This window comes from Pleuronectes platessa, chromosome 19 (genome assembly GCF_947347685.1).
Source record: "Pleuronectes platessa chromosome 19, fPlePla1.1, whole genome shotgun sequence".
Classification (NCBI taxonomy): Eukaryota; Metazoa; Chordata; class Actinopteri; order Pleuronectiformes; family Pleuronectidae; genus Pleuronectes; species Pleuronectes platessa.
In genome coordinates this window covers 8,174,980-8,319,158 of record NC_070644.1, presented here as the reverse complement: position 1 = coordinate 8,319,158, position 144,179 = coordinate 8,174,980, and the positions used below count along the sequence as shown (strand labels likewise).

General features: G+C 41.4%; 3 protein-coding genes across 5 annotated transcripts in view; 1 reads left to right on the top strand and 2 right to left on the bottom strand.

Moving 5' to 3' along the window:
* Positions 1-28,912: 28,912 nt before the first annotated feature.
* Positions 28,913-92,967, top strand: ntng2b (netrin g2b). Its single transcript, XM_053411323.1, has 7 exons — positions 28,913-29,134; positions 41,213-41,856; positions 65,101-65,273; positions 67,434-67,463; positions 89,281-89,448; positions 91,577-91,711; positions 92,744-92,967. Exons 1-7 carry the CDS (start codon positions 28,913-28,915, stop codon positions 92,965-92,967), a joined length of 1,596 nt encoding a protein of 531 aa, XP_053267298.1.
* A 28,776-nt stretch (positions 92,968-121,743) lies between these two features.
* On the bottom strand, positions 121,744-127,964 carry dolpp1 (dolichyldiphosphatase 1). The gene is made up of 8 exons (XM_053411509.1): positions 127,865-127,964; positions 127,082-127,182; positions 126,818-126,902; positions 125,751-125,850; positions 125,246-125,344; positions 124,291-124,419; positions 124,061-124,150; positions 121,744-123,099 (listed from the first exon to the last, which is right to left on the bottom strand). Exons 1-8 carry the CDS (start codon positions 127,938-127,940, stop codon positions 123,063-123,065), a joined length of 717 nt encoding a protein of 238 aa, XP_053267484.1. The 5' UTR covers positions 127,941-127,964; the 3' UTR covers positions 121,744-123,062.
* Positions 127,965-134,413: 6,449 nt separating this feature from the next.
* Positions 134,414-144,179, bottom strand: part of miga2 (mitoguardin 2) — an 11,845-nt gene continuing 2,079 nt past the window's right edge. For 2 of the 3 annotated variants that reach the window (XM_053410954.1, XM_053410955.1), the window contains exons 5-16: positions 143,976-144,096; positions 143,388-143,521; positions 143,175-143,292; positions 142,842-142,948; positions 141,822-141,934; positions 140,937-141,009; positions 139,877-139,963; positions 139,658-139,756; positions 139,134-139,268; positions 138,990-139,043; positions 138,779-138,895; positions 134,414-138,045 (exon numbers count right to left, since the gene is read on the bottom strand). In XM_053410954.1, coding sequence (XP_053266929.1) covers positions 137,857-138,045; positions 138,779-138,895; positions 138,990-139,043; positions 139,134-139,268; positions 139,658-139,756; positions 139,877-139,963; positions 140,937-141,009; positions 141,822-141,934; positions 142,842-142,948; positions 143,175-143,292; positions 143,388-143,521; positions 143,976-144,096 — 1,347 coding nt within the window. In that variant the 3' untranslated portion in view covers positions 134,414-137,856. The remainder of the gene's footprint in view (positions 138,046-138,778; positions 138,896-138,989; positions 139,044-139,133; positions 139,269-139,657; positions 139,757-139,876; positions 139,964-140,936; positions 141,010-141,821; positions 141,935-142,841; positions 142,949-143,174; positions 143,293-143,387; positions 143,522-143,975; positions 144,097-144,179) is intronic. The other variant, XM_053410956.1, reaches the window with a different exon arrangement.

Here is a 144,179-nt window from a genome sequence, read left to right as displayed (position 1 = left end):
AGCCAAACAATCTTTAAGCCTAAAGAATGGGGGCACTGAGACGGAGGTCTGTGGTATTTCCTGGGTCTCAGCCCCATAAATCAGACTCCTCTGGATACGTGGACGTGGAGTGGTTTGTTGCCAGAAACTCATTTTGGATTTAAACACGTCTTTGCTCGCTATGATTGAGCAAGTGGACGCGTGTGTGTGACAGTACAACACCGCCTTAATTAGATCCCAGAACAACACCAAGCGGCGCCCTGGAATTAGTGCCTTTTCACACCGCCACCTTCCAGCCAACAGCCCCCCCCCCCAAACCCCCACCCCTACGACCAGCTTTATTAAAACCTGGACACGAGGCAGAGTTGAAAAATGAGCTGAACTCAATCTGGGCTTTAGAAGGGACGTGGTGCGGGTGTAGTGTGCCGTGGAGGAGCAGAGGGAAATGACCTATGAAATACAGCCTTGTCTGTAAATACAATACAGCTCTTGTTGCGGACATGTAGGGTTGAGTGTGGGTTGCGCACACACACGCGCGTGCACGCACACTCGCACTCACACAATCCCCCGCACACACATGCGCATGCCTGGCTTCGGAGCAATTACGTGGTCAGTATTTCATGGCAGAGATGGAAGCTGACAGGGTGCTGTTTAATAACAAAGTCTTCGCCCGAGACAAAAGCCGCCTCAGCGCAGCAACGCTCCGATTCACCAGATTTCAACTGAGCAAACAGTTAGCCACGCACAAAATAATGAAGGACTCATGAAAATGATACATTTCAAACCCATCTCCCGGTGTCTGCAGCCAACTCTCACAGTGGGCCGAGCAGAAGACAGCGCTCGGAGAAGTAAAGCAAACACTGTGCTGCTTCTTATCAAAGGGCTCCTGCTGCCTCGGACCGCTTCTAATGAGGAATTAGCAGTAACAGATAAACAAACACATTCTGACTTTACTATTCACTCGCGTCTTGCAGTGCCCCACCATGCTCCTCGTCCTCCCTGCCCGTCAAAGCCCTGAGCAGGTCTGAGAGATGGGAGCTTTCTTCTCTGTGAACTCTCATTGGCTTGATGCACATCATTTATTTGCTGTGTTCTCCTTGATTTATTTTTTTCTTTGGGGGGGGGGGGTTACAATACTTTCCTTGTTTGACTGACCAACTTATTAGTCGTGGCTCATGGAACAGCAGGGAGTATGTGTTGCTTTGCTGGTTCATTAGCAGTAGAGCAGGACTGCAGCTAAAAGGGGAGAACGATGCATAAAGGGACACACACATACACACACACCCAGACACAGACACACACATACACACACACACACACACACACACACACACACACACACACACACACACACACACACACACTCAAACACACAAACTAAATGAGTGTGGGTGGGTCACTGCTGACTTTTGTCCTGGCCTCGCTCCACGGATGATTAAAGCCAGTGGTGACAGAGAGGGACATGTGCGTGCAAAAGCAGACACAAACATACAAGTGAGCATGCAGGCATACACAAACACACACACACACACACACACACACATTCACATACACACACACACAAGCGAAAAACTGCTTTTGATCAGCTTTCAGGGGAAAGTTGGTGCACGAAAATGCCTCACAAACACTGACACTGGCAGAACCTGTTCTGCTGTCGCTCAGATCACGGGTGCTCTGCAGAGTTCAACTTGAGACAACAGATTAACATATTAAATTGAAACCTGAAGCTAATCTGCTGGCTGTTGTTTTTTTTTTTCGCGCTCTTGTCCTCTCCCCATCTTTCTCTCTCTCATTAGTCGGGCACATCCGCTCTCCTGCAACCCTTAGAGCCAAAGAAAGGAAAAGAGAGCCTGCGGCAAAGTGACCTTCTAGGGATGGAAGGGGGCCAGGGGGAATTCTCTGACACCAATGATCTCCACCAAGTTCAGTCTCAGCTCAGACAAAACTCTGATCTGATGCAGCCACCGGTGATTGGCAGGGGAGATGGAGTGAATTTTAAGCACCGCTCCTGTGCAAGGGGGGATCATTTGACTACAAACTGACACGTCTGGTGATGGCTGTTGGCAAATTAACCCTTGAAGAAATGTCACGACGAGAGATCTGAGGTGAAGAAAGATCTGACGTTTGATTAAAGGTGAAGGATGCACTAAGGGAGAGGGCGAATCAGAAACTTGGCTTCCTATAGGTTCTGTGTACAAAATGATGAGATTTACTGACCTCGAGACTCGAGCTCCACGAGAACTGGCCGCTGGTCGCATAATTAAAGATTGCTGTTTGTGTTTTTCCTCGTTCTCACCACTGCAGCTATATCAAATTATGTGACCATAGCGCTCTGTGACACTTGAGAGACCTCCAGCGCCCCAGTATCACCGCTACAGACCCTGTCAGTGTCAGCGCTTCTGCACACAGCATTGCTCAGCACTGTCATATAACCTGCAGTCCACCACTTCTATTGGTGCAGTCTCACATCTGCGTACCAAAGGTAAATAAATACAGACCGACAGAAATTAAACTCTACCAAGATCTCGCTGAGTTAGATGCTTAGCCTTATATAAAAATGGACGTAGACTCTGGGTCTGAAAAATGAAGTCGATACAGAAGTCCCTGAAAGTTGTATTCCTTCCAGTGAGCATCAGAGGGCAACTCCACTGGTTTTGAAAAGTTTCTATATATTTATGGTATGCATAGGGTCGTGGACACAGTGTGATTGACAGATCGTACCGTGCAATGGGTGCAGGTTGCAGTGTAGATGGGCGTGCAGTGTCATCAAGCTCTCGGTCAGGCTCACATTACATGGTTTTATCGTTTTTCTAAATAGCAAGAGGGACGCTGACCTAAATGCCAAACACAAGGCTTCAAAACTGCAAACCAATGGGCGATGTGCCGACGGCCTGCCAATTGATTAGATGAGAAAAAAGTAGAATATGCATTTATTTACAAAATGTAACTTCGGCCACTAGGTGTCTCTAAATCAAAACCTTTTGTGTAGGAACACAAAACAACAAACCAGATAAATCCTCATAGACCAGGATCTCATAGCAACTATTACATCTATTAAAATGCAATTTTAGGCTACTGTAATTATACAGAAAAAAATAATTCAAATGAAACCTGCTCAATGTTAATGTCTCAAATATGCTGTCTCTCTGTAGTGCCACAATTTTAAATTGCATGCAGGTAAAGCCACAAGCCTTCACAATGCAACTATTTTTTTTTTGCAGCTCCAGCACCTGATGCTACCACAGCCTCACCGGCCTTGTAAGAAAATAAGGCCAAAACTGAGGGCTGGAAGGTTTCTGATGGAGCCCAGCAGATTGAAAGAGAGGGAGACAGCATTTGTAAATGAATGAAAGTATCATGGTTCAAAGAATTATTGAAGCATTTCAATGGAAAGGATAAAAGAATGAATGACGATGGATATAAAACAGATTATTAATTAATGAAAAAGTAACTGCAGCACAAGCATATAAGTAAACTACTATGCCAAATATCACATATTTTGTGATAAGCGTAAAGACTATGTTGTAAAACAAAATAATGTTAAACAAAATATAACATTCAGGGTCATTTTGAAAACAGCAACCAAAATAAATATACAACACAAAACACTAAGTATACAGTGTTTGTTTCTGATAACACAAGCCTGTCATGGTTTGTAGTCTGTCACGGCTCGGCGACTGTTTCATCGAGTTCTGAAAGCTACACCTGGAGCCAGAATCCCTCTGAAGGTGATCTGCTTGGCCTTGCTTTTCTCTTGTACCAGGTCATCTTATGGACGAAGGAACATTTTGTCGTTGGAACACAAGAGAGAGACACAGAAGGCAATACAGCATGTCCCCCTTCCTGCTAAGCTGAGCATGTGTATTTAAGAAATAAACAAATAAACAAAAACTGGATATGATTAATACTAAATATCTGCACTAGAAAACAAGCTGCTAGTCAGCACTAACGGCAACACCCCTCATGTCTTTCCCCAGTTCCCCCTTTTTACTTGGCGGGAGAAATCTCTACAGGATTTCTGTGTTCCCCTCGCAGCATGTTTTGTTTGAATCAAAGTCTTAAGTCTTTAAAACACACTGCCAGGCTGTGAAAGACGAGCCAAAGATTCAGGCACAGTGACTGGACGTCTGCTGGTCGGGTCCGAGGACCAGTGGTTGTGTGCGCCGGCACAGGGTTGACCATCGATCTGAGCAGAGGTCTGTTTAAACAGTTCTGTTCCTGCAGAGCTCTGCCCACAGTGAGGGTCATGTGTGTTGCACAGGCAGGTCATGTACAGTCCTCTTGTCTGTGAGAGACTCAGCCTGAATAGAAGCTGTATCATGGGCCCTTATGCATGTGTATGTATCTGTGGTGTGTGTGTGCGAGTGTGTGAAGGAGCAGGGGGAGAACCGGATGGGTGAGGGGGTGAGGGGGTGCAGGGATGTGCTTGATGTCTTTATTCTGTCGTCTCACTAGGGGGGAATAAAACAGGTGCTTACACGGCTCAGCACTTCCCTGTGACTGTGCCAGCGCCAGGAGCAACCACACATCCAGTGTTAATCACCGTGTTCTCTGCCATTTCACTCACAAGCATGCCCGTGAAAACACACACACACACACACACAATGAAAAGTACAGACACACTCAGGGCACCCCAACTGCCTGCAGGGAAATAGGGGGCTAATCCGACAGTGATCTAGTGACTCTGGAGAGAAACCCTGTGCACAGAAGAATGTCGCTGGCTTAGCAGGCAAAAGGGGGTGGGGGGGGCTCTTTGTGTGTGCGTGTGTGTGTTTGTGTGTGTGTGTGTGTGTGTGTGTGTATATGCCCTAGACTACAATTCAGGATTTTTTTTTTAACTAAACCAGTTGATTGAGAGCTTTCCTCACCGAGAACAAAATTACTCTCCCGAATTTAATCTCACTGCAGTTAAAAATGTTTTGTTTCCTTTAGGTTATTTTATATGGTTATGTTATAGTAAGACAGAGAGTGGGCATGTATTGTTTTTGATGGTGAAATTAGCCCAAAAAACTATAGAAACATAATAGATTTTTCTATCGCATTTATATTCTGTAGGAAATAGAAACCTATTGAGGAACTCTATTGAGTTAAGTTCCATGACAAAAATTCCTTTTTCAGGTGGAAGGATCAGGAACATTCAGGGGTGGGACTCATAAAGTGCTGCAGCATTTTCTGCACATTGTAATACATGCACATTAGAAACCAGAAACTACAAACCCGTTTTGCCTGTAGTTTAATAGTGAGGATTGTCTTCAGAAAGACCAGGTTTTGTTTCTTTTCTTTTCGGTTTATATTTTGTAATCACACTCTATTGTCACAACTGTTGGATTTCCAGAGCTATGGACCTGCTGTGGACCTGCAGTTGACAACGTGCTGGGAGAAGGTTTATTCCTTGAAGTTTCCTGGACAGTGAAACGCATAGTTATGCTTATCAGGTAATAGTTAACTCTTATCCTGGTTTTGCTTATAAGTATCGCAATTTAAATAAATTGTTAAAATTCGTTTATATAAAGTGCAGTGGAAGTTAACTGGGACTGACATGTACTTTTGTCCACCGCCCTTAAATACACCACAATATATAGATAGATAGATAGATAGATAGATAGATAGATAGATAGATAGATAGCTTGGAGACAGTGCTATGCTTGGAGATGGTGGATTGTTGTTCCTGGACGCCATCACGTTTACCTTTTAAAGAAGTCCATAGGCTTCTCTTTCAAGTCGGGGTGTTTGGTGTTGTGGTGCCTTTTTAATTAGTCTGGCTTCATGCTGTCATTTGCCAGCACCTCGGCGCACAAAACACACTGAGGACATTGCTCAGTCGTTCCAGTGACGGTGAAACCAAACTGCAAATGGCTCTCGTCATATTTGCGAAGCTTTGGCTTCTTCGCAACTGGCGCATCGGTTGCCTGACTTTTACGAATCAGAAACTTGTCCATAGTTGTGTTTGTTTGCTGATACAGTGTGTGTGATGTTAATAAAGTTCTAATTGCAACGTCGTTGTCTTGTGAGTGTGTTTGTATATGTGGCTGTGAGCGACTTGCACAGGAATAATGAATAAGGCTGTGCTAGGCAATGGTTCCTAACAAAACGAACAGTACACAATGTAGACAGGGACAGCACAGTATAGTACTCAAGTGCTGGTGTTTTATTTGTTGGAACACGGTGGATGATTGAAGATGTAAAGGTAGGTGTTAAGGAGAAAAGGGCTAGCTGCAGTTGGAAGAAGTTAGCTAGCTAGAAGGCTAGCTCTTGGGGCTATGAGCTTTCTAAAAAAGACTGTGGAGCAAATTACTCCTTAGATTAGGCTACGAATAGGCCTGCTGCAAGTGCAGGAAGGTATTACTAAGGAAGGAGTGAGTCTTTCAAAAGACTGTTTATAAAGCAATGAATATCTGAATTATAGAGGAAACAAGAGCAATCGCACAAACTCTGATGAATCCATCAAAGTTTGTAAAGATATTCATGGTCTCCAGAGGCCGTATCCTCATACGTCACCATGACAATTTTTCTTCTTTTTCGGACCTGAAATATTGAAATATCAATGGATTGCATGGACATTTGCTGCAGATTGTTCATCTAGTACAGTGGTTCTCAAAGTGTCCTGGGGGGGGCGCGGACACTCTCCAGGGGGGTGCGCAATGTCACAGACAAAAAAACAAACAAAAAAAAACGCTTACGAGTATAAAAGTAACTGCAGGTATGGTGAGCGCTCACCCTCACCGAGACGACACCCTGCCTGCAGTTACTTTTATACTCGTAAGCGTTTTTTTTTTTGTTTTTTTTTGTCTGTGACATTGCGCACCCCCCTGGAGAGTGTCCGCGCCCCCCCCAGGACACTTTGAGAACCACTGTGCTAGATGAACAATCTGCAGCAAATGTCCATGCAATCCATTGATATTTCAATATTTCAGGTCCGAAAAAGAAGAAAAATTGTCATGGTGACGTATGAGGATACGGCCTCTGGATACCATGAATATCTTTACAAACTTTGATGGATTCATCTGATAGCTGTAGTAACACTTCCGTCTGGTGGTAGATAGACCAACAGTACCAAAGAGACAAACTGAAAAGCTAAATATGTCAGCTTGTTCAGCCTCTGCAAGCTATCCAGGGAGTCAGGCATGTAATAACACATATTTTCAACACGGCCATATTCACATTTTCAACACAACACATAGTTCAACACTCCCTCATAAAAAGCAGCCCTGCATGATGTGTGATTTTGCCCATGCTCATTATTTCCTTGTGTGGGTGTGTGTCTGTATTTACTCCAGTCACATGATTACCGGCAAAGAAAACTGTAATAACCACAGAGTTGAAGCAGGGTGGTGGGGGTGGTGGGGAGGGATCAGGCACAATCAAACAAAATAGAAACAGACAACGACGATGAATATCAACCACCAACAGAAAAATAAGAAGGTTAGCAAGTGATAAAAAGATGGCAGAAAGGATGAAGCAGAGAGCTGGAGAGAGTTAAAGCGAGCAAACAGTAAAAACTCTCCTGGGAAGGATCCGTTCATCCCACACATACCGCGTGATGAAGGAGAACAAATGTTCCTGGGCCCACAAGTCACATAACAAAGATCGGACTGTGCCAAAGCTCCATGGATTCCTCTGAGCGTCTACTGTTAGAGCACAATTCCCATAAGACGCCATGAGAACATGCGTAGATCGGTCGCTAAACCTTCAAAAAATATGTCTCCTCTTTCTTAAGTCTAATACTCACAGGTTTTGTTACACACGAATGATGATCTCAAGCCGTATTGTGGCTTTGGTTCAGGCCAAAATACCTCAGCAGCTAAGGATAGAATACCCTTAAAGTGGGCCCATCTATATTCCCCAGAGCTTTTCCTGAGACCCATCAGTAAGAGCATCAAAGATGAAAAAGTCCTATTCTTTAGTATGGATTGCCATGGCACTCAAGTTCATGTTCCACTCATGAGGAGTTGAAATCAAGTTGGGAATTCTTCAATTGGCATCGAGCACCATCGAGTCAGCAAGTCAGTGAATTCAATACTTTCATTTATGACGATGCAAAAGGAGATGCCCTCCTTGAGACTATCTCCTATTGAATAACTTTTGGAGCTGATCGTGCAAGGGGGATAACAAGCATCTGGAACCCTGCCTGTCTGCAGAGGATTGTCAAAATGGTTACGGATGTTTTAATGAGTTTCAACGGAAGTTGTTTGCTTGGCCCCCTAGTGTAAAGGTTGCAGAAAGTCGAAAGGGGCTGATCTGAGAAAACAGCACGAGATCCTCCACAAGAATCACCACGAGCGATTGAGTTTGTGGATGCCGTTTCTAACATGTGACTGACACAAACATTTTAAATACATAAATAAATAATGAAGACAAATATCGTATCATGATAAAGCACATATGTAGAAGATGTCAAGAGTGTTATACGTATATACAAAATATATGCATTGAAGGGTATGGATCGCTCAGCTGATGCTTTTTATTCTTTTTGTTAAAAAACAAAAGAGTCATATTTGAGTAACATTTACATATTAATATTGTCATATTACAGAATCATTCCTAAAAACATTGCTAAAATACACGAACCAAACTATTCACAATATCCATGCAGGTTTATTCATAGAATTATCTAAAAAGACAATTATGTGGCAGCAGTGCAATGCATTACATCATGCAGATACATGTCAGTTAATGTTCATATCAAACATCAGAGCAGGAGATAACTTTGATCTCAGTGACTTCGACCGTGGCGTGATTGTTGGTGACAGACAGGCTGCTTTGAATATTTTTTTAAACTGTTTCGGATCTCCTGGGATTTTCACACATAGCAGTCTCTAGAGTTTTTGAATCAGAAAGGTGTGAAAAACAAAAAAACATCCAGTGAGCGACAGTTCTGTGGACAAAATGTTTTATTGACAAGCGCGATCAGGGGAGAATGTGTGGACTGGTTGGAACTGACAGAAAGACTCAGGTAGCACGACCACTCTGTAACTCTGGCAAGTAGAAGATCATCTCCCAATGCACAACACAAAGAACCCTGAGGAGGACGGGGTGCAACCTTCAGTCTTTGCCTACAACAGCAGAAGATCATGTAGGTTTCCACTCCTGTCGACCCCTAACAGACATGTGAGGCTCCAGTGGCGCTGGTGTCATTTTGGACCTCATTATAACAATAAATCATGGTTTGATTGCCATGCATCCCTTCATTGCCACAATTTACCAATCTTCTAATGGCTACTTCCGGGATGAGAACAGAGCATGTAACAAAGTAAAAGTCAGTTCAAGTACAACAAAGTCATCTCTGGTTACATGAACACGATAGTTCGATGTGTTTCAATGGCCTGCCCAGTCACCAGATCCAATACGACACCTTCGGGATGTGATAGAACCGATTATTCACAGCATGAATGTGCTGCCGAGGAATCTGCAGAATTGAGGTGATGCGAAAGTGTTGCTCTGAATCTCAAAGGAAAGTTTCCAACATCTTGTGGAATCCAAAGGAGCAAAAGCGAGAACCTTCATGGTGTTCCTGACAAAGTGTTTAGTAAGTTCATAACTTTGTTATTGACTTGTTTTAGAGTTATTTTCCAGCTCCTTTTCAGCAGAAAACAGTGACATTAACTAAAGTTTAAACTAATTAATTATGGATTTGAGTTTAATGTTAATGGGAAGCCTACTAAATAATAGTATATAACATTTTATCATAAACAGATATGGTAACATATTATATCTATGATGTGAGTAGATTTTGTTAGAACAGCTGGACTTTAATCTATCAAATGTTGTCGCCGCTTTTAATTCATGTGGCGTCAAGGAGCAGGCTCTAACAGAACTGCCTTTGAAACAATACAGTAACCAACCATATCATGAATACTAATATCCAATAAATGTTTATTACATGCTTCACTGTGCTCAAAAGCTAATTTGATTTGATCGGCTATTTAAAAAAAAAAAAAGAGAGAATCCTTTATAGTCATAATCTAAATGTAGAAAGTAAAAAATTAAAGTTGTCTGTTTGGAAATATAGATATATATAACTAAAATAATAATCAAGTTCTTTAATCATAGTTTAAAAAAAATATTCAATTATCCATCTGAATTTCGTCCAGAATTTGTCAAACTTGGAGCTGTGTATCAATAGATCATTCAAATTGCATTTAGGTAACAGATTACACTCAATGTGTACAGCAAAGCCAAGGAGAGCAAGTATTCACATGCACCATTCAGCAGATTTACATGATCTTCTCATTATTCCATTAGTCGCTGGATTCAGACCAGAATGTGGATACCCGACATCTCGTGAGAAGATGACATACTGGATGTGACTTTTTACACTGCACATGTTAGTTATCAGGGGAAACTGGCAATAGTGATGTGTGTCAGGGTCAGAGTAGCACAAACTCAGTGCAGCTTATATTAACTGTTTCGGGGGCCTGGGTCTGATTCAGACAGAACAAAGCTGCCTGAGACGTTCTCCAATCCAGACACAAGGCAGCTAGAGTCAAAGGTACAGTTGACAGTGGAAAGACGGACGGCAGGTACAGAGACAGGGCAGCAGCAACAGGGGAAATATTTGGCAAACTAATTGGGGATGAGGTGGAGATGAGGAGCAGCTGCAAGGTAGAGCAGCAGGTCACAGCCGATCACAGGTGTGAAGGACAGAGGTGTACACCGAGGGCATCTGGTGGACAGGTGAGGAACAGCCCGGACAGAAAAATGCAGGCAGCGAAAGCCAGAAGCCACAGAGAGGACATATATCAGCTGTGACCATAACAAAAAAGTGTTCTTAAAAAAGATAACTTTTATTATGGGATCATTAAACTGTACAATACAACAATAACTTTACTCACATGTTGGCAGAGGTCACAATAAACACTCAGAAGATGAATATTTCTCTATTTTTATTTAAAAAAATATCCATTTAGACTGAAAAAAGACAGAATATTAACTTTCAAAAAAGTGACACTAGCACACTGGGCAGGTCATATGCTCCTAACCTTCAAACATGGGGGGGGTTTGCAAAAGCCCAGGAACTTGAGCACAGAGCGACAGAAGTGACATGACATTCAAATGCTTATCAAATATGCGGTCTCCCTTGAAAACCGAAAACCCAAGTCGTTTAAATGTGTAGGTGAGACATTACAAGGACAGCATGGAAGTTAGATATAGGAGGAAAAGAAGAGCATCGGGGAGCTGCAGACTGTTTTGGAATATGGAAAGTAAATCCCAGGAAGACATTTCTTTTTTCATGGTTTTTTTTTCCCCACGAAGACCGATTAAAGAACCGCTGAATGAGAGATGGAGAGCGCTGGTGGAACAGATGGTATCCCAGATGGAACATCAGGACTTCAACCTCTAGCTAGTGTGACTTCGCTTATCTTAACTTTTCAAGCACAGCTTCTTTACGAACGCTAAATTTCATACATTACAGATGAAGAGACAAAACCGTACTGATATTGACATTTAAAATTAGAGAGAATTTAAAAACTTTTGCTGTTCCCTTTAACAGAGTGTGTGCGTCCATTCGGAGAAATCAATCTTCTAGGACTTCAGCACTGACACTCGACGATGTTTAAACAGAATAATTCACAGAGTAGCAATCCAGATGCTGCATCCTTTGGACTCTGCATTTGAAGACCGATTGCGTCACAGCTGTCCCATAGGCTGTCCCATTTTGAAGACTCCTTCAAATGCGCCCTTATATCCCAGAAAAATAAAGGCTCCAAAGGATGGATCCTTATCGGCCCAACCTATCCCAGGATTCACTGCGCTTCAACGATAAATCATTTTTTAAAGAGACAATTGCTCTGGAAAATGATGAAAGGCCAAATTCTTGCGTATAACGCTTCAACTCAACCAAACAGCTAATGGTAGAAATGTTGGATCAAATACCAAAAGGCATTAAATCTTCCTCGTTGTGTTCAATCTCAGCCAACACCAATCATGAATAGCCTCTTTGGACCAGACCGTCTCATTTTGGTTTGGCCTTCATGATCCATGCGGCCCACAAGGCCTGCCTGCTTCGTATGCCTGACAGACTGCGTCCTCTGAAGGGAACTAAACTGAGACACAGCTCAAATGTCTAGATAAAAACCAGTAAGGATAAAGAGGACGTATGGAAATCTGATGGGTCCCAGAAAGCCAGTGGGAATGAGGCAGCACTCTGACCTCATGGGTCTGTGGTTTCACTCTCCTTTCAGTTGTGCAGGTCTCACAACAACCGTATTGATCGCGTTTACATTAATGGGCGTGTGGAGAGTTGCAGAGGAGAGGACGGCCTCGTCTTTGCCTCAGTCCTGGGATCACGCAGATAGAAGAAGGCTAATCTCTGGCCAGACCTCCGCCCACTGCCTGCCTCGTTCCCACCCAGAGTGGACGTGAGAGGCACACCTACCAACACCTACCTCCTCTGCCCCATCACCCCAAATAAGTATGCGGTGGGAGAAATAGTCGATACTGGCACCAGTAAGCCTCAAAGTCGACACGGCACAGACTGTGCTCATATAGAAGTAGAATGGAAAAAGTCAAGATACACGTGTGGGGAGGCGAACGTGCTGCACATGACATGACATGCATACGTCCTGGAACATACACACACACACCCATGCGTTTTCATTCAGAGAGAAACACTGCACATGCTCTGACAAGCGATCACCCCGACAGACAGACTGAAGGATGCACCAGGCATGAAGGAAATCTCCCAGTTATGGTGGAGCAGAAAAAATAATTGCAGGAGAATCAATGTACGTTGTCTGGGTCTAATAAGGGAGATATCAGAGAGTGGGAGAAACCATGCTTTTTAAATCCGGCAAACCTTTGGACTGCTCTGAAGTCATACCGTGTGCGGCTACTGTAGGGTGCAGGATCTGATGATAATGAACAGCTTTCATCACAGGCGGCCACTGGTGGCACTGGGCCCCAGTTGACCTGCTGTTGATGTATGTTCACACAGACGTTTAAAGGCTTTTGATGCCGGAGGAAAAAAAAGAGGCAAAAGGCCACAAACCATGAAAAACACATCATGTAACAAAACTTGTGGAAAATATCAGAATCGTGAGTTGCACTGAACATTTCTTCTTGATGTTATCACAAACAGGATCTCTGTGGTTTTAATGGGCTTGAATTATGGAACTTTAGCAATAACATAAATTTATTGCGACCTTTACTGCAGCGAAAACAAACACAATACATTTCACCACTTTCTAACTTTCTGCAAATTTTGGAAAGAATTTGAGCATTTTAAAGCCCTCAAAAAGCCAATTCTTTTTCCTGAATAATAATAATAATAACAATAATAATAATAATAATAATAATAATAATAATAATAATAATAATAATAATAATCCTTACAATTTCAATAGGGCCTCCCACTGTCAGTGCTCAGCCCCTAATTAATATTACTTAGAATTTTTGAAAACTAAATATTTTTTTGCCATTTGGGGGCAAGTTTTAAACACACAATTGAATAAACAAAAGAGAAAGTAACTTGACTGGTAAAACAGTTCATGTTCTCATTAATGGGAGGGACAGAGAAAATGTATGTGGTATTTCTAGACTAGGAATTAATAAAGTGTGGATAATATGGTACTGGTTATCTCCTGAAACAGATGGTCGTAATAAGGAGGTCACGTGGAGGAGGAAAAGCCAATAAGAAAAAAGAGCAGGGTGAGTTAAAGTCAAATATATATACCTTTATAGTTATACTGTTATATTTTTTCTTGAGTTAAAGTTTTACTGTCACTTAAAAGTTGCACCAAGACAACATATTATTAGTTTTTTTTGCCATTTTTGTGTATTCTCACTTAAATTGTTTCTATTGTGTGATACTGGCTTTGTTGTTTTGTTGAATAAAACCATATTATAATGCATTCACTATAAGCAAGGATAGTATTACAGGATATGATGCAAACACACACACACACACACACACACACACACGTAGAAATATAATATAGTATAATATAATATAAATAGATTCCTCGAGCCTCGTATCCATTTCCCCCATATCGCAGGGGCTGACCCATGACCTGTTGGATGTAGACCTTCCAAAGACATAAGCCTCATTACCCAGGCTCCTCTCTGGCAGAGCTGGGTCTTATTTACCCTCGAGGAAGGACAGAAATAAACAAAGATCACCGCTGATTGAGTGATGGAAACAAAACCCTGCTGCAGTGAAAGGTTACAGTGGACGTCATTCCATGCTGTACCCAATGGCTTTCAATCATAAAAAGCTCAAAATGACGCCCATCGGTGACATTGTCTCGATTATGAAAGAAAAGTAACATATTCCGAAAGTTCAGTTTGAAATATTTGCTGCTGGTAAGTTGAAAGTTACAAAACAGTTGTAGTAGTGAGGCAGAAAAGATGTCGATTGACGTTTACATTTTAGGTGAATAAACATTTATTTTCCTGATTCAGGTTGTATATATTTTGGCGGTATTTGTGTCTTCTTCTCATTGTTGAGGTCAAACTGTAAAATATCAAGCATCATTTATATTTCTTTTCCACAATGGTTTGATAACTACATTTTAGCACCATTTCCATTTTCTTTTTCAGCCGACATATCGGTAAATGTCAGTGTCAGCATCAGCCTCTAAAAATACCAAGCAATACTACTAATTTTTAACCTAAACAATGAAATTGCCCTCATCTATTTCAATTATTTTCTGTCCCTAAACCTACATACACTTTAACAACAACAGTGTACCTTCAGAGAAAGGTTTAATGTTTGAAATTGTGATTTGTAAAGAGTTTGGAAGGAACCCTTCAAATTAGAGTCATATCTGAAATTGCATGTACAGTATGTGTTGCCCTGGACGGAGAAGACCAATTATGTATTCGTCGATAAATCTGGAGGCCTTGCTTGTTGTTCTGTCTTGATATCAGGAGTTATATTTTTGTGGTTTCAAGCTCTGGTGAAGAACTGAAGAATCTGTAAAATATAAAATATACTTTGAAACGTAAAACAGGACATCGTGAGACCTCTACGAGTGTCTTTCACTCTACAATGTCACCATCAGCGAAAATGGATAGGCACTGTACGTAGATAGATGAATGAGCGGCGTTCACTAGCGACGTAGAGGGGTCAGCGGGGCGGAAGAACTTAAGGTGGGACCAGGGCGAGGTTGTGTGAGCAAATCAATGAGACGAAAAGCTGCTATCGATCCAGCTGGATTTATCTCCACCAATGTCAACAAGGAGCGCCAGCCTGAAGAAGAGACTGAGCCCTGTTTGCCCTCGGAGCACCGGGATAAATCTCATTCTCTCCTCTACAGCTCATTTAATGAAGGATATAATGGTGTGAGCAGGCTGAACTACTGTTAGCGGAGCGTTGTGGCAAATAGACAGTAAATCTTTCATCCTCCTCCAGACCTGGCTGTAATTTGCTGCTAAGTGAGTGAGATACAGTGCCTTGCATAAGTATTCACCCCCTTTGGACTTTTCTACATTTTGTCATGGTATAACCACAGATTAAAATTTATTTCATCGTGAGTTTATGTAATGGACCAACACAAAATAGTGCATCATTTGGAAGTGGGGGGAAATATTACATGGATTTCACAATTATTTACAAATAAAAATCTGAAAAGTGTTGAGTGCATATGTATTCACCCCCTTTACTGTGAAACCCCTAACAAAGATCTGGTGCGACCAATTGCATTCACAAGTCACATTTGCAAGTCACATAATTAGTATATAGGGTCCACCTGTCTGCAATTTAATCTCAGTATAAATACAGCTGTTCTGTGACGGACTCAGAGTTTGTTGGAGATCATTACTGAACAAACAGCATCATGAAGACCAAGGAGCTCACCAAACAGGTCAGGGATAAAGTTGTGGAGAAATATGAAGCAGGGTTAGGTTATAAAAAAATATCCAGAGCTTTGAACAACTCTCTGAGCACCATAAAATCCATCATAAGAAAATGGAAAGAATATGGCACAACCACAAACCTACCAAGAGGAGGCCGTCCACCCAAACTGAAGAGTCGGACAAGGAGAAAATTAATCAGAGAAGCAACCAGGAGGCCCATAGTTACTCTGGAGGAGTTGCAGAGATCCACAGCTGAGGTGGGAGAATCTGTCCACAGGACAACTATTAGTCGTCTACTCCACAAATCTGGCCTTTATGGAAGAGTGGCAAGAAGAAAGCCATTGTTGAAAGGGATCCATAAAAAATCCCGTTTGGAGTTTGCCAGAAGCCATGTGGGAGACACAGCAAACATGTGGAAGAAGGTGCTCTGGTCAGATGAGACCAAAATTGAACTTTTTGGCCTCAATGCAAAACGCTATGTGTGGCGAAAACCCAACACTGCCCATCACCCTGAGCAGACCATCCCAACAGTGAAACATGGTGGTGGTAGCATCATGCTGTGGGGATGCTTCTCTTCAGCAGGTACAGGGAAACTGGTCAGAATAGAGGGAAAGATGGATGGAGCCAAATACAGGGAAATCCTTGAAGAAAATCTGATGCAGTCTGCAAAAGACTTGAGACTGGGGCGGAGGTTCATCTTCCAGCAGGACAATGACCCTAAACATACAGCCAGAGCTACAAAGGAATGGTTTGGATTAAAGAATGTTAATGTCTTAAAATGGCCCAGTCAAAGCCCAGACCTCAATCCAATAGAGAATCTATGGCAAGACTTGAAGATTGCGGTTCACAGACGGTCTCCATCCAATCTGACTGAGCTTCATCTTTTTTGCCAAGAAGAATGGACAAACCTTTCCATCTCTAGATGTGCAAAGCTGGTAGAGACATACCCCAAAAGACTTGTAGCTATAATTGCAGCGAAAGGGGGTTCTACCAAGTATTGACACAGGGGGGTGAATACTTATGCACCCAACAGATGTCAACTTTTTTGTTCTCATTATTGTTTGTGTCACAATAAAATTTATTTTGCACCTCCAAAGTACTATGCATGTTTTGTTGATCAAACGGGAAAAAGTTTATTTAAGTCTATTTGAATTCCAGTTAGTAACAGTACATAATGGGAAAAAGTCCAAGGGGGGTGAATACTTATGCAAGGCACTGTATAAATCTGAAATGTGGCCACGTTAGCACATGGCAAATAATTTGTTCGTCTTCGGTTGTTTGGGCTGGTAACATGTAGTGTTTCCAATAGCAGTTACCTCCATGCTGAATGGAAAACAATATTACAGCAAAATCACTATCAAGCTGATTGATGACTAAAAATAAATGAATCAATAAACAACATAAAAAAGAAGGTCAATAAAAGTCGAAACCGTTAAATCACATACTCAACCACGTCTTTCTTTGATACCAAATTAAAGTCTCTACTAAGTCTGATTGTCCTGGTGGCCTATCAAGAAACAACCTAGTCAAGAAACTCGGCTTTAAAAGGGTCACTGCAATACTTTTATCTCAGAGTCAACTTTCTGAACTGAAGATACAATTCATCTTGAGAAAGGGCACAAATCAAATCTTCTGTGGCTCTTGAGAGGCTTTTCAGGTTTAAAAAACAATAAACCTGATAATGTTGCATCATGGGAAATCCACTGTGTATGATTCATGGCTCCTACGTCAGCACTAACAGTCAGGATACCTCTGCCTCTGCTGCGTAGGGTTTCTGAATTTTCCCCCTCCCTCTTTATTAAATTGCTGGAATGCTCCTGTGGGTTAAGGTTGGAAATGGATTTGTCTTTACTGACATTTTCCTTTGGATTTAACTCAGTGTGTCGATATGGATAATATGTTAACAGTCAATAGAGAAAACCTATAGACAGATACTTTCCACCTGAAAACAAAGTGTGCGATGGGGGAAGTGTGTGTCCCAGTTCCATGTTAGATTCTATTTCTATGTTCCATCTGAGGCAGCAGTTTTACCAAGAAACACACTTCGAGTCTACTGTTGATGAAAACTGTTGGAGTTAGAGAAAAGAGAGGAGCTGTTAACACCTGAAAAATATATAGATAAACTGTGGATGGTGGTAAAATAGCTCATATTGCAGGAACAAGTCAAAAGAAATAACTATTAAATATTTCACACAATTAAATTAAATTCAAAGCAACACTCCTAAGCAGCAGCCTGACTGATGGGAATTGTAGCTGGTTTTGCATAATTTCCACTAACTGCAAAACAGTTTAACCATTAATAAATATAAAGAAGTCCTCTGAAGCAACATATAGAGGGGGGATTCCTGAATTACTTCCTCGAATGGTGGACAGGGATAAACTGTCACATACAAACTGCTAATAAACGGTGAAATATATGACGTGAATAGTTGTTTACTTCGAGGGCAAGAGGTGCTAATATCCAGAATATAATACAGTGTAAGACTAAACTGTGGCCCAGGTTCCACACATAACAGATAAATCACATAACCTTTACGCCACTGATGCGTCCCAGGAAATTCGCAGTCCAATTGCGTGCAGTGTCAATCATCTCATGTGACACCACTTAGCCAATCAGATCTGTGAACTCTCATGAGTCGAAGAGTGAGAAGCCCACACATATTATTCTAATTAGAGTGCTTATTTGTAATCCCGCCAGTTCAATGTGAAAACAATATTGTTAAAATATTATTGCAATATACCATATTTGATTTGACAGTCAGTTGTTGACTACAAACTGAATCTGATATTTCAATATATATTTGACTAAATCCTAATCAGACCTTTGCTTGAGGAAACGTTCTCGACCTGGACCTCTCTGTATTGTAATTGAATACCCCTGGTGTAGGGTTTACATTAAGCTCTAAGTCCACTTAATTCCAATCCACTGATCAAAGCACTTTGGATTCCCTTTTGACTTGTTTGAAATTTACTTAAGTCAAATTAATTGAATGATTGAATTTAAGCCATGGTGCTATTTTATGGGAGGAGACTCTCGACTGCATGTAGTCACACACACTGTCAGTGAGTGAGTGAAGAAGTAAGTCGCCCATGAGTATGAGTAAGAGCAATTTAACAAGTGGTTGAATGAGTGAGAGATGGTGGAGAGTCAGTGAGTACATGACAGGATTTGAGTTTTGAAGCGAACATTATCTGCTGAAGCCCCCAAAACTCTACACGGGGTAAATTTAAAACCTGCAATATGTTCCTACATACACTCAGCTCAGACAGGATATATGAAATATCAAGAGATGTCCTCAGAGGCTCCTCGTAGACGACAGGATATCAGTACAATAACAAACAGTTAAAGCCACTTTAAGAGGACTGTTCACATATGTCAACCAAACCCTCACTCCAAAAGCTATTGACTATAGTCTCACGAGAGAGAGAGGGGGGGGAGAGGGTGAGTCAGTGAACGGGGGATTCTCACTCATTCACTCAACGCATGAATGAGTAAGTGAGCGATGCGATGGGTTGAGTGACCGCATCCGTCACGCAGATGAGATCCGCCGCCAGTCCAGAACGCTGGGGACAGCGAGCGCTGCTTCACACTCGAGAAAGAGAAAGTGAACGACTAATTGATTTATCCATTGAGTAAGAGGGTGAGTGAGAGGTTGGCTTTGTTACCGTAACCTCAGTGGTGAGAGACACTTTGCAGTGTTGACGAGTGGAGAGAAGTGTGTGTCTGTGTGTGTGTGTGTGTGTCTGTGTGTGTGTGTGTGTGTGAAAGGCACCTCAAGTGTTTCGCATCGATCACTCGATCACACGGGGCCGGCGAGGAGGTTCAGTCATGCAGCAGCCAACAAGGAGAAAAGAGGCCAGTAAACACCTGTGTACACACACACACACACATACACACACACTCACCTTCCACACCCCACTCAACACTGCACATACTCATAAAATACTCTAAACAATGCTTCTTTTGTACGATCAATCCCTCACACACACACACACGCACCCACACAAAACACACACACAGCACAGCAGATTAGTGTCTCTGCAGCTGGCCCAGAGTGGGACAGGACACCGACGGCGCCCTCCGCAGATGCTGTTAAGACTCATCCATCCTTACCAAGTGACTCAAGTGTGATGTGGAGGGATGAGCCCTCGGGTGCCTTTGCTGCTCATTACAGCCTCTTTCGGATCAACAATCACAAAAAATAACAGAACTACAACTGAGAGGTTGGGGATATGAAGGAAAATTGTTTGTGGTGGTAACAGAAACAAAAAAGAGGTATGGCAAAAGGGTTTGTGGGAAGGAGGTGAAATGTCCCCGTGCTTCAGGGTCACTCCAAGGTTATTTCTGGTTCCCTGGTGGGCGAACACCTGATGGAAGTGAAAAGAGCATCACTCCCAAGGTAGGACCACTAACTAGGAGTTGCTAGGAGACCATGATTGGTATGTGTGTGTATACGCTTATGTGTGTGTGTGTACGTGTGTGTGTGTGTGTGTGTCTATTCATTGTCTGGAGGACCCATCTGGTTGTTTAAAGAACAACATGTGTTCATAGTGACAGGTGTTCTGCTGTCTGAGGCTTTATGGACCAAAAAAAGACAAGAATAAAAGCAGGAAAGGTTGGAAATGAAGCCAATCAAAACTTCTTTAACAATATCTTTTTGATATTGATAACATAAAAGAATTTCGAATATTTAGGAACCCATTTGGGTCTAAAACAGAGTATTATGGATTTCAAGATAACAGAATAAAGTCGTAAGTTAATGAGAAATACTCTCACAACTATGTATTTCCAATTTTCTTGTGAAATAATTAGATTGGTGATCAATATTTTGGATCCAGAAGGAGAACAAGCTCTCCTTGCTGCTTATTTCCTACACAAATGTTTTCTCTTTTTTCTTGTAATATTAAGAAATTATTATGGAAATCTGTGAATATTTAATATGCCCGGCTGTACTCATGAAATTGGGGCATATTTGAGGAAAACAAACAAGAAAGTAATTTAAATGAGTATAACACCAATTAATACTGAATTCCTATAATATTGTCAGACTCATAATGGAAAGTTGAATAAAAGGGATCAAAGTCAAAGCAGGAGACATTTTTTTTGTCAAAACCTGGCTAAGGTCAGAGATTCAGGTGCACTATGATAATATAAAAAAATGGCTGATCTAAGCTTGACCAGTTTCTGCTCCTCATCGATTCTCTCTGAAGGTAGAGGTTTTGATTTAGTCAAGAGTTGAATGTACTGTATGTGTTGTATGAGATCAGGCTCTATCAGGATTTGTAGTCCCCACTGTTACTGTGTTCATTCTCATTCAATTGCATTTCTTCATCTAGCTACATCCAGGTAATGTGGAATGTTTTGTGCTGTGTCCCGTCACTGAATAAAAGGCCAATGCTACGAGTTAACATGTGTTCATTCATACAGAGCAGAGTTTTGCAGTGTAGGCTTCTTACCAAGACTACTGACCCTCTTTTTTTAACTTCCTTAATGTTGTAGTTACGCTCAACACATCAGCAAGCCTCAAAAACACAAGCAATTAATCATAGGTATTGTTGTTCCCCATATTGTATCTCCATTGATGCCGTAGCACAGAAGTGTAGTTGTATTTTTAAGGAATCGCATTTCAGGAACAACAAAGCTCATATAGTGTAACCTCCAATCTTTTACACACAACAGCTGTACAGGTATGACGTAGCCCCTTGAAGTAAGATCCAGTGTAACTCCGCAACCCAGTTTTCACTTTTTAAAACCTGAAGTCTTACGTCAGTGATATCCCAGGAGGAAATTTATCAGACTTCATTCAGCTCCCTCTGGATCCACAAAGGGATTTTTATAAAAACCTATTTTTTCACAGACACAGCAGTGCTCCCTGAGATGTGTAAACAGATTCTGATGTGTATGTCTGTTGGAATTACACTGCAAATATGTCCATCACAGTGGATATACATTGAGGTCCTTTGAGCTAATGGCAGCCTCTGCGTTGTGTCAGTATTTGTGGAAGTCTTCTGAAAGCTAAAGGATATGGATGAAACAGATGGAATGAGGCAGTGACACGGTAAATTGTGTGTGTGGGGGGGGGGGGGGGGGGGGGGGCAGTGTAGCCAAAAGTTCAAGCAAGGAATGGGACACAAGGACAACTTTTTTTAAACAGAGGGCAAAACTTTTTGAGCAGAGACTTTGCCAGTTTGACCACAACCTTTACAACATGGACGATATTTGCCTCCTTCTTAAGAGGTACATTATCATAATCTCCTCCACCGTTGTTTGTTGTTGTCAGAAACTCTGGACTCTGCACTGCCCTCTAGTGGATGTGGAAGCATGTGTGCAGTGCAACCTTTTCGTACGTACACACAGAATAAATGAGTCAGGTCTTTTTAGCCTGTGTGTGTGTGTTATTGTGTGTTAGTGTGTCTCTGCTATTACAGCCTGGTCATGTTGTCAGAGCACGTCACCATGGATAGATGTGATTCACATCTGATCATGCACAAACTTGTCTGGGGCGTTTCCAGAGTTCCCACCTAATTTATGCGGGAGCGTGACTCCCACACAGGTTGACTTTTGCATCATCCTTTTGGCAAATAGAGAGACAGAGTGAGGAGGAGAGAGGGGAGGATGAGGCCTGTCCTGAATCTTGTCCAAACTCTGCGGGGCTGCCACGATGAAGGGTATCTTTTTTATCAAGGTCTGCCAGCGAGGCTACTCTGACAGTTCTATCCTCTGCAAAAATACAAACACAAAGAGAGGGAAAGAGAGGCCGACTATAGAGGAAGATGGAGTCTCAAGAGGAACAGAACTAAAAAAAAAACGTAGATTTTTGTCACTTACTGAAACTCATTTTACACAACTATTCAGATTCAGTGAGCTCTCCCAGTGAGGTCGAGTGATTCACAGAGCAAGTTTCTATACAAACTGTTAAATACATTACACAAATTATATAATATTCACATTTAGCCAATTCAGAACAATGTAATTTTTTCACAAGCACAATGACAAATATACACTGCTACCGAACTCAGCATGGTCAAATCACTAACACTGTAGCAGGAAATGAGTACAGCACTGGCCTGTGGTGCCACATATTGTAGGGAATACAAGTCTATTTAGACAGGCTGTTCTATCGTTATTGATGCTCTTATTTATGGAGACATAATTGAATTCCAAAATATAATATCACTCATTCATCATGTTGAGGGTTGACATTTCTATCGAGTTATTGATGCACATTCAGGTGAATTCGGTAAAGTGTAAAATCATGTGCAAAATCATAACTGATGTCAAATTTGTGTAGTTGGCTTAAAACTATCTTGAGACACAGAACAGTAAATGACAGAGGCTGCACAAATTAAAACAGTCTCCCTGCCCACACATGTAATCCTCTCTCTATTTGTGAAATAAATGTTTGGAGCTTAATCACACTAAGTCACGTTCTGAGCGGCGCACACACACTCATGACCAGCGCTGAATCGGTGAGGATTTAAATCTGCCTTTAATCGCTCGCACTGAACAAGCGAGAGGAAGACGAGAGAGCAGGAGAGTTTGATGGTGAAGGCGAAGTCTGAAAATCGAATACTAAAGGTGGACTATACACTGATGTTATTTTAGAAATGTTGCCAACCTCTGACAAAAGCAGTGTCGACGGTTTTATCTTTGCCTCAGACGCTGTGTGACACATTAGGCAGCCCCCCCCCCCTCCCCTCTGCTCCAGTGCAGTGTCGATTAAAGGCCTGTGTTATTCTATATCAAAGCCTGTTCTAGCAGTGAATGCTGTATTTGTGATGCTCTATTGATCCCTGAGGGGGGAATTTGTCTTTCAGTCTGGCCCCGCTCACGGTGGTGGGGAAACAAGGGGGGGTCCTCTCGTCTCAGAGGCCTCTGCAGTACCACAAGGGTTAAGAAGAGTCATCTCAAAGATGCGAAACGAGAGGGAAGGCCCTGCAAGGACAAACTATCGATCCTCTCCTGGGTGCATCGCCACTCTTTCATATAGAGGTTCATAATTTCCTCTGAATCGTACATCTCTCTCTCTCTCTCTCTCTCTCTGCCTCACTTGTCTTTTGGCCTCTTTGTTCTTCTGTTGCCATAAAGCCATACGAGAGGTGTGAATTATCTGAGCCAAGATGGTTGTCATTCACCTCTGAAGTGTGAATTACAGAGTCCCCACTCAGTGTGAGCGGATTATAGACATCTGTTCACGTGTTGGTGGTACAGTGGTGTTAGTCACTTCAGTGGTTTCCAAAAATAGGTGTGTGTGTGTGTGTGTGTGTATGTTGGGGGGTTCGGGGCTCTTGAGGACTTGGAAGCAGATCCATAGCACCATTAATTAATTAATCTCTCACCTCATATAAGCAACCAAGAGGTGAATCGGTTCGTGGACTGATGAAAAAAATTAACAGGAAACTGATGCTTTCTTGAAGATATGTTTCAAATAAAAAAGGCAAATTGTCTTAAATCATAACTATTTAAATATCTTACGGTTTTGGGCTGTTGGTCAAGACAAATGAAAGATAATTTACTTCATACACCGGGGGAGGGGAGGGTGTGTGTGTGTTTGTTTGGGGGGGGGGGGGGGGGTCGCAAATCCGATAGAAGAGGGAGCAAAGGGTCGCAAATTGAAATTGAACCTGCATCCACCGCAGAGGACTCACGCCTAAGTACATGGAGCAACTAGCTACCCCTCAAAACAAGAGAGTAAATTAAACAGTGATTTACTAATTGAAAAAACATTTTTAATAATTGTACATTTAAGACCTAAAGTTGCGATGGAGACAGAGGTTGTGATGAGTATCAGTCGATAATCTAAATAACCCACTAAATGAACACTAATTTTCCTTTTGACCACTTCTCATCAGTGACGTCTCGTCAATAGTTTGTAACGACTTCCCAGTATTTTTGTCATCAACATTAAGGCCCAAATAAGTAAAATAATCAAGGAATTAATTAGTAAAATCATGAATTAAATAGTAAATACAACGATTTAATATTGCACTTGCAAAGTTAGGCCATTCACAAGAGATAAATAAGTTGACAGCAGATTGTAAATCAGTGCCAAACTCTCTGTTTGAAAGCTTGAGGGCCTGTTTCACCACTGACTGATTGGTGGGGTCGGGTTAGGTAAGTGCGCTTAATTGCATCTAACCACACCTCAAATGTGAGGTTGTGGTCCACCGACACATTGTGGTGTGGTCTAAACTTTTAGGCTAAGGCAGCAAGATACGACCCCGAACCACAAGAGGTCAGCAAAAACTGTTTAGACTTTTCCGTTAATGAAAATGAAGATAGCTCTGTCCACAGCAACAGGAAATATTATGCAACGCATTTTATTAAGTGGTACTCAGTTCCTGTTGTTAAACTTAGAGTATGGGTTAAATTTATGAAGCCACTTTTTTTTTTGTTAGCTGAAATCCAAACTCGTACCTGCGATATTACTCTGTTAGCCTCCTACTAGCTAATAATTGCCTTGTCATCCCAAGCCATAATTTATTGGATACATTTTGTAACCACCTCGCCTTCAAGATGATTTATGGAAAAAATACTTAGGCAAAGGATGAAAAGATACATTTCAAAAAAATAAATTGTTAGCATGCAACAACAGATAAATTAATATTTGACACAAGCACATTGGATTGGTACTTATTAAACATACTTTTCATTTCATCATGTTTTTAAAGATTATATATATAAAAAGCATGCATACTTTTGTTATGTTCTCTATTTAACCGTTCAAATTTTTGCAACAGAAACATGGTAAAACAAACTTAATATGGGGGCGTTTATTGTAGGAGGAGCATGACCAGACTTGCAACCCTGATTTTCCCTAAGAATATTGATTTGAGCAAGTTCTCAAATAATTCACCTACGTGCAATATTTCCTGCGGTGCTGTAAACTGACCTGCTGCAGTTGATGCTGTCGCTGGTCACCTCAGGATGGAGACGGATTGTTTTTGCAAAAATTATCCTAAACATAAGAATGTTTAAGTTTTTAAATTGCGTTTGACATCCGATAATCATCGTGACCTCTAGTTTGAGAGCGACAGAGTTATGTGGCGACCTCTGTTTAGAGCGATACAGATTCAGGACCATGGAGAGCACCACTCCGCTGCAGCATTACACAGCACTGCACTGACCCTGAGTAAGTGTGAACTACAGGCTATAATTAAACTGAAAGTTCAGATCCACTGATAATCCTGCACTATAATCCTACAGAAAATGACATAGAGTTTGCATATTCTTAAAAGGCTGAGGAAACCATGGAGAAAAATATAAATACCCCCGACATACATGTGTTATCTAATGTTAGAGAACATGATTCTATAGAAGGTGAATAAAGTAAAGTAGGATATGACATGAGAAACACACAACAAATCCCAATACAGTATTACAGGAATATAAACTCAGTGTCCCAGAAAACCGCGTGAACAGCATGATATTTTCGATGTCATTTATTTAATTACACATCAGGACATATTAAGGTCGAGAATGTAATAACACCGGGTCCCAGCTTCTTCTTTTTTTTTATCCCTTGCTGGTCCTTTAAAGCCCGAGCGGGCTGCAAAGCGGACCTGGCAGGGAACAGTTTGGAGCCGGAGCCGGAGCAGGGAAGTTGCACCGCCCCGGTCCAGGCAGGCAGCAGGACATGGAGCAGATGAAAGCTCAGATAGTGATTGAAAGTGATGGTAAAAGGATTTAGCCTCGGCATTAGCAGGGAGAGAGGGTGGGAGAGAGGGAGAGAGAGATAGGGAGAGAGAGAGAGAGAGAGAGAGAGAGAGAGAGAGAGAGAGAGAGAGAGAGAGAGAGAGAGAGAGAGAGAGAGAGAAAGAGAGTGAGAGAGCGAGAGAGAGGGGGAGGGAGGAGGGAGGAGGAGGAGGAGAAGAAGGGAGGGTGATATTTTCAATAAAGCTTCTTTATTCCCTCTTTCTTTCTGCCCTTGAGCATCCCGGGTAAACCCGAGCTAGTAAAGTCGGGACAGCAGGAGGAGAGAGGGGGCAGAGGAGGGCGGGCACACGCGTTTCCCTCAAAGTCAATATTTGATACTTTTCCTACTCCTGGACGCTGGATTTCACTCCTCTTCCTCGCCCGCCGCTTCGAGATCTAGGACACCGATCTGCGCAGCCATCCACGCTGCGATAGAGAGAGAGAGAAAAAAAGAAGAAGAACAAGAAGAAAGAGAGAAAAGTATCCGGCACGAAAACAACCAGCGGCGAGCCTGCGCAGGGAGGAGGATAACGGGAGTAACAGTGAGGACCGCGAAGGGGGAACGAGTATTTACTGGACCAGTCGGAGAGAGGATCTTTCTGAGCAGAGAGAGGGAGAGAGAGGGAGAGAGAGAGAGGGAGGGAGGACGTGCACGGAGGCTCCATCACCACACAAAGTGCTGAGCTGCCTCACGGATGCATGTGAGAAGTAAGTGCTTTATCTGATGTGATAAAAACACCGCGACTGTGTGCTGAAGCTCCCTAAAGTTACATGCACAATATCCGGAGCAGCAGCGTGATCCGGGCACTTTCAGCTGTATTTACACAGTTTCACCTTAATGTGTGAATAGATGATAGATATCCTGTGAGTGATGCTGCGCGGTGGGATGCACTATCCTGGGGGTGGGAGGGGGAGCCTGACACACCCCTACAAGAATGTCAGTGCCGGGGAACAGCTTTTGGCGACTTTACTTTGACAGTCCGCGCATGCAGGGTGGATGGCGTGGGACAGGCTGCGCAAGGACCTGGCTTCAGGGGGTGACAGCCGGATTGTGATGAATGGATTCCACGCTGCACAAAAATGTCACCCATATTTATTCATGTATTAATACATTCAGTTTAAATCGAATTATAATCTCAAAGTGAATAAATCTGGCGAGGACACATTTCCACTGCAGGTTTTTGTTCTTAAAGTTTGTTATTAAATCAATGACAGTGTTCTGGAGTGACACCGGACAGGCTTCCTTAATTGAAATTCTTGAAACATTAATTATTTTATGCACACAATCACATTTTAAGTGATTGGCTGTTAAACTTCTCTTCGGGATGCCCATTTCTTCCTGTGCAATCATTATAAACACATCTGGAGCCTCCATCTCCAGCAACGCCAGAGCCACAGGAGCTGTTACAACTCCTGCGCACACACACCGGCTAAAGCACGTGTTTTTACGCACAAGGTTATCCAAACGGCGCTGCGCTTTTAGTGCGTCTTTTAAAGTGCAACTCTGAACTTTAAATGTCAAAGATCACATCCCAGGTTTGATGTTGGTTTTAAATGATCGTGTCGTCTTTAAAGCGAACTGTCACATATTCCCCTTTAACTTCCGCGTGTGGTTAATGTGATGTCAACAAGCGCAATTTAGGCAACCGCATCACAGGGAAATAGTTGGGAAAGCGACCCACCCATGCGCATGTATATTTCAAAGACCGGCATTAAACTTTTATTTATGCAAAAAGGGGGGAAACACCATGCAGGATCAAATTAATCTCAAATTGAGCTGTGAAAAATATGTATATTCTTCCCTTTACAAGAGGATTAAGGATGTATGATGAATGCATGATGGTTCACTACGCACCGCACTAACTCCCTGTTTCTCTCACATTTGTCCCCTTTTAGCCCCGGGACAATCAAAGGAGCTCGGCCAGCCTAAAGCGTCCAATGGATATACCTGAAGGAGCAGCGACCTCTCCTTCCTCCTGCCCGGCCGGCACCGGCACCGTTTCCCCGCAGGACACCGCTCTCTGAGCCATGGATCAGCGCTGACGTCTCCCGAAACAACTCCCTGCAACACTATGGTTAAAGCGTATGCCAAGATTAATCTCTGTAACATTATCCGCCTCTCCATCCACCGCCCATCCTCCACGGGAAGCCAGTCGTCAAATCAACAAAGTGTCCCTCTCTGGAGGCCGTCGATATTTATGAAAAGACACTGAGTGAAAGTTGCCGATACAGTGTCCTCCTGTCATTTAGGGAATTTATTAGTCTGGAGGCGAGTTGTGTCGATTTACCTGCGCCTCTCCATTCACGCTGCAGCAGTATGGTGGTATAGGGATGTCCACAGTTTCCTGATAATCACCACTCCATGCGCGTCACCTCTCCCCTGAGCTCCGTGGCCCCCTCTCCCTGCGCCGGACCCCGCTCCAAGCGACCCCCCAGCCGGCCATGCTCCTCCAGGCGGCGTTGCTGCTGCTGCTGCTGCACTGCTTGGCCTCCACTCGTGGCCAGTACGACCTGTGCAAGTCCCTGGTGAGCACGGATGAGGGCTCAGTGTGGGAGCAATACGCGTGCCAGCCGAAAGCCATGTCCATGAAAGACCACATGCGCATCAAGGTGGATCCGCCCGGAATCACGTGTGGAAACCCGCCGGAGAGGTTCTGCACTCTGGTGAGTCCATGTCGGGTCTAAAACACCATTTCGACTTTTATTATTAACTTTAAAAAATAGACAAACATTTTTGAAAGTGTTGTAAACATGCTCCACACCCGCAGAGAACTTGTATTCAAATGCAGTTCAATTTGTTAAAGAGTGTAAAAAGAAGGGAAAAAAATCGTGTTTATTTTGGGGTTATGATCACAGCGTTTTGCAGTTAAGCTATATTGTGACAATGTAAAAAGTAATGACACCCAGATAAGATGGTCTAATTAAAGCCAGAGCAGGATTCACACTATAAAAGCTATGGGGATCTAAAAGAGATGGAGGAAGTGTAATGACTTGGCAGGGTCCTCGCACCCTCAGAGAGGTCTGGAGGTGTTGTTTACATTAGTATGGACTTGGCATCCACGGGATCCGGTTTGATTTGCGCTTCTGGAGGACCTCACATTTCCTCTGGTATAATGCATATAGCGGGACCTTTCTACTTACAAGGACGGTGAAGGGTGAGCTGCAGGAAAACTCATTAAAATGTCTGCTACAGTAATATTTAACAGACTTTAGCCTGCAGGCTAGTGCCCATCCCAGCTAATGTAGGTGTGATAATTTGAAAGAAGGGTTATAAAATCATTGTAATCCTAAAAGGACTGCAATTAAGTTTCACGCTGCCTCTCCTGCGGAAAGTTTTGTGTGTGACTGACAGGAAGTTCTTTCTCCGGACAGCCGCCCCGTCGTCTCCCTGAGTTGGCCGGTACCAAAGGTGCTAGACCCGCCTCAAGAGCTCTGAGTTAACATTTTACTAAAAGTGTGTCTAGAGTGTTGAGGCCTGTCTACATCACGTTATGTAATCATGTCTGCATGGTAATTAGCTGTTTGCGCTGTGTGCCTGGAGATTTGTTACCTTCAGTCAGACTTTACAAACAGTCCTCCACCCGTGTCTCCCTCCCTTCCTCTTTACTGAGACTAATAAAAGTACTTGGGGTCATCTGACAGGAGCAGGAAAGGATATTGTGCTCCTTGGATACCTAATGGTTAATGATTTGTTTAATGTAGAGGTAGCGGAAACCACTGTCGTCTTGAGAAAGCTTCTCCGATGACTCCTCTTGATAGGGGAGACGGACGGAGGCTAGGGAAAGAGGGAAGGGGGATGGGTGGGTGAGTGAAGAGAGCTGCTCGCTGCCATAACGTATTGACGTCTGCCCCCTAATGGCCCCGGCCTGGAAACTTCTATAACTATGTTTCTGAGTGAGCAATGATGAAATATTGATGGACTCCTTAATGGTTCCTTCCTCACAAGGGTTGGCCAGCGTCGCTCCATCCCATGGATCCAGGGTGTACTGCCCAGCGAATGAGAGAGAGAGAGAGAGAGAGAGAAGAATGGAGGGTGGGACAGGAAGGAGTCTGGTCTTAGTCAGCACTTCTCCGTCGAACGGGGTCTTTATAGAGGAAAGTTTAGGTTCTTCTCAGGTCATCTGCGGCTGGGGGGATTGAACCAGGCACCCTGCTGAACAGGGGATTTAGAAAGGGAAGAAGCTGTGAGATGAAAGTTTACTTAAGAAGCGACGGATGTCTGACTCAAAGTCCTTTATAATGAGAAAGCAGAGTAGGAGTCTCATTTAAAACTTCTTTAAGGTCCTTTCTCTACATGTCACAGCCAATGTTTCTGCATGTATCTAAGGGGAAATCTGCTGTTCGGGTTCAGAATCGCAGATCATCTACTCTATGATCTTCCTCTGAGTGTTAATCCATGTGTGCACACTTCAGCGGGGAATCAAGGCCATCGCGTCCCCTCTAACTCTTTCTTTTGGACACACGAGCCGGGTGGTGGCTGAGGGTTATTGGTATACAGATCATTTCTTTTCAGGCAAGCAGCACTCCCCCCCCTCTTCCTCTTGCCCCCAGATTTGGCAGCTTTACAGAAAAGCCGGTTCCTTATCTAATTGGTGTACATTTACATTCACTCAGTCATTCAGCAATCCCACAAGTGAAGGGAAAGTCAGGGCACCGGAAAAAAGACTGCATCACCCAGTGCGCAGAGCTGCTCATCCTTAATAAGACTTGAGACATACTGCGGAAGATGCAAAATACCCCCCCCCCCCTTCGCTCCCCTATGAGTGCTACAGTGCGTTTCTAAAAACTATGGTAGAATTTACTTTTGGGGGTTTTGACGTTGAGGCATACTGTAGCTTCCCCTGCTTTACAGTCGTTTTTTTGGTCTCTTCATCTCCACATGGATGCATTTTTTTTCCCCTTTCTATTTATCACTCTTGTTCGCCCGGAATGCAGCAGCGTTTCTCCACAGCCAAACAGGCCAGCATGTTGGCTTCTTTCAACATGACGGGCTTCCAGCATTTCGACAAAGATGCTACTGTCACTAGTGCTGTGCACGGAGCTTCAATAGTTTCTTTGTAGTTTCTCCCTATGATAGCTGCTATGGAGCCGCAGCTTGCGGTTGAGGATGATGGAGTAAGGAGGGTTGAGGGGGGGCGAGGCGGTCCGTTGCAGAGGGGGATAGCTAATGATGAAGGAGAGGTGAGGAAGATCCAAGCTTACCTAAGCAGAAAGATGAAAATCAGACCACAGTTCCACAGTGGTACACACTGTGTCGATATAAAATTGCTGCATTCCGAAAAGGCTGCGCTGTTGTTTGCCATTTCATTTTTTTTGTTTTTGAACCGAAACCTTCAATCAACAGTCTCCCTTGGGAGCGAGAACAGAGAGCAGCCGAATGCAAATGGGTGCGAGCATGTGTGTGCAGGAATGTACAGCGTGCGTTGGCATGTACGGGGACCAGAAGCGTAGTGTGAAGCATGTGCACAGCGCACAGTAGTATGTCCAAGAAAGACGACTCAAACAAAACAAACACACCTTCCTGTTCCGCAACACATTTTCCCGTTTTAGAAGGTAGAAATCAGCCAGCTCTAAAAATAGACATGAGAAGAGAGAGAAGCCGCGCAGCAGCGGAAGGGGAGCATGCAGGAAGGGGAGGAAGATGGCAGCTGGTAGCGTGGATCAGTGCTTCCCAGACTGGGCCTATGGCCATACCTCATACTCCCCAGTTTGCAAAGTGTAGTCCTGCCACATCCAACTAGCCTGCCCTGCTCAGCAGTGGGCCGTCAAGGCCAGGAGAAAAGGGGCCACCCACACCCAGCAGTGGGTCATCCCTGATGCACCTCCCTGGGGTAAAAGAGAGCCCAGGTGGCCGGTGTCCTAATAATACACCACTGGAGGTGAATCTGGTCACAGCACGAGCAGGTCTGATGGTGTAGGGCACAATTAACGAAGGGGATGGGGAGACAGAAACAGACAGCAAGAGCAAAGAGAGTGACAGAGAGAGTGACTGGCGAACAAGGGAGGTGGGGGAGGGTGTAATGATGTAATGGCATGGCTTGCTTCCCCATTAGGACACAGTTGAAAGTGATCAGAGAGTGTTTAGATGTGTTGGCAAAACGAGAGGGTAGTTATAAGTGAGATTTATCTCCGACTCAGGTGATACTAAGAGGGATTGGCTGCCGGAGCTTAGACAGCCTGAGGTGAGCTCTTGTCTCAACAGTCAGGATCTCAGGACTGATGGCGACAACAGATCATATGTATACTGAAGCAACAGAGCCAGTATTTGTGTGTGTTCGTGGGTTTGCAACAACGTAGGAGATCGACTGGCTCCATTACTTTGGCAACCTGGATGCATTAACAAAATTTGTGTCCCTTTAACTACTGCTCATGACAAAATTCTGCTCAACACCTCTGTTGCAGAGGTTTGGGAAAGGAAGACAAGGTCATGTAGCCGCCTATAGCTTTCCAAAAGAAAACAGAATCCATCTCAAAGAGAAACAGAAAGTAGTCCCACGGCGCTGCCTGTAGTTTGAGATTATTTCAGTTGAAGTGTTTAGAAAGCTGAGACTCGTGCTCTGGCACGATTTCAATGCCACACTATGTCCAGAACGATGTGTCAGGGCAAGGGGCATGATTCTCTCAAAGTACTCTCCAAAATACTTTTCCGCAAAGATTTCCATGGGAATACTTTCAGTGTTTACTTTCAGTCAGACTCAAAAGCAAATGTTTGAGATGATCTCTGTTAATTTAAAGTTTGTTGGAAATAGCGGACCTGTGCTCCTGAGTCCTGCCCCCAACTGACATTCCTGCCAAAGTCTACATTACCCGAAAGAACCTCTAGAATGGGAACGGTGGGTGGAATGCATCACTTACAGTGAACATAACATATAAGTCAACCTTAAAGCTCTACTACACTTTAAACACTTGAGAAACTCAATTAAAGAGAAAATGCAAAAATTTTACACATCAGATTCTGTTAACAGACTGCATATGACACAAAACTTGTATGGAGCTATTTGACGCTGGACTCACATGTACGTGTTGTTTACCCTTGATGGTGGGTGTGCCTGGGGCTGGCATGATCAACATGAGGACATCCGCTTGTATGCTAATATGCATTGCTATAGCTGTCAATGCAATGCTAAAGAGAAACTCACCGGTAATAAAATCCACAACTACAAACATCAGGTTAAGCAGCAGCAGCTTTTGCCTCTTTACTACAATGATTTGAATGGTTGATGGTTGATGATGTCACAAGAGTCTGGGATGGTTACGTAAATTTATAAAAACTTTAAAGTTGTTAATGTGGTTTGCATATAGGATCTCTGTTGCCCATCCTTCATCACTATAAGCTACACTTATCACTAGTATCCCAACATTGGTATTTCTGAGTTGAAGTGATGATGGTCGAGTTACATCTTCATGTAGGCAACAATAACAAAAAAATAGGACAATCTCGCTGACTCCCTTGTGTGTAATAGGAGTGCAATGCCAAATCAGTAAATCACTCTTTAAGAAACACAGAAAGAATAAAATAGTATAAAGATCTCTGACGCACGTTGCTTATCTCTCTCTTAAAGATGAAACTCAATTTATAGTTTGTCTGTCTTTCTTTTTCTTTATCTTCTCCACCGTGATTGGTTTGGATTTAATAACAGACATCAATAAAAGATAATAGCTTTTACCTGAATTCACCCCATCAGTCCACTTTAAAGGAAACACTAACTCTGATATTTTCTATATCGTACAGCGCACTGTATCTGCTGTTACGTGAATTTGAAGATGAGTTCCAAATGTAGCAGGACAACCCCCAGTTTCTGCAACATCATACATGATCACAGCAAACATTTACTTTAACTTGCATGAACGCACACAAAAAAAAACCACCCACACAGATACACATACCTAAGTCCCATTAACACTCGCCAACTGCTGTTTAGTACAGAGCAAGATATTTCACAGCAAGTGAAAAATTCAGTGTGTGAGGTAATTCAAATTAAAAGGGCAGCTTTATGATTTGTAATTACAAAGACACACACACACACACACACATACACACACGCCATCTTCACCAGATAACAAGAACCTCCAGTATGATGGAAAAACAGTCCAACAAAATAAAAGATTAACGTCATAAGTGAGAAAGCAATATCCCTTCCTCTTCTCCCTCTGTGGCCTTTTTAATGGTAAGGTCATTTCATTTGATGTTTCTCCAAAACAAAATAAATTGTGTTCTCTGAGTGTCTGTCCCTACCTTTATTCCCCTTGCTAGCAATATAACTTAGAAACTTATATAAGTGGAGGAAGAAATAAAGAGGAGAGAGAGGCCAAGGCGGCGACTGTATTTTTTTTTGGGGGGGGGGGGGGGGGGGACGGACAGGAATGGTCATAAAAGTGAGATGGGAAAGAGGAGAGGACGGGCAGAGCGGTTTTTCTCGTGCTTTATTCCTTCCTAAATGCATAACGGCAGCTTTATACTTTCATAGGCAACCAGTAATGTTTTGTTATAGCCGCTGTGTTTAAAAACAGTGCAGTGCATTACTCTTTAAGTAATGTTTGTGTAAGATACATTGTCGGGTCAGAGAGCTCACTCATTTTTAAGTCACAGCTTCACAATCAAAAGCGCCCGCAGCCGGACACGAGCACGAGCACTTGAGAAGTTATTAATGGGTGTTTAACATCGCATTGTTGTCCCGCGAGTGAAAACAAGGAAGTAACTCATGTGCGGGGGGGCATGATGGCGGCCGTTGTCGTGGAGACAGGATCCCAGCGAGGATAATTGCCGGAGGGGCTTAGCAGTGCAGGCCACCTGCCGCAGCAGTTGGCCCAGGATCTGTGTGTGTATGGGAGAGCGAGAGTGTGTGTATCCTGGAATAGATATACTGGACCGGGGCAGAGCGGTGGCAGGAGGACAGAGCAGGATAAGGAGGACAGAGCACACAAAGGGCTTAAACATAACCTTACGCGTAAGTCTCTCATGAGGGATAAAAATCCTCCAGCCTATATAACTATACAGTACATATCACCTCTATTGTAGCTAATCCTAAAGGGCTCAGGGAGGTCAGAGCAGATTTTGTCCCGACAAAGAGACAAGAACTATAAAAAAAGAACTGTACTGATCCTTGATCCTTGTCTAGAGAAGAACGCTGTAGAAGAACGCTGTGGTCAAAATAATATAGTAAGCTGGGATGTCATAGTTTCCTCACTCAATTTTATATATATATTTTTTTTTATCTGCACTTTGGAGAGTGTAATTTTAGTGACTTTTGAAGGTGAGGCCTACCCGAGACGAAAAGGGTTTGTTTTTGCTAAATACCTTTCTCAGTGTGGACGGCTTCAGACACACAAACACGCTTCCGGGAGCTTTGCAGACTTTCCACTGTATCTGGAGCAGTGTGACAGTGAGATCATTTTAAATAGGATTTGCAGGTTGAGGTTCATCCCAAGAACAACAGCGTACTAATCCACTCCTGTTTGTGTTTGTGTGTCTGGACGGAGGTCAGGGGATGTCATGACGTAGGGCAACAGAAGCCAGCGTGAGCTCTACTGTACTGCGCAGCTTTCAAATAAACAACATCAATAATAAATAATAACCATAACAAGTAACTAATTCTAATTATCCTTCGTGAATGCACTCCCTTATGAGCATTGTAGATCACAATCCTAAGTGTGTTTGTGCTGTCCGTGATCTCTATCTGAGGCAGAGCAAGGGAGATAATTGTGTTATCAGATAGAAGACAATGATGCGATGCCATTTCATAGAGGAGTGAGACAGATTATCTGCAGTCTTTGGTATAAAGATACCGTTGTTCCACTGCTGTGTCTTCACATGCATCTCAGTCCTGCGCGGTGTCTCCTGTGCCGTACAGCTTCCCTCAGCAAAGGTTCAGGGTTTGCTTATGTTCGGAGTTTTTTTCCCCCGTTGTCACCATAAATCAGATGATTTATAATCTCAGCCTTGCAGGATTGTAACTTTTGCCTTTGTTATTAGACCACTAGAGTGGGTTTGAGTGACTGCTCTCTTTCCCTTGGTACAGTCCAATGACTCTATTCAAACGGCAGCGCTGTCCGCAGATGCAGCTTTTTGGCAACGGCAAAAAAGTGAGCTTCTCTGAAGAAGCGGTGACACATGATCGCAGCTCACGCGGGCGCATCGATATGATGCAGTGCTGCTTTAACGTCAGAGCTCAGTTCATGAAGAAGGAAGTCATACTCCACCCTAAATCTCTCGTGTTGAACATCAGCCACTGCGGGCTTGAACGGTGGTTGTGGGAAATTTGGTCTGTGTGAATTCATGTTACTTATCGGATTTCCAGTGGAAAGTATTTAAACATTCAAGGGACATTTTTCAAACCTTTTAGTGACCCATTTTTCCATCTGTATGTGCAATATGTAACAAACGCTGATATCTCAATGCGAAATATGGCTAAATACACCATCTTCCATCCCAGTCCTCATGCATGAGCTCATTAGCAGGCATGTGTTGGTTTGCACACATGTTGAAAAGCCCCCCCGCCTGCTGACTCCAACAACCGGTTTCCATCGAGCACAGAACTACAAACTATTTACAGTCAACTTTAAAGCCAACAGGGGGTGAGTGTTTGATTCTGGGTGGACTATCACTTAAAAGTCTTAATGATCTAATTCTGCTGAGCTGAACTAAAGCAGCTGCAACATTACAATACATTGCATTAATGTTGAGTAATGAATTTGATCTTTGTAGCTTGTATCGTGGTGATAAAAAGTGGGCAAGCTAAATTCTTGCATCACTCATTTCAGTGAGCATGACGCTGCAAAAAACTTAACGTTTTTTATTACTAAAATTCGGATCAATAAAGTACCACTACCTATACATTAACACAAAATGTTAGACTATTATGATTGATTATTCAATGTCTGTTAGATGTGAGCACACACTCTCCAGGGTTTTCAAATGGTCATTCAAAAATATGACAAATGGTGATGAACACATATGCCTCATTGAGAGTTTGGTAGCATGCATTACTTTTACTGCATTGTAACTCTCTCAATGTGTACTGAGCAATGTTGACCTCAACTCTACAGTTGTACTAACAGTGATTTTGCTGCTGAGCCTTATTTACAAGAAACCAAACGTCTTCTCAGCTCCAATCGTATTTAATTCCTATTTGTTCAATTGCAACTCTGTCACATATGTTTTGCAGAGTAATGAGTCATTCCATCTGCTAAACAATACCACAGATGTAAAGTAAATCACTGACTAAGTTTGCATATATGCTGACTATTGACCTTATACTGGATAAGACATCATTAAGATTATGATGTTTACATGAATTCCTAATAGAATATTCCATTCCCTTTCCCATCTGTTCACATAAACATTATGTACTACTACTTGTTTACACTCTAACCCCGGACATGCGTTGTCAAGCTGCCGTACGTCGATGTTGCAAAATGCTGTAAAACTCTAATTGGAAGCTATAAGGTCATTAAAGACGTATACATGTCTACATAATGTGACTACAGTCGGAATACTCCATGTGTCTTAATTTGATTATTGCGTCTTCCAACTATGACCTTATTCAGGTTAAACTCATCAGAAATTGCTCTCTACATGACAGTGTCGTATTACTACTGTCCTAATGTCAGAATATTGATATCCATACAAATGCATCCATTGTTTGTCATTGGCCAGTCATTCTCTGAGCATACACGTGATTAATCATGTCATTGGAGAGGTGATCTGAAAGGAAGCATATTGTATAGCATTTATAAACATTTTATAATAAAGAAAAAGAGGAACGTGCAGAAACACAAATTGCAGACAAACTACTGATCATTCCTTTGTCACATGCTGGCAGAACGTTAGAGCAAATATCTCATGTCACTGAGGCAAAGATAGGAATCATTATTTTTGTCTGAATTGCCTCATACCATCTTTGTTCCTTTGTTCAGAAATATTTAAATATCTTAAAATTCCCCAAAAATATTCTGTAGTGGCTGTTGTCAACAAAATTACCATTCCACTACCTGAGAGTATTTCAAGACCGGCTGGTCACATTCTTAAACACTGCAGCTAGAAGTAGTGTAACACAAACGGCAAAACAAATTATAAGAGGAACAAAACAAGGAAGAAAGGGGAAGAAGAAGAAGAGGAGGGAGAGGAGGTGGAGGTGCAAGAAAAAAGGCAAGATATTTATACTCTGCACTCCATCAAGAGCTTGTTAAGCAGAACGCAGTAAAATTCAGAAAGACTATTGGATTCTCAATAAATGAAATAAGAAGGATTAACATCAGCTATAAAATGTAATCAGTTATTGCAAGTGTGGAAAACAGGAGGGGAGGTTGGAAACACAATCGAGTAAAAATCCTACAGACATCAGCAGGCAATTCTCGAGCTATGTAAAATCAATGTAATGTTTTCAGAGTAGTTTGTTTTTAAATACCCAACATATCAAGAAATGACAGCGTTGTGTAATTGAAACGATGGAAATGACAGCACGGAGGGTTGTATTTTTGAGAAGTACGACAACAGTAAAATATAATGAAAGAAGCCAGTGGCTGTGAATGAGAAGGTGAATACTTGTGAAGATAATACATTATGACCCCTCTGCTACAATAAATTACTGTGGGTAAATACTGGAGAAAATAGTAACACCCTTATCGGACTAATTAGTACATCCTGGGGTGATGATGAGCCTCCTGCATGTGATACAATCTAAACAATGTTAGAGCTGATTAAGCACCAGGAGAGATGACTGTGTGGATCTCTGGGATTTCTCTGTGTAAATATTTGACTTCTGTGGTGATGTGGATGTCAGACAGCTAGCTTACAACACTAAGCTGCATCAATGTTATGGAAATGGCTGCAAAGGTCTCAACATGAAGAGCCACGGGAAACTGTGGAAATAGGATTTCTGGGATATTGGAATAAAAACATATTTCTCCTTGAAATTACTTCTTCTAAATACAGCAAATTTTCACGAGCAATCATGTTTGGAAGGGAATGTAATGTGGACAGGACTTTATTCTCCAGTAGTGGATGAAGTATTCAGTCCCCTTATTTACTACAATGTAAAAATACTAATTTAAGGTTAAGGTTTTGAATTTAGAATTAGAGCAAGACTGACACATCGGTGGGTCGATAAAACTCAGCCGATATGAGCCTTTCGCATACATATCAGGATCTAAACTATGTAGAAAATATGTTATGTTACATGTTTATGTGAATTAATGTTAATCTTCCGAAGATCTCAATTACTGTTGATTATTCTCATTTTTTGGTTTGTATAAAAATAATCAGAGATCACAGTATCAAAAATTACATTTATTTTGTCAAACCAGCAGCCCAACAACTTTGCTTGCATAATATTGTTATATATATTTAACGAAACACACAACCTTTCCCTAACCTTAGACCAAACCTAGCTGCAGCTGGGAGGTCCGCATCCATCCCTCATCGCTGGCTTATCTGGTGCTTTGTACACTGAGCCAAACACCTCAATTCATTCACCCAAAAAACACAGACTCTGAACATTACCTGGCTATTGAGTATGTTTCTCACCACCACACTATTGGACAAAATAGTATTATATTCAAATTATTTCTTGGAGATAAGGTTAGAGGTAAAGGACCTGACATTTTCTTTGACATGCAAAGGTAGGAATCTGAAATAACAGACCGAATATGTCTTTTTGGAAGAAAAGGACAACGTGAGGCAGGAGCTCTCAGAACAGAGAGTGAGAGGCATCTCTTAGTTCAGGTGGAGCGAGGCCCTGAGCCCCCTGTGAGCCGGGAGAATAATCCCGTTGACTTCTGAGATGTGCAGAGAGGCCGTGGCTTGAAAGTCTTGGCATCACTAAAAGAGAGGGATCGATTCTCTGGAGTTAAAAGTGCAGCAACACTCTGCTGTCTATGCAAAGACAGTGATGATGCATGATCCTCCTGACCTTCACACTTCCTGTTGTGTTGTTTGGCAAGTTTCCTCTGGAGCTCTCTGTCCCTCGGTGCCCTTGTCCAGGAGCTGAAGGAACTTCTAATTTAGATACACAGCGTCCTTCAGGAAAACAATATGGATATTTTTTGGGGGGATAATCAGGCAGCAGAAAAAGAGCGTACCTTTTGAATGAAAGGATTACATGGAGGTGAACAGAAATACTAAACCTCAAACGAGATTTGTTTCAGAAATTGTATTTCCTTAATTCAATGTGGGAATCAGATTGTGGTAATTTGATGCACCATCAGAACATGTTATAAACTGGAATAATGAGGACATAAATGTGGTTTGGGATTTTGAGGCCCTGGGTCAAAATTCTGCCTGAGAAAAATGTATTATATCAGTTCATAATATTGGATTAAATAAAATTAGCTTTACCTAACTAACAACAAGAAACCCCTTGGCAAGTTTATATTATGGCTTTGGAGTGCTTCTTGTTTCTGGGGCTCTGGGCTACATTATAACGGCAGTGCCTTGGGTCGTCTGTGGTGTGCTCTGTGCCAGGATGTTACCTAAAGGCAACAGGACCCAAACACAATGTACAAAGTTAATGGGGACCCAAGCAAAACTTTGCCCACTGGCCTCTTAGTTGGTTCATTTTTCCCAGAGTGTGTGCCGATTAAGATATACGCTGTATATTATATACTCTGAGTTTCATTTGGAAACCTAAAAATAGACCTTTCATGTTTTTTGGTCTTTTCATTATTATGTATTGGTTACCATCATTCTATTCATCCTCAAACCCTGACAAATATCTCACTGCTCTGTGTCCATGTCTCTTTTAGGAGAATCCATACCTGTGCAGTGATGAGTGTGATGCCTCCAACCCAGATTTGGCTCATCCTCCTCAGCTGATGCAGGATCGTGAACGCAACGGCTTAATCACCTACTGGCAGACAGTCACATGGAGGAGCCACCCAGAGCCCCTGCTGGCTAACATCACAATGGCCTGGAACAAAAGTCTGGAGCTCACAGACGACATACTGGTCACCTTTGAATACGGCCGTCCTTCTATCATGATACTAGATAAGTCCATGGACCATGGGCGCTCCTGGCAGCCCTACCAGTTCTTTGCTGACGACTGCCTGGATGCCTTCGACATGCCACCCAAACAAGTGCGTGACCTCACGCCCGCCAACATCACACGGGTCATCTGTACTGAGCAGTTCTCACGCTGGGTCGGTTCCAAGAACGACAAGAATGTCAAGTTTGAGGTGCGGGCACGCTTTGCTGTGTTTGCCGGATCTCGGCTACAAAACATGGACAGTCTGTACACTCGCATGGAGAGTATGAAGGGATTGAGGGACTTCTTCACCTTCACCAACCTTAGGTTGAGGCTTCTCAGGCCTGCCCTCGGAGGCACCTATGTCCAGAGAGACAACCTGCTCAAGTACTTCTATGCCATCTCAAACATCGAGGTACCTGCCAGGTGAGGGTCAAAGCTGACTTGACACCAGATACACATTTATAGATATCTTGATACATATTCATGCCTTTAAAAGGAAACACATTATTTTTTCGCTTTACCTCTCAAGTTGTCTATGTATGTGAAAGGTCCGCAAATTTAAAAAGCCCAAAGTCCACACTAGAGGGAGCTCCTCTCCCGAAAGAATACAATGCCCCTTAAGCTACGGAAACTTCTCGCCGATAGTGTTCGGCGGACATTACTGCATCACCATGCCCCACGTTTGCATAATGCACACCTAGCAGGCTAGCCTGGCTTGCCCCCTATCAAAGTCTGCTGAAACGAGAGCAGAGGCCAACATTTCCTGCTCTGACAAAGGTTGACCAATCACAAGAGAGTAGGCCAGCTGGCCAGTCAAAGCAGACTGGACTATATCAGGAGGAAGGGGTTAAAGAAACAGGAGCTAAAAACCATGCTTAGTCAAAGGCTGAAAAGAGGAGCTGCAGTGGCGGGACATTATGAAGTGATGCAGTAAAGCATGTAAACCTTTTCAAGTAATAATCCAAATGAAAAGAATGAACCTGACTATATGTATAATATGTCTCCTTCAATAAATTACATAATTCAAAATGGAACAATGCTAAATAATCTACAAGAAGAGCATTATATGAATTTCAAAATAGTTACGCAAAGTAAATATTAATACCACCTGATATACTTTTAGACGAATAACCAAGATGAGTATCGGAAAAAATACTGAAGAAATGCTGACACGAGCTGTATATTTCAGTCAAATGATAATAATATATTGGTTCAATCAACCTTGTTCTACTCTTAAGAACAAGACATCACCCTTCAGTCTCTGTAAATGTGGATCATTCCATCCTGAAAAGTTTGTTATAGTATATTCACAGGGACTATTTTAGAATCCCAAATAACACCGTAATTTGCAAGGCTAGACACAGCCATGGGTACGTAATAAAAATATGTCCCGGATCGCAGCTCCATTGATCCTTGATAGTTCAATTCTCTACACGCAGTTTACTCATTCTTGAAGTGAATTTTAAATTGCTAATGATTAAAATCTATTAACATAAAAAGCAAACAATTATATAAGTAAACCATTGTGTGTAATCTGTCGATGTTGCTGCACTTTGGCAGCAAATCAGTAACATGAGCAATTTTGATCAGATTCTAGCTTTTATCTTCTTGCCTGCATATGGTTGAATTTCACTTCTGCCTTTTATTTTTCACTTAAACATGACAGATAAAGGAAAACCACCTGGTGATGAACATACCCACTGGTCTGACATTGATTCACACACACACACACTCGCGACTCGCCACTGTGATCTGAGGGCGTTTAAAATGACCCTCTCTCTCGCAGCATGGATCCTAGTCTGCCTTTCTCCAGCCTGTGAGGACAATGATTAATGACAGAAACATACGGCCTCGGTGGTCTTAACGTAAACCGCCATCCACACTCTTGCCAGGGGAGCCGGGAACCCTTACATGGCAACTTTGTGACAGTGAAGGATGCTCGGCCCGTCACGCGCCTGCTTAGCATCAACAAGCCATCTCTCCTACCTTTCAGAATTATTATTCCAATCAATACGGCAGGCTGACATTTGAATGGTATTTAACATTCTTGTTGGGATGGTCTGGAATAGGAGGAAGGAGGAGAAATGTGTGCATGGGTGCGTGTGTGTGTGTGCGTGAGAGCGAGAGAGAGAAAGAAAGGGCGGATGAGAAGGGGAAAGTGAAAATGAGCGACTGTTTGAGCGGAGCGTTCAACCGATGTGGGCGTTGGGTATGTGTGTGTGGAGTCAGGGTATGGGGGATGTTTGATGAAGTCCTGAGTGGATGCTGACACAGCACACAAACACACACACACACACACACACACACACACACACAAACACACACACACACGCACAAGCCCTCTGGCACTGGGGAAAGGGCCTGCAGGTATTGATCACAGCTACTTTTCAGGCTGAGCACAGCATCTGAAGTACCGTTTATACAGAGATCCTGCTATATTGCCATTAAGAGGACTTGTTGTTAGTTAGTTCAGTTTACACTGACTGAACCAAACAAGTCGGCATATTGCCACCCCAGTGATTTTAGTAAGCACGCCTGCATTCCAGAATCAGAGGCGTGACTTGTAACACAACGGCGTTTGTCACGCCATGCCGGCTCTCCGTTTTACTCAGATATGAATTCCACTAGGTTACCACATCCGATGCTGCAAAAATTGTCCCCCATTTCATGTTCATATCATTTATTCAGAACAAAGAGAACAAAAGTGCATTCCCGCCACATCAGAACCTCCACCAACACCAGGAAATGATCATCCATCCCTGATTTGAAATATATTTGTGCTTATATCTTTGTATAGTCGTCTACAATTGCTGCAAATCTACGATTTGATTAGGCGATATTAGATCCATTAGTAACGCTTTGCTTGAAAAACACCGTCTGCACCCCCTGCAGGGCTGGTGGCAGCTGGTGATAGTGTCAATATGTGCTAGATCGGGTAACAGAAGACCCATATTTAGCTCTGAGATGACTGAGGCCAGTCCATCTTCCGCCCCGGCCACCCTCACCTCCCGTAACATAATCACTAATCAATAAGTTATTCTGGGCAGCCAGCAGGAGTATTAGGTGATAGTGATGGGGGGGTCCTCAACAGTACAGTACAATCAGGAGTGTCTGATGCTTACGGCTCGGAAATTGATTTTGGGGAGCAAGATGATTAGTCAATGTTCCCTGGACAAAAGGCTAAGCTATTTCATCTCATCTCATCTGGCCTTAGTAACATATTGGGATTTCCAATGCTTAAAATTTGAATAATGAATATTCCACTCTGCTGGTGCTCCAGCGGGGACCGCGAACTGAAATGGGTTTTATATGATCAAGACCGAGTGGCAGTGTACTGCAGGTCACCAAGGTAATGAGATATGCTGCTGTTATCGATGGAGAGAGGGTTGTAGTCACTTCCTGGTCATATTGTTTGTCCCCAGACCTCTAGCTGTGGCTCTCCAGCTGAACCCACTTAAAACTAATTATTATAAGTTAACTATACTTAATAACCTGAGCCCAGACAGAAGAGAAAGCCCTTTGTCCCATAATCGAACGTAAGATGTTGTCTTTGTGGGACTATCTCTTTAAACTGACGCTTCAGTGTCAAGAGTGACTGGCCCGGGCTCTAATAAGCTGGCGCAGGTAGCCGGGAAGCCAGGTACTCCGGCCTAAATGCTGCTTTATCAATAAATACGTAACCTGATCAGGCCATTAAGTGCAAACTCAGGCAAGCTAGCTCTGACGGGAGGCAGGTTGTAAATTTAGATTTGTGGACGTGACTAAAACACTCAGCAAACTGGATCTTGAAGTTGGGAAAAGGGCAGCCAGAGGTGGAGCAAGGATTCAGAAGTGGGAAGGTCAAAAAGGGGGAGAGGAGGCAATGTCAAATTGCAAAAAAGAGTCAATAGAATATCATCCTATGATTCAGCATCACTCACTTTGTATTGGGAAGTTTCACCAAGGTTAACTGTAATGAGCTACAGTACCGAGTACAATACACACTCCAAGCCAAGGTGTTTGGGGTTCTAAAAAGCCTCAGGCCTTATGCTCATTTTACAGGCGGTATTCAACTCTTAGATGGGGCCATTTCCATATCACTGATGTGCCATGTGAAAGTCATCTCCAGCCATCAAAGATAAAGTAGCAAAGCCTCAACTCTATCATCATTTACATCACTGAAATCATATTCACCAGGAAGCTTCTCTCATAAGCGCAGCTCTCCAATTCTACACCATCCATTGAACCTCTATCTCTCCATCCCTTTTTCCTGTGTCCCCATCTGTCAGGCAACCTGCTGGACTGTGGATTGTGTCGGGCCATGGCTCGCTTGTAGTCTGCATGGATTAGATGTGGGGTCACGGTGGAGGCCTTTTTAATGAAATAAGCAGCAGGTTGTACGGTGGGTCTTTATAATGGAATAAAGGAAAGGCTGTAAGCTCAGGAAGAGCCAACTAAGTGGATAGGGGCAAAGATGGAGGGGAGGAGATGGAGCTGGATGAGGAGAAGTCTGCATCGTTTTCCTCTCCTCGCTGGTAATCGCTGCAGTGTCGAGTCCTCTTTTCCCAGACTTCTTAATTTGATTTGATTGGCTGATGGGGGAAGAATGACATTTAAGAGAAGTGAAGTATGCAGTGTCTTATTCCCCTGTCAGTCAGCTGAGCATGGGGGGGGGGGGGGGGGGGGGGGGGGACAAGGTCAGCACATGTACAGCATTATATCACTGTTGAAAAAAAAAATCTGATATACAAAGGCTAATTTTTTAAAAGTCGTTTTGCATATATGTTTCTTCTTGTATGGAATAATTTTGCTGATTGTTGTTATATTTCTCGAGGGATGAAGAAAGAAAAAATATAATTTAAAATCATATACAATATTGATTGTAAATAGTAACAAAACTATGGGTTTATAGTTTTGCTTGCAGGTCTGTGACGCTGTGCTTAGGCACAGTCATGGTATGACTTCGATGCTAACATCAGCATGCTAACATGCTCACAATGCCAATGCTAATATATAATAAGATTGGAACGACATTCGATTTTCAGGTATTCAGACATAAACCAAAGTATTTGACACGTTGAACTTTTTGGTCTGATGACATTTAGAGGAAAATTTATATCAGCATAGTTAAAATTCATCCTGAGGGCAACATATAAATCTAACACAAATTTCACGTTTATCCGCCCAACACTTCATTCCAAACCACAAATGTCATCGTCATGGTTCCGCTAGAGGTAAAGTCACAGGAAGGCTCAAGTCATTAGGATTCGTCCTCTGGGGAAAGAGTATGTCTGTCCCAAATGTTGTGCTAAATCATCAATTACGTTAAAACAAAACAATGTAGTGATTTAGTTTAGATGGCACCGAAACATAATTACATCTAATAGGCCTGGGCTTGTCTATAAGCTCTCGCTCCTACCAACAACTAATTATTTTCCAGTAGTGAAAATTAGTTAAGAGCAGACCTGGCAGAAAACAAGCTACATGAATGCTAATGATATTCAGAGGGTTTTTATATGGTCATGTTGTTTCATGTCTGCTTGACTCATTTATCCGTGTGTGTGTGTGTGTGTGTGTGTGTGTGTGTGTGTGTGTGTGTGTGTGTGTATGTGTGTTTCTCTCAGTGCCATCCTGCCCCCCCGCTGACAGAGCTAATGTGCTGAGAGGTTTAAGCTCTCCGTCGTCTCACAGTCTGTAACAGAGAGACACAGAAAACTCTGCCGGTGTTTATAAACATGTTGCAGCTAGCAGAGATAGGACGGAGTCAGTTTTTATGATATCTCCGTGTTTCTGTAGGTTTTTCTGTTTGTGGTTACATCATGAAAGCAACACAAGCAGCAGCAGTTCTTTGTAATCCTCCATCAAATAGCAACATTACTGCAGCAAATACTATTTGATATCAACTTTTCAAAAAAGCTGTTGATTTATTTTAAGAGAAAATGTACGCTAAAAGCCAAAATAAATAAAAGATAAATATTTCAAAGGAATCAATCTCTTTAGCCCATTAAGTGTATATAAAGATGGACAACCCACCTTCCACAAATTCAAATAGTATTACAGACACAGCCATCAAACTCATTTGGAGTCAAAGTCTTTGCAGGATGACTTGGTTCCGTAGATACATGTGATTGACCATGATCGGCTAATCATGACCTTTCACCTCATTTGTATGGCATCAAATAAGTAATTAAAAGAACAAACACTTGAGCAAACATCAATGTGGTAAGAAGTACCCAAAAAGAAAGAAACCATCTTTGAGAAAAATGTATTTGATGTGTTACTCGCTTTTCAAGTGTGGTCAATGTCCCTGCACTTACATGGAGGAGGCAGGATTTACGACCTTTGTGCAGGATGTGGCCAACGAGGCACTTGTGTCATGTCGTCCATCTTCATAAACAGCCAATACTAAAGCCAAAGTCTTTCTTTTTCTTTATTTCAAGTGATAATATACATTTTGGACTCTAATACTTAATATACATCTGTTAACCCTGGGCATGTGGCTTCATTCAATTTGAGTTTGCCCAATATTTAGAAATCTAAACATAATCTAAACCTTAAAAGTTTGCAAATTGATTTTGAGAATATGACGTTTCAGTGACCTTGGAATTACGTGGTCCGTTCTGGGTGACGTCACAACAACAAATAGACTTAAGACCAATTTACAGATCTAATTGTCCTCTGATCTGATCCTCGGGCTCTCTGCGTCTTTTCACACCTAGTGTTTTTCCTCAGAGATAGAATGTCCGCAGAAAGATTACATGTCAGTGTAGGGAGTAAATGGCGTGAAAGAATAGCTTAACGTAATGTATGGGTTATACTTACTGAAACTTAGAAGCAAGGTAAACTGGAAGCTGGGATATTTTAGCAAATACTTAGAGGAACCTTTAAAAATTCATTTAAATATGACAAACCCATGCTATGACTTGACCCACATCAACCAGGATTTAGCATCGCTAAATCATTAAAGGGGAAGTCCAATCATTTTACACACGGTGTCCCGGTGCTGTAACTTCCTGCCTGTATCATCGCCTGTTGGTCAGTGTTGTGGCATCTGGTAAGCTTTTAAACGATTAAGCTATTTATTCACTTGGACTTCCTGGATTGCATTTCATTGTCTCACCGGAAACCTTAAACAACACACCACCACGGTTTTCCGAAATCCTCTGTGGGTGACGTAGGTGCAAGGCTCTGACAGGGACAGAAGAACCGATATCACTGGTCCTGCTTAACCGAGTCCCACCATTAAACGTCTTTTAACAGAACATGCAAAAAGAAGAAAATCCGCGTCAACAGCTGAAACACAAAGCTAAACACTGATGGCCACACAAAATGAAACTGAAACATAATCATTCAAACTTGACAATAACAAATCTTCAATAACCCTGATCTGCAATTACAGTTGATTAATTGGACCCTGAATGGCTTACATTGGCTTAATCTAACCGTTACAAAGGTTTAGAGTTGCAGCGGAAGCAGGAACGAGGATGACGGGGCAGATGGTGAAAAACCTCCGCGGCCTCGAGGCTTGTCCGTCTTCTCCACTGGAGAACGAGGAAGAACAGATGCCTCTCCTCTGCTCCTCTTTTTTTAGAGCCTTCAGTCGTTTTGTGTATTGATTATTCCTGCATGGGGTGACTTTGACTTTGGAAGCTGTCACCACTATTTTTGAATTACACCAAAGTTTTCTTTTGTGTCCTTCGCGGACTGAAGGTGAGATGATGGGAGGAGTAAGCCTGGATCAGGGGGAGAGGGAGAGAAGGGAAAAGAGGGAGGCAGATGATGGATTAACTCCTAGTTTCATGGGACTGGCAGTGGTGTGTGATTCTGTGATGAATGATGTGAGGTGCGATGCTCTGTAAATATTATGCTCCAGTTCACGTGGCCACCGCTGCGCAGAGTAACGCTTATTCTCCCTATTTTCCAGCCACGGTTGAAAACTTCCTCCTGTCTATTCTATTTCATGAGGAAACCTCTTTGCACTTGAACGCTGCCACCCCCACACCCCCCCCCCCCCCCCCCTCATGAATGAAATATACAACCCATGCTTGATGTGTGATGAGAAAAAAACATAGATGCGATGGCTCCTGTGTTGTCATATGTCGCATGGGCCCTCCCACCCCGCTCAGACTCCTCCCCTCCGGGTTATGTCCCTCCGAGGCAGCCGAGGCTCAGAAACAGATCACTTTTTAAATCATTCATGAGCACTCCCCAGAAAAGAAGGGCATGCAGAAAGCTGAGGGACCGCAATGAGGAATGTGTGATTGTTCCTCTCATATGCGATGATTTATGACACAATAGTTGTAACTGATTTGATAATCACAGTTTATTTCCCTTCAGAAGGGAGGGAAGTTAACGTCAGCGATTTCGCCTGTTTTCCTTTCATTCCCGTTCTTTTGTTTCACACAAACGCCTCTTTTTTTCCCCCTCCCATCCCCACCCTCTTCAATAGATTCTTCTTTTCTACCTGCACTTTCCCACCCCTCATCTTACTCGTCCCATAAATATCCTTTTAAATTCACAAATACAATAAAGAATTCTCCCCACTCGCGCCTGCACTGTGCCTTACCCAGCATCTGGTGAGAGGGGAATCTCTTGATACCGCAAGCGTGCTTTAAAGCTGAAAAGCATGCTGGGAATTGTAAGTGGGAGAACATGAGGTAGAGGGAGGGTGTCCTTGGAAAGATGGTTTGTTCTCAGTCAGGCACATCAATTAGCATAGCATTATTACAGGCATGGTGTGTTCAAAAGCACACCGGTGTCTTTACTGCGGCACTGTCATTACGAGCTTGTAGTTGGGCACGGATAAACAACTCATCAGGTGGAGAGAGAAACAGAGGCTGAGTCCATGTGTTTGTCGACTAGAAACACACCGTCTCACGCTGTGATCAGTCATTTTTGGATGTCATAGACTTTTACTTTAACTGCAGTGTCAACCTGTAATGGGAGATCTGCACGTTTTACATCAAGTAAAACTGTCCTGATGTCCTGGTGATCACTCTTTAGTTTGGTGAAACTTTTCAATTTAACCTTCACTTGTGCTACAGAATAAGTAAGGAGCCAATCCGGAAGTCCTAATCCACCTCGTGATGTGATGGGCTTTGAACTTCTTTCTCTGCCTCTTTGTTTCATTCTTGACACGATTACAGTGTATTTCAGCCACTTTCTATATGAATGTTATAAACCATTTCCTGAAGAGAAAATGGCAGCCGCCGTCTTTTCACTCTTCCAGAATGTCTCAAAACTCAAATGAATCACATGTTTGATGTGGTTGAACGACACCTTGTACGAACCATAGACAACCATGTATTTAAAGATGGACAGCTACCCAAAGTGAACAAAGTGTCTTGATCGCCACCTGTTGGCTGTCAGCAGTATAGGTCATAAGCCCCACCTCCTCCAAGAGAGAGTGACTTGCCATTGGTCAGGCGTCTGTATCTCGATACTGCGGCTCCATCCCCTGATTGCTAAGGTGCAGACTCTGGATCCAAATGACATCGTCAGCATTTATTATATTTGTATCCAGGACATTTTGGCTTCATATCTGGTTAGTGAGAGGACAGAGAAATATGTTGTCCATCTATAAAAAAGTGGTTTGTACAAACTACACTGTTTTTATCACTTTCTAGATAAACGACACTCGAAACACTCTGCAGGTGAGACTGTTTAAAAATGCCATCTTTTCACAGCTGGTGTTTTACTCCATCTTCCAGTATTGCTGTTTAGATCAACGACAAACAAATTTGATTATGATGTTGTGAAGCTCTGTAAGAACCGGTTCGACCCTGACAACAATTTGATGGTCATTTTTTACATCATGCCGACATTTTATAGACCAAATGATTAATTGATTAATTAAAAAAATGATTGCCAGTGCGATTTTCAATCATGGGGTCAGTTTCACCGTGCATCTCAATGAGTCTGTTGGGTTAAAATCATACAAGGTTCACCACACTTGAAGGAGATAAAGATGTATGCATATAGTATTACATCAGTCCTTATGTATTTTACCTGGAGTGAATGAACCTGATGGATCATTAAAATATAGTGTGTATGACTTGCAGTCCTGCCCTTAGCTCTCCTTGACACAAGTTTAAAGATGTGTTTAGAGCCCTGAGATTTCCTAAATCTATTCAGTTTATAAAAAGGTTGAGCTCCTTCAATTACAGCAGCTACATATTAAAGCACGGACCACTCTAAGAGAGATATTTTTCCTCTGTGTTTGGTCTCATCCAAACACAAACTGTGTTTTAAGAAAAAAGAGATTTTGACAAAAGCCTAAAGTGCAGGAACGATGATCCCACAGTGTATGCCCACTGTTGCTTTGTGTAATGAGCTAGCGCCAGAAACAACAATGGCCACAATATACCAGGTTCTCTACATTTGGTCACCTCTATGTCTGATTACAAGTTTGCAGCTAAATGTATTAGTACCGCACCACATGACCAGTATTCAAGCCTTATAATACTTGGATCACAGTGTTCCTCTCTGGTATTTAATGGCTCTTTGATAGAGACTTCTTGGCCCAGCATGCTTGTTTGAGCACTTGAAGTCGTTATTGTGTTCTCATCTAGATGGAGATAAGACTAAGGTCGAATGGACGGAGATTATCTTAAACAGATGAGAAAATAATCACTCATAAAATTATCTGCAGTTGTGGAGAAAAGGCCTAAGAGGTCTTTTCATTAATGGCAAAATAATGCTGGCTATTTGTTATACAAGAGGAACCTTATGAGTTCAGATGTGAATTTAATTTCTGGACCACTTCACCACAAATTAATTTCGATAGAGATTAGTAAGCAAAGTATCATAATTACTGAATAAGCGGTGCAGTTTCAGTTGCAGCTCAGAGCACTGGTAAACACTGTCCTTTCTGTTTTTTTAACAAAGACCCCCAAGTTGAAGTCCTTGTACTAATTTTCTTGTTAACTGTGCGGGTGTGTTTTGAGGCTCCTCGTCCTCCGTCTCCTCCCCTCCTCTGTTCCTGTATCCTCACCTCTTCCTCTCCTCTCCTCCTCTGGCCCGGGGCCGGGGTAGCTCTCTTCTTGCTATGACTAATGATGTTCTTTCAGTCTCAAGGTTTTAGCAGGATAATTATATTAACCCTTGTCCTCTGGCTGATCCCAGCTCAGCTCCTCTTCCCCAGGCATCCTCCCCTTCACGGTCTCACTGGAATTAGACGCACAAACACACACACACACACACACACACAAACGTGTATACAGGAACTCACATTATAGATGTACACCGATGTGTGTTATGTATAAGCATGGGTGTCTATGTCTGTAGGTGTGTGGGCCTGTGCATGAGCAAGTTTTGGTGACTTTTAGCAGACTTTTTCTGAACACGTTTATCCTTGCAATGCGAGGACATGGGTGAAGATGGGTGACAGCCCGCGGGTGCGGCTTCGCAAGTGTGTTTCCTTCTTCATTTATGATAGCATGTATTCACACATTAGAGGTTCAGGAGTGTGTTGTGTCTCTGAAGTTCATATGGCGGACATATTGTCTCGGGGAGAAGGGGTGTATTTTGTACTGCGCACAACAAAAGTTTTTCATTTTAATACACACACACACATACACACCCACACAACAGACATAAAGATCCCGCTATGGCCTCGGGGGGTGTAAAGACTCTGTGGGGGGGCCTCATAGCAGGAAGAACCTCCCACCACACCCCATGACGTTCCAGAGTTTCTGTCTCTTCATCACTTTTTCATTCTTCCCTTCACCTCCCGTCTTCTTTCACATCTTAACAAAGAGGATGTATAATAAATAACCCATCCCCCCCCCCCCCCCCCCCCACACACACACACATCTTAACTAAGAGGATGTAAAATAACACCCCACCTCCTCACATCTTAACTCAGAGGACGTATAATACCCCCCCCCCCCCCCCAACTTGCACCCAATTTCCTCTATCCCTAGGTGTTAGTCGGCACTGTAGTGTTCATTAAAACACATTGAGCAGCGGTAAGCACTCTGCAGGGAGGTTCCGCTCTAATATCCAGCACAGTTACACAGTGATCTCAGGACCGTCGGGGCTCTAGATGGAGAAAGGCCAGAAACTCTTTAGCAGGAAGGAGCCTTAAGTTGCCGTGACATGGCTGCATCCCTAAGAACGCCGTCAGCTGTTCTGCGTTTTCATGCTGCATCATGCTGCATGAATATTACAATGCTGGCGTGCAGAGTCTTAAATTGCCACCCGCCAGGTGTCAAATGCCGGCAAAATGTGTCTTGTGTAGATGAATTAATAAGGGTCAGTCATCACAGTGGCCAGTGATGTTTGACAGTGCATCTATTTATGGGCGTTAATATTCAGCATATGTTCATATAAAAGGCAATGTTTTTTTTAAGACACATATAGGCATTTTTTTTGCAGTTCCAAAGGCAAATAAGCGATACAAACCTTTTATATGCAAGTACATCGATTTAATTTTGTATTGTTGCATATGTTTGCATTGTATTTCATTTAGAATAGAACATTTTCAGATTATCAGTGATAAATCGATTTATATATTTATATAAGCACTGACTTTTTGGGTTGTAGTTTCCAGGAGCTATTTGTAGATCCGTAAAGTGATTGATTATTAGGTGAGTTTGTGCTGAAGCAAACTATATATTTTGGGCTAAGAACTTACACAAAGGCAAATATAAATCTACATCCAAAATGTACTAAAATGTACTTGTCAAGTTAAGTCTAATTAAAATAACGGATCCATTAGTTTAAAGTGTTATTACAGCGGTTTATATTACAGATTTTATAAATATATGAAGTTATCAGGAATGGTTCAACTTTTGTTGAAATGATCTCGAAGTAGAAATATAGAGTAAAATGGTATCGCCAGTGTTGTGAGTGCAGTGTTTTTGGTGCACTGTGCGTAATTTGTTATTTATATTTTGACAATGGATGAGCCAGCTGTGTTTTTCATGCAATGCTAAACATGATCCTCATGCAGTATTTTGGTTAGTAAGTGTAAACAGCGCAGTTTGTGTTTTAGAAAAAGAATATCCAAAAAACATAGTCACACAGTTTAAAAAGCTAACAATGACACGGATATGTTATTATATTATATTTCATATGAAAGGCAATGTTTTTGTAACTTTATTTTCAAACAGATAAAGGCACGACAAAGTCTCTCCTGTCTATAGTGCTGTGATGCTCACACAAGATGGAATCGTCCACACGTGGTCACTGTCAGTCGACGAACGGGATTATTTAAAAGTATATCAGATGCACAATAAACCACAAATAAATCAACATAGAGCTACTTGGTTGCAGCTGATTTGTTTACTATTATAAACAGTAATACAATCAGTAATTAAAGGGACAGCAAATATTAAGGAGTCACACGATCTCAGCTAAATGAATACAGGAAACCATATCCAGAAGATGATTAAAAACAAGACTTACAACTGGTGAGGTGAACGAGAAAGTTATTTACGAATCGTGTCTCATTCTCCTACACAGAGTATCACTGGAAACAGCCGGGGTGACAAAATCCTTTGAAAGCTGCATATTAATCACCCCTGCAGTTTGAAAGGCCAGCAAAAACTGAAAATTTCACACAGCTGGCATGTAACCCACACCTGAACTGTTCCAGTATATAGATCTCTCTCTCTCTCACACACACACACACAGTTTCTGCTGCACTCATGAGAACTGTCCTCTGAGGTCTGGACTGGAGAACAGGATGTGCCCAGGCTCTGTTACTTAGTTATTTAGTCCTGTGCATACAGTTCATACTTCAGAGAGCAGGTAGCCCAAAGTGGGCCCGACTATGCAGGCTGCTCTTAACATGACCCAAACCGACCAATCAGAGGGCTGCTCTTAGCTCTGAACGTCAGCTAGTCAGCACGCAATAGCCGGTGTCCTGTGTAAATAATTTACTCATTCGCTTAGTCTCACACAGACTCTCTCTCTCTCTCTCCCATTCCCTGTCTTTCTATCTCTAGATCCATCTCTCTATTTCGTGCATGATCCCAAAAGTAAAAGAAACACTATTTAACACAGAGCAAACTGTGCTAATATAATGAACCATCCCACATGCACACCAGGGAGATCACACATCCACATGCACTGCATAGTAAAAACACACGCACACACTTTCTCTCTCTCACACACGCGCACACAACAAACACATGGTGCGGATTTCAAAGACGATCAAGGTCGTTACTGCGCTTTGAATAATTTAAGATTTCTTTTTGGTGGATATTTCTCTAAAAATTCATAGTATATATTTAGTGAGTGCATGTATTTGTGTGTGTATGTGTTTGTGCGTGTGATTGTGATTGTGATTGTTTGTTCATGTACCAGTGTACGGACGACGGTTGATTTATAGGCCGTGCAGTTTAAAGTTTTCCATTAGTGTAAAATACAGTTTGAATTTTACTATCACTTTTTAATTGCATAAATTTCAATCCAGAGGTGCAGTCAAATCCAAGCAGTTAAGTGTCAAGCTGTGTATGTTAAAAGGCAGTTGACAGTGGTTACTGGAGGAGCAGAGAAACCTCCTGCCCCCTTGCACTTGTCTGGGAGCCGCATGACCATCGCCATCCATGTAGCATGGCCTGGATCAATCTAATTTGTCCGTGAAAGTCCAAACACTTAAGACCAGTGCTTCTTTAAGAATTGATTCAGTCTGGGGCGGCCGTGCAGGACCTGCACATGTATGTAGTTCGCTCTCACGTGCAAAAGAGGCCGAGTGACAGGTACACCGAATAGAGACTGAAAGAGAACTTCTGGCGTGTGAGAGAACTGCAGAGAAGGCCACTCACAGCTATGCACAGGGCTGCAGCAGAAACCACGAGGTTTCACTGTCCGCGTAGATGTTAAAAACTTTATGCTCGGCAGCATGTGCGTGCAAGAGGGAGGGACCACGCGAGCATGACACAAAAGCACTGCAGACAGTTCTACAAGGAAGCAACGGATGAAAGGCGCTATCGTAACCATCTCTTACATTATGAGACGCGTCAATTATTTTGGTTAATTTATTCAATCCGTGACTAAAAACCATGATTATATCCGATCGTTGACTTTTGAGATCCATTGCACGGGTAGTGTATATTAGATAAGATGGGAGAGCTCAACCACACAGTCCCTCAGGCCTGTCCTTTCCTCCATCACATGCTCCAGTGGTGTTTCCTTCCTGATGTGGATCTTGGGAGGTGCCCGGAAAAAAAAGGAAAACTGGGAGATTTAAAATAGTTGAGGGCATTTGCCGTTTGCCGTTAAAAACCATCGTTAATTTGAATTTCCGTGGAGTGATTAGTAAAAAAAAACAAAAAAAACATCATCATTACTGTTATTAATGTGAGAGTGAACTATCGGGGGCATGTAAAGAAGCACAGTGTAATTTCTACTCATCACATGATTGCATGGGAGGTCAGTTATAGATTACCTGTTTAGTCTAGAGGGAGAGAGAGGGAGCGCACATGTGAGCGGGAGGATGGATGGTGGGTCGAAAAAAAAGAGAAGGTGAGGTGGGCTCGTGAGGAGAGGAGGGGGGACGTTTGAAGAGACTCTTGCCGCTCCGCTGCTACGGGAGGCTGCACTCGAGGAAAATCGATCCTCTGCCTTCAGAGAAAGAAATTTATGAAGCTGGAACATAAACGCAGTCATGTCCAATTAGCTGCTCTGAATTTACGAGGCGAGGCGAGGAGAGGAAGTGGGAGGGGATGTGGTGATAAAGACTTCAGCCGAAGCCAATAAGGCGTGCTGCTGATCAATGATCCCCGCATCGCGCAACTCCCACTCCTCGCTTGGTCACGGCGCACCGCTATGCTTCCACAGAAAATAGTTCAATCAGCGAGTTAAAGTTATATCTTCTCCCTCTCCCTCATGGAAAACAAAGAATCTATGAATATGCGAATATATTTCATTTGAAAGTTTAGAGGAACGACGCAGGATTTCACCAACTTCATTAAAAAGTCCATTCTCAGTTTTTAATGTGCTCGAGGCTCCGAGTTTCCACATCACACTTATGTAAGTTGAACACTTAGACTTTCAAAGTAGTTGCAACATCACAAAAGCCCTGCTCATATTGAATGCGTGTGTAAATTTAGATTTAAGGTGAGCACAGGGAAATCCCCTTCAGCAGATGAATTTTAACACACCATCGAGTGTCGCACACTATACGAACAGTACTTTGAAAAAGCACTTCAAGAGGGGGATGCTTTCAAAAATAAAAATAAATAGATTGTTTGCGCTGGTAGGTTGTTCCAATTGTTTGGAGTTAATCTGTCGCCGTGTTTTTTTGGTCTACATATGATCCCAGACTGACTCCAGTGGGACTCTTGTATTTGGAGATAGTTCTTTACGACTCTGGCTGTATGTTTGAGGGGAGAATATGAACAGTTAACAGAACAGAGTCAAATCTACATGTATAATATCATGAAGCAAAATATATTTTTGGGACGGACAACAAATTACAATGGATTAACCCTAACCCTCCAACTGTATCATACCTGTCTCCAACAAGTTCGGTTTCTATATAACTAATTTAATTTTGAAAATGGCAAATCTGTTAAACCACACAACACGAGATCCCATGCATGCCAGCCAATTCAAGTATTTTTAAAACTTATAATAATGATTAGGCTCCTGCAGGTTAGGTCCAGGATGGCTTTTGTTGAAACCCAATTTGTGGAAACTTCACAGGGAGGGACTCCGTATGCAAACACCCAGCTCTGGTGTCAAACTCCATGGACATCGCACACTCTACCGTCCACCTCGGCCACCTCTCTATGTTTTTCTGTAAACATCGTCCAAGCAGCAATTAAGCTGTTCAACACTCATTGGGAAAAATAATGAGAATTATTTAAAAGTAATTTCTATGGGGCAGGGTAGATTTGATTCATCCCCAGCGTGTGCATGTGCACCTTCATATCATCAGTCAGTCCTGGTTTGGGTGTTTTCTTTCTCTCTCTGACAAAAGCGCTGACACTCATTACCCATTAGGCTCTCCCTCTAACTGTGATTTGTGTTGACTGGTTGTGTTCTTTGTGGTACCAAGAGAGGAAGTCACTGTGAGGACCACATCGGTCTTCTCAGTGATGGCGGATCGAACGCAGGGTGGGAGGAGGAGGGAGATCTCCTGCTGGGTCAGAGCTGCATTGATGCATTCTGTCATCCCAGGTTAGAGCACGTCAGCACGGACCCTCCTCCTGCTCCTCCTCCTGCTCCTCCTTCGAGCCGCACCGCCGTAGTCAGCGAGGCAGCCAGACTGTCAGGGCTTTGACACCCCTGCCCTACTCCCTGCTGCACTGACTGCTCAGCCCCCCCACACTCTCCATGCCCCACTATTTTCTCCTCCGCCCGCTCCTCTCAAACACATGTCCACAAACCCAATTTGCCCGGCGCACTCCTCGGTGAGCACTGGTGCAACGGCTAGTAGCTAAAGAGGTAAAAGGGGTAAAAGCTGCAGAGCTAAACAGAACAGGAAAGACAGAGAGATGGAGAGATGGAGAGATGGAGAGAGGAAGAGCAAAGGCAAAGATCAGAGGACTGGAACGGTTACACTAGATAGAATTTGGGAGCAAACAGAAAAAAAAATACAGGGGGAGGAGAGTGCAAAAGAGAAAATAAGAGAGAGGGAGTGATAGCTGTGTCCCCGGAGAGGAATAGAGGCATAGGCGTCGACTACCGTATAGAGACAGATAAAGCCCCATTAACTGCTGCTTCCAGCTGCTTTCTCAGGCTCTGCCACCACATGACTCCCCCTTGATGTTTGTTTATCTTTCTTCTTATTTATTCCCCTAATTGCTGCATCTCTGCTGTCTAAAACAGGCAATCCTGCGATCATTAAAGACACACTGCCGCCATGACTTCACAGAGACCGGCTGCAGGCAGAGCGGACAGACAGAGGCACAAAGTCGGCCGAGCCCGGACACCGAAGCCGTTATTTTATCTACCGTTTAGATAATTGCCACGGGTCATTACATCCAAAAGATGGAGAGAGCTTACAGACGTGTAGCTAACACATATGCTACTGTACAAGATCTTACACGTGCCAGCAGTTTTTTCAAACGCTTACTTTTATACCCAATGGATTTGTCTCATCTGTTGGAGGACACTGGAATATTTTAGTGGCAACATCTTTTTCTGTAAACAAAAATGACGTCTTGCTTCACTCAGAGGTAGTAAAGAGGTGTTCGTAGTGTAATTTAAAAACCACATGTTCTTCAACCTTGATCAATGTTTGAGTTACTTAAACATTATCATAAAATCTTGCTATAGATACTATAAGTGGATATTTTATCCCAAGAAAAAGGAAGAATAAATAAAACTAGGGATGCACCGATATGGAAATTCTTGGCCGATACCGATATTTAAAATAACAATCTGGCCGATAGCCGATACCGATACCGATATTTGTTTATTTTCTTTTTGTTGTTATTCATTCACCCTTTTGTGCCAGAAAAATAATTAAATCATTATTTAAAAAGCACTATTTAAAAAATGTTCAGCCCTTCATCACTCTTATCTTTTAATGACACAAATTGAATCAGATTTATGAAACAATCTTTGATTTAACTAAACTGTATTTAACAGAGACATATAATGACCATTTTTCCGCAAGTTGAAATGGTTCCTTGGGATCTTAATGAAATGTAGAATGAAACATATTTTGGTAAAATGAAACATATTTTGGTCAAAATACCACAAGGATTATTTAAAACAGCACCTTTTTACCCTGTCTAAAACAGCCCTGTTAAAGTATCATTATAGAGAACGCTCTTCTCATTCTTTTACGGTAGCAGTATTGCCCGTTTATTAGAGGTGTTACGGCTTCTTGTGTATAACGTATGTTGTCAGTTCCCTTGTTACCTGTGCATGAGACGGATGAATAGAGCCGGTGCACATGAGAATAAAGTACTTAAACAGACGCTACGCTCATACTTTTTACACCAAGTTACACTGCGTGAGTCAAGATAACTTAACAAGCCCTCCTCAGTTTTACCTGTTTTGAGTGTCGGGCAGAAATCACATCGCGTCAACACCCACCGTGGCCCTTCACGATGCTTGTTTTAATTAAACAGTCAGATTCCCCTGGTCTGCACCAGTTCTCAGTCAGCTGCTAGGCGCCAGCCGGAGGGTTCCCCCAGCGGTCGCCGTAGCTGAGGTGATCCGCGAGAAGGGCCCGACACGCGTCCAGAGTGGCCGCCGCTGACCGCCGTACCCGGTCCCCTCCAACAGCCCGCCTTCCGTGCCTTCGATGGACACCGCCCCGCGGTCCAAGAGAAAGAAAGCCCCCGCACCAGCGACAACGTTAGGCGCCACCGGATTAGGACCTCCCGGTGCCGCACACTGAGCCTCTGGCCGCGGAGAGGAGGGCGACGGAGCGACTGCTCCCCCAGCTGCGGCACGTGCCCAGCGGTTTTACAACAAATATGAACATCGGCCAATGATATCGGTGAAAGTCAAGTTTATTACCGATAAGCCGATATCAGTAAACGAGGCGAATATCGGCCGCTACCGATGTTCGGCCGATAAATCGGTGCATCCCTAAATAAAACACATTGTCACTGAATGTTTTGAGCACTGTTTTTCTATGAGCAGTTCTTTGAAATGTGATGCTCATTTTGAAACAATCCTACCTTCCAAGAGACAGTGATGCTTAACTAAATCATTAATGGAGTAATGTTTTCCTCCGAACAGTATTTGAGAGGAAAATGATAGACACTAATTGAACTTTTGCAATTTGGCTGGTGATAGTCAGATCTGATCAGGAATGATTCATTAATAAATGATTAGTAAGCAGAATTCATCATAAGTGACAGAGATCAAAGTAAAGGTTGTGGCAGGGGCCAAGGTTAAACTCTCGCCTCACAGCAACAGGGTTCTTGGTTTGAATCCCGGTTGGGTCGGGGCCTTTCAGTGTGGAGTTTTCATGTTCTCCCTGTGACTGCAGGAGTTTTGGTATTAGGTTATAAGAGACGTTACATTGTCCGTAGTTGTGAGCGGTTGTTCGTCTCTATATATTGGAACTGGGTTGGTCGTCCAACGTCTGATGTGATTGGCTCCAGTTTTCTCGATTGACAATCTACTGTAAAGTCAATAATTAAAATAATAAGCCTTTGGTTTGTGTGGCTATGCTTTAAATTCTTGTTTACTGCCTGTAGCAGTCAACACGATGTTGCTTCCAACAGAACTCTGGCACCTGTATCATGAAAACACACCTGCTGTTACCACAGGTGTTGCCAGTTCTGTAACCAGTGGTCAGGGTTATATCTTTAAAAAGAGTTTTCTTGTCAACGTATAATTATGTTTGCATTCAGTGTTTTTAGCGTAAACAGATTCTGTGTTTCTCTCAGGTATGACAAATGTGCTGAAGGCATGTCCTTCCTCATCAGTCATCTTCTCCTATATTGTTGAAACACACATTGTTTACATCCATCTTAATTAGCCAGCAGTCTTAATCCTCACCGTGTTTGCTGCCACATAGCTGCCTGTCTTGGCACATTATCGCCACCTGTCTGTCAGTGGATCACTGTGAAATCATCACGGAAACATGTTCCATGTCATTTTCATCCACTCATAAAAAAAGTTTTACGCTAACAGTCTGATAAACACAAGTATTGGCCCATAATTCCGGCAGCTAAATAAAACAGCAACTTGTGTGTCTGGTTTCTGATTCAGACTGGAATGTATTTGTATCCCTTATTTTCTTGGACTCTCTCTCTCTCTCTCTCATGCTCTTCTTTGTCTCGCCCTTCTTTGTCTCCGTCTTTGCTCACCTTCTCTCATTTCATCCCTCTCACTCTCTCCCTCTAAGTAAACAGACAGGGCTGTGATGGATCCAGCTGTCCCGTCTTAACTTCCTTCAGCTCAGAGCTGCCACTCCCACATTGATGACTCTGCAGTGAATGCAGACATCTTGCACATTAACATATGATTGTGCCCATGTATTATTTGTGTGTGGTGGGACTGAGGAGAGGGATCGGGGAAAATCCCAGTGCAAGCTGTCACCCGAAAGAGAGAGAGCAAAAGAGGCCTAGCACTTTGAAAGTCAGTGTCACATCAGTCATGTGGAAGGAGTGCAGGGCCAGAGAGTAGTCCTGGTCTTGGAAAAGCAGGTCAAGAGGATAAAGTGTCTGCAAAGATTCGACCTGCAAGACGGTGCAACTCAAAACTAATGATTAAAGTAGCCGAGGACTTAGTTAATATTAGCTCATTGATATTTCACTCGGGTGACCTTGGAATGCCTCTAGACATGCAGGCTTTAATGTCAGGGTATCTCAGGTAATTGACAAGAGGAAGGCCATTTCCTCTGCTAAGCTGCAGCCATTAGGCCTGCAGGACGCGAACTGCACCGGAGTATACCTAGACAATCACTCTGCTCTTCAGTATGGATTTTAAACTACAACTTCTAGTCGCACTCAGCGGCGCTTCCACTTTTAAGACGAGACAGATAAGATTTATCACTGAAGATGCAGGAGACGAGAAGCAGTGATATGTTCAGCACTGTCAGTCACTCAGCGCAGGCATTAGTCACCGGGCCTCTGCTTCCCTGATCTGTTGTCTGTCATCGGCGCGCTCAGAGAAATGCATCACAATCACACCGAGGCAGGAAACCGTGCACGCTCACACACCTGTCTCATTTCACACACACTCGCTCCTGCGAACGCACGCAGTTTTTTTCTCCATGAAAAAGAGATGTTCAATTTCCCTCCTTGCTAAGTGGACAGCTCGTGTCCTTCAGGAAGAATGCAGGAAACAAGGCCTTGCCGGTGAATGCATTCTCCCTGGCCAGCCTGTCAGCTCGTCTGTGTGATCATAGAGAAACGTGGGTAATTTATAGGACTGAGAGCAACGGTGTGATATCACACACAACTCACCGTGATCAACCGTCCCCATTTTTGTCCAGTGAAGATTACCTGGCGTTTCTTACTTCCAGTCGTTGTTATTCTGTATGTAAAGTAATGCTGTGAAAGTAGGGTTGCCGCTGACAGGCTGACAGCATAAACCAAAATAAAATTTTAAAAAGAAAAACTGATGAGAAAGCAGAGATTAGTGTGAGGAAGGAAGATTGAAGCAGTCATCTCTCCAGAATACAGGGGCCATTCTTTGAATATTTGATGCAGACGGATGGCTGTTCACTCCAGTGGAACAAACTGGATTGGAGTCCAGTCGCTCATCTGGAAAAGGCTGTAATTTAAAGTCGTAGCTGCCGAGTGTCCTTAAGATCCTCATTTCCTTCCCGGCAGAACTCCAACCTCGGGATCAGCCCACCTGGGCCCTGCCCCCGTGCACACAGATAGGTTTATGAATGCGAGAGAGCTAATACATAAACACACACTCAAAGGCACTTCATCTTCACAGGCAGTAATTGTAAACTAAAGTGGTAGCATTGGGTAGATAGCGAGTAAATGTGTTACCAAGAATCACGGACCCACAATATTTTTAGAGCGCGTGTTCATTTTCTGTTTTTAGCAAACACCCTGCTGAGTGCTCTCCAGAATTATTTAGAAAGAGGAAACACAGATAGCTAAATTTGCATGTCCCTTATATTCAAATGAATGAAAACTAAATAAAATATTAAACCGAAAAGATTAAAATTGACATGTTGTGTAAGGATCATAAAAGCCTGAAAATATAATGATCAAGCAACCAAGCAGCCACTTATGATTTGTGTTGTTATCAATTTATTGGCTGATTACTAGTTTCTATAAATGTATAAATTAAAAATTATGGTGAAAGAAAATACTACAATTTATTCACTGACAGTCCAAAACCCAGATATATTTACTTTTCTATCATAGATGATGAAGAAAAGCAGAAAACATCACCTTTTGAAATAATCTTTAAATAGCTTTATGACATATATGATTCCTGCTAAACGACTGAACCAGTAATCAACAGCTTCGATTCTACATTTAGTCGATCAATTCTGTTGTCTCTTTTCACATTTTGTTAAAACAGTTTGATTCATTGCTGTTACTTTACTCAGCCAGACTGTAAAGAGTAGAGCTTCCATCATCAAATGCTCCGGAATCAGATGGACTGGCAACTGAACAAACTCCACACATCAAAGTAGAAATGGACGCTGAAGCTTTGCCAGGGACTTCAGAGAGAAATACATTGGAGCCAAAGCAGACACTTAACACTGTAAACTTAACATTGTAACTGTGATGTTTTGCTCAATATAAATGTGTTTCTAAGTGTGCTTCAACTCTCATGCATTATACAGCCACAACGCTAATGCAATACAACATAAACGCAGATACACAGATAAGTACACTCACACAGGTACAACAAAATCTACTGTCTTCTTGTTCTTTTAGTTATACAGTGTAATTTACAGTTTCCGCTCAGTGAGCTAAAAATGACGTTCAATGCACCTTTTTTTTGTATAAAATCTATTACCATCATGCAATTTACTCACAAGATGTATGAGCCCTGTCTGAGTGTCAGACCTTCAATAGTCAATACTTGCAGTTGTTCTGACTCCCACCAGTCGGTTTGAAGCCTTTTGTATGTGAGGTGAAATGTCTCAAAATCCTCAAGAAAGTCTAGTTACCTCAATGAAACACCTTCTGGATGACATAGAATCTTCACTGATCTATTTGCTTTTGTCTTGTATAGCAATTGCTCCCATAACTTGCGTCTGTATGTGGGAGATGTGGGAAACACACCCACGTTTTTTGTCACCTCACATGTGTTACCTTTCTTTTCTCCTCTGTTTTAAAGGTGTAAGTGTAACCTCCATGCCTCCCTGTGCCTGCTGCAAGAAGGGAACCTCCAGTGCCAGTGTGAACACAACACCACGGGCCAGGACTGCCAGCGCTGCAGGAAGGGCTTCAAAGCCAAGTCCTGGAAGGCCGGTTCCTACCTGCCGGTGCCCAACGGAACCCCCAACACCTGTACGTACCCAGAATATGTTCATCTGCTCCTACTGTGTTCATCCAACTCCTCAATGTGACTCACACACTTAAAATAATATAAAATACTGCTAAGACCTTTTCGACACATTCACTATGGGCTGCTTTACCTTTAAGTACAACATGTCTTTGTCTGAATCCAAACCAAAGACATGCTTGACACATTACAGATCTCAGGATGATTCAATCTATTTGTCAAGGAAAATGGATAAACACTTTCTTGTTGATAAATAGCTGAGAAGTTTATAATACTACTCACATGTGTGTACGGTTGAAGCTCTAGCAAGCAGCTGGGTCGCTGAGCTTATAGCACAAAGACTGGGGACAGTGGAAAAGAGCGAGTCTGCTTTAGCTGCAATACAATCTTATTTGCCGGTGAACACCTCTACTGCTCCCTTCCAAATCTCAGTTCTTCCTGAGATTGCTGCCGCTCGTCTGGCAACTGCTTAGAGCCAAGAAATGAGAAACGATCTAGTAGATAATCCCACGTAAAACAGCAATTTGTGGCGCCTACACTTTTGTACACATGAAACTAATGTGATATAATGCGTTCATTTATGAGCTTTAAAGATGCTAGTGGGCAGGTTATCTCACTGTAAGGAAATCCAATGGAAACTTTAGAGCAACAGTGTCCATTTCCCCTGGTTTGCAGTTCTTGTGCTATGCTAATCGAAACAGCTGCAGACATGGGAGTGGTATCAATCTTTTAAACGAGTTTACGTAATCTATTGTTCATATAAAAATATTAATTAGTCCAGCCTCAAGAATGTGATAGGACATTATCAGCTGATGAAATCTGCAAATTGATACATTGGTCGGGCTTTAGTTTGGTCCATTAGTATAGTTATGCTATCACGCTATCTTGATATCCAATGTTGGATAAGCAATAGCTCCAGTACCGCAGTTCTGTGCTGATTGGAAGCTATAGAGTAAAGACTGATCTAAATCATACTCAAGCCTCCCAGCATGGGCAGTAAACTGGTCTGAGGGCGACACGTGACTCTGACAAGAGAAAAACTGTGATAGCTGTGAGCAGTGGCATCATGATGAGCCAATGGGAACAACTTATTCTCACAGTGACAATGTTATTCATTTAATTATTCACAATCTCTTTAATCTCTTATTCTACTCTAGATTTTGTAAGTCTGACGAACTGAGTCTGTCTTGTGACTACAATAAAATTGTTTTTATTCATTTATTTTAACTCAGCGGTGACATCATATTTTTGTCTGGGATATCTCATCACATTGAGGTCTGTAAAACGGTCCTGGAAAGAGACAGAGAAGAAAAGACTTGATCCGTCTGAGCTGTCGTCACCTCGCCGGTGCAGAGAGCAGATCCAAGTTCTATACTAGCGGGGGAGTGTGCGTGGGGGGGAAATCCTCTTGGAGAGTGTAGCCAGCTACAGTAGCTAGCTATGATGAAATAATAATCTAGGGCAGCCACTCCCTAGTTTTTCTCCTTTAAAAAAGAAGAAGGAGAGACATACACGCACAGACACACACAGGCAGATATGCACAATCACGCACACCTGTACCTGCACACGCACTGCAGAGAATGGCTCTATTGTCAGCCCTTTCTTTTTCCATCGTGCTGTTGTTTCAAGCCCACTTCTAATGGCACTGACACACACCTTCAGAGCCCATCACCACCCTTTTAAAGTCCTGAATCCCATTAGTGGAATTTAAAAATTAAAATGTTTGCAACTTTCTCGGTTGAAATATCCCACAAAATGGCCATGGCTCATGAAACAGTTTGGTCTCTGCAGATTGCATTATGCATGCCGAGCTAAGCTCACTATAAATACAATCGGGGAAAAATATGCAAGACAGGCAAAAAGTTTTGATTCGGGCGCCTCGGAGTGGTAGCTGGCGCTCTCTTAAAACATACATATATGATGAAGACCTCCAAATGTGCGGGTTTGGTAAGAAGTTACAGGTTAAATAAGAGGCGGTGCACACCCAGTAATTACTCCAGCACATTGGCAGGTGGTCCACAACAAAGCCAATATTTTGCAGAACAGCTCTTAAGCTCTCCCTGCCACCTCAGTCTGATTAATGAGACAGAGTCAAGTCTTTAGGCAAATTGAATGCATAAATAAACAAGTTCTCATCTCCTCTTCCTTTTCCTATTCTCTTTCAGGTACGATTGCTGGCTCCCCCTCCGGTTCTAGTAAGTAATAATGCAAAGCGAAGCAGAATAGGTGGTATTCCTCTCTCTCCCTCTCTCACGCTCTCTGTCTCTCTCTCTCTCTCTCTCCATCTTGTCTCTTTCCCCTTTGTTGCCTTTGTTTTTGAACTTTACGTTTTAACCCCTCCTGCGCCTCCTGTGCGTCTCCTGAACGCCCCCTCTCTGCTGTGATGTTCAGCTGACTCTCTAGTCAGTCATTTTTCTTTTCCTCATCCTCTCCTCGCAGCGCTACAGCTTGGGCCCTGTGTTCTTCATTATTAATAGGCCTCTCTGTCACCATGTCCTTTCATCACAGCACATCACACTAACCTGCGCAGGAGGAATTCTTCCACAGTTGTGCTTTTCCTTATTGAGACTAAGGACAGTGGTGTTGATGGATTGAAAAAAAGGCGGATGAGAGACGGTTGGGTGGCGGACTGAGCGGCAAAGATGCAGAAAAAGAGAGGAATGAGAGAGAGAAGGATGTGGGCATATGTTAGTGTGGTGTAATGCAGTGTGATTCCGGGTGAGGAGCTCGGGGAGGCAGGAATAAAAGGGAATTTGATTAGGGATTCTCTCTGTGGAGAGGCTCTCAGCCTCCGAGCTGTTAGACAGAAACGATCGGCAAAGTGGCAACATCAACCCTGACAGCACTGGGCTTTTCTCCACATGGCCCACCAGTAAAAGGCTGATGCATGGACAGACTCAGCAATTGGACTGCACTGCAGAGTTCTGCTTTTAAAAGGTCTCCCCTCACAATTAAATACAATTGTGCCGTTTTCTGTAAAAGATTTGTGGGTTGGTTTATCCAAGAAGGATATAGCTAATGGAATGATAATTCTTTAGTTGGTTGTGTTTCAGGTTACTACAGATTTAGTGTCTGTTTTTTGATACAGATTTCTACCTTTGTTGTTAAATATAAACTTCATGTTAGATATTTGCTGTCCCTGAAGATGAGGCAGAGGGTGAAGCTGAAGGTGAAACACAGGATGGGGCTGAAGGTGAACCAGAGAGCACCACCAGCATCTCAGAAGGTGAACGGCTCCAAGCTGTTTCCCATGAGCCCTTTGGAGCCCCCCAGGAAGGTGCGGGAAAGTAGCTTAGCAAGAGGTAGAATGCATTGAATTAGATTAGCTTCACACCCTACTAGATCTTTTTCCCTACTGCAGTAGAACTAATTCCCAGTAGGGCTGGGCGATAAAAGGACCTCGATCACAGAACATCGATGATAAACTGACGAGTAATTTTCTATAAATGTAACTGTTCTGTATTCGGGTCAATCCTGAATTTCCATGACATCAAGGTTTTGGAAGTGGTTTAGATTTCTGAAGCTGGATAAACAGCAGAGAGACAACTGCATGATATCTTCATTTGCCAAAACAAAACCTTTTCCACTACTTAAAAAGGTAACAACATCTTACAGAGCACAATAAGAGACAAAGTCTGCCAGATATCAACCAGCCACCTCAAGAGCAGGACTCTTATGGTGGATGAGCCTTAATTAAACTCCCTGCAGCAGTTGACCTGTTTGCCTTTTCAGTTACTACTCCCATAAGATAATTTTTTTTTATATTTTAGCGGATTGAGTTATAACATATTAATAAACATGATTTTTTTTTAATATAACTCCTACCTAGAAATTAAAACGTCTCGCAGTTTTTGTGAAAAAATATGTTTTAGTCCTTCCTCATTAATGATGTTTGATATATAAATGGATATAATATAATTATTAATTTATTATGTAGAACAATTTTGTAATACAATCGTTCTTGAATCACCCAGCCCTATTTGACAACTGTAGTTACTTTGTAGATAAGGATTTTAAGCACTGCAGAAATAAAAAGTCATTTTTGTCCTTTAGTAGTCTGGTCTAGTTTAATAAAATGTTTGTTTTCTGGTGAGGAGTTAGAGAGACAACTTATACCACTCTCACGTCCATTAAATAGAGAACAAACCAAGTGTGTTAAGCATTTTTGTTACAATTGGACAGAGAGTTGGGCCAACTTCTCATCTCTGTACTAAGCTAAGCTAATCAGCATCTGGCTGGAGCCTTATATTTAATGGACAAACATGTGAGTGGTATAAATCCTGTCATCCAACTTTTGGCAAGAAAGCCAATAAGCATATGTCCTCATATTTCCCTCTATTCATTTAAACTTGTTTGCTTAAACAGGTTTGAAGAATCAAACTAGACTTAACTGTGTTTTTATGTGCAAAGCAAGACAAAACCTTCCGTGAGTGTGCGTGTGTGAGAAATATATATATAATCATTTATCATAATGTATAAAAACTCTATATCAAAAGATGCCATTATAGCTCTGTATTTTTAAAGAAATACAAAGTATTTTGGTGATGAATATATTGTAAATTGCAGGACTTTTCCTCTGCTGAAGTATTTTTTCCGTCCGGAATTTCACCCAAATAAGTAATGGAATACTTTTTTTTACCACAACTGAACGGATGATACAGTGACACTGAACTGGACACTTGAAAATTCTAATGCGTGCGCCCGTGCTCAATGACGCTGACAGCCAGTGCGTTATTTGTCTTTGTATACATCATACATAATTCATCCTGCAACTTACTGGAGGTCTTCTGACGTACATGGGCTGTTTCCTTGGCCGTACATGTCTCTGGTGGTAAAGTCAGATGTGGGCTGTCCCGTTTCTGAGAGAGTGGGCATCAAACTATACGAACATTCAGACTTTATTTGTTCTGACTGACTGACTTTAATGCAGCCTTGGATGGATGTGAACAGATTCTGTCAGCTGCTTGAATGTACAGTAAAGTGGTCCTCAAACCCCAGAATGCTAAATATAAACCTGCCATCTTGGTAGGCAGCGAACTTTGTGTTCCACCACAAAAGCACTTAAGACGTGGGAGGATTTCGGCAACGCTGTGATGTCGTCAAACTTTTTTTTTTTCCTGAAGGAAGTCCATTAAGGGCGTTTGCTGAACAGCACAGCACTTTTGTCATTTGGCTGACATCAGTAGGGAAAGTCAAAGAATTCGCTGATTAGCTGTGATTGAGGAGGGGCTGAAAGAAGCTTTATTGCTGTATAAACATCTCTTCCTTAAGTCTGTTGTGATGAACACAAACGTTACAGAATATCAAGTTTACATTTATGTTTCTTTACAGATATAATAAGATCATTTAAATATTATATTACACCCATTATAGAGCTGTATCAATCCGATTTTTTCTATTGAGCTCTTAATCGTTTGATTTACAAAATACCACCAAATGATGAAACAGAGAAATCATGTGAGACCCACAGGTCAACATTTAAAACCAGACATTTGCACAACCAAATCTTATTTGAGTGCAGACACACAGTTCTGAGCAGGCGCATAGCAGCGGCTATTTGAGGAGGGCTAGGGTTCTGAGGAACGTATTACACAATTTGAACACAAAATGAAAAAATAATGCTCTCAAAATGAAAAACCACGCTCTAGCATAAGGATAAGAATGAAATGCCATAGATCATACTCATGTAGATGTATTTGTGTCTCTTTTATCTAAGATTTAAGGTATTTTGCTTGAACCTGACCCTGATGTGAGCAAACCCCTTGTTATCTTTGTACGTGTGTATGTGTAAATTTGTGGTCGGCTGTGTGCATTTCAGTGAAACCTATAAATCATCCTCATCCCCCTCTTTTCCTCCTGGTGATCTGAGGTCTTAGGTTCCATTCTCACAGAGTGGCCGCCACTACTGTTTGTACATACACACACAGTGTCCCACACACATTCTTATACTTATTGAGGACATTCATGGGCAAAATGCTTGCCCTAGCCCCTTACCCTAACTTTAACCTACTTCTTACCCTAACCCTAAACCAAGTCTTAACCCTTAAACAGTCCATTGGAAAAGTGGGGACCGGTCAAAATGTCCTCACTTTCCCAAAATGTCTTCCCTCTATAAGGTCTATGCTTAAAATGGTCCTCAAGTATAAGTACAAGTACACACACTCACAGATACCCTTTTTTGCATAACTGAAGGTCCTGTGACATTAGTAACGGGATTGCATTATGTTCATTCAATTATTTATCTGGAATACCTGCAGTATCAGTTTTATTGCTTGACTGGATGTAACAGAAAACGTTGTTTGTAACAAGAATTGTCTATATAGGGCTTTTGGTTTGGCATGCATGTACACAGAGCTTTTTGTGTGTGAGGAACTTTTTCCGTGAGTGCAGTGCAAACCCAGCTCCCAATGACATTTAAGTAGACTCTAGCTAACAATTCAAACCGGGCCAAAAGCAATAGCAAATGGAGTGCCGCTCAGCAGCAATCTTCTGTCCAAACCCGAATGAGCCCAAGAGCAAACTTACAGAGTTCGACCTGAACTCAACAGGCATTCTGCATTTTGTGTAAAACACGCGCCACGAGCCCCATTTTCTCCCCAATTACAGGCTCGGGCGAGGTGATTTGAACCTGAATATCATTTCAAAGTTTGTCTTTGAACCCAGCACGGCCGGATCAGGTTTCCACACTTTAATAAGAAATGCCCTAGGTGTTTCTATAGCAGCAGAAAAGCGGCCATCCTCTGTTGCGAGAACACAGGTTTTAAAGACGTGCTTGAGCCCTGTAATCAACTTTTATTAAATGTACTATATCCTCTAAACTGTTTTCATAGATGCGTTTGAAGTTTTAAATATCACAGCAGCACATGTAAAGAGGGTGTTGACTTCATCAGTGAACTGTGTAGAAGTGTTAAAGCAGCCTGGGATTAGATTTTTCAATTGATCATCCACATTAGGTTGGTTATATAAAATCATAATTTTCAGCAGCTTTTCCGGGAACACAAAATGCAAATCTCAGTTTAGAGTTTGTTACTGTGTAATTTCACACTAAATATCGATTATACGATTTTTGATTTAGGTCTGTGTCGCCCAAGCAGATGCAACTGGATAAACATTACAACATCGTTCAGGTTGGACTTCATGTCATAGCAGTCGCGATGCTTTGTCAGGTCCCTGCCCCAGTTAAGTCAGTGAGCATGCTCAGATGAGGATTAGCGATCTGTTGGCGAGAGAGTCTGATCCACAGTGCCTGCCACCCATTGGTCATCTGGACAGATGGGCGTTTGGCGAGTAGGGGGAGGGGAGGTCAGAGGAACCAAATCCTAAAACCCGGTCATCTGCCTATCCAGACGCCGTGACCCCACATCACCCCGCTCCATCTATTCATTCAAAATCAGATCCTAGAGCTGCAGAAGCGCTGTAGACACACATGGTCAAACACTCGCACACACACACACACGGAGACTAATAAGCGTATGCAAACTCACATGCACTAATGATGTAGTGCACTACATCGACCACAGTCTTATCCATGCACCACCTTCATCTCACTCCCTTCTGTGGAAATCCTTGCATTTTGATGAAGCTTGGACTTGGCCTTAGACTGAGAGAGATTGGATCATGTCTGGAAAATCATGTGACATATTAATAACATCCATGCCGTCACTCAGCCTGCCAGCATTAGGTTGATCTGGAAAACTGGTTAACCGGTCCCGAATCTCAATGCCTTCATTAGTGTGGATCTAAATGAATGCTGCACGCTCTGGTAATAAATGATGAGTATGCCCAGACTGACAGGTAGAATTAAATATTATTGTTATAATGTCTCTGGCTATATTATTCAAGCAAAAAAATTATCTCATATGCAAATGCATTTTGGTGGAAGACATTTAAAATGGGTCGGAGCGGAGAGCGCGCATTAACTGACACTGTATGCCCGCTTGAGTGAGTGTTTGTGTGAGTGTGTGTGTGTGTGCCTGTGTGTGTGCCAAAGAGTGTGTCATGAGACAGTCAGTCCATCTGTACAGACAGACAGGCAAAATGTTAGAGGATTACGTAATGAGCTTACACTGATGATGCATTGCGTGAGAGAGTGATGGCGCTGTTGCATGGCTGAAAATGACACTAAGACCTTGCCCTCTGCATATTTTATTATTCTACAGTCTGAGTCCAATGCTTTCAGCGGCTCTGTTAGTGGACACTCACATGTCAGATCTCTAAATCCTCACCATCATTCTGATCTAAGTGAACACTTAGACACTTAAACTAGGTAGTATGGGACAGTAATGTCATTTGTGTAATGACAGAGAGCCATAGGACATTGATTGTTAGAAGTATATTAACTTTACTAGTTATATTGATGATGTAGAGCTTTAAAAAATAATTATACTTGTGCTCCAAACCCCTGCAAAGTAATAATCCCACTTTTCTATGCCTGGTCGAGGCTTTCTCCATCACTGCTAAAATATATAACTTCCAAAGCAGGTGGAAAGCCCACTGTTGTTTAGGGAGCAGAATTATTTGTTGACACTTGTTTGGATGTGGAGTGAGCTCGATGATATTTGTTCTGTCAGAATTTTTTTTTTTGTTGCGGCTGTGGTGTGATAATGTCGCTTGTAGCCTGTCTTGTTTTCATCATATTTTTTAGGTAAGAATTGTGGATCTGGAAATCCTAATTGTCATTTACTGTAGACATTTCCCAGCAGTGAAATCTCAACATTAACTGGACACCATACATTTATTCATGGTGCAACACATTGTTGGGTGCAGCTAAAAGGCTGACTGTGCAGCATTACAATTGTGTATTTTCTCTCATTAACTAAATCTTGAATAAAAATGTGGCCACCAAACCGTTCTAGATTTATATGAGTGAAAACACTGTATTAGTAAGGACATCAGAACAGCGTAAACAGGGAACATTTGTTAAATGTATTCATACATTTCACTGCACACTGTGAAATTTATAGATGAGTAATTGTTGTGAAGGTGCAAGAAGCACATTAACATTATTTGTCTGTGTTCATCTCATCTCTCAGATTTAGACATGTAAAAATGTGCGTGCAAGTATCCATGCAAAATATTGTGAGTGTAAAACAGTAATACACAATGACAAACACTGTGTGATTCCTTCTCACCGCCATATTAACAATACTCACACCTTTAACAATCGCCATGTTTTACAGAAGAAAGCACCCAACAATTTTTCCAGCAGTGAAAGGGTCATGGAACAGCTTTTTGAGTTTAGCCTATCTCAGCAGTGTGAAATCACACTTTCATTTTGTGTTCTCACTTCTGCGTGTAGGAAAGTGCATACTTGTGTGTGTATGTGTACATTTGAAGGGGGAAAAAAATAAAAGGAAACTAGGCTTTCTTTGGATAAACAATCTGAGGCAGCATCTCTTATGCTAATTTCTAAGCCCGCTCATTCCTCATTGCATTTACATTCTCTGTCCTCATACTGATGCAACAGACACCGGAGCACCGGTGGCAGAAAGCAGAGATACAGGGTGCTCAGCCCTGCTAGAGACAATGTGTTACCCACCAGCCCTTTGTCTGAGCCTTCACTGGCACCCATGGGAGAACCTGACACACTTCTTGTTGCAACAGAGTTTTCTCCCTCCTTCGGCAGCCACTCCATCAGAGGAGCTCAGAGTTTTCTTGACACCAGAAGAGTTCACACCTTCAGAAACAATCCCCAAACACTCACATCTGTCTCACCCTGTCCCTAAGGAGTCTGCATATCATGCAGTTTTTTGTTAATCATCGCCATCATCCAATCACAGCAGAGCTCATCCTCCATCTCCAGACTCACACAAGTCGAGTCAAAACTGAGGGAAAACACTTGCATGGGGAGAGAGGTGGTACTACACACCCACAGCTTTAGCAGACAGTACATAAAGAGTGGAGCCCCCAGAAAATAGAATAATCTCATTTAGAATCAGGAGATCATTTTCATTTCCCGCCAGCGTGATGGTTTTTATGGTGTTGAACTCTTCTGAAATGGACAATTTTCAGGAGGTTCGAGTCGCTAACATGCCCTTGTATACAAGCTCTAATCATTTTACGCTGCCCGGTATCATATTGCATGTCAGAAACGCTTTTTCAATTGATATAGTGACTGTGCAATCTTGTTAATGTGGGTGAGTGAGAGCGAGAGAGGCAGTTTGAGGCTGCAGAGAGAAACCAGAGGGTGTGTGAGCACTGGCAATGGAGGGTTTGTGAACGTCTGAGTTCAGTTGACATAGTCTTTCCATCAGTCAGAGACAGTGAGGGGATTGTGTAGCAGCAGAGAGATGAAAAGATATGAAGAGGTAACACAAGAGACAGAATCAGGACTAAGCCCCAAACATTCTCCAGAATTTAACTTCTAATGCGAACTGCGGCACATTATAACACTATGTTGGTCGGGGGGCAGCATTAATATATCAAGAGTCGGGATATAAATAAAATGATTGCATGTTGTTTGAGGTCATTTTCTGCTGGTTTAGGCGCGGTGCCAACCTGCCAGCGAGGGAGCAGATAAAGAGCTCCATCACTGTCAAGGTTTACTAAGCCCAACAGACTCTCACACACACCCTTCCTTCAGTCAGTGTAGAGCCACGGGAACCCCGAATGCTCAGGTTTCCAGAGTCTGATGTCAGACGGTTCGGGCTGAGCTGACTGAGATTAATGCCAAGAACAGTTCGAATCACTCCTGCCCCCGAGGCAGCATGGATTACTGAGATTAAATGCATTTATGTTCACTGCTGTGCTACATCAGCCTTTGAAACAACTGTTATTCAGAATCCTGCTTTCCCACTAGAGCTTTTTCAGACAGCGTGTGTATACACGTGTGTCGTTGTGTGTGTGCAGCCATGACAGATGTGTGAGTGTGGGTCTAGTGGGGGCAAGGGTAGACGAGAGTAGAGGTGGGTAGGGGTTACTTTGATGAGATATAATGATGGCATGATGCCAGTTGTGTGAAATGGTCCAGGGTGCTGTGAGAACAGCTGCTGGCATCCCGTCTCACTGGAGCCCCCGGGAGGGGGAGGGATGAAGGGGAGCGAGTGGGCGGGAGATAGCCTGAAGGGGGACGCTCCGCAGGGGACCAGGATGCTTGCAGGATGCCCCTCTCTGAAGATGAGCAACTGTAGAAGTACATCGCCTGTGCAAAAATACCTCAAGGGGAAACACAGATGGAAGCATGCAGCACTGTAGTCTCTAGCGATCTGGTAATCATTCGTCCCTCAATGACGTGCATGGTGTGGTCGCTTTGTGCGATTGGTTATCTGTATCTTTAGTCGCCCTGTGAGGAGGCTTGTGGTATTTCGATTTGTTGCAGTAAAGGAAAAAGGTAGAGGAAGCTTAATACATAAACTAAACTAGTTTCACATCTCTGCTTCTTCCACTCGTGCACACTGTTGCTTTAAAAACGATGCAAAGGATCCTGGGAATGACATAAAGCCCTCTGGGAAAGTGGAGGATAGAAAGAAAAGGGGGAAAAGGCGGAGAAAAAGTTGAGCAGGAGATAATTAAAAATGTAGAAAAAGCTGTTTTCTATGAGTGTATCACCAGGAGAAACAATAAATCTCCACGTGAAGACATACACCCTTGAGCAGAGGTCACTGTATCATAATTCTGAATCATAAAGTCTACAGCATCCAGTAAATATTCAGATTTTGGTTAAATAGAACACCAAAAATAAAGTGGCAGACAGATCCCCTTTGTCTATTCCGAAAATTCCATGACATTCAGATAAAAGGAAGTGCATGTCATTCCTTTCACACCCAGAGTGAAAGTGATGAAGGAGTTTCTCATGCCTCCTTTTACTCTCACAGCTTTTTCCCAAGCCCGGGGCTGATGCCCCTGATGGAGCAATCCACATATCTGACAGAGAGAGTGATAGAGAGAAAGTAAGAGGAAAGGAAAACAAGTTCTCAGGGAAGACGGGAGGAGAGAAGAATGGCAGACGATATCAGTAATCTTTACCCACCGGCTGCAGCCTCAGCCTGACTATTAGGGGGCCTATTGTTCAGGTTGCTGAGGGAAGAGCACGTATAATGTCTCTTACGATATCTGTTCTTGTTGTGTTAATGATGACTGTGGTGTGATAGCGGTCCAACACGTCTGTGGAATATTCTCACGAGACTCATGGCCACATAAGAATAACGTCATCTTTGCAGACGGAGACAGGAGACAGGAGAAAACTAGACAGAATGACGTGTTCCTTTCATCAAGTTCCTGTAGACTTATATACTGTAGTTTACTTATGGGGCTTGACAGCTTGAAGTGAAAACCCTAAAAGTTGTCAGTTGAACTCTGGGACATTGTGTGAAGCTGAAGAGCAAGAATTCAAAATAAAAAAAAACAATTAATTGGTCCGAAAAGAGAATTTAAAATGATCACATGAGATGTTTTCTCCTCCTCCATCAATGATGATGGTGGTGTTTCAGTCTCCCACATGTCTGAAGAGCAAGTACATGAACCACACGGCCACAAAACATCATCCTCCTCTGTGTACTGGCAAATAATGAAGGAGTGGGAGGAGGTGAAAAGAAAAGCTGAACGCAAAGGTATCTCATGTGGTTGTTATCTTAATCAAATTTATCTAATTTATTTGCCTGTTACGTCAAAGACAATTATGGGTTTTTCAGTCTCTCGCAAATTTGAGGGACACGTACACGGCCACGGAACCACACACTCATCTGAGCACGGTGAGAAAAGAGCGGAGGTGAAAGAAGCTGAAAGAAAAGGTATCTCTTTAGTATGTAGTGCACTGGTGGTTGTAGCTAACACTAGTTAATGGTAGTTTGTAGGAATATATGAAGTAGTTCAACTTGTCGACTAGAAGCAAGGAATTTGTTCCACAAGACAAAAAAAAATAATAACTCTTTCACACAAAATGGGTAAACTCACTCATTTCCCATTGCCAGAAGAGGAGGTCTGCTTTCTGTCTTTTGTCCAATGCTAGTCATGTGTTAGAAACGTCGCTGTCTTTCCAGTGTGGCATCGTGCATGATACCACGAATAAAAAAAAGCAGTTGCAAGTTGATTCAAAGATATAAAAGACAATTACATTCATGGCTTTAAACGTGCCAAAGTGCGGAAGTTCAATGCACGTCATAATGCCCTGCAGGAAAAGATGCAGCGAGAGCATCTAGACTCCCAAAGCAAAGAAGAAGAAATTACCAAGTTCATATGGGTGTCAGTAACAGCCCATATAAGTAGCTTATTTGCTATTTAATGATATTTGTGGTGATTCAGTCTCCCATAAGTCTGAGGAACATGTACATGAGACTTACGGTCACAAAAGAACCTCATCTCACCATGGGGAAGAAAAGGAGGAAGAAGCAAAAGCTGAAAAGAAAGGTATATTCTCTATAAGTAGTCAAGGCAAAGTTTTCCTTGATTAACATACTAGGGTGTACTGTAGTTCTGTAAATCAGTGGTTCCCAAAGTAGGTTGGGACCCCCTGGGGCAGTAAACCCTGATGATATATAGAAATATAAGAAAACTTGCAACAAAAAGCCGTTTAGCTAAAAAAAAATTAACTGCAAATAAAGCAATATGGTATCAGTCTTCCCATTTCCGTTGTCCTCGCATGACCCCTAAGGTGATTATGACAGATTAGCGAGAGCATCACTTCCAGCAGGTCAATTTACAGCACCACAGGACATATTTCGACATGTGCACGTAGGAGATATTTTTTCGCAAACCAGCTCAAATTCAAATCCTTTGTATGCGTCGACCACCTCCAGGGATAATGGGGGTCGCAAGTCTCTGTCACGGTTATTTTGAGAGTGTAAAAAGTTGGGAACCCCTGCTCGGAATAAACAATAGATAAACTTCCCTGACAAGCCAAATTTGGAAACCAGGAACAGAAGAAATGCATAAAAACATGTCTGGTGTTATAAGTTATTAACAATTGTGGTGTGTCAGTCCCCCACATGTTTGAAGGACGCCGGCATGAGACTCATGTCCGTAAAACAACAACCTTGTCTGAGCATGGAGAGACAAGGGGGGAGGAGGGGGAGCATGCAGGGAGCAAAGCTGAGAGAAAAGGTACCCTTGTGGTCTGTAGTTGTGACTGTAGCCAACTGTAGTGGACCAAGTAGCCTGGAAATGTTAAAGAGCTGAAATTAATCTGAATTTTTGTGCGTTAAGTCAATGACGGTTATGGTGAGTCAGTCTCCCACAAGTCTGAGGGACACGCACACGAGACTCATGGTCACAAAACAACAACCTCATTTGATCACAGACAGGACGACCACAAAGCAAGAAAAGCTGAGAGGACAGGTATTCTGTTTTGTCTGTAGTGGCTGTAGTGCTATTGTAGTTTATATCTCAAATTTTACTTTTAATAAAAGTAAAAAATATATTCTTGAGTTGCTTAGGACTGCTAATACCGCATAGAAAACGTATTCGATAAGCTGTTGAATCCTATGTCAATGACGATTTTGCTGATTAAGACCCCTACATGTCTGAGGGACGTGTTAACGAGAGACATGGCTACAAAATGACAACCTCATCTAAACACGGGGAGGATGACCAGCACAAAGAAAGACAGACGGAAAGCACAGGTATCCTGTTTTGTATGTAGTAGTAGTAGAATGCTCTTGTAGTTTAAAAAGATGTACTTGGTGAGCGGTAATTAACTTGGTCGAGAATGGCGGAAGGGGAGGAGAAGGAAAATATAGAAGAAATACAGTTATTTAGGGCTGCTGAGAAATAAGTTTGAAATTATTATTTTTTCGGGGGGGGGGGGGATATTTTTTAGAGAGGCGAAGACAGTACAGAAAATGTATTTCATAAAATATTTCTCTGATTCTTATATCAATGAAGATTTTGATGAGTCAGACCCCCACAAAACTGAGGAACACATACATGAGGGTCATGGCCACAAAACAACCTCGTCTGTTCACGAAGAAGACAACCACCACAAAGAGAGGGAACCCGAAAGGACAGGTATCCTGTTATAGTAGTAGTAGTAGTGCACTTGTAGTTTTAGGAAGAAAGGAGGTCATTGATAATGACTGAAGAGAAGGGGGGTGAAAAGTTTTTAAACAATATATTTATGAGTAAAAATGTATTTAACTAAGTGTTTTTGATGGTGTCAGACCCCCACAAATCTGAGGAACACGTACACGAGAGTCACGGCCGCAAACCAACCTCATCTGCTCACAGAGAGGACCCCCACCACACAGAAAGAAACGCTGAAACGACAGGTATCCTGTTTTGTATGTAGTGGTAGTAGTGCTCACGTGGTTATACATTTAGAAAATAACTTGTAAAATGTATTTCATAAAATGTCTTTCATTGTTATGTCAATGATGTGTCAGACCCCCGCAAATCAGAGGGACACGAGACTCATGGGCACAAAATAACCTCATCTGATCATGGGCAGAGAAGAGAGGAGGAGGGGCATGAAGAAAGAAGAGGTAGTTGATTTTTCTACTGTAGTGTTGGCTGTAGCTACCTGTAGTTTACCTGTTGTTTATTAGTGGTCCACTAAAAAAAATGGAACCAGTAGAAATGTAGTTAAAAGTTTTGCATATGATTTCAATCACGGTGTTTCAGTTCCACATCAAGCGGAGGAACACGGACACGAGAGTCAAGGCCACAAAGTCTCATCTGAGCACGGTGAGGACGAGCGCCACAAAGGTATTATAGGCATTGTAGTAGTAGTGCTCTCTTTTAGTTTGATGAAAGGAACTTGGGGAAAGGCACGAGGCAGAGAGTGAAAGAAAAGCTGAAAAGACAGGTATTGGTTTTAGAATAGAGGAGGTGATATTCTAGATTTACATAATGTAAATAACAGTAATTGTGCTGCAGTAAATAAGCAGCCGATCAACTGTTCCCACGAGGAAAAGTTAAGCAATTCAGTATGTAAAATGGGCCTGAAAACAGCAAAGTGTTTATGCTTGTTATGTCAGCGACAATATTGTTGTTTCAGCAGCGCCCCACATGTTTGAAGGACACGTAAATACTTATTATGGCCACAAAACCTCATCCGAAACAGAGGACAAGAATGAAAGACACACTGAAAGGAAAGGTATCTTTATTTCATTTTTTTATGTAGTGGAGAAGTCGACAATAGATGTGCAGCTGATAAACTTGCAGTTTACAGTCAAAGCAGCACAAATAAAATGTACCTCAGCAGGTTTTTTTTATGTTTAAGACAAACATGGTGTGTCCGTCTCCCACAAGTCAGAGGGACATGTGCATGAGACTCACGGCCTCAAAACTACAACCTCATTTGAGCACGGAGAGAAGAGGCACGAAGAGGCACATGAAGGTATCTCTTTCACGTGTAGCGGTAGAGCAATGTACTTATAGATTCAATATAGTGAACCTATAGCGGGGTTGTCATCTTGATAGAAATTTGAATTAATTTAAACATTCATTTAATATGTTATAATTAACAAGAACACGTGACACACAGCCGAATCCTAGACTACCTTGTAGATTTTATGCTGTTCTTTGGATAAATAGCTACATCAACGAGTTATATTGGCACATTACAGTAAAAAAAAATAGTCCCTGCACATTAAAAACATCAGATATTCATCTGAACCTGTACCTTTATCAAAAAATGGAGACATATTGTTGATATATATTTTCTAAGTTGCTGAGAAAAAGGTTAAATACATTTACTTCATGTTTCTGCTTGTTGAGTTCACGACAAATGTGGTGTTTCAGTTTCCCGTAAGTCTGATGGACATGTACATGAGTCTCATGGCCACAAAGGTTCATCTGAGCACGGAGAGACAAGGCACGAGGAGGCACAGAAAGAAAGTAGGTGGAAATAAAAGTTTCTCTTTTACATGTAGGGGTAGAAACCTCCCTGTAGCAGAACCTGAAAATATCAGGTTTGAATTAAATTAAACATTAATTGAATATGTTAAAATCAACTAAAACAACCCTCATAGCATAATCCTGGACTCCATTGTTGAATTGATACTGGGTAGATAAACTTCCAAAACATGTTACATTTGGAACATAACAATGAAAAATACATCCCTGCAGATTAAGGTCCGGAAACATCAGATATTTATCTGGGTTTGTCTTTTTATCCCAAAATTGAGACACATTGTTCACATACATTTTTGGGTTGCTGAGAAAATACCCCAAAAAACGTTTACTTCATGTTTTTGGTAACAAAGTTCATGACAATTGCGATATTTCAGTTTCCCTAAAAGAAGGACATGTTGACATGACTGAGGGACATGGACATGAGACTCATGGCCACAAAAGTTCATCGGAGCACGGAGAGACAAGGCATGAGGAGGCTCATAAAGAAAGTAGGTGAAAGCAAAGGTATCTCTGTTACATATAGTGGTAGAAACGTCCAGAATGAGTTTGATTTTGGCAAAAGAAAAACTGCTCCCCTGTAACTCTGTGGTGTTTCAGTCTCCCACACGTCTGAGGGACATGGACATGAGACTCATGGCCACAAAAGCTCATCTGAGCACGAGGAGGCACATACAGTAAGACAAGGTGAATGGGAGTGTATTTCTTCTAGTTGCAATGTAGTGTATCTGTAGAAATATAAGTATGCAGTAGATAAACTTTCAGTATGCGCTACAATCGGCAGGTTTTGAATAAAAAGGGCTCATGACAACTTAAAACAAAGTATACTGTGTGAATATGTGCTGGTATGTGATGGAAAACTGTGATTATGTTAGTCCCCCACAAGTCTGAGGAGCACGTGCATGAGACGCATGGCCACAAAACAACTTCATCTGAGCACGGGGAGGAAAGAAAAGGTGAACTCAAAATTATCTTCACAAGGACCTTGCAAATGTAGATGTTGAAGTTTGCGATGCAGTCCCAAACTTTTGCTTTCCAGCTCATAGAAAAATATAGGCATTTAATAAAGCTGTAGTACAGTTATAGTTCAATCTTATAGAACCGTAGTGCCGTAGCATTATTGTTTATTTTGCTTAGGGAACAGCATACAGATTGTGTCTTCATGATAATTGTGGTGTTTCAGTCTCCCACAAGTCTGAGGGACACGCACATGTGACTAACGGGCACACAACAACATTATCCCACCATGGAGAGAAACATGAAGACACAAACGGTATCTCTTTCATGTGTAGTTACATATGAACAACAGCAGATTGATTTTTGAATTGTGAGTTTTATGTTGATGATCATTTCTGTGTCAGTCCCCCACAAGCCTGAGGAGCACATACTCGAGACTCATGGCCACAAAACAACAACCTCTCATGTGCATGTGGATGATCACAGAGGTATCTATACATGTGTAGTGCTTCTTGTAATTTGATGTAGTGTAGTTTACTTAGCAAGGACGGGGATATGTAGTAGATATATTTTGATTACAATTTAACCTCTACTCTGGGTCCTCGGAAACTAAAACGTGAGAGCAGGAGAAATATGTTTTTGCTCGTTATGTGAATATTTCAGTCGCCCACAAGTTTGAGGAGAATGAACATGAGACTCATGGCCACAAAACAACATCACATGTGCATGGGGAGGAGCATGGAGACAAAAATGCTGAGAGGAAAGGTATCTATTACGTATGTAGTGGTTGTAATGTTGTGATTACATATAATATAGTTTACTAGCATGGATGTAAACATAAATACATTTCTACTACAATTTGTCCTCACTGTATATAGAAAGAAAGGGGACCTAAAAAGATTAAACACAGGAACAGGAGAAATATGTCTCGCTCATTATATGAATGTTTCAGTCCTGCACAAGTTTGAGGATCATGCACACGAGACTCAAGGCCACAAAACAACAGCACATGTGCATGGGGAGGAGCATGGAGAAAGAAAAGCAGAAATCAAAGGTATCTATTTGAAAGGTAGTGGTAGCAATGCTCTTGTAATTTTATAGACCATAGTTCACGAGCAATGTAGTACACTATTCTGAGAAAAAATGTGCCCCAAAAACTAAAACGTGGTATAGCTGCAGAAATATATCAACGTTTTTGCTCAAAACATTAATGTTGTTTCAGAGGAACATTTGCATGAGACTCATGGACACAAACCCACATCACCTTTGAATGAGGAGGAGCATGGAGAAAGAAAAGGTATCTATTCCATATGTAGTGGTAGCAATGTCCTTGTAATTATAAAAACTGTAGTTTAGGAAAGGTGAAAATATGTAGTAGATACATTTATACAAATTAACCTCAGATTTCAACAAGTTGAATTGAAGACTATCAAGACTTTAAATGTAAGACCTATGCAAAAGATGAAGGAAGACCAGAGTCTCAGACATTCTTCCCCATAATTTAAGATATGGTGAAGTTGCCTCGAAGAGATTAACCCTCTGATAGGCCACGTCACCTCATAAACTATAAGCAGAGATGATAGGTATCGTATTCTTTCCAGAGTGTACTGCAATCAATTCTGATTGCCGTGTTTGTAGTCTCAGTTATCCGTTCCATGTTGGTCTTGTTTGTAGTTTAATTACAGTGTATTAATGTCCATCATTAAGAAAGAACTACAACACTCACAGACATTAGAAACTATGCCAAACCATTTCTCTTTAAATAAAAACGTAAAGTACACGGTTAAATGAACATTAACATAATAAAATGTTAAAACCTATTTATAATTAGACTTAATTAAGACCAAGCAAATAATATTTTAATTTTAAAATTTTTTTTACATATTTATATTTTAGACTGCACAAATCGTTCAGAGAGGGAAAACATGGGCGTGGCAGAAATGTATCTAGATCTTTGCTCATTACATTAATGTTGTTTCAGTCTCCCACAAGTCTGAGGAGCATGTGCATGAGACTCACGGCCACAAAACGACCTCCCATGTGCACGGGGAGGAGGCCAGTGAAAAGAAAGGTATCTGTTTTGGACATAGTGGTAGTAAATATAAAAGTTCAACTCACTGTACTGAGAAATAATGAGCCTCCGTTAACTAAAACCTTGGAGCCGAAGAAATCCATCCAATAAAAAAAAAAAGAAGGTAGATATGTAATTAAAATAACTTGTTATTTTGATGATATTTGTGGTGTTTCATTCTCCCACAAGTCTGAGGATCACGCACATGGTCACAAAACAACCTCATCTGACCACAGGGAACAGAAGCCCAGAGAAAGTTTTATATGAAGTGGTGGAATCGTTTCCCTGTAGATTAATACATTCTTAACAATTACAGAAATAAGGATAAATTAATGTATCTGTATCTGTTCAACAATATAGTTGTTGCATTTAGAATATATATTGAGTAAAATATAGTTTTTTTTATCAGACATGAATGTAGCTTAAGCTCACACAGAAAAAAAAAGAAAGACATTTTACCACTGCCAAGAATTTTATGTTTTCACCCGTTTGTTTGTAAATTGTTTGTCAGCAAGATTAGAAAAACCACTAAAAGGATTAACAAAAAACTTGGTGATAGAATGTGGTATGGGTCAGTGATAAAAAGACTATTACATTTTGGTGTGGATCCAGGAATGTATTTTCACTTTCTCCTAAATTGCAAGACAGGCCTTTTTTGACATTTCCCCAGATTTCTCAGGGAAGAATTTGTGGATCTAGATGACAAATATCCTGTACACCTAGAGTATTGCTATCTACCAGTACGTGCAATGGGAGCCAGCTTGAGTTTAACAGGGATATTGGGCCTTGTGAGACGTACACGCTCTACTGAGTTCCACTCTAGTTTTAAAGATATGTTTAGATTGTTGGAAAATAGACATAAATATTTCCTCATATGAGTAACAGTCCCCCACAAGACAGTCATGAGCCTCATGGCCACAAAGCAACAACCTCACATGGGCGGGGAGAAAAAAGAGAAGGTATCTCTTCTGTAAGTAGTTGAGTGGTGGTTATCATGTCATAAAATCTGCCTCATGTTTTTGCTCATTATGTGAAATGATTGTGCCGTTTCAGTCTCCCACAGTTTTGGGGCACATGAATCACATGGCCACAAAACAACGACCTCATCTGAGCACGGGGAGAAAAGGGAGGAGGAGGAGCTTTCACAGAGAAAGGCTCAAAAAAGAGGTATCTCTTCTACTTGTAGTGGTAGTAACATGTATATTAAATCATAGATATAGAGCAGTAGATATGCAGGAGATACACTTTTACCACGCGTTCAACTTTTGACACTTCACAGTGAAAGATGGAAACTGGAAATAACAAAAGTCTCTAAATCTATTTCTTCAACTACATGATAACCTGTCAGTCAGCGTAAGGTACGAGGCTAAATCTTTATTTGGTTCCAAAAGTCGGGTCTTATTTTTAATTGAGACAGTGACTGACACTGAAGGGCAAGAAATAAAATGCAGAAAGAAGGATGAAGGGGGGGGGGGGGGGGGGGACACCAGAAAAGAAAGATGGATTTGACATTGAAGATGCTCTTGAGATATACCTATATATATCTACACTGTTCAGAACAGTGAGAGCATTGTTCAATTTTCAGTTTAAAATATTCTTATCTGATCAGCTGTTTATAAATAGTATAAAAATATTGCACTTTATGACACTTCTGTGATAATTTTGTAAACACACTTAGATTATATCAAAAGATGTGAACTGGATCTATATTAGGAAAGGTTTTGCCCAACATTTGAATATCTTGTCAGTCGTCTTTGTAATATTTAGTTTGGTAAAACCGTCTGTGATATAATCCTGCATTGATTAAGAAGATTTTGTAGTACAGCTCATCATTTAGAAACGGGAAAGAGAGAGAGTGTGAAGACAGAGAGAGAAGGAACAATAGAAGAGGTACAATTTGAACATTTAACTGGGATTCAATCATTAAACCCATATGTTCTTGTGATTTCAATAATTTGAGCCGACTGTTGAGTAATTTTCTTGGCTGTATTTTCCTTGAATCATCAGCGTGGAATCAAATCTTATAATTTTATCATCATTTTTTATTTAGTTATATGTATAAATTGATTTTGCGGACGGAAATTTGAGACAAATCATACCAAATGTTTTCAATTCGGGTTTAAAACATTCTCTCCGCAGTAGTTGAATATTTTTCAACAGATGAAGCCTGTCCGTCTGAGTGAAGGTTTAGCGCTGTATATGACTGGCACGGTGAATGATGCACAGACGACTCTTACACAGAGATTCCTTCATCCCTCAAGGGCTTCTGAAACTCTTGATCTCAGGAGAGCCCCAGGCCAGACAGTTGTTGGGGATCATATACCATGATTTCAAAGGTAAGAGACCAACATGAGCAGCATGTGGTCTGTAGATCCAGAGGGGAGACTTGGGCTTGGTTAGATCCTCAGATCACTGGATTGTTAAGTCCTTTAGTTTGACTGGAGCGTTGTTGCACCTTTTCATGGATAAAGCCTGTGGAAAAATTCCTTTCATTGCATGTTTCATGTCTTGTTTTTTACTTTGCTCATTTTTCTCTATGCATCTGTGACTCCCTCTTGGTTGTGTCGGCTTAATGTGCGTGATCAAGGTGAGTATTTAGCCTGGAAGTTCATATTGAAGCATAAAACAACAGCCCACCCTGACATTTCTGTGTATTGATTTTACACAGGATGCTTGTTAGCAAACTATACCATTATTCTTTCAACCTCACAGACTCTGGTGCAGGCTGCTGTCTCTCTCTCTCTCTCTCCTCCTACCTTTTTAAATGTCTCTGACTGTTAACAATTCACAATTGATGAATACCAATAAAGCAGCATCTTGACTCGTAACATTAATTTGTGGAACAATGTCCCATTGCCTCTCTAGTCTGTGGAGTAATTTGCCATTTATATTTAATTAGGCAGTTCTTCCCCCACCGCTCGCACAGTTCCCTCAGTGCTGAGTGAGGCGTTTTATGGTGCTCCTCGCGCTGGCTTCCTTTAAACCAGCTCATTAATATTTCAGCTGGCATCATCAACCAAACAATAATAAAATAATAATGTGACGGCTGATTAAACAGCTAAACTCCGACTTTTTAATGTGCATTTAAATGTGTATTTGCATAAACATGCCTGGTAAACGCCTCTTTAGAGGACAGTGATGCCTTGCAGCACACGACTGCAGCCAACTTCTAAAGCTTAATAAAACCTTAATTAGGTACCAGCCTCAGCCAAGATAATCGCAGCGAGAATGTAGAGCAACAACCCTCCACCTCTCGCTGCACCCCTCTGCACAAAGCAGATCCTCTGGTAAATTATATTAGGGGTTTAATTTCTCTCTCTGAGGAAAAATTATACAAAAGGTCTTAGTTCTTTTTTAGCTTTGCTTGCAGGGTGTGAAATTGGGATGACGTCTTAATTTAACATGCGTTCAAGCATGTACAGTAAAAACTTGCAATCCAATCCTCGCAGATAATTCATGAATTACAAAGAGAAAATTTAATTATGCGCTCTGATTGCGCAGCGCGTTATGAAAGAGAATTTAAGTCTTTGTAAATGCAGAACAAACAGCGAATAGAGAGGAGGGTAAGGATTTCTCGCAGGTTAATCGGGGTGAGAGAGATTTCATGGAGCCAGGTGCAGGGTGAAAAAAAAAAAAAACGCATTGTGCAGCTGTACTGTATCACTCAACTCAAACTCCCTCAGTTAGGATTGTGTATCTAATAAGCTACTCATCTGGTAATGCAATTGCATTCCCAGATAAAATGAACATGCCTTTACTGCACCTACACACAAACAAGCATTATACACACACACACCAGTGCAGACACAGTCACACACACACACAGGATAGTGGAATTCCCATCAGTAATCAGTGCAGCACAGTGAAGCAGACTCAGCAAACCTGTGAGTGTAGTAATGGAGAGGGAGTGGTTTGTCTTTATTGAACCAATATAAAGTCAGAAAGACGAGTCATAAAACACACAGAGCCATTCATTTGTTCACTGACAGTTAAAACTAAACCTTTCAGACATACAGTATCTGTTAGTGCAGGTCATTTATCATTTCCTGCCGTCAACTGAAAACTCCTATGAGAATGCAGCGGCTTCAAGGAATTCAACCCTCTACACGTTTTCTAACATTTAAACTTTGAGATTAACATAAAAATGGAGATCTGTCCTCCCAAAAGAAAAGGTTTTGAATGTGTCTCTTTTGTTTCAGACTGTGAGTGCTACGGCCACTCCAACCGCTGCAGCTACATCGACTACCTGAACATCGTCACGTGCGTCAGCTGCAAACACAACACCAGGGGCCAGAACTGCCAACACTGCAGACTGGGATACTTCCGCAACGCCTCTGCTGAACTGGACGATGAGGGCGTCTGCATCGGTCAGTCCACTGGGAGACAGTGAGAGTGTGTCGGGGATAATGATGGGCATGTCAGCGTAGACAATGGACATTTTAACCTATGGGGAAACATTTTTGTGTCTTCAAGTCAATGCATCTGAGCACCATGGTTTTATAAAATATTTCACTGTCATTTTAAGTGTTCTTTCATGGGTGATCTGACTCCTCCACAATATTTCATGGAAATCGGTTAAGGACATTTTGAGTAATCCTGTTAAGTAACAAAGGAAATCCGAAGCCGGTGAAAACACAACTTTGATTGGTTTATTACATGCTAAAGCTTAAACACATCCATGATTAATCAACAGACTAAGTAGGCCTACGAGCCTTTTGTATAATTCTTCTGGTGCAGCAACCTTTTTCTGCCATCAGCTTTTTGGGTGTCAGGGGTCACTGCCCATGTTGTCTTTGTACAAGGTCCACTACTCTGTGTGTAAAATATGTATTAGTACAATCCTGTTCATCTAACAATGATGCAAACACTGTCAGAAACACTTAATGCTACAAATTACAACAAGTAACAGTAATTATTCAATCTAATTGAGTACCGAGCAAATCAAAGACACAGAGTTCATCCTTTTTTTTTGTATTTACTGGTGATACACTGCTTACACTCCTTACTCAGTACCTTATTAAGGGCATGTCCTAGTAAGAGGTCATCTGTTTGCATAGCTGTGGAGTGAGAATCTGGTGTTGATTTGGATCCATCTGTAGATGAACTGCAGGGGGTTGGAGGGTAAACTCGCCAGGCCTGGGGAGCACATAGGGCCAGGCTTTGGAGTCAGCACAAATAAGGGCCCATTAGCTTTTCTGCCAGCACACTGGCAAACTGAGCAGGGCACACCATCATCTCTCAATGCAAGAAACGACTCACTCTCCAACACACGCACACTGCACACACAGCCTCACATCCATCCACACACACACTCACTTACAATCCCAGTATTAACGCCTGTGACCCACAAACACACAGATAACCTCTGGCTGGGATTGTGTAATCTGGGTGTCTCAGTCCGTTTCAATTTAATCAATAGTTTACCCATTTTAAAAGACATAAGTTAATGTGGTCTTGGATACAGATGAGCTATCAGCGTACATCGCGTCATGATTAGACATTTTGGTTCATCACCAGTCAACTGACAAATGCATTGCAGTTCTGCCATTTTTGTATCCATCTCTGACGTGCTACCAACTATCACTGATCTGGATATCAGGATGATTCTATAAATATATGTATTTGTAATGACAATAATGTGCCAACATCAGAGAGACACAGAGAATTTAGTTTTTTCTACCTAATCCAAAGAGAAGCTCGATATCATCTCGTGTTTAAGAGTTGAACACTTGAGGGTAAAATCTCTGTCAGACTGACGGGACATGAATCTCACAACACACTTAGCATTTCAGCACAACTAAAAGATGATCAACATTTTATTGATGTCAGTTGTTAGGGAGGATTAAGCGCGTTTCTGAGGGCAAATGTGATTTTGTGACGTTTGATTGGGTATTTGAATCACAAGAAAATTCACAAAATTTAATTCACGCATAATTTATTTTAACAAAAAGACCTTCAGCTGTTCAAATACCACAATGATCTGCCTCTGAAATATCAGACCATTAAAATAACTTGTTTTATTGGAATAGAATCAAAAACATATGAGATACTTCTTGACAAAGGAAAGATTTCATTCTTCTGTTTTGAAAACTATGTCAGTGAACTTGTTGAGACTGTTCTAAAAAGTAAACCAAGTGATAACATCCAAAATGAAATGGTTGTGAATGACAGTAGGTAATTCTGATAGCTTTACATTCATCACAAATGCTGAAAATTGTCCTATATATATATATATATATGTCTGAATCCCAGCAGCATGATGGTACATTTCTGCTATTTAAAGAAACACCACATGGACATTACTGTAGATCTGAAGCACCTCGATACCAAAGACAAGCATGTGGTGTGAATACAAATATCTAACTTTGTTTAACTATTAAGATCAAATCCCCCAAAAACTCATATGATCAAATTCCCAAAACATTACAAATAACAAGAGGTGGGAATCAGTCCAGCAGGTATCAGGTATGACTCCCTCTGTTGTTTTTCCTTCAGAGTGTAACTGCAACCAGATGGGTTCTGTCCATGACCGGTGTAACAGTACAGGCTTCTGCCAGTGTAAAGACGGCGCCGCAGGGGCCAAGTGTGACGACTGTCTGCCGGGCTTCTACTGGAAACAAGGCTGTCACTGTGAGTATGATTCAGACAGTTTGTATCCAGAAACATCAGGGTTTAAGAAATGTTGTGCTTTCCAAGTCTACCCGTGTTTCCCTTACTCCTGAGGGAATAGATCATGTAGCTCATTAGCAGCATCACCTGCTCCTTTAATGGACGACCCTGTCACGCCTTAACCCCATTACAGGGATTCGCTGTCCCCCACCATCAACCATGAAGTCAGGGGGCCTCGGTCACAAATAGATCCTCCCCTACACACACACATACACAGACACACACATTCAACCTCCACAGGCATGCATTTCCAATGTGGATTTATTCATTATAATATGGGACACACTGTAGTATATAGTAACACAGTATGTCTTGGGTTTGATATCTTACTCCAAATACTCCAATTCAGCAGAGCCAATTATCTCTGGTGTAATAAGAAATGTTATCTCATGTAATTATTTCTTGTCATGGAAGCCTGATCCTCTATTTTCCCTCAGAACATTTTTAGGTCAAGTATCTTGCGCAGCACAACTACCCCTGTGCTTTTCCTAATGCCTTTTATGGCATTTCAATGATGCTATTTGTTCCTCCAATCATTACCTGACGCATCACACGTGATTTTAATGTGACCCTGAGAAAGTGCAGGCTCAAGAAAAACCGACGGCGAAAAGAGCTGCTAAAACATAAAAAGGCAGGTGTTACCTGTTGTTGTCCCCGAGGCAAAGACTGGAGAATTTATCATGCCTCTTTCCTTCCTCCTGCTTTCTTTTCTACTTTGTTCTTTCTGCCCTGGATTCTTCTCCTGCCCCTGTATCACTGCTTCCCATCATGACTTTTTCCCAAACATCCCTCCTCCCCATCCTCCCCCATCTGTCTTTCCCTTTTCTTTCGTCTCTGTGCTCTTTACTCCCCCAATATCCTTTTACCACCTGTCACTTTGCTGCGCCCTCTTTATTCCCTAACTTCTCGTCTCATTCTCCTCACCTCTGCACTTCCTCTGCACTGCTCCTCCCCCCACTGCTGCTCTCTGCCTACCTTCATCTCCGCTCACAGCTAACATTTGCGATGACGAGATGCTCCTGTGCCAGAACGGAGGAACTTGCCACCAGAACCAGAAGTGCATCTGTCCTCCAGAGTTTAAGGGGCTACTGTGCCAACAGCCCCGCTGCGAGGCGGGCAAAGACTGCAACGCTGCCTCTTCGCTGCACCTCTCTACGGCCAACCTGCTGCTCTGCACTCTGCTAGCCCACCTGCTGGCCACGTTAACCCCCCACTGAGCCACGAAAGCCCCCCCCCCCCCCCCCCCCCCCTCAGGCCAAGGAGTGTGTTTATAACTGTGTGTCCGTGAGGCGAGCGGAGACCCAGAGTAGGTAGGGCCGTCTGAGTCATGGACCCGGTGAACGCACACACTGCAGCACACGCGGAAAAAGCACACACTCACACAACACTTTATATCCCCAGTCACACACACATACACACACACACACACAAACACACCTCACATGACTGTTATGCTATGGAGTGTGTGCTCAGGTGTGAGAAGAAGGACAAACAGAAAAAAAAAGGGGGAGCGACCTCAGAGAAGAAGAGATGCAGACGAAGGGGGAAAAAATCCATACCAACCACTGTTCCCTTTATTCCTGAGCTGGAGCAATGTGCATCAAACCAAAAAGCATAAACGAAACACTTAAATCACCACTGTTTCACTACAAAGGGAATGGCTGTTGTAACCACAAGGACCTTTTTTTGTTTTATTTCTTGTTTTTTCTTGGTTGAGTTAGGAATGTCACATGTATTAGACTGATGGCCAAAGTGTGTGTGGTCAGACTCGGTCGGGACACATGGACACGATGGACGGGTCGGGAGGCGGGCTGTGCATTTGATCCTGCTGCTGAGGCCTACATAGTATATTAACCAGGTTTCGTTTCTTCTCGAAAGATGAGACTTGATTTTACATTTATTCTACTTCTGCTGCATTTTTTCTTTTTTTTATTATATCGTCAGTCATTGTATCTAATGTGCCCACCAACAGTCGCTGAGATTATACATATTATATAATATCCAGGGGGTTACAAATTATTAAAAAAAAACTTTAGTCACTATTATGGTTGTTATAGGAATGAGTGATTGTTGCCACACTTAGCGAGATTTTATCTTCACACAGTATTCAGGAGGCAGAATATAAGAGAATTTTACTTATCAGAAGTTTAAAAAGAGAGAAAAGATATCAACCACGTATCAATATTATATGACATTATTTGACTATTTTTTGTAGAAATTATTTTTGTTTGGAGTTATAAAAATAAATTATAAAAAATGGCATTTACAACTATTCCAAATGAGCATTTTATTACACTGAGTGTAAACCTTGCAGTAAATATGACTGTTATTTGCCTTCTTGCTTGTACTTTTTTCCATTCAATCAAGTGTCCATGATTACATGCTGTTAACGGTTTCTTTTTCCAGTGGGGTGAAAAAAAAGAGAAATCGAACGTGAAGTTACAAGAGCGCCATAACTTCGAGTCATGTGTTTGATCTATTTCAGTCACTTGGTGTTGAATGCTCATTATTACAAATGGATTATTCCAACTAGAAAACCAACGGCCTGTGTGACAATCACAAAGAACTGCTTTACTGTCCAGAGAATATAAATTATTTTACTCTGACAAAAGTTGCAAGGAGCTTTTATATCTGAGAATGTCACTTGCCGATGCACCACAAGAATTTGACTAACTGGTTCTACATTTTTCACAATATAAACAGTGGAAATCCACAGATTCTCAATGGTCCCGTGAGACGACTCTAAGCGACTGATGCCGGGGCCGAATCTTCTCCACTTAACGCTTCTCGAGATCACTAATATTTACAAGGCTGTTCCAGTGATACATTTAATTTAGCAAAAATGTCCTTTGAGTTTACTGTCGTAAAAAAACGTTATTTCCCTGAGAAACGTTCCATTGCTGAGTGTGCACAGGAACACAGTGGATAGAGAAACATGAATGCTGCATTACACCAGAATACAGTGTACATCAAAGATAAAAGGGAGACTAAGCCTCTGAGAAATGACAAGACAAGGATTCTGGTATTACTCCTCTCTATTAGCTATTCTGTGTGTAGGGCTCATCTGAATGGTGTCAAGAAGTGACACTTGGGAGGGAGTAGTTTATTAATGCAGAACCCTGACAAACGATAAAAGGAACACATCTCATTGTGGAGACCAGGTATGACTAATGACTTTAATATGACGTTATCACACGGTACAAACATACCCTTTGTGACCAGGGGAAAACAACATTCAGTTTAAAATGAGAGACCCATCACATGAAATAAACATACATGGAGAGAAATAAGCTAATTCATTCCTTTATATTTGTTACGCTCTTAGAATAGAAACTCGGATACGTTTACATTTATGTTTACACTCTAAATCAAAGGGAGATTTATTATTTTCTTGATGACAGCTGGATGAAAAGATTGATACCACTTTCATGCCTGTACATATGAAACTACAACCAGGCGACATTTAGCTTGGCTTTGCATGAAGATTGGGAACAGCGGGAACTGACTAGCTGGGCTCCCAGTTCAAACAGTCCTGTAATGTCGACCACCTCTCAGGATCTCTAGAGCTCAACAATTAACACATAGGCTACCTCGTTTGTTTAATCCTCACGGGAATGTGAATACCTCTAATATTGATTTGATGGGTTAATTGCATGCAAAACATTTTCTTGGCATACAATGGAATTGGAGCCGTTTTTTCTCATGAAATCCTAAAATGTGGAAATATTCTTTTAGAACAAAAGCAAAGGGAATAAACAACAGAAACACATTTGCAGCACATATATTACAAAAAAGAAACACTGTAAATCAGAGAGTACACAAGATTTAACATCAAATGTGTCGATACAACACAACAGAAACTTTCACGGTGGACACTGAAACTCATCACTCATAACAACTTGTTTTATTAACCACCTCTCAATGATAATTGAAACAGAATTAACAGTGTAGATTTTAGTGGTTAACAACTCATTTTGTGAATCTAATACAGTTAAGAGCTAATGCTATATACATACTAGCATTAGCCTTTGCAGTTTGTTGTGTCCCATGGAAAACGCCATTGTGTTTCCCACAGTTTCAGTGATCTGCAAAACTGGCCGCATTTCTGTTTTGTTTTATTTATTTGTAAAGGGACACCTTGAAAAACATTAAAGCTACGGGATCCTTTCAAGAAGGACATCATGCAGACTGTTATATTCAAGTGTTTTTGAATTTATAACAGGGACATTTTTTCTATTCAGTTGCTTCATGGAACAAAATAATCTATGTTGACATTTGACCAAATATAAACATTCCATCACCCATTGTTAAAAAAACAATGCAGTTTAGTTTTTATTGATGAAATCTGACAATTAAGACTGGAACAGCTAAATTACGCACAAATTGTAAGTGTGTGTGTGTGTCTGTTTGTGTCTGTGTGCCGATGCCGATGATGAGAGAGACAGAGGGAGACAGAAAAGAGTGACAGAGCGACGGCAGGGCAAAAAGCGATGCACAAAGTTCCTCAACAAAGTAACTGCACAAAAAAGATAGAATGTTGAAAATATATGTTATGTTGTGTATATTGTGCTGGAGATTTTTGGATCATTATGAAACTGATGGGACAATTGAGATGACAATGGGCTGCCAAAGTCAAGGTAAGGAGAACTCTGCAGCAGGCAGGCAGACGGGTCTCGGCTTAACACCGGTCCTGTTCTTACACAATCATCTAACTCTCTCCCAAGTAATATTACTATCAAGTTTGGTGAAAATGTGTCTATGCGTTGTTGAGTAATTTTGTACAGACGCACGATATGTAATAATAATATTGTATTATTTACGGAGATGTCGTGGGTCAGAACGTCAACACCCCACTGGCCTGATCCATCACAAGACAGTCTCTAGTTTTAACATCAGTGTTTATTACACTAGTAAACATAAAATCAGATCAACCGACCTAATGAAATGAAAATGGAGCAACACAGAGCTTTAGTGCTTTGAGATGATCGTAGATATATAAAAAATTAATAAGAGTAAACTCTGAACAACACAAAAATCCCCTTTTCTCACCTATCTTCTGAAAAGCTGAATATTGAGCGTACAAGAAGCTGTAAATCATCTTTGAATGTGTCTTTTATCTTTTTATCTCTTTGCAGAGAGTGAGTGGGCGCTTTGAGCAAATTTCAGGCACAAACTGCCAGGCATCCCAGCACTTTTTTGAAATAAAGAGAAGACGAGCAACACAAAGTACTGCTTATACACACTGTCACAGCCATAGCATGAACGTAACACTTATCATCTGATCTCCGGCTGACTTATAAAGGTGGGCTGTAGCACCTGCCAACGCTGGCGTGTGTGTCTGTGTAAAGAGATCAGGAATGTGGTAGAACAGCGGCTGAACAAGTTTGTCCTTGGCCTCCTGCATGTGAGTCAGAATTTGGTGGAAACTGTCTGTATTTTTTCCTGTCATCTTTGGACTGTTTCCCCAGCTGTGCCACTGCCTCCTGTTTGGATTATTTTGGGCTGTAGATTTCACATGGGTCCTCAAGGCTTCCTCATTTGATTGCCCCAAGATTTTCCTCTCAGACATCCTTTGTTTTGGGGATACACAAGCCAGTTACGTACACCATGTGTGCCCATGGGACTCTGCCAGTCATACTTTGCACAGCCCTACCACCTCCTGTACATGACCTGATTTCTTCTAGGGTTGTGTGCTTCTCTCGAGCTTCACTGGAACTGATCCCATATTTCATCATCTTTCGTAAAAAAGCTTTGCAGAGCTAAAAAACCTTTGCGAATCGAAGCAATGAAAAAGGTTGCTGTGCCAGTGCATTGGGGTTGTAACTTGGTAACTGAATTTATTATGCAAGTGTGAAAACCAACCCACAGAGCTTTCTATAGCCATAACAATTGACAATTTGCCAGGTAGTAAGAGAGAAACATCCACTGAATAGAGAACAGACCATCAATGTCCACCACCTCTGTAGGGGCGTATCACTAACTTGACAATGTGCCCTTAAAATAACATTGAAATCCTGTCCCACAAACTTCAGACCCAAAGGGCAATCACTTTCCACTGCCTCGAAACAGCAGTGTGCCCACATCGCGCCTGAACACACCTCCTTTGAAGACCTACACTACCATGGGCTCAGATGGGTGAAAAGCCCTTCTTATTTAAAGAACATGGAGGCTGGACAACTGCGTCAGTCTGAAACTAGCAAAGTCATTTGCCCCTGGCTTGGCACCACTTTGTGCCAAGAGTAGAAGATCATATTAGCATAATGTTGATTCTGATTTTGCAAGCAACTCTCCTTTATCAAGCTTCGTTTAGGATGATAAAACGACAAACATTTTATATTTAGTCAGACTTAATTTATCATTTTGGTAATGTTACTTTCAATTTCAGAGAAAGCACCTACCCAACCCTTCTGGGTAAAATGCATTAAGGTTGATGTACCTGGAGGAAATGAGTAACAGCAGAGGATCTTTACATCAAAATAAGCAGAAAGTAGTCAAACAGAAAGCCCTCCTGCCCTGGATCTCATCTACAGTTAAAGTCTCCATTCTAGAGTCAACATTTTGATAGCAAGCTAAAATAAACATGATTACTGACATATTAGAAATGTCTTTGTGGCACCTTTATATAGACAATCTCTATGAGAACGTCCGTAATGCACTGCTACACTATTAAAACCATCTGTAATGATGATGTCAATATTTGCACCATCTGTGCTTCTGAGTCTCTGAAATAACCTCCTGTGGCTGAGGCCCAAGGATCTTTTCCAAAGAATTGACAAGGGCTGGTTAGTGGCAATAGTGCTCTGACTACTGTGCTGTCAAAAGGCTGTGTGCCACTCCTGTGCAGCTGCTCCACTGACATGTGACTGTAGTTCAACTTCACTGCCCTTTGAGAAGTCCAAACAACCAAGGAAAGAGGAAGGACGAGCAAAACACTTTATTCTGGGCAGAGCAGAATTTTCAGCTTCAAGTCAAGCAACAAACAAAATAACAAAATATGGTCAAATAAAAAATACTTAAGGCTTTTATCAAATCAATTACACATTTCTCCAAAAAATAATCTTTAAAAAAACAGATTTGCTACAAAACTCAAAATAATTTAAAGATTTAATGGCCTGATACGCACATACACACTCACACAAACACACACACATTGTATTGTATATGTTATGTTCATTAACGCACTACATGTGTAAGCATTTCCCCTTTCAGAAATGAAGAATAGAAGATATCAACATGAATTCCCCTAAAATAAATCCCAGTTTGTTAGCCAGGTGCAGAGACATGGAGCTGGATGAGCGGAGTCACTATGTTTGTATGAAATTATACTTTAAAGCTGCACCTGTCATCGCCAGAGTGGTGTGGCAGCAGTGTGTGTTGATCCTGTGAAAATCACTGAATAAAAGTGCATTAATTAGATGCATAATTTATGCTTTACCAGGCCACAAACTAAATGTGGATGCAGCAGCCTCTGGTTGGCGTTAAAGTTGCACAGTGCAGACGTCGTAGTCCTTGGTCAAGTCCTCATTATGCGTGAACGCTGAAATGAACAAACACAGATCTGATAGGAGGTACTCCCCTCAAGGACATAAACTAACATTAATTACAAATGGAAACTCAAACTATAATAGGATCAAATTAAATATACAGTGTGCTACTCTGGGCCTGGAGTCAGCAGAGAGTGTAGTCTCACTCGCTTCCCTGTTAACTGGTCAAGTTCCTATCAGTCATCTTGATGAGGTGTCTACCTGAGGCTTCTAGCCTGAGGCTGAGTTAAAAGAAATCTGTAAAGACACCCAGAAGCACTGCCAGACACCGAGGAGTGCCGAGCACAAGCCTGCAGCACACACTCCCCTAAAGCACAGGTTTAAATCCATAAGACCAAATCTTCATCATGAATGCCAATAACTTTCAGGAGAAAAAAAATGGGATGACATTGATTTAACAACTGTATCAAAACTTTATTAGATAAAAAAAGACTAATGCTCAAACTGAGCGTCAAAACAGAAACCCCACTGACACAAATAAAGTAGAAATCAGGACAAATCAACAAAGACCCACAGAGACTACAGAGAGGACAGGGATGGTTCAGTGGATGTGGATAAAGGCACAAGTCTTAACTAACACTAGGATCAGACAGACTGAGAGAGATAGAGAGACAGAGAGAGAGTGAACAGCTCTTTGAATTAAAGGAACTTTGTATTTAAATAATAAGTCAAAAATATATAAAAACTCATAGTCGGGTTAGTTGAGTAGAGGAAGGCAGAAATGGGTCGGTCCCCTAAGCTACGAGTTGTTTCAATTAATGCCATGTAATCAGAGTACGCTGATTATGCAATCTCTGCTCCACTAACATTAATTGTCTAATAATTATATTCCACTGTGCATGTCTGCAACCACCATGAGACTCAGTCTGCAGTGCGGGTATTACAATGAATTGATAAAACTACTGAATAAGACCAAATCACACTGAATAGCTGGATATGATACTTTCGTTCATTATCACTTATTCACCATCAGTACATGAATTTACTTGTGTTAAAACCTTTTAGCCATATGACTTTAAAATAAGGGATACGTGATACACCTGAGGGTTAAAATTGTAAAATATAGTAGGCAAATATGGATGAATGAATGTTCCATTGTTAACACCACAAAAACAGTTCTGATTCAGTTCTGACTCTTTGTTTAGTTTTTTAGTGAGGTGCATCATACAACTTCAAACATTCGGTGGAGGAGGAACATTTCTTAATTTAATATGTCAATGTTTTGAAATAGCAATTCAGATAAAATAATGTGCATTCGAAAAATAAAGGCCATTATAGACCTGAAAGCCTGATAAAAACTGACAAAAGTACATGGAATATAATGCTCGAAAAATGAAAAGGAAAAAGGTTGAGGATCGCTTATGTACTGGTAAAACTTACGTCGCTTACGTTGGCATCGATCAGACTATGTGTGCGGCGACCACAATATATAGGGCATGCAGGGACAGGTAGCAACGGCTTGGCAGAGTGTAGATAGGCTCTAAATGTGCCATTAGCCGTGGTTCATCTTCTACCACGGAAAACTGCTGGTCATCAAGAGCGATACATTCATTAAAATTTGTAAATGTTTTTCCCCGTCTCGGAACCTTTGCACCATTGTTGCAAATTACAATCCGACAGAAAGTGTGAAAAACCTCCACACCAGCGACGCAGTTTTCAGTTCCAATTTAAACACAACACGCTGCTATGGACATTGACAATGTTCTTCACACAATCCAGGCTTTCATAATGACCATTTTACCTTGAATCGAGTAAAGGTGCTGTACAGGACACAATTTAATTTCATTAAATGTATTAACAATCTCTATCCACCTTGTTTAACAACTATTCACTTGAATAACACCTGCTAAAGATGCATCGCATGAGCCTATTGTCATCAGTATTTCCTTAAAGCAACATTTCATGTAGAGATTCTGGTCATATAGCTAGGATTACCTCCTGAATGGCAGGTTACAGTGTGCTACACTTTATATTTGCTTTGGTTCCTTCACTATATTATGTTCACTGTTCCACCTTCTTGTTTTATCCTGCTGTAGCCTTCAAAATTACACTTGTGTTGAAAACTTTGTTGGCCACTTGTTAAATAAACAAGTGCTGAGTGTTTACAGTACCTGGGGCCATAGTTTGGCTGTCTTCCATTTCCTTACCCTTGTTTCTCGCATTGTCCTGAACCAGCACATGCACTTCTAAAGCATCAGGGTGCCACAATTCAAACATGTTGACATATGTCTGAGCAACTGCTGCCGCTGTGCAGTTTGTGACCCTCAAAACGCCAGTGCTTCAGGCCAAAAGAAAAAATCTTTGTCAGGCTCAGTGAAGCAGTGGGGCTGACATCAGAGCTCCCGTTGCCAGTTACTGAAACTTAGGGATGAGATGTCTGCCCTCTCTGCCTGGTCCTGAAGCCATACGGCTGCATGGAGAGTCAAGAGTGGATGCTTGTGGTTTAAAGCTCATGAATGCGACTTCTAACGTTTAAACATTTGTTGGTAGAAGCATCTGCAGTGATTTTCATGGAATAGGTCGTGGCACGCTTTGATAATATCTCAGTCCAATTTCTCTGCATTTTATTAGTATTACTGTCACAGTCAGAGCTTGTGTGTTGAAAGGGATGTTTTTTCTGTCTGAGTTGATTTTTTGGTGAATTTTGAAAATGCTTTTAAGGACGTCGGCATGCTTTCAGGTGGAAAATTTAGTTTGTTTCAGAGTAGTGCCTTTAACATCAAATGTGTGTGGAATTTTTAGGAGAGCTTCACAGCCATGAATAGGTAATAGCTATAAAGACCCCTCTTAATTCCTAATTAACTCAAAGTAAAACGTTTATCCACAGTAATCACACAACTTAAAATAGAGGGTTATTAGATATAATGACGTGCGTTATGATCAGATGATTGAAACTGGACAACCACTTACAAAGCTAAAGCTGATATAATTCAGACTCAGTGTTCAGAAGTTATGGCAGTAGTATGACATCCATGTACAGTATGCCTCTATGCCTTTTCAAAGAAAACACTATCCTGTTTAAACATAGGGCAAGATGGAGAATATTCCTTGTATGTTATTCACGCACTAATTAACCAACAGCGGATGGAAAGAGACTAAAAGAATATTAAAATCAGGTAGAGATTAAAAGTTTGTGCTGGTGTCAGAAAGCATCAGTGCATGTTTCAAATAAGGGACTCTCATCTGTGTCTTCAGCATAATGTGCTGAGACAGAGCCTTCAGTAAAGAGGGTCATGACAGAATGAAAACACATGTACAGTGTACATCAAATAAGGGGTAAAGGTCAGAGAGGAAACTCAGCACAACACAGCAGCTAATGGTTGGACATTTTAAACCGGCTGGACACAAAGCAGAAGGTAAAGGAAACAGACAAAATGGCAGACGAGGGGTGTGATTGACCCACCTTGTTTGATGAAGAAGTTCTCCTCTCCTCTTTCATGGAGCTGTCCACACACAGAGTAGCCTCCCACATGTTGTTGTTGTTGTTGTTGCGATGGTCATTTTGTTTTTCCTTTGCACACAAAGCTATGGTCTTACAAAAACATGGGCAGCTTTAGCAACAAGCTAGCTGTCTTGCTAAGTGTTAGCACCTGAGACATGTTGCTGTGATCATAGATATATATATAAAGGCTAGATGTCTCGGCCAACGGAGCCGAACGTCCGCACATGGCGGCCATCTTGCCACAGGCAGCTCGCTCACCCATAACATTTTGTTTAAGTGGTACGTACTTTTTAAATAACCATAACTTGTTATGGTAAATAACCATAACAAGTTTAGCTCATCTAAACTCAATATAACCATAACCATAACCATAAATCATTTTCAACTGATTTTTAAACGGTTCAGTTTGTTATAAACGTCAGAGATGTAGTTATGACACTGCATACTTATGAATAATTATTTTATTTTAAAAAAATGGAATAATGTCAATAATATGTACAAGATTTCCCTTTACAAATATACATCAAGAATTTTATTTTATTTTTATTTAAAAAGTTAATGTACCACTACCAACACAATGTTATGGGTGGGGGCGAGCCGCCTGTGGCAAGATGGCCGCCATGTGCAGACGTTCTACTCCGTTGGCCCGGCAACGCGGACGAGACATCTAGCCTTTATATATACATCTATGGCTGTGATACTAACTTTACAGTTTCTTCTTCTCTTCTTCTTCTTCGTCCTGTGCTTCTGTCCCGTCAGTTATTTCAGATCAACAGGTGCGACTCCACTGCTGAGAGTTTCAGGGTGCAATTCCACCCTTGACCACAAGACCTGGAGACGTTAACAGATATGAGAACCCAGAGGGGCACTGCTTCACTAATTTGAAGAAATTGAAGCTGATGAAGTACTGGGCACAAAAACAAACTCCAAAATTGAACAGTGACAAATAAATTAGTAATATAATTGTAATAACGTTTATTTGAAGCTTCTTTAACTAATAAGTCAGACTCTATTAGAGTTTTAGAAAATAAATGTTTTCAGTTTTCAAGATATTGGTGTACTGTAAAGACATGTACAAAAATATGATACATTTTATATTTCCATAAGCTTAGTTTTTTCATAAAGTGTATATAAGATTGATGTCCATAAATGATGCTATCTTCCGCATTTGGACCCAGATGTGATGGACCAAACTAAAAGAAAGTCACATTTTTCGGGGGGGAATCATTTTGTCATTTAAGGTTGTTTTTGTTAAACAGTTTACAGAAGCCCAGTCCCCAGGTGACGGACGAGACATTTTGGCTCCTCTTTGGGGATCAGACATATTATCCAAGGGATTTCCTATATATAAGTCAGTTGTTTGTGGTTTTCATTATGAAATATGTATGTCATTCAAACATTTAACTTTAACTATGATGTGTCCACCTCTGCTTGGCCATTTCAAAAGCACAATGTAAAAATGCTAAATTCTGATTGGTGCTCCACAATGGACATGACAAGGTCAACTCTATGAATATAATAATAACAAATTTATACATACTAAATTTATATAAATGTAAAATAATGTGTCGAAAGTAGGGTGCTGTTTGGCACTTCAATGGGGTAAACCTTCCAATTTCAATACAACTATCAGTGTTTGTGTGGAAGGTTGTGCATGCATACGTTTGCATATTCATCAGTGATACATCTGGTGAGTGTTTTTTGGCAATGATATGCCAAAACCACAGGTGACACAGGTGCAGGGGGTGTTCATCAGCAAGTTGGAGACTTTTATTCATGTGAAGAAAGTTTAGCCATTAAAGGACTCCAGGGACCTGACCGTCATTCCTCACAGTCCCGGGAAACAGCAGAGTCCACAAACCTCCAGATGGCTTTGTCCAAAAAACAAATTTGGGGCATAAAGTAGTCCCTGTCACCACGAGAGACTGAAAGTGTTCAAGAAGGGAAACTGTATTCAAAAAATTCTGTCCCTCGTATGAAATTTACCCTGATACTCGGGAGCATACAAGCAGGATTTTGAGGTAAGCTGACATTTATTTCAAGCAGCAGGGGGAAATTCAAAAACCCACTTCTCGGATTTCACCCTGTCCAACGTGGACTGATTCAAATCTAGATCTGAGAGAGACGCAGCACTCGGCAATATGGAGGTCAGGAGAATTTGGAGCAAGGAATAATTCTATAAAAAATAAATCAGGCAAAAAAGAATACTTGGCAACCAAGCACCACGAGGGAAGGAAGCTGAGTTCACCGACAAAGAAGAGCTGTCATTTAAGAGACGCACAACTCTGCAGAGTAAACATCGTCTCCAGCAGTGACATACTTGTAGTGGAAGTCACCTGAAGACTTAGAGTTTTGCTTAGAAGGCAGCACAGCTCAGGGTCTGACAAAACAATCTGACAAAAAGAACTGAAACACTGCCTTCCTCCTTTGGGGGAAAAGTAGTTCACATAGACACTGCATATACAGTATTAATAGTGTGTGTGTTTGTGTGTGTGTGTGTGTGTGTGTGTGTGTGTGTGTGTGTGTGTGTGTGTGTGTGTGTGTGTGTGTGTGTGAGTGCGTGTGCACTTGTACTCATATATTTATGAATACAATTTTGAACATAGACCTTACTGTATGAAGTAAGAACATTTTAGGTGAAAGTTAACAATAGATTTTAAGTTTGGAATAAGAATAGGGTTAGGTCAGGATAACCATTGTTGTTACGCATTTAATGTTATCAGACTGTATATAAAGATGGACGACGCGCCTACACTTCCTCTCGCTATCCAGAAATGAAGCCAAACTATTCAGGAGATGAGCGCAGCCATCTTGAGCATTGGGAGCCAGAATTGCCGTAGTAGCAATCTGGGATGGAGCCTTGGAAACGAAGTCTCGCTGATACGCACGCTGGACCAATCATGAGTCATTCCCAGCTGTCAATCAACTGATAACTTATATAAAGCCTATCTTAAATATAAATATCAATGTTCGAACAAACATCAGTATGGTGAGAACTACTTAAGTACTTTGATTTTTGTATTTGGTCCATTTTACATCCACTAACATGGAGGAGACAGGCTCTATGACCTATACTCTAGCCAGCCACCAGGGGGCGATCAAGACGACATGGTCTGTCTTGTCACCCATCTTGATGCTGACTGGTGTCGTGTCTGTTCTCATAACAAGTTGGTGTCAAGGTTTTTGATTGTGTCTGTCTTCTAATTTATTTATATATTTTTTTTTAACTCTGCAGCTTCACAGCAGATGCAAATTCTCTAAGAAGCAATTATTATTTCCCTCATCTGTAATATCTTTAAGATTTGGGGGGATTTTCTCTTTTTCTTTCAGTTTTCAAAAAACTTTCCCCAGTTACTCTGTAAAAAGGTTAAGAAGTGTATTTCCGATTCTTTTGAGGTCTCTGCTCTTGTGTGTGTCTCCCTCCAACGCTCCTCTCACAGTTATCCCTTTCCAGCACGTTCTTCATGGATGGCGGAGCAGTGTGTCCGCTACTGTCACTCGTCTGAACGTTCAAGTGAAGGCTTCAGTTGTGTATTTACTGTGTACTGATGGGATAAAAAAGGAAAGCTTTTCTTTTCTGAAATACCGAAACGATTGTTGTGTGTTTTTTTCCCCGGAAAGGTCTCTGCTTTCAAAAGCCTCATGACTTTGCCGGGACTAGAAACTGAGTTGACATTTAAATAAGAAATTTAAAGTCATAACGTGCCCTAAAAAGTTGACAGACATGAGCAGGAATATGTGAATTACAAGAATCCAGGTTTGTTGGGCACCACAAACCCCCGGATTCACTCCATGAGAGCTGTTGCATCCGCCAAGGACGTCACGTTTTCATCGTTAGTTCGCAGGATTCCAAAAAAACTCCTGGATGGATTACTACAAAACCCGGTTAAAGGATGAACTAGAGTTCAGGGAAGAACCAATTAAACTTTTGTGTAAACTTTTCTTTTTAGAAAAGAGATTGATTTCTCACAGAATAATTCCTGGAGCTTCATGAAAAAAAGATCAGATACATTTTGGGATATTTATGTGCAGATCCAGATAAAACTCCAGGTTTTATAGGGGGACGGTTGGGCCTTGGGAGAGATATGTGCTCCACTGAATGCCATTCCAGTTGTACTTAATTCGACCCAAACTACACGTGTGGTGAGGAAACATTTACAACACGTTTTTGCGACTCTGTATTAAAAATACCAGACAATATTATTGCTTGATTATTATTGATAATCAAAATAAGGCCGCCATGAGGGGCCACTGGGTCCAGATATATTTATTTTTGCTCAGGGGACCTGTTATAGGTTAGTTTGTCACAAGTCCTCACTTTTATTTACACATACAGTTATATATTTGGTTTTTAAGGAGCTCACCGTTTTTTTTACCCCTCAACTACCAAGACTTAAGACATCTAAAGTCTGCCAGGAGAGAGAACAGCAGGAGGGGGGGGGGGGGGGGGGGGGGGGGTCATATTTCTGATTGATTCAAGAACTTTTCAATGTTGCTAACGAGATGCCAGGCCTTGGGGAGATCTGCGATAAACCTCCTTTAGACGTGGCGTCTAACTTTAATGAGATCTGCCAAAAGCACTTTATCACAAGAAAGAGATGGAGATGGAGTCAATAAGGTCAATTTAGAAAGAGCAAGAAAAAAGTGAGACTGTTCAGAGGCTCCCTGCAGACCTGGGAACAGAAACTCAGAAACTGATGCCACGGAGTGCAATTATCTGTTGCACAGAGGTTGTAGGCGTCCTCACATTTCCCACAGATCTGGATATTTACGCCCACTCCTCAGAAAATGGGCACAGTTCAAAAATCAAGATGATCATTTTTGATCTGAACTAATACATTATCTTACACTGTGTTTCATCCACAGCCAAAATAAAAAAAAGCTTAGGTATATGGAGAAATCTGTCAGATACCCAAAGAGTGTATCAGTGATATTTGCACAGTGGAGGACCTGAAGGAGGTGTTTGTGTCAGCACGTCTGAAGTGAAAGCGCAGGGAAAAAAACGGTGTTTCTTGTGTAACGTGTGTGTCCTGACAGCAGGCAGCCTATGGGGCGCCTAAATGTACCATCTGTGACCAGGTCTGCCGTGCATGCCATCATACCCTGTGCCTCTGCCCCCGATGATCGGGACTCGTTGGAGCACATGACGCCTGCTTTCACAGGCGGACGGAAGCCAACAGGAAGCGGCGTCACTTGTTTTTCTTTGTCAGCTCGGTTCTGTGTAATAATAACAGGAAATAAAGACGCAGCTACTCGACCAGATCCTGTCTCTTTGTACCACACCTTGAGCGAAGCCAGATAAACAAATGTCTGGCCTGGATGGGATGAAATCAGATTGCTATTGAACCTCTAGTGTAACACTCTTTAATATAAAAATATAAAGGAGTATTCGTTTAATATTGTCTAGTTTGATGCATCATTACCTTGGAAACTCGTGGTCTGATAACAAATAATTTATCGCCTTTTAAATAATTAATATTTTTCTCTGCGTGCAATGCAGCCCAGTTCTAGCATAGCGGTTGTATTTGACTAAAAATAATAAAAGATTTACTGTCTTCATTTTATTGTGACATGGTAGAAAGTGTTCACCAGCTCAGCATGGGCCAGCATCACAGACGACCTCTGCCTATTCTTAGCACATCCTTTATGCCTCAGTCTGACAAAACGTATCATAGCACCTGCAGCAGAAAAAGCTAAACTCATCTATATCGTCGCAGCTGTGAACCTAATGGAAGCTGCCTCATTTGTTGCTGTTGTTGTTGACATTTTTTTTTTTCGAAATTGCCAGTGGTATTGATGCGACAGCGCCCGGAGGTTCCCAGAGGGCACAGAGCTAAAGCGCTGCCAAATGTTATTGGATCTGCAATGCAGTGTGCAAAATACAAGACCTGTATTAATACTAGAATAACTGTAATTTGTGTTATCGATGTTTGAACATTAAAAAAGCTGAAAAAAAGGGAGGTTGATATTTAATTAATGGCTGTGCGCAGGTTTCTTAGATACAGCGACTGATCTATCAGGGATCTGTCAAGCACAAGTGTAATCGATATCCTGAGGAGCAGGGCCCTGATATCGTACATGCTGGCTCATCTAAACTCAATACTCCTTCCTGGTGGATGATCTGCCCCCAGGTGTTGTTATTGGGAACTTCCAGGTTCCTGGTTTTGACTCAGAGCATTTTCACATGTTCTGTTTTTGGATCATTGACGCGTGGCGCACCTTGGTATACTGCAGCTTTGTTTCTCAAGTGCATTCACTTCTGTGTGAACGCCTTTTCCTCTCCTCAAACAGACACGCACACATCAGACAAGCATTCATGGACATAACAGTGTAGCTGTGTGTTTATCTTTGTATTTGTGTTTTTCCTTATTTGTTTGCACTGACACTTCTTGTCAAGAAACTTTGATACAGTGATCATGTTGACATATTGGCAGACGTAACCATAGAGTGTATATTAAGATGAGGAGATGCTCAAAAGAGATGTCAAAGCACCTTGATCGGCCCCTGGTGGATGGATGCAGTATAGCCTTGAGGTCACAAACCTCACCTACTCCATGTTATTTGATGGGATACAGACCAAACAAAAAATAATTCTGGTAAATTCAGGTTTAATTTGATACTTGATGCTATAAAAATGGGAAGAAACATAATGATTGACAGCTGAGACTGACTCACGATACCATCCCTAATTCCATTCCCTGATCACTGCCACCCACACTCTGGCTCCACATGCACAAGATAGCAGCGTTCATGTCCGAAATATTCAGGTTTCATTTCTGGATGCCTAATCCCAATCGGTTATGGCTACATTTCATTGAGCTGCTCTCTGACACACCTAAATTGAACAGCGGCTGTTGTTAATGTTATTTGTTACACTTGGGTTTTCCATGCAGCTGAGAAAAAAAGCTAAATTATTTTCTTTAGCTGTTGGAAAGTTGTTTTCCATGAAGTTTGGACTATTCCTATGTTTTTCTAGTGCTTGAGAAAATCATTTCCAGTTAATACCTGCTTCATTTAGCTGCCTCCAATCGAGCTCTGTATCCAGACACAAACCAGGGAATTCAATAAACAAGTGTTGGTAGTGGGTGTTTAATGAAGACGAGACTATGAGAATTAATTGCAGCTTTGGAAAGGATTAATTGCTGGCCCGCTGTTGGTCAAACATCCTGCTCGAAAGCTACACACCCTGTGAGTTTTCACATTCTTTTTTTGTGAGAGTCAGGGAAGAATCGAAAATGAAGAAGAAAAAAAAGTAAAAAGTTATTGCTGCAGTGAAGGGTGTCGGTTCTGGGCAAATATTCATGATTCTGTCAGAAAGCTCAGAAAAGCATGTGGACTAAGCTCCCTGCAGCTCTCACATGGATCACTGCTGTCCATCACCGCACACTAGGTGACACGTCCCATCAGTTAGATACAAAGCACGACAAGGAGCTCGGCGGGAAGAACTCCCTGTTTGACTCAGAAGTACTGCGTTAAATGACAGAAAAAAAAACTTCATGAAAACTAACTGTGTCCCACTGCACTCACGACATCTTCACGTACCCCACAGAACATATCCTGCATCTGTATCGTCTTCAATGTAATCTCCCGACTATAAAAGCTTCTGGGGACGTGTCGGGTCAGGTTCCCCAGAGGTGGACGTCTGACCACAGGGAACACGCAGCAGTGGATGCCACACAGAGGTGGTGACCGAGATCCAAGGAGCCGTGTCAGTGAACTGCAGCGTTCCCTAAACAGAGAGTTTTCTGGAGAGACGACAGTCAGAGCTGCACTTCACAGATCTGGACTGTGTGGGAGAGTGGCCAGATGGCAGAACACGGCAGCCTGGAGTTTGTGCATGTGCATGACGCAAAAGTCTGTGGTTTGATTAAATGAGCGATGAAAACTCCAAACATAATACGAACTGAGAGCTTTTTTTATAGTGAGTGAAACATTATATTGAGGCCACGACTTAGAATGCTCACTCATAAGAATGTTAGTAACCATTCAAGTGACTCTCAAAAGGTCCCAATTCGCTGAGTTGTGAAGTCATTCCAATTTAAACAAAAAATGTGTTATATTTATGTGTTTAGAGCTTTTTAAATAACAACCTTGGCTCATGGAGTGAAAATATTGGTTATTATCGTTTTTGGTACAAAACACACACACACACACACAACCACACAATAATAAATAATAAGCACCAACGCATGACAGTAGCAGAGGAGGGTTACACCCAACACAGCATATATTATTTATGCACCTTTCAGCAGTTTCATATTATTTTAACCTCTTATCATTGATGGTAGTTATGTGATCAAGGAAAACACCTCTTTTCAGTGTTTGCATTGTGATAACAAAGAGCAAAGAACAGGTGTCAGGTGTGACAGGCATGTGAATGATGTAAAACGTGCACGTTCTTCATGAAAACATCTGTAGTGACTGAAAAGTGCAGGTAGACGCCTGCTTGGGATGCACATAGAGTTTGCAATAAAGCCCTTTAAAATGAGATCGGAAAACAGACATTGGTTCCTTTATATATCTTTTAACCCATCAAAAATGAAGTAAACCACATCTTTGATTAGTAACTTGTCATATTCACTGATGATATCCACCCGTTACCCTCCTGTTCTGGTCCATCTTGAGCCAACCGCGTCTGTTTAAATGAGCCGTTTAATGATTTCAAATGAACAAATCATATCAGAGTGATACCTGCGGGGGGGAAACACTTTTTCCTGCCACAAAGGTCGGGAGCCACCGGCCTAAATGATTAATCCGGCCCTGCTTTCATGCTGCTATGGGGTTTCTACACCGTGGAGTTGAGATTATGTGATTCGCTGCTGTCCGTCTATTCATTTGTGCGTTTCTGATCAAATTACACATTCACGCTGCCAAGAGAAAGATGACTCGATTTGGCAGAAGTGTTGTGTTTTCATTTGCTCAGGCAATTAGCCATTTTTGTTAAAATCTAACATTATTATAGGACTCCAAATCTCATTGGATGTAGAATATTTGTTCTCACAGAACATTAGTCTGTCCTAATGGAATGAGAATTATTTCAGACAATTGTAAGTTGAAGTACAATCGCTTCAGCGTCAACAGAACCTGACAAAAGCCAATACAATAATAAGAGGCTATAGTGGGAAAAATCCACATCCCCTCTAAGACAAAGCAGAAGCAGGAACAGGTGACGACACATATGAACATGAGGGAGGATTACAAACTCTCCATTCAGGATTAAGAAGAAGACGAGAGAGGCCCCGGGAGAGCAGCAGCTCCTGGCTGGGATCCTGAGCCTCATCTCCAGCTGCTCCCTGCCAGTTTCAAAGGTGACCAAACTTAGTACAAGTACTCCTGAGGGGAACATGAACGTCTGTACCAAATATCCTGACGATTCATTGAATAGTTCTCACCTTTCATGAAAACCTACACAATTTCTACCTCAAGGTGGCACTAGAGGATCACAGAGGTCAGTGGGGATCATCCTCTGGGGAACATTCGTGTCCGTTCAAATCTTACGTTGGGTCCCAATTCATTTGTTGGGTGTGGTCTAAAGGCTGCATTTTTTGTGGGTCACATAAAGGTCAAAATGAGATTGTCTGGTTCCCGTGATTTGAATCCCCAACTTGTCCCGCCCTCATCGCTGTTCCCTAGCAACAGGACTGCAGGTGGACACCACAAGCAACTTCTAGGATCCATTAGTTTGGCTTTGTATGGAGTTCTTATCTCACTGACGTTCAAGTGCTAATCTTTCCAGTAAGTTTGATTGTGTGTGTGATTGACAGCAGAGCCTAACTCACCTGGAGCATGCGGATCTAGGGGACCTCAGCGCTGTGGCTCCATCGCCTGATCTGTGCAGACTCCAAATCATGTCTTCAACACTAAATTGGAGCAGTGGTATTCAGGATATTATGCCTTTATGTGGATGGTAGGCAGGGGAGATGCATCGTTCATCTTTCTTTACAGTCTATGGTTTAAACTGTTAATCCATTGGACAGTTGTTGAGATTTATTTAAGCCTGGACCAAAATGCATCGACTGACTTTATCAATCATAGTGTTCTATCTGAAAAAAATATTACATTTATGTGTGTGCAGAGTTTTCCGGCAGCTGTGTTTATCAGTAAGGGTCTGAAGTCTCTATTTATATTTATTGAGGGATTTAGATTCTTTTGCAGCGTGACTTTAATAATTCCCAAAAATGTGACCCTCGACCTGACAGAAAATGCAGGCTACGGGGATGCGGGTGTTATTATGAGAAGAGGTGAGAGCACATTTAAAATAAAACTCGGAGAAACCGCCTCTCCAGACACACTTTTATGAACATGGGCCATCTTTCATTGTGCTCTGCATTTATAACAACTTGCAGTTTCCCTTTAAAAGTGAAAGTAAGTCACCTTATGATTTTGATCATGTAAAAAAGGTAAATTAACTGTATTTTTTATAGCACTTTTTTTCATCTATAAACCACATTCACACAACGCTTCTATCACACATAATTCATACACTTTCAGCACAACCTATCAGGAGGCCATTTGGGGCTCAGTATGTAGGGCCCAAGGACAAGACTGTGGACCGGAGGAGCCAGGGATCGAACCACCGGCCTTCTGGCGAATGGTCGACTCTCTCTGAATTCTGAGCCACATCATGTATTAGATGATTTATAGGTCATATGGTATTTGCAGCCTATTCCTTATTGAGCTCTGCAATCCTAATCTAGGATTAAGGGACGTGATGTAATATTTTAGATCAGACTTTTTGGTTGTTTTGGTTCCTATAACACCTCATGGGTGTGACCCCTGTAGCAGGAGTACGGGGTTATTTGAGCCCGACCACTACCTGTTACAGCGACTGTCTGATGTACTGTGTCCGGCGTCGAAACGGGGAAGCATCGATGGAACGAGGAGAGAGATAGCTGAGAGATCGTGAAGAAATCAAGGGTTGTAAAGGAAGGTGAGAGCCTGTAGAGGAATGTGTGCTGGTGAAAAAGAGGGAAAACCTGGAAATGTACATGAGGTGGAGGGAGAGCAGAAAAACAGTTGCATGATAGTGAGCCAGTGGAGGCTTATGAACAGTTTTAATATAAATCAACATGGCATTTAATATTACTAACCTCTATTTTATTTAGGGGCTCCTCACCCCTAAATAATCGGATGAACTGTAAAGAGCAGAAACATCAATTTCTCTTGTGAAATATTTTTGGACTAAATTGTGTCTTAATGAATCTCAAAAGCAACAACTGAGCACTTGATGTTTAATTTCAAATACAACAAAATGAATAGCATTGGAATATTGTTACTTTCTAACCATCTGTCTGGATTTAAATGAATTCTGAATCGCCTGATAAAAAATTGTTTATGACAGAGAAGTTGTGATTAATTGAAAAAAAAAAGCTTGTTTATTTTTTTGGAACTCATTGTATAACTGTTCAAACTATGACTGCACTGTACAAGGGCTGTTATTAAGTAAAACACCAATAAACCAGCAAACATCACAGCAATTTTGGTAGCCAGTGACGAGTGGACTTAATGGAGCAGGATCCAGATTTCCCCCTGGACTTGCTAGAGGCCAGAATCCGAGCTAAAAGCAGAGTAAATACAGGATTTACATTCATCAGATGGCCAGACACATGACTGCAGATGAATACTAATGCTGCTCTGTATCTGCTGGATGGTTAAATATGCAGCTGATTCCTCACAAGTTTGCAATATTAACTTTAAAATGTGTGGGTATATAAAAAAAAAAGAAAAGAAACAAGCTCTGTCCACTGGGTAAAAATGCTTTCTGCAGTCAGAGTATTGAGCTGTAGATACCCTTGACCCTTGTCCCCCTCGGCCGTACTGCACTGCAGATACCCCCCCCCCCCCCCCCCCCCCCCCCCCACACACCCATTGATACAACGGAGTCCAACTGGTGCTTCTTTGGCCGGACATTACTGAAGGCTAAATCAAAACTCATGGCAGTAAGATCCGCTCCGGAGCTGCAGGAGCCCCCGAGGTGGATTTCACTAAAAGCCGGTGTAGAGAAGCAGATGTTCATTGGTCCAATATTGGATACAAATAGTGTCATTTGTTTTTAATTCTCCTGCATTATTAAAATTAGTGCAACATAAGCTCCATGTCGTGCCAAAAATAGATAGAGCACATTCTCCTGGTTGACCTGAGAGCAGGACCTGACAGAGACTCTCTGCAGTTTCTCCCTGTGTCTAATTAAAGACTCAAACTGGAGGAGGTGAGCGGCCAGAAAGAAAGAAAAAAGAAAGAATGCAAAACGATCAAAGTGTTTAAAACATGATGCAGTTTTAGGGAGAAGTCCACAAACAGTTTGCCTGATCTGGAGAGTAACTGCTACTTTATTATACTAAAACTGAATGGACACAGTCGTGGGTAAATGTGTAAGACTTAATACTGGTCCGGAGATACAAGGCCTTCAGGTCAAATATTGATAACAGGAACATGAAAACAGGTATTCACAGACTGTTAATGTTTAACTATATACAACAATTACATAGAAACAAAAGAGTGATCATGTCTTGACTTGATATTTGTCCTTCAAGAATCTGTTTTGTCCTTGAACTGACTCCCGTTACCACTCCAGCTCAGTGTGTGCTGCCCCCAAGTGGAGAAACTGTGACAAAGCAGAGCGACGAAAGAGAAGTGCAGACAAGTGCAACCCTTTTTGACGTTTACAATTAAAGTGGATTTAATGTATATCTATAAATTACAGAATTATGAAGCATAAAGCGGTGGAATGAAACTGGGAACAATTACTCAGATAATTTATTTAATATTTTAACTCCACCATGTTTAAGATGGTTATGATCTCACAGCTTTTGTCACTTAATACTTTACTAATTTATATTTTCAGACAAAATAAGATAATATATTTAACTCTTTTGCTTTTATAAACGAGTCCTAAAACTTCATGTTGACTTGTCCAGGGTGCACCCCGCCTCTCGCCCAATGTAAACTGGGATTGGTTCCAACTCCCCCCAGGACCCTTCAAGCGGAGATAATGGATGGATGGATGGATGGAACATCATTTTCTCGATAATTTTTTTTAAGACTCAGTCAAGCCCATAACCTACACCAAGGCCCAACCGTCCCACTCATAGAAATCAGTGTTCTTGTAATGCCTGATTTTTTCAGCGACTTATTTTTTGTATCAGCTCTGTACACAAAGCAGCTGCCGTCATGCTTATTGGAACTAACGCCACACACGAACAACATGCCGGAGTCAGGCTGAGCAGACGCGCTCGCTCAGGTGACATGGACAGGAATGGAATGAGACATTTCACAATAGAAAGCAGTGATGGACAGGACAGGGGGAATCTGTGCACGGATGGGATGCGATTGCCAGTTGGCTGCATCTCATCTGATTTGAATGGGGGACATATGGTGTGAAGGACAGATTACACCAAATGTTTGTTTGGCTGCATCACAATCACCATAACGTCTTTTACACATTTACAACGGCTGGTAATTGTTGTTGTCATGATGTAATAAGAGTCTATGCTGACTGTCGTTGTGAATAAAACGTAATCGACGAGGTCTGTGCCCGTACGGAACCCGTCTGTGTGGCACAGGCTGCGTTTATGCTCCAGAGCTACTTCAGAGTTATTCCTTTTACTTAGTGAGTCGTCCTCAAACAGACTTCAAAATACTTATACTTTCTTTTTGTTTGTGTGCTGGACGTTGGGTGCAGAGCTTTTTATATTCAGTCTATGAAGCAGAGTGAAGTTAGAAAACTTTGTGTTCATCCTACCTGGTTTATATGCAGCAAATATTTTACACTCAGTGTTTTTCATATAAAGAAACAGAATTTATTATTGTGGATAATCAAGTTTGTGGTTTAGCCGATAAGATGAATTGTTTTTGAGACCATACCTTAGATATAATTTAACTGGCTTTTATTGCTCAAACTCAGATGGAGAGGATTATTTTGGTTTTTTGTCCTTTCTTCTTATTGGTGCTTCCTCTTTACTGCTCTTGCGTTGTAGCCGTGGTTTCTGAATCTGTTGGGTACGACTGTAATCTACACATATGCAGAAGCATTTCTTCAAAAGGTCAAAGTTTTGGGTTTTCTTCTCAGAGATTTGGAACAGGAAAAATCTTCAGCCCAGAGGTTCAATGAAAGACGGCTGCATTTCTATTTTACAGTGGTGAATAAAAGAGTTAACTCGATGAGCCTCAGTTGTCATCGAAAACATTGGAAATTGCTATGTTATATTTTTTATGTCATAACCTAAGTCACATTTACATGAATAAATCAAAAGGGCTGAGTGAACTGATTAATTAATTAAAGTTATACATAAATACATTATACACATAAGCTTTATGTAGATGAAATATATAATCAACGTTTTAGCCATCATTATTTTGTCTGTGAATGAAAAAAATATGCACATCGGTTGCACATATCAACATTTTTTTGTTTTCAAAGGATAATTAGTTGATGTTGAATGAACACGGTGACTTGTTTATGTTGATTTAAAGATTTAGAGCTATGTTAATAATATTTAATCAGCTTATGCTAAACCAACGTGACTTGTTTATGTTAATCTAAAGCTTTATATAACTTAAGCAAACAAGATCTGTAATCAGAGAATATCCGTAGCACATGAAAGTGCAGTATTATCTCAGTTTAATATGATATGTGAGGAAACAGATAACAAGTCTGGGTCGATAGCAGTCATGTCACGCTCCTTATTATATTCCTATGAACGGAGACTGTCTCTACATGTTATCATGTTATTAATGCAGAGACAGGCTGGCGACTCCCATCACAAAACATAAACCACCCTCAGCGGATGCAGTCTAATGTTTATTTTAGGTTCTCATATAAAATATTAAAGGTATCAAGAGATGAATAAAGTCACAATTTATTAGACAGATTGTGAGGTGGTAAGGGTTTCATTGAGTATCTGAGTCAGTGAACGAGACCAACTTGACTCCAGGGAGGTTAGAAAATGTGTGATATCATTTGTTGAAAATCTGCTGTAGTTCAATTTGAGATCAGGCAGATTGTTTGTGGAACGTGTGCGTTCTATCCAAGAGCTAAAAAAGAAGAAACCTGTGGGTGGCAGCTTGAACAGGCCCAATGCCACTAGTCTTACATTTGTTAAAACAACAGAGATTTCTGTGCAAACACTTTGTTTCGAAGTCTCAATGGAGGATTCCGCCTCCGGTGGAAAATGTGTTTCTTATTATTATTTGACGTGGATGTTTGACGTTCACTGTGCAGAGTGTAACATGGGTCATTTGACAAGAGGAGCAGGGTTTATTTCGTCTCCCTTTCGTTTCTAAAGTATCTCTCAGCTTCATACATATATAATTATAAAACTTCACCACAGACGTATCACAAGTTGATTTATCTAAAACACTGAAATCTCAGTGTTACACATGGTTTTTCCCAGAAATCTGTCACATGTACATCATGACTCACTGTGCTGCAGTGTGTTATGGGTAGTGTGTTAAAGCTCATATGCATGTTGATGGTGTATTTATGATTTGTTTGCTGGTGTACGTTACAGTAAGCCTGGGCCTGTCTAAACATGTGATGGATCCTCAACAAATATGTGCTCTTCTCGTTACTGTCCTTACTGCAGATGTGAGCAGGACGCCATCTAGTGGCGATGGTTAACAGTACTGCTCAGATTGACCAAACAAGCAATACTCAAATACTCCCCCTCTGTTTCTAATGTGTGATTATGATGTGCATTTCATATTTAATGTTTGATTGTGACGTCTATTGTATATTTGATGTGTAATTATATGGTGTATTTTATATTTTAACTTAATTATGACGTTTATTTTATATTATAAAATTATCATTATTATTTGTGTTTAATTTGGTTCCTGTTTTTGAACATGTGTAAAGCGTATTGTTAAAATCGCAGGATTAATACAAATTATTATTATCATTATAATTATTATAAGACATGGACATGATTAAGATAACCTTTATGTCTGTTTTCCATTTCTAGAATCTGGATTTGTCTAAAAAGGACAATTGTATGTTGTTACTGTTGTTGTCGTTAGTGATGCTGAAGTTGCTGCATAGTTCGCACAACAAGTGAACATCTGGAAAGAGAGAAATATGTATATATGACTTCATTGTGGTTTTGGCATTCTACACAGCTTTGTCTTAGTACTCTGTACTTGTGGGTTAAACACCGTGAGGCTGGAGCTTCACTCACTTCACTTCCTGTTATTTCATTTGAGCGGGGACATTAAAAAGTTTCCATTTCTAAGACTGAACACACTCAAAGCTGCTGCTGATGTTTCGCTCAAACCAAATGTTACTTTGCCGTCTTAGAGAAAAAAATGTTTGTTGTGTTTATGTAAATGAGAGCTCTTTTCATAAACACATTTACAGGATTTGAAAATAAATCACATTTGGCCGAGCTTGACATGAGAGCCGAGTCAAACCAGGGAGACTCAACAAGTACAAAAAAACACAAGTTGTTTACTTCAATAAATTAATCCCCAGATCTTTTACTCCATATGTTTATTTTTTATCCAAAATGCCAATTAAATCCCTGCGATTCAAATATTTCAATTAGGCTCAGACAGCCACAAACAATTTCCCCCTCTTTTTTTTAAAGGTCACACTTCAGATTTAACCGCAGAACGTGGCAAATTCTCATCGGACATAATCTGTCATGGCAAAAATGCAAAGTAGATGATACACAGGCTGTGAGTAAACGAGTCCACAGCGGAGGAGCTGGAGTTCAACAGCAGCTTGTTAAAGTGGAGCCGCCACTTGATGAGCGATTTCATTTGGTCCGCAGGGAACAAATTAAAGTGAACATCATTAGGCGAACAGAATTCATCTCAACTACAATGCAGTGTTAAAAAACTATACAATAGACTGCCGTCATTCTGTACTTTTATCATCTCAAAGGAGTCCCATGAAAAGTTCAAATGTTTTAGCGCGTTTGTCAAAGCTTTTTAAAATTGTCCATCGTGCTTGTGGCTCTTCAATCACAGACAAGGTCCCTTGTTGTTTCAAGCCAGAATTGAATGTAATAAAGATTTCCTGTGATTTGTTTAAATCTTCATAAGAAGGAATATTTGTAGTTTTAAGTCCCCAAAACAATCTATCAGGTTTCTCTCTTAAGCTCTACCAAGAACACTAGGACTTATCGTTGGTGCCTCTCATTGTGTTTTGACCCATAGCAAATAAGAAACCAAGATTAATTCTCAGGTTTATTTCCTATAAGTTTACTTACTTACTCACTTATAAACACTGCGTTATTAGACCCTTATATCTAAAAATCAAAAAAATGTCACCTGATCAATGCCTGATAGCTTTACTCTCCTTTAACTAATGCAAAGTTCAAAAGAAAACTGGGAATTGTCCATTTCCTCACTGAGTATAGAGACCAAACAGGATCTAGTGAGCACATTGTCCTCTACCATGTTCTACAGACATCGACTACACTGTACATTTGCAATATTCATTGCCACTAGTTATACATTTATATATTTTACTTGTTAAATATTTCACTCCACTGGAAGAAATAACATTCAGAGTGAGGCTGTGGAAGAACATACATTTTCAAATCATGTTTTCATCATGTTATTCTAAGGCTTCCGCTGCTTTGAATTAAGCTCTGTGTCGTGATGATGTTATATCAGCGAATCCTGATTGGTTCTTGGAACATGTTTGGACTGACGTGTGTACATGACCATCGCTGACTGTGGCTGTGATCTTCTATAACTTCAACTGACCAGAATGAAACATCTGATCGCAAAAGTCAGTCAAAGTTTCCACTGAACGGCTCATCCAAACAATGCAGGTCAGAGGAAATGGCTTCGAGGAATAGAAATAGCTCTTCATCATCTCCATCTAGGCTGTGCCCATTCCCTGGGGGTGTGTGGGGATAGCCTGAGGTGAGACCTGGAAAGGGAATCAAAAATGGAATAGGTTGTTTAAATAGGGCAGATGTTCCTTTTGCACTCCTTGACTCAGGAGGATGAGCCTGACGTTTTACCTTCAGTGATGTTCAGCAGGCACGTTTGGGATGAGAGCACGAGGAGAGAAATACATGCTGCACCCTTCACAAGACGAGGAGCCTGCACATTGTTGAAACTGAGCAGCACGAGGCCATTTGTCATCTTCATCAGTCACATACACACTGTTCTCGGTTGTCTCCATCTCAAGGAAATACTGCAATATGTTTTACCTCTGCCAATGATGTTATGTTTTCATCATTCTCTATGTCTATGAGCAGGATTACTCCAAAATTACACTGAGGTGATCACTGTGATATTTTGTAGAGGAAATGGGGATGGCCTGAGGAAGAATGCATACAGTTTTGGAGCAGATACATAATTTGTTGTTGATAGGGCGTTAAACTACTGGCCAATTTACCACTGGACACCACGTATAACATGATAAACTGTAGTTAGGGCACATAATCCTTTTTGAACATCACAGAATATATATATATATAAAACAGTTTGTTTAGGTTTTAGCCATCCGAGCAGGATTTCTACATTCCGGTGTTTTAGTCCATCGAACTAAATATCGCAGCTGCTGTTAGATGGAATATGAAATACAACCAGGCTGTGCTGGATTGGGTTCTTAAAGACCCAATACCAGTGAATTAGGTCACAAACACGTCTCACTGACTGCTAAATTAACTTTTATGAAGTTTGATAGTTGCTAATGCATCCCTCAGGGAGAGTTGAAAATCCTCTGGTGATTTCCTCCTTTGGATTTATGACCTATTCTGCAGCCAACCACCAGGTGGCGATAGATACTCTTTAGCTTCACTTTTGGGGGCTGTCATGATATCCCTCTTTGGTCTACGGTTAGAATGACGAGGTGACACATCGATCAGATGACAGGTCGACACTAGGCTGACTGATACACACCAGTAGAAATGCAGTGAGTAGAAAAACGTTTGTTAAAATATCACTGCCTCGTTTGCTCAAAAGCACAATAACCATGTTATCAGCTCATTAACCAGCATTACAAACGCAAAAAGATTGCACTTTAATCATGACACTGGAACCATCCATCGTACATAAACACAATTTTATTCAGCCTGATATAGGTTACACATGGGGGGAAAAAAATCAAATTCTAAGAGAACTACTTCCCTTTGTTGAGCTAATGATATGACAAGTTTGAAATTAGCTTCAGATCCCCACTTGGAAGCTTTCAACATTAGCTGCCGTGGGCTGTGAGGAATTAAGCGTAATCACATGCTACGACTGACCTGAGGCCTTTTTTTTTTCACCTTTCTTTAAAAATAATACAAAAAAGAAAACGCTCTCCTCCGCAGTCAATATGTATCTCACTAAATGATATGGAATGTTATCTTGGAAATGCAGGGAAAAAGAAAAGTGTTCTCTGCAACACCAGAAAACAAGAAACGGAATAAAAAAAAGCTGATTCCCAGAAGTCTGTTCCCAGGCTGCTACTGTGTGAGGCACTGAGAAAACACCACCTCAGTCCTAAGTGTGTTCAACAACAAAAACAACTGAAACCCGCCGCTGCGATTCAGCCTCGCTATGCCTAAAAGAACGTGGATATGAGCAGAAACCACCTGGACGCTCGATAGTACAGAAGGTACATACAAATTACATTGCTCGCAAATCAGCTTTGAGGTCTAATATATTACGACTGACAGTCATAGACACTAAGCAAAGACTGATGAGGGAGAAGAGGGAGAGGGTCTTAACATTTAACTAGTGTTAGTCTCTTTTTTTTTTTATTTCACAAAGTGCAAATTTTCATGTATATTACATCTAAACCAATTTTTTTATTTTTAGAAATTGTTCCTTTTCTATTATATAACAATGAAAAATGGGTACTTCCACATACCCCCCTCAAACCTAGCCATAACCCCCCACCAGCTACTCATCAGAATATATAAAAAAAGAGAAAAGAAAAGGAATCACTAAATACATGCTGCAATGACGCTCACTGATTGGTTGGAAATTTGACCATAGCCTCCTTTTTTGGCCCGTTGATTCTCTTACAGTACACCGTTACTGTCAGCGTGCGTTTATAGTTAAAATCTATATATTAATCTATCATTAAATATTATGCCTCTTGCACAGTCTTGCATGCACTGAAGAGCCTTTTGAGCAAGCTGTACAAGAAGGAGAGGCGTGTGGACGGACGTGGTCAGGCTGTCGGCTCTGGGCCAGGTCCAGGCACTCTTTCGCCACCTGTAAACGTTGTTGTTGTTTTTTTTGCCCTTTACTCCTTGCAACCATGATGTCAGTCCAAAAGATGGTTCTCCAGTGTGTTTTTGTCAAGTGAGCATTTGTTTTTGTGTGTGTAGGTGTGTGTGGTCCTAAACTCAGTCTCACAAAGGAACTGCGTCGATCACTGAAGTTTTGTTCCAAGCTTTCGTTGTCTGTTCCTAGAAAGTAGAAAAAGAAAAGTTGAGTCACGCAACGAATGTAACAGACTAAAGGTCACCGTCTCACAAGCTTTTAAAACTGTGATCCATCAGTGAGTTTTCAGAATCAGGTTCAGAATCAGAAGAAGCGTTGAAACATTCATTTCTAACATTTCAAGCAGAGAAAGAAGAGGTGACAGAAGGAATAGACCTCCGTTCCATGAATTTAGGTCGATGTTAAAAATAGTTAAGGATAAACTAGAATTACCGACTCCTAGTTGTATGCCTCAATCAATATTTTATATACAGTACATGTGCATATTGATTCTTCTATTATGGTCAAAAGATGTGTTTTGAGCGTTATCAGTTCATTCTTGAGTCCAGGTTGATGTTTTTGCATCCGACTACAGCTGTTGCAAAACGATAATGTTCTTATTATGACTATCATATCATTTATGACAGACAAGCAGTTTCCCAGCATGCAAACTAGCTCCAATTATCTGTCACTTATAAAATCTTTATTTGTATAACACTTATCTAAATGAGGTTACAAGGTGCTACGTACAAAAGTTCACGGGAAAAATGAAGAATCAATTGTAATAAAAGATATTCTGTTCATTCCAATTTAAGAGCCAAATCAGAACATAATAAGTTTATAGAGAAACCCAACAGTTCCTACATATGTTCCCACATATAGTATATCAGGCTGGAAATGGTTGCTATGGAAGTGGAATACACTAAAGGGGCAAAGCCATCCTCAGCAGACAGTCACAACAGTAAAGCATCAGAGAAACAGTGTGTGGGGGTATTTTCAGTTCTACACAGTAGGTGCCAAAGTTAAAAACAAAGATAAGGCTGGTTGTGCCAGCTGGTGTTAATAATGTAGCCTATGTCCCTGTAAAGGAGGTATAGGTAGACTTGACTGTGCCACTTTCTGGTGTAACTGGGCTGTAGTGGTGATGGACCTGGCATAGTCCCTTACCTTGCCTCTGATCTGGTCACTGTATACTCAAACCACAGGATGTTGGGAATCAGGCTTGTGTCTCGCACCAGGAAGTACTCTGATATTGGCCTGTGAGTTACAAAAGAGGAGAATAACAGTATACAAGTGGAACCATAATGGAGCAGTCTGATCCACTTATTCAGGCTGAGGATAAAATCGTCTTCCCCTGTGACATAAGAAGGAGGCAGTGAAATGAGAGTGCCACTTACCACGCTGCTATTTTAGGGAATATTGGTGTCAGCACCTCTTGTGTGATAAAGAACCAGATTATTCCGATCGTACAACCGGCCACTCCGCCGTAGAAGACCTGGCTCCAGCTGTGATACAACAGGTAAACTCTGAGAAGGAAGGGGAAATGTTTAAGAAGTTAAACTAATTACGTCCAGGAACATGTATTTTAAGTAGTGTCAAAACTATTGTGTTCACACAGTCAAAAAGGTGTTTTTGTCAAATTTGGTTTCTTGTCCCAAAGAGTGAGCTGCTGAGAGTGAGCTCTACCACCCGCCAGTACAATGGTAAAGGTAAAACATAGCATGCTTATTGACCTTCATATATTTTCAAAGCTGTCTCAATTAGCTGATCGTCATTTAATGAAAAAGTTATCCATTCCCTCTATAACTTGAATTAATACCGCACACCTATTAATACCGTACACACTTGTTGTGTAAGATAGTACAACCCCAAAAAAGACAAAACAGAGTACAAAGTACAAAAATATATAAAAGAAAATCCTTCGAAATACTGAAAAACACCAAAGCCTCTTTTTAACACTTATTCATTCTATTATACTTATACATGTCCAAAGTCAATCCTAACGATCAATATCAGGGCCAGTGACAGCATATATTAAAAGATTGGTATTGGATAAAGTAAACTGAATCAAATTATCTTTTGGGTTTTTTTTTGAGCCGTCTAGTGTTGCTAGACTCTAGACCCGAACCGGCCCTTGAACAGACTTCCACTGCCCATGGAAAAGGGGTCACTGTGTATACCCAGGCTCTTACACTCATGCATACATTAAGCGACTCATAAAACTACCGATTTAATACTACCATATTTTATCATCTCTCTTATCATGCTGCACTTTTATATAAACTTCAGACTTTGGGACAAATCTGGAGATTTGGAGGAGGTGGGAGGAGGACTTGGTAGCCAGTCACCTACCTGCTGTATGAGACTGATAAGGCCAAGCCCAACAGGATGATGGACAATACGTGTCTCCACAGCAAGTCCACACATCGAGCATTGTTCGTTTGATGCATTCTGAAAGAGGAGATGAGGATGAGCTCGCATCATGGAATCTACTTCATGTGAAGGTGGAATGAAAACATCTGACAAGTTCTTAAATATAGGCAATAACTGTAATAATGAAATACATGCCCTGGTATAAATATTAAATAACAGATGTAAATATTTATAATGTAAATATTTAACATGAATACAAGGAAATCAATGGTGGGCCTGTGGTCTTCATGACAACTATTCAACATTACAGGAAGTGAAAATGTTTCCTCTGCATTGTAATTTCATATGAAACGTGCCAGTGACACTAAATAGTTTAAAATCCAACTTGAAACGTACAGAAATATATTATATATTACAGAAAAATACTTCTACTACTGCTGAACATCTCCACCCTTAAAACTCCCCCGAAAGAAGAAAAACTCACCTTAAATAAAGGAAAAGAAAGAAGTAAACAACAAAGAACCAGATAAGCTGGGAGTGAGCGGAGGGCATCCCATAATCTGAGTACAGGGTTGAGTGAGCCCCTGCAGAAAGACAACACAATCTCATGTAAACATTTATTTATTGCATGGAGTTCATCTCAATTGTTACTGTTAATTGTAACTATCAACTCAACCAAAATGTATAACTAAATGTCAAAAATAACTACATGCAAATATCTGGCTAGAATTGGGTGATAAAACAGTATATATCCAATTACGAATACTTCTATGTTTAAGTTCTTTTAAAGCTACATGTGACAGTTTTCATTAACATGACACAATATGTTCTAAAATATGGTGGGGTTGCTTTGTTATCCTCTTAACTTAAATGCTGCAAATGTATGACCTTAATTTAACCACTATAAACTGAGGTAATACCATTGCAAAGTCTTTCACATGATAGGATAAAGTAAAATTTCCCCTACTGATTTGACAAAACATCATATTATTTGGTAGAAAATTATTATTATCATCATACAATTATTGACGACAAACTATACATACACTTAACAGTGAATATACATGGCAATAAAAATAATTCTGATTATGATTCTGAATCAAAACAAATGTATGCTATTTTCAGAGTAATCACTGACAAAAATAATCATTTACAATGGATATATAAAGACTGGGACTGACAAATATTTTTACCAGGACTTCCTGGCAAAAGACATTGTATCTCAAGGGAACCTTCCTGCTTTCATAAAGGATCAATTGAAAAATATATTTTTTAAGTTCATTGATACCTCCTTGTTAATAAAACTCTTTAAATCCTCAGAATCCTTATGTGAGAACTGATTAATGGTGAAGTTTAAAAGTATATATGTGTAGTATATATCGTACTGTCAGCATCTGACCCCAAACAAACAGGATGAAGATAAACCACACAACTGAACCCGCAATAACGGGTCACTGATAACAGAGGAAGATATTCTGGCGGCTGGGATGTTTTTGTACTGTTGCCCAACCCTGCGACAAACTAAAGCAAACGGATCGCTCCTTCACTCACCTGCACACGGACGTGGCTCTCTGAGAATGTGCTTCAGCACCCAGTTCACCCCATCATTCAGCACCAGCCCACCAAAGAAGGAAATCTTCATTTAAAAACACCACAACAACAACAACACAGGTCAACATATTAGCACAAATAAACTTGTGGCTTGTCTGACAGTACGGCCACGCAAGTCAGTTGACAACTTCTCAGTTTGTCTCATTTTAAACGTGATGATGCTCTTTCTGGAAACCCTACTCCAGGTGCACGTGCAGGACTCACCGTGTGCAGCTCCCGTTTGAACACTATGAGCGTGACAAAGCCCACGAGGATTGCTATGGGCAGGAGGCTGATGTAGGCCAGCACTTGTCCCGTTAGGTCGCCTGCAACACAGAGACACAGTGGTGGAGTTAGAAACCCCGGAGCAGTCACCTGGTGGTGGGAGTGACACTCTGAGACTCAGTGAACCCGGATGACTGACACAGTGATGTAGCCGTGACCACAGACAGGAAGCAGCTACACCTTCATCTTACAGACCATAATATTTCATTAGGTTTGCGTGCGAGGACAGCTTGGTGTTATGAGGGTTATGCTAGCTGTACTAAACAGTGTCCGGCCAAAGAGCTAGTTACGGCGTTGGCATTACTCCTAGCTATAATGCTACACAGGTGAACAGCTATGTGCTTCGACTACATGAAAAAATATATATATATTTAGCTTTTATTAACGCATGGGTTTGTAAAATATTTCCTACAAGACACGACGCATTCGCGTACTCCTTGTTAATTGTACTAAAGTCTATGTGAAGACATCTAGCATGCTAGCTAGCCTTCATTGTGGACATTACTGCAAACTGCGCATGCGTGGCTGTCTCACAATTTAGCAGTGCGGGCTGCGTTCCCCTATTGCCACCGGGCTTTTAGCGAGTCTCACTATTTGGCAGCGTCGCAAACGGCCGCGTCCATTCAGGGCGCGAGAAAAAAAGCCACAAGCTGCGGTCAGATCACCAGCGGCGGGTGGAGCGAGGAGCCTCGGTGCTCAGGGACAGATGTGGAGTTGACGTACCTTCCGCGAACTCGACGTGAGTGAGAGATATGGACCGCCATCGAAGTGGTGCCGAGCACTGCTCCTCCGCCGCCATCTTACCCGGACACAGCCGGGCAGTCCCAGCGACACGCCCAAGACACGTGTCCGACCAATGGCGAGCCGAGCTGCTTGTTCAAACGAGCCCCGGCAGCCGAGCGGCCGTCCAATCACAGCAGCCCACCGGAAACCCGCTCCTCTGCTCATAGAGGAGAATTATTGAATGAACAAAAAACACAAAGTCCAGCTCCTCGTCTCAAAGCTCTCATCATGCTCTCATTCAGAAAGTTATTATTGATTTATTACTAATTTAATTATTTGACCAAATGTTCACTGCGCGTGGAAATCTCTGTATTTTGAGTGATATTATCAAATGTTACCAATAATAGAGTATATATAAATATGGACGACGTGACTTCTCTTCGAAAATGAAGCCAAAGTGTCATGGTCGCCATCTGGTGGCTAACTGCAATTTTGGTCATAAATCCTGCCTCCTCCATGTGAAGCCGTTTACCTGCAGTTTGCATTTCACACTCGCACAACACAGTGAGAGGTTTTCTCATTTGCAGCAGCAACAAATCATCAGCATTATTATTCAGGAGAGAGAGAGAGAGCTACATGTAAGGGGTTCCCTCTCCCAGGACGGATAGAAGTGCAATAGATGCTGCCTTCCATAATTAGAGGAATAGAGCACTATACTGATGCTTACTTCTTCATGTTTAACACAGCCTATTCTATTTACATGAGTGACAAATAGACTCAAATATGGACATTATTAATTGTTCATCGACTGATAAAAGAACAACGATCTGAAATAGAGAATCTGAAAGTAGCTTGAATTAATGAATACAATATTAGCAGACAGAGCGAGTAGCAGATGTATGGACAGATATTACTGTATGCACTCAGTCATACAAACAGCAGACAAACTCACAGGCCTGATGAAATGCAAATTAACCTCTTTCCAGTTGGAGTGTGTCCCTCTAGCAGTAGGCCCTGAAGCAAAAATAGATGTGTACAGTCTGAAAAGTGAAGGAGAAAATGATCTTTCAACAAAGAAAGATGTCATGCAGGGTAGAAAAGTGTTAATATTTTGTGAATGTGTGTAAAAAGGACAATACGACAAAGAGTCTCTCTGAAATAGGACGGATGCATATTTTCATGAAATTTATGGCTAAAGTGATGGTTTTTATTAAAATATAATAATATAACAAAAAATTTAACATAAACTTTACATTGATACATTTATATGTATAATAGTTTAATACTTTAATTAATAAAATAAAATAATAAATATTATAATAAATCATATAAAAGATCATAAAAGGACTGAAAGTGGAATAGCTGTTGTGATGTGTTTAACTTCATCACTGTCATTTTTTAGTGCAGTTATATTTGCTTAAATGAAAGGACAAATATTAATTTTTAAGTCTTACTGTAGAGGTAAGATTTAGATATGAGGTGATTATCTTGTTAAGCAAAACTACAGCAAGAGTTTGAGCGCCCTCTACTGACCTAATATTGAGCTACATTTTTGTGGTCCTGTAAGTCTGGGGTTCTCAAACTTTTGCAAACTGGGCCCCCCCAAAGCTGGTTAGGGGTAGTTGGGAAGCCATGGATGAACAAAGAGGTCCGCCTACTGCTTAAGGCACGAGACATCGCTTTCAGATCAGGTGATGATCAGGCCTACAGTTCATCCAGGGCTGACCTGAAGAGGGGCATCAAGAAGGCCAAGCACTGCCACACGCTAAGGATTGAGGAGCACTTCAAAAACAACTCCGACCCCCGATGTATGTGGCAAGGCATCCAGGCTTTAACTGACTACAAACCCACCAACACCACCCCCCAAAACAGCGATATCTCATTCCCTGACGAGCTTAACAGCTTTAATGCTCGCTTCGACAGGGACAATCAGGAGGCGGCTATCAAGGCTGTGCTCACTACAAACCACCAGCCCCTCACACTCTCCTCCATCGACGTGTGTGCTGCACTGAGCAGGATCAACGCATGTAAGGCTGCGGGCCCTGATGGCATCCCCGGACGCGTGCTCAGGGCCTGTGCTGGGCAGCTAGCTGAGGTCTTGACTGACATATTCAACCTGTCACTGGCCCAAGCAGCTGTCCCCACGTGCTTTAAAACCACCTCCATCATACCGGTGTCTAAACACTCCACTGCAGCGGGCCTTGGGTTAACCCTCAACACCAAGAAGACCAAAGAGCTCATTGTGGACTTCAGGAAGAAAGGTGGCACACACCCCCCCATCCATATCAACGGGACGGAGGTCGAGCGTGTCACCAGCTTTAAGTTCCTGGGTGTCCACATCTCTGAGGACCTCTCTTGGACCCTCAACACCTCAACCCTGGTCAAGAAATCACACCAGCGACTCTTCTTCCTGAGGAGACTGACTGTCTCCTCAGATACTGGTGAATTTCTACCGCTGCACCATCGAGAGCATCCTCACCAACTGCATCTCAGTGTGGTATGGCAGCTGCTCTGTTGCGGACCGGAAATCACTGCCCAACGCATCACAGGTTTCCACTCCCCACCATTGCAGATGTCCAGAACAAGAGATGTCTGCGGAGAGCACGCAGCACTGTCAAGGACAGCTCACACCCTCGCCACAGACTGTTTGCCCTCCTCCCTTCTGGGAGGCACTACAGGGTCCTCCGTTCCCGGACCAGCAGGTTCAGGAACAGCTTCACCCTGCTGAACTCTGCACCACAGTGATAGCACCAGCCCCCCCCCACAAACACACACACACACACACACACACACACACAAACCTTCTCCAGTGACTATACTTCCCCCCCTGGCTTGGACTGCCACACAACCTCCTCCAACCACTGAACATTTGAACATTTGCACTACACTGTTACTTTTTTTACTACTGTATTATCCCGCCTATAGTATATTCATATTTATATATTTTTATATATTTATCTTGCTCATAGTTCTTATATCATACAATACCTGTTAATACTGTACTATTCCATATATATTTCTTACCGCTCATAGTTCTTATATCTTACAATACCTGTTAATACTGTAATATTCCATATATATTTCTTACTGCTCATAGTTCTTATATCATACAATATCTGTTAATACTGTACTATTCCATATATATTTGTTACTGTACATATCTATTTATTTACATTCCACTTAAAATATGCACAATACTCTGCACTTTACTGCCTTTTTTTGCACTTCTGGTTAGATGCTAAACTGCATTTCGTTGTATACGTACCTGTACTGTGCAATGACAATAAAGTTGAATCCAATCTAATCTAAACTACACCCCGATAGATAGATAGATAGATAGATAGATAGATAGCTTGGAGAAAGTGCTATGCTTGGAGATGGTGGATTGTTGTTCCTGGACGCCATCACGTTTACCTTTTAAAGAAGTCCATAGGCTTCTCTTTCAAGTCGGGGTGTTTGGTGTCGAGGTGCCTTTTTAATTAGCCTGGCTTCATGCTGTCATTTGCCAGCACCTCGGCGCACAAAACACACTGAGGACGTTGCTCAGTCGTTCCAGTGACGGAGAAACCAAACTGCAAATGGCTCTCGTCATATTTGCGAAGCTTTGGCTTCTTCGCAACTGGCGCATCGGTTGCCTGACTTTTACGAATCAGAAACTTGTCCATAGTTGTGATTGTTTGCTGATACAGTGTGTGTGATGTTAATAAAGTTCTAATTGCAACGTCGTTGTCTTGTGAGTGTGTTTGTATATGTGGCTGTGAGCGACTTGCACACGAATAATGAATAAGGCTGTGCTAGGCAATGGTTCCTAACAAAACGAACAGTACACAATGTAGACAGGGACAGCACAGTATAGTACTCAAGTGCTGGTGTTTTATTTGTTGCAACACGGTGGATGATTGAAGGTGTAAAGGTAGGTGTTAAGGAGAAAAGGGCTAGCTGCAGTTGGAAGAAGTTAGCTAGCTCGACGGCTAGCTCTTGGGGCTATGAGCTTTCTAAAAAATACTGTGGCGCAAATTACTCCTTACATTAGGCTACGAATAGGCCTGCTGCAAGTGCAGGAAGGTATTACTAAGGAAAGACTGTTAATAAAGCAATGAATATCTGAATTATAGAGGAAACAAGAGCAATCGCACAAACTCTGCAGGGTGTCGTCTCAGTGAGGGTGAGCGCTCACCATGCCTGCAGTTACTTTTGTACTCGGAAGCGTACGAGCAACTCGCGTTCAAATGATAACACTCCTCTTTTGATTGGTGGATCAGGTGTCAGTCCAGCCCCTAGCATTTCACCACTGAGGGAGCTTTCACTAACCAGTGACAGGTGATCTGTCTTTTTTTTTTGTCTGTGACATTGCGCCCCCCCTGGAGAGTGTCCGCGCGCCCCCCTAGGATGCATCAAAAAACAGAGTTCCAGCATATTGATCTGTCTGGGTGCTCAAAGTGTTACCATCCATGCAAAAACAATAAATGCAAAATATTTTTGCGATTCGTGGTCCACAAGGACATCAGGTTTGTTTAATCTGAGGAATTAAAGTAAAAGTGCAACGAGTCACTGCTCAGGAAAGAAATGATCAGAATGGTGAATTATTATTATATTTATTTCTGAACTTTGATCAGATCATACTTATTCAGTTTGAGAGATGCATGTTTAGATAAGCATTTTTTCTTCTGCCTGAACCTTTTCAGTCACTAATGGCCCAACTGTCAATGGCAGAAAAAGGCCAGACAATCCGTTTGAATTTAATCAAACTGCAACAAATTTCACACACTCAAAGATATCAGTTCTCTGAACTCATCAAGATCAATGAAGTATTTCCGGGGAATATTCTCTCAATGTTAAAGAACGTGAAAAAAAAATTCCTTGATCTGAATCGGCCCCCAAATAAATTGGGTTCTTCTCTAACACACCATTTTTTTTGCACCCCATTGCATAGCATTCTTAAAAGCAAGACACCGAAGGGAATTGAACCCTGTCCTGACAAAGTCAGGAGTGCCACCACCGGGGTCTTTTGCTTTTTTGTTTTTGCTGTAATAAGGGCAAAAGCAAAACCTGGAGGAACAAAACCAAGGCTTTGTTCCCCCAGTAAAAGAAAACCACTCAGCAACTGGCTGCTATATTATTTTTACATTAGGATTTATCTCGGTTAGGAGGCCCTGTGGCCAAGGAGAAATGCCAGGAAAGCATTACTGCTACTAATTATTTGAGGTTAACACTCTCGCCCGCTCTTGGTATTTCATGATGGCCTGATACGGTGATGATTTAAAAAATGTACGTGACCTTCACTTACGTTCATCGTTACGTTCACGTTAATAATATGAAAACTGATTCGTTAAGTTCAGCGTTCGCGAAACATATGCACAACACTGAACTGTACAGCCACTGCAGAGGGGCTGAAGAGCCGCGTTCGGCTCCAGAGCCGCGGGTGGCCGAACCCTGTGTGGAACCGAATTTGTATGGTGTATTGGACGTTTTTGTGGCAGCAGTGTCCATCACTTTTAGCTGTCCTCTGGAAACACTTCCGTTGTGTTTTCTCCTCTACTTGCTGCGCGTTTGTCTATTTGCTGCGCGTTTCTCTATTTGCAGCGCGTTTGTCTATTTGCTGCGCGTTTCTGTAATGTGTTGTGTTGTGTTGTGAAATTGATGAAGATGTTTTCTTACTTTGCTTGTGTTTTGTCAACTTGAATGTGTTTTCTTAAGTTGCTGTTCGTTGAGCTCTCAGGGCCACCGTAAATCACTGATTGTGTCCAATTTGATTAGAGGTAATAAATGTATTAAAATATTTTGACTAAATAAACTAAAATGTTGTTTTTCGGCATTCCTGCCCTTTCAAATATCGTGGAATAGTAGTATGTAATGTGCATCACCCTCGGACAAGGTCTACTTTTAAGGCATGTTCAACATTGTCAGCTAAAATTGAACTGTCATTATTTTGTTTATTTTCAATTTTTTATATGGCCGGACACTCTCCACTTTGAGAACCACTGCTGTAAGTGAATGGTACATTGTCCAAACTAAAAAGTCAAAGTATACTGTGAATATACTTGTCTCAAAACATTGCTTCTGTAATTGTAGGTACTATACTATAGTTATTTGATGCAATAACAACCGGGTGAAACATCATTATTGACAGCTGAGACTGACTCATGATTGGTTGAGCGCATGTATCGGTGGCACTCCATCCCCCTATCACAACAGTGCGGTCTCTAAATGACATGTGTGTTTCAATCTAAGATGTTTTAGCTGCGATTCTGGATAGTACGAGGAATGGAGATGCGTCGTCCATCTTTAAACACTGTCTATGATGCAATCTGAAGCTTTTTCTATTGTGACATGTCAAAATGTCTAGTCTGAAAAAGACCTGTAAAGTTGTGTCAGTAATAATAGTAAAGGTAAGTATAATTATTGCTAATTACTGCTTTTTAGTCATTTAAATATACCTTCTTACTGTAACAACAAAACAATTTGTATGAGAACAGTTTGATTCCCGGTGCAATATGAAATGCAATGAGCCGTCATCCACTGAGGAAAAACAAGCGAATAAATATATGATTTAATAACAAAAAAATCACATTTAATTAATATGGAGAATCAAAATCAATCGACAGGTTGTGCTGGCATTGTAGTTTAAAAATAGAAAAGACAAAAGGCATGATTAGGACACTTGTAATGGATTGCAGTAAAATCATTTTGGCCATCAGAAATCCTCGTAAATCTATAATCCCCTAAATCATTGCCTGAATATTTACTTTCGAATGACTTTCAGTTCCTAAACATTCCATTCAGAGTATTTCTAATTGGGGCTTTTGAAAAACTAACAACAACAGCAACTAAAGGGATGAGCCTGCTTCTAAATGTTGCAGCACATATATGATTGATGCATTTTGAAGAGAATCTACACTGCGAACATGCAAAGGCTGCAGGAGGAATTAAACTGATCTACTCTCATGACACAGCAGAAGCAGACCAATCGTAGGAGACTAACAACCAAAACATTAGCATTTGCCTGCATGATACATGCTGCTGATGATCTACAACAGACTGAAACTGGGGAGAAAACAGATTTGACCACACACAGTCAAGATGTTAACATTCAACATGGACATCAAATCATAAACATACCATAGTAACCAGAATAAATATCTTGCGTAACATAGGTTTCTGGGAATATAGTTTTTTTTTTTAATTTTTTACTATATGCTCTGTGTTATCAACAGTACATCACTTCTGTTGTGGAGTAATTTCAACGGCTTAATGTTTGTTCTCAAACTAATTATTACAAATATAAGAGTTGCGGGACATTCCTGTATCTTTCTGATTTTCTGATAAAGTGCAAAATGCCTCAGAACAATCAAAACACAGAGCTAAATCTTTTTCTGGAAAGGCTCCATCACCAGCTGCAAGTTCATGTTTGATTGAAACGGAAATAATCCCTTCAATGCTGATTCTTGACAAATGATTGCATTGCATTTACAAATAAAGACTTACGAGCTCTGCCCTTCAGAGGCATGTTGCAGCAAGAGCTCAAATCACACATTTATATGATTAATGCATAACAATGAGCCTGTTTATCTTCATTTGTATGATAAACTTTTCCTCTGTGAATTTCAAAAGGAGACAGAAATTTTGCAGACAACCACAAAGACAGTTTCCATTGTCATGAATAATCACATTCCATTGAGTGATTCATTTTTTGATCGTTTCTTTAGCTTCAGTCTTCAGTCTTGAGCTTCAGTCTGAATAAAACTCCATTTCACTTGGCATCTTCTCGTCCCTTCAGTGTCTCCGTGCTCCGACAGGCTCAGTTATTGGGATACAAGAGGAACACAGGGGGATTCATCAGTGCACTTATGTCGGTAACAGTCAGACTGTACAATGCCCAGTTCTTCAGTAAAAGTCTTCATGAGATCAGACACAAAACAACCTTAGACCAATACTGGTGCGGTTACTGGTCGTGTCTATTATAAAATGAGCAGAGATGAAAACCAGCAACACACAGTATGTGGATTTGATTAAAGGGAAAATGTGTTTTTGATCACATATCTCACTTGAGGCCAAATTGTATCTTTCAGTCTCTAAAAGGTGTTAGATGGTAGTCGCTGGGTTCACTCTGTTACTGCCACGAGCATTGACCTTTTTCCACAGAAGACATTTTTCTTATTTTGATAATGTAATCATCATAACTCTTATTAGTTTGATGCATTGGGGAAAGCACAAGTGTTAATAAAACCAACGATGGCCCAGTTCCATAGATCTGCTTCAGTTTCAGGGTGCTGGTATTGTGCAAAATGGGCCATGATTGCACAATCAGAATATTTAATAATAGCTCTTAGTTAGTTAAACTATTAGTTATATTAATAATCAATAATCAAATGCAGTGTAATCGAACACAGAAATTGACAAAAAGCAGTGACAGTAAAATTACTTTACGTATCAAAAGTAAAAGCTGTCATTATGAAGAATAAAGTCTGGTTTTAAATGGGGCTATATTGTATGTACATGTTATTATATAATAGGATTATTATTATTAATAATGCGTTACTCTGTAAGGAGCCTGTCACTGTTATGATTGGCTGAAGCAGAGTAAATTCTAACTTGTATAAACACTTTTCCACAGTTTAATCAGCAAAACCTCAAATCTCAATCATTAATTTTCCACCATTGCCGTCGTGGTTAACTGAGACACTTGAATAAAACTGAGCCGTTGTTACTAACACTGGTGCCTTTCCTGTTAGAATGCTGACAAATGTCTGCTGTGAACAAATTATGGTTGAAAAACAACCATACTCCGTATCTACTGCTGTTTCACACATTGCACTGAAAACAGAGGTTTATTTGTTCATATAACTTGGGTTTGGATACTTTCACAGAAAGGCCCAAATATTTGGAAGTGATTCAAGTGGCACAACCAATTAATAAACTACTGGCGGGCTCTGCCTAGCTCACCACTGTGTTGCAGAAAGGTAACTAATTAACTGTAAGAATTTATGCATCACCTAATGCTGAATTTAAGGTACTTATTGCTAATCAACACCAATCCTATGTAATAGTATTAAAACACATTTTTCTGTTATTTGCAGTTTGTTTTGTGCCATGGGATTCATTTCCAGATAAAGTGTGGGCTCACTATGACTTAGAGAAAGTATAACTTGCATCTTCGCGGGACCACTGCTATGTCCAGAAGACTATATGAGAAATGTTCTGGGGTCTGCATAAAGTTTCAGGATGACCTTATTTCATTGTCATTACACTACTCTTCTTATTACAGTCACTCTCATATGTCACATTTCAGCCTACTTGACCAAATCAAACTGGAATAAATACTTCTTTAAATTAAAGAGGGGTAAGGTTAGGAACTAAGGGACTTAAGTAGCATCAGTGAGGAGATAACTTCATTACGTCCTTCATTACACACTGCAAATCTGTCACACATTAACATGGATTTAACAAATAACTTTGCCCCTTTAATATAAAACAAAACACGTCAACACACTTCTTTTCACGTAACAGTGACGAATATGATATTCCATGTGTTTTCACACGTCAGACGAATGGAAGGTGCAACCACTAGTTATCTGAAGACACTTGCTCCACGTGAAAAAATAATGTGGAAGGGACCTTTTTCATGTGTTCCCCATGCTTCAGTTTCGTGTGTTTTTAAGTAGCCTGGAAACCCAACCAGTAAGAGACACCTCCTCACACGTCTGAGATCACATGTAGGCATTCTCCAGATATGCAGCCCAGCAGCTGATAACAAGGAAGAGGTGGAGTCCAACCAGTTTCCCTCATTAGAACCAGTGATGATAGTGAAAATATATCCTCTGTGAGTGTTTGATGATGAATGAATAATTAACTGTGGTTCCCAGTGTATCACAGGAGTATGATTTAATCCAGTCTTAGCGCAGATCAAGTGCTGAGCTGCGACTCCAATGCGTCTGGCCTGCACAAGCCCCATGAAGCCCTCAGTAACTCTTCATGCTGTTTGAGTCGGGCCCCTAAGAGCTGTCGGTGTCCCTGGGCAGGGAACCGTTGAGCTCCAGAAGTCTGTCGATCCCCAGATACCCCAGTAAAATCTCGCTGCGGCGGTGGGAAAGGTTCAGGATGTCCTCGGCCAAGCTGTTAGCAGAGGTGAAGCGGACCTTGTCATGGTCAAACATATCCTTAAGGTACTGCACGATTTGTTGCTGCAGAAGAGAGGAGGTAGATGAATGATGGAAATAAATGCATGGCATGGTCAATTTAATTTAAAAGAAGTACTGATTTTACACATAAAGGTTATCATACAGGTCACGTTTGGTCCAAATCAGTGGATCCTTCTGGTGCAAACCTATTCTCTAGGATTCTTTGCATCCTGGTGTTGAAGCTAACAAGGTAGCTATGGATGGCTGAGCTGCAATAAGCCTGCCCAAAGTAGCTAATGTTGCAAGAGAAAGACTGGGACAAGCTGGTGACGCAAGAAACAAATTCTCAGAAATATAAAAGTCTGGCTTGCAATGCCAGCTCCATGAGGCTGTACAGCACGCTCACAATTATAATGCTAACATGCAAGTATAATATATACAATGTTAATAATCTTAGTTTGCATGTTAGCATGTTCTCTTATTCGCAGATGTCCTGAATTTTAGCCCTTTGGATAAATTGAAAGCTAAAACCCTTGGATCCTACACTTACCATAAAGCCACTTAAGATCATCATAATCCCAGTTTGTAACACACACTTTCTGTTGTAATGTGATGTGTAGTGTCTCGAGTCTCGAGCCACAATTGAAATATCACTGATGACAAAGTTAAACTATTCCAGAGTCACAGGAGACAATATATAATTGTTTATAATGCTGTATGGTGATCATGAGTAGAATGTTGTGTGTCCATTTAAGCAGTTACAAGTTGACATGTTTTTAGTCCACTTTGCTCTCACCTTGAAGATAGTGCAGACCTCACTTAGGTGCTGCCTGGGTCCCAAGAACCCATAAGCTAAAACTGGGCTCACATGTTCTGATATGGCATAGAAGTGGGAGATAAAACCATCAGGAACCTATGGACAGTAGAGACACGGCTGTCAAAAACAAAATGCAATAAAAACACAACGCAATAGAAAGCACCCCATTTTCAGACATTCTCAAACTCACCATGAGCAGACGCCTTTTCGCTTTTAGGACAGACCAGCAAGCAGTCGCCAGAGCCTAAAGAGAAAACACAACTCTGTTATAGGACGAATCATCGGTGGTTTAATCAAGGAATTTGTGTGTGTGCACGATGGAGTGTAAATTAACCGTCTCTTTGAAGCTGTCAGAGAGCCAGCGATTCCTCAGCACAGCTACCACAGATGAGGGAGGGCTCTCCAGGTCTTCGAATGCGTCCATTAGGATAAAGTCCAACACTATGTCAAAAAAGTTCATACACACCACCTGCACATATCACGACGTGTGGAAAAGAAATACATTTTGTTAAATAAGTGCAAAACGAGCAAGCACATTAGCCTAAAAAGGGTTTTTATCTTTCACATATGAAGAACGCAGCAGGATATTGTCCAGGTCGGATGCGTTTCACAATAACAGGAAATTGTCTTGAACATTCAGGCGAGATGCAAAGAGCAACCTGATTGTTAGGCGCATTGTAGTTAAAGTTTAATTCAGGTTAGTCACAGGGCTTCTCAGGTTCATGTTAATGGACCGACTCTCTGTTAACACACACTCTGTGTCTGAAAACTGCACCTACATGTGGTTATGTTAAGAGGCACAGGCTGAAAAAAAGAGGAGAATCAGTTGCATGACATGGAAATGACAACATTACTCACTCCTCGGCCCTCTAGCTCCATCTGCGTAACTGGCCACGTTTCCTCTCTCTGGGTGTAAAGCAGCATGTCCTCGTAGCTCTCTAGGAAGCCTTTAGGACTCTGAGATAAGGAAAAAATCCATAATACGTACAAGTTATGCATGTCCACAGAGGCAGACCTATCACCTGTTCATCTAAATAGTACAAGTTAACAACTGAGGATCCAGATGTACTGATTTACCTTGTTGGCCTTCACCATTAACCCTGTAATCATCTGCTTCCCGGTCTCCATGAAAAACGTGCGATGAGTTTCATCTGACAACAGCACCTGGAAGGAAAAAGCATTATCAGTCTTTTTTCTATAGTCATTTCTGGAACAATTCAATTTGGTTTATACATTAAGCATATAGCAAAATATATTCAAGCCTATGCAACAAAGTGTAGTGTTGTGGAGCTGCTGCTGATGTATTTCAAGATGCATCAAACTCATATTCATCTCCAGGCTGAACTTGAAGGCGAGTTATCTTTCTCCATCTTTCTTTCTCAATTTTCAGAGCATGTTATTCTAGGCCTCAAGAATAAATGTAAAGTGTTGTACAGACCAACAGCATCATCCATTTTTTACATTTAAGGAACGCAATGAGTCACCTGCCCTCTCTATGTGGGACTTTGTAGCTTTAAGCAAAGAAACCTGATTCACTGCCTGTAGGTACAACTGCACCTGTATAGAGATGGCATTTTACTAACTCAGGTTTGCTGGAGTCTGTGTCCTTACATGCAATGTGTGAGATATGAGATGATGAAAACAGAGAGAAAGAGAAATCTCTGATGACCGGCTTAGACCATAATTACAATGGCTTATTTTATTCATCGTCCTAAAATTATTTTTTTATTGGCATGTTAACCTTTGTCTTAATCTGACTGCACTACAGCTTAGCAGCTGGACTGTGTGACTCATTGCTAACACATTTTTAAGACTGGCCACCATAAACAATTAGCACAATTTACTTAAACCGAGTTTTATTGCACGATCCCTCTTTTAACATGTGAAATTTCGCTCCGTTTATTATCTGCTTCACAGCTCACTGTTTTGATAAGCACATCCTTCTACCGTTTGCACAAGAATTTACATTTCTGACAAACTATAGAGAACAAGGTGAGAAACAGATTAAAGACGAGAAGAGTAAAATATCAGGGCAGGTTAAGCAATTTTCAAAACTATAATGTCTTGAAAAACAAGGTGGGGGGTTATGAACCAAACAAAAACGAGATTAGAAGTTGAAATATGATCTGAAACTGACCTGGAATGCTTGTCTCACACAGTGAAGTTTGGCCAGGAAATCTTGATCACCATAACATTCAAGTAGTTCAGTCCTGTTAAAAAAAAAGAAAGGTATCAAACTTTAAGCAAACACAAAATCCTAATATTTACTCTGACTTAAGCACTGTGACATATCTACTGAATTGGCTCCTAAATGTTCCACATTGTTTAGCAGCTAGTCGCGCAATTGGACCTTTAAGACCTGGTTTTAACAGCTGTTCTGAGAGATCCGATCACAAGTGTAGAGCGATCGGTTTGTCTGTTCACATTTGACTTTAAAATGAGTCTTGTATGAGTCTCTTGGGAACACTTTAGATAGGTTCTCACTTCCCCGTTCTATATGCAAATAATGTCATTTCTGTTTGAGAAGACCAAGGGGTGTTATTTTCAGCCAGTCTGATTATAGTTGTGTCTGTTGTCAATGTGTTTGTGTGTGTCAGTGTGAAAGAATTCAATATGTGAAAAACAGGGGAGGCGTATCTGCAATGTGGCTTCCTATGGAGTCAAAAATTTGACGTGTATGTGTGAGCACGCCGTAATTATGAAACTATAGTGGGGTCAGAGTTCGTCAGCTGAGTCAGCGGTCCTGCAGTCCGGCACCCCCACGTTCACACAATGAAAAAAGAATGTGGCCTAATATGTCCCACACCACCTCCGCATGTTGACTGAGTGATTAGGTCTCTAATATGTCCTCAATGCATCTTGGGTGCATTCACACCCTTAGTTAGCACTGCCCACTTGTGATCAGATTACTGAGAGCGGATGTTTACAACAGGCTGAGGTTATCTGATGGTTCTTTATGCATTTGTGACTAACAATGATCTTATATATGCAGCTTATGGTATTATGTAGGGAGAGATGTTACCTCGGGCACCTATATGACACTTTTCCCTCTCGTACCAGAGACAGGGCTTCTTCATAAAGAGCTGAAGGCTTCAGAGGCTGGTAGTGCTCTTCCAGAGACATGGCATCAAACAGCTGGCCAGGGAGGAAAACACATAACACATACAGTACCTCAGTGCACAGTCCATAAGTTTTAACACAGACATGATTAGTTCTGTGAGACTGAAAGCCTTTGCACATTAGGCTTATTTTTTCTATGCGATTAACCTTTATATAATTCATATTTGGTGAACATGTATCCAACCAGTCCCATCCCTTCGGGACCGTCACAACACCGGGCAGCTCCTTCAGCGAAGGACTAATCTAAAGGAGAAGAATCGCAGGTAGTTCCTTCCTGCAGCAGTAAGACTGTACAACCAGCTCTGCCCCCGGTACACCACACACACTATGGACTTTTGCACTTAAATTAGGTTTCACCATTTTACTGTGCAATATTCATTTCTGCCTGTGAAATTCAATAGCTTATGTGCAATCCATTTCACTGTTTTCAAATTAGGGATGAAATTTAATGAAGCAATATTTCCAAAGTAGATATTTTGTGTATTATTGACAATATAACTCTTTGAAGAAGTAGTAGTAGTAGACAAACAACTTTCTCATCCATCCAGTCTGAGATAACGTTTATTTGTCAATTTATTTAGTATATTTGTGTTTAATCATTGCTCACAGTTGTTTTTATCCTTAATAAAGATAGGATGTCGCTGACTTGAATCTGTTGGATCAAGCAACAAGCAACCCAACTACTGTTAAAGAAAACGAATGAACCAAACGCACACTGATGTGACTGTGTACAAACAAACACCTTCGTCAAATTCAGACTCGAGAAAAAACTATGATCTCCTATGGTGCCATGATGTTCCATTGATGCGAACAGTCAGGCGCATCTAAATTCACCCTTGTGTTTATTCACGTTACCATATGTGCGAAGGCCTTAAAGAGTGTACTTGAACCAACGTGAGCAGGGGGGTTATGGGAAACTCACCTCTGCGGCCGAGAAGAAGGACTGGTCGGAGGTAACAGTAGTCGCATCATCATCTTGCAGTCTGTGGAAATTCCCCACTTGAGGCAAGATAAGAGTTCCTTCGCTCTCTATCAAAGGAAAAAGAGAAACTGGCTCACAGCACAGGAATCAAAACACAGATGTGTTAACAAAGATACAAATTCACTTTAAAAACATGAATCACAAAGCTGTAAGTTACGATACTGTATCGGTCCAACTCCTCACTGATTAAGTTCAAAATCGAATTCACTCTCAGATATGTGGTCATTCTCCACTCTCGCTGAAGATCATAAATAAGTTGAACATGACTCTCACCAAAGTCTGCCAGCACGCTGTCCGTAGGGATAGTGCTGCCAAAATCCTCCTGTAGGTGGTACGCCTTGTGCAGTAGAGTCTCTAACTTGTCAGCAAACCCTTTACTATGGGCTTCAGCCTAAAATCGAGAAGAACAATATTTAACAGGTCATATATACGTAATAAAAGGTCCAGGATCAATTTAATATACCGTATATTATTAGTATATTATACCATTACCATGGGAAAGTCTCCACATGCTGCCCCCTGCAGAGCGAGGCTGTTGTTGCTGGAGGTTGAGGAGGTGTGATGGCGAATATTCAGGGCTTGTTCCCACTTTCTCAGAGCTTCCTCAAAAAGCTCCATTCCTGGCAGGACATTAGCACAGAGGCTTACATGTATTATTTATGTCAGACAGAAAGCCCAAACTATGAGATAAGGGTGGCACAAACAATTGGCCATTGTTTTTAGTGCAGGAGCAATTGCTGCCAAGAAGCATTTTGGGTCCAAGAGTCCAACAACAGATTATATCCAGAACTTCTTAACCTGCCTTTATATAATGTGGGAAACAAATCCAATGTGAATAACCCCCTATTTATTCAGCCAATGCAGTAAAATTAACTAAGTAACTTTGTTATTTACTTTCTGTAACTAAAAGCAATTGGGTTTTACAATCCTTTGTTATATCAATATAATAAAAGTTGAGCTCCCTGACATTACATCCTAGCGAATACATGTTAGATGCCTTCTCCTTCATATTTTAAACACAATTTATTTGTCACATTTCTTAAGAAAGAATCTTGAGTGATAATAAATACCTACCAATTAAATACAGATTCTCTGCGTTCGCATCCTCTACTGCCCCTGACTCTTCTGCCACAGGTTCTGCCTCCCAGGGCGTGGATGGGTTGGCAGACTGGCTTGGGGAGCCTAGGACCCGCATCTGTACCAAAACAAATTCACATGAAAGAAGAATGAAAAAAACGGTCAAGGGGCAATAAGGGAAAAGAAGAGTATAGACAGAAA

Excerpts from the sequence above, each read along its gene's own strand:
- dolpp1 (XM_053411509.1), bottom strand. The coding sequence starts at position 127,940 with ATGGCGGCGGAGGAGCAGTGCTCGGCACCACTTCGATGGCGGTCCATA. Across the intron at positions 126,903-127,081 it reads TCAAACGGGAGCTGCACACG|ATTTCCTTCTTTGGTGGGCT; the intron begins GTGAGTCCTGCA and ends TTTTAAATGAAG. Across the intron at positions 124,151-124,290 it reads TTCCCTAAAATAGCAGCGTG|GCCAATATCAGAGTACTTCC; the intron begins GTAAGTGGCACT and ends TGTAACTCACAG.
- ntng2b (XM_053411323.1), top strand. The coding sequence starts at position 28,913 with ATGCTCCTCCAGGCGGCGTTGCTGCTGCTGCTGCTGCACTGCTTGGCC. Across the intron at positions 65,274-67,433 it reads CAACGGAACCCCCAACACCT|GTACGATTGCTGGCTCCCCC; the intron begins GTACGTACCCAG and ends ATTCTCTTTCAG. Across the intron at positions 91,712-92,743 it reads CTGGAAACAAGGCTGTCACT|CTAACATTTGCGATGACGAG; the intron begins GTGAGTATGATT and ends CTCCGCTCACAG.